The 144179-nt window shown below is 35.7% G+C and overlaps 2 protein-coding genes, 1 long non-coding RNA gene and 3 other non-coding genes across 8 annotated transcripts; 2 read left to right on the top strand and 4 right to left on the bottom strand.

The window, feature by feature from the left end:
• Positions 1-35761: 35761 nt before the first annotated feature.
• On the top strand, positions 35762-35852 carry Trnay-gua. Its single transcript is given in 2 exon segments — positions 35762-35798; positions 35817-35852. It is a non-coding gene; the product is annotated as a tRNA-Tyr (tRNA).
• Positions 35853-50828: 14976 nt separating this feature from the next.
• Positions 50829-50919, bottom strand: Trnay-gua. The gene is given in 2 exon segments: positions 50829-50864; positions 50883-50919. It is a non-coding gene; the product is annotated as a tRNA-Tyr (tRNA).
• A 6744-nt stretch (positions 50920-57663) lies between these two features.
• On the top strand, positions 57664-137575 carry LOC123678103 (T-box transcription factor TBX20-like). Of its 3 annotated transcripts, none has more exons than XM_045614908.1 (6): positions 57664-58138; positions 74939-75251; positions 112512-112785; positions 112847-113008; positions 136220-136296; positions 136351-137575. In XM_045614908.1, exons 1-6 carry the CDS (start codon positions 58009-58011, stop codon positions 136808-136810), a joined length of 1416 nt encoding a protein of 471 aa, XP_045470864.1. In that variant the 5' UTR covers positions 57664-58008; the 3' UTR covers positions 136811-137575. The 3 variants fall into 3 exon arrangements, with proteins under 3 accessions (XP_045470864.1, XP_045470863.1, XP_045470862.1); XM_045614907.1 differs by having other exon boundaries at positions 57665-58138; positions 136339-137575; XM_045614906.1 differs by having other exon boundaries at positions 57665-58138; positions 136336-137575.
• On the bottom strand, positions 90674-90764 carry Trnay-gua. Its single transcript is given in 2 exon segments — positions 90674-90709; positions 90728-90764. It is a non-coding gene; the product is annotated as a tRNA-Tyr (tRNA).
• Positions 111056-111951, bottom strand: LOC123678104. The gene is made up of 2 exons (XR_006747193.1): positions 111436-111951; positions 111056-111112 (listed from the first exon to the last, which is right to left on the bottom strand). It is a non-coding gene; the product is annotated as an uncharacterized LOC123678104 (long non-coding RNA).
• Positions 113186-115714, bottom strand: LOC123678102 (probable aconitate hydratase, mitochondrial). Its single transcript, XM_045614904.1, has one exon. It carries the CDS (start codon positions 115535-115537, stop codon positions 113246-113248), a length of 2292 nt encoding a protein of 763 aa, XP_045470860.1. The 5' UTR covers positions 115538-115714; the 3' UTR covers positions 113186-113245.
• Positions 137576-144179: the final 6604 nt, after the last annotated feature.

Genomic DNA, 144179 nt, shown 5'->3' with positions numbered 1-144179 from the left:
TACCAAGAATGGTCTCAAACGTTAAAGTTAAATGAGGCTTCGAGTTTTAACCTTATTTTTCATTAAAATTCCATATTGTTCACGTGAGGCTCTCTTAAAGAGAATTATTGTTTTTAGCATACTGATGAAGGAGCAAATTGGAAACACCGAAATACAGGGTGATTCACCGCGATGGCCTATTAGACGTTTGTGGAAACTAATCACAATTTTGTGCTGAAAATTTGCATGTTGGGGTTTGAGACAATTATCTTTCTCCCTAAAATATTTTCAGATTTCTACAACTTCCGGTTATCCTGGAAACAGACTACTACTTCCTTATTTCAAATGGCATACCCAGTATATTATTGCATCATTAGATAGCTTTTTCGATTGAAATTTCAGCAATATGCTATACCTTGGGTATAAACTCAACGGTTCATCAGTTAATGGAAGAAATGGTGGCGACGCGAATTTTCATGAGTATTTCTGCAGAAAAAGTTTTTTCGAGAAAACCTTTTTGATTATCGATTCTTTAAATACCTAGAATTACAAGACTGTTTGCGGTTTGGACCAAGCATGTACAGGATGTATATTAGAAGATCATAAAATTGGACAACTCAAATCCATCAAAACTAAAAATTTTCAAATTATAACCTATATTTTTTATTATTTCAGTCAATTCTACGTTTAAAAAGAAGGGGTTACTTGATCAAACCTTATACCTAAAATGAATAGCTTAAGAGTTATCGAGGAAGAACATTAAATGAGGAGAAACCGCAAATTCTCACTATCTAGAGTAGTCTGTGACTTCCGGAAAACACAGAAAGAAACTAAAATTCGATGTTTCGATAACTAAATTTGACATTTCATGAATTGAAATTAATTGCTCGTTGGGATTGCGAGAAATCCACAAACCCATGAAATTTAATTACGAATAATTGATTACAGTTCATGAAATGATAACTTATCGAAACATCAATCATGTTTTTTCGAAAAAAACCTTTTTAGTAGAAATATTTATGAAAATGTAAGTCCTCGTCGCCAACTTATAAGAATGAGAATATACGTTTAACAATAATTTTGAAATTCTTCACACCGAAAATGAAAGTTATGGCTCAACATTCCAAGATGCTCTAGAAATAAATAGACATAGATAATAATTATTGAGCGACCAAGTGGCAGTTAACAACTCACCGCTCTTAAATAACTTGCTGAAAACCCTTTATTGCTCGAATTCCCAGGATCCGTTGTTGATAACATCTACTTACCCTCATATTCACGCATAAAAGGGGGAGTTTCATTTTGAAAATATCAGTCATTAGAAATGTAAAATATGAAGAAGCTACTAGGTATAGCGATGTTATTTATAGAATAACAAAGTGGAAATATAATAACTGTTATTTGATTTATAATTATATATCTTTTCAATTGGAGAAGGACTACACCGATTGTGGTTTCCCATTTTCCATAATCACCCTTCGGAAACGTTTCAAGTACAAAAAAATTCAAATCCACCAGAAATTTTCGCAATTACCCTCCTTTACCTCATCTACGCCCCTGACCAATCCGCACATCCCTGTCACTAACTGATAAGTACCAAGACAAGAGTGGCTGGTTAAACCCCTCGCACCTATAACCGGTGTACCAACCTTTCGTGTGCCCTTCTGAGGGCATTATGCAATACATCTCCACGGACAATAATCTAAGGGTGACATACCCGTAAGCTATTTGTGACGAAAACAAAACGCCCCTTACAAGCTCTGCCACCCACAGAGTTGATACTTCATGTGTCACTCTGGTAATAGGATAGAATAATAGTCGATTGTGTTGGCTATCTTGGCGCATCTGTGGTCTGTCCTGTCATATGGTGGTTTGGTCGGTTAATACCTCACTTCTTGACAGCAGAAGTGATCACTGGTACGTTTCAAGTTGGTTGACCAGTTTTAATATAGGGCAGTTGACTGGTTTAACATTTCACTCAATAAGGCCCGAGTCTTACTTTTCAATACATTTCCTGTAGAAAGATTCGTTTTTGCTTGCCAAATAGACAAACACCATATTGAAGCAAAATTTCTTTTTCTGGAGCATTCTCTTTAGGTTTGCAAAAATCTGGTAATCACTGGGAATAAGTTGGGTGATCAAGATGCAGTTGGAAGCACAATTAGTTCAATTTGGTCAAAGTTTTCATCATTTTGTAAAACAAGCATTGTCAATATACAGTAAATTCAAAATGGAGTTATCAGAAAAAGAAGAAATTATTTCAATTTGGTAATAAACTTCCAATGACACACTATACTAATTTCCCCAGTTCCATGATAAGTTAAAACTAGTTTGTGGAAACGTTCTTTCTTCATAAAGCTATAATAACATAGGCGTACAACTTTGCTTCCGCCGTTTTTTCCTAAATTCGAGGTTTTATCGTGAAAAACTAGTTATACATTTATGATTCAAAGTATTGTCCATCGCTGGCCACTACTTCCTCTCATGTTTCGAGCAGCGGACGAATCCCACGTTGAAAAAACTAGTCATCTTTTGAAGCGATACGCGAATCGATACAATTTTTCACTTCTTCATAAGACCGGAAGTGTTGGTCAGCCAGGCCTTGTGCCACTGATCGAAACAAGTGATAGTCCGAGGGAGCAACGTCTGTAAAATAAGGCGGGTGGGGTAGGGCTTTCCATTTCAACGTTCCCAAGTATGTCTAGACCACTTTCGCAACATGGGGTCGAGCATTGTCATGCTGTAAAATCACTTTACCATGTCTCTCGTTGTATTGAGTCCGTTTGTCTTCCAATGCTCAGCTCAAACGCATTAATTGCGTTTGATAACGATCGTCTGTGATTGCTTCAGTTGTTTTCACAACTCATAATACACTACGCCGAGCTGGACCCACCAAATACTGAGCATGATCTCGGAACCGTGAATATTCGGTTTGACCGTGGACGTGGAAGCATGGCCGGAATATCCTCATTATTTTCTGCGCTTGGGATTATCGTAATGAACACATTTTCCGTATCCAGTGACAATGCGATGCAGAAATCCCTTACGTCTTTGCCTTACAAGCAGCTGTTCACAAACAAACAAACGGCGTTCAACATCTCTCGGCTTCAACGGCACCCAATTTCTTTGTTTCTAAATCATTCCCATGACTTTCAGGCGGTTTGAAATGGCTTGTTGCGTCACTCCCAATGATCCTGCTAGTTCTTGTTGCGTTTGACAAGTCTTGATCAAGTAATGCCTCCAATTCTGCATCTTCGAAAACTTTCTTCCACCAGCATGCTGGTCTTCGACGTCAAGATCACCGTTCTTGAAGCGTTGAAATCACTCTATAGAGTGGTTTCAACGCTCACCATAGATATTTGAAAGCATTCGATCAGCCGCAGATTTCTTCATATCAAAGCAGAAAATTAAATCCTCCCGCAAATTACGAGAATTTGGCTCATGAACTGATATGTTCAATCGAGAATAACTATATGATACAGATACAAATCGGCTAATATTTCGATGGCGTTATGTTTACAAATATCTAATCTATTTATTGTATGACATTTACGATCTATTTATTTATTTCGACTACCATTTACCGCTACAGACATCTATTGCAAAACGGCGGAAGCAAATTTGTACACCTAATAATTTCTCACAGGAATCATTGATGAAACAATTAAATAATTTCTGAAAGTTGTTGAAGCATCTTCCCATAAATAAATGGAATAACCTATTGAAAACGAATGACACAAGAAATGCCAAAAAATGATATGTTTTCATTATAATCATTTTGATTTTTATCATTCTTATTGGAAAAAATGTTGTTTAGGTGAATGTAATATTGTCATTCATTTCCACAAAGTTTTGGTATAAACTTAAAACAGTAGAGAGAGCATCTTACCATCGTCGAATGAAACGCTACCGAAGATTTGGTGAGAACAATTACCACGTGACTCCGTATCCCATATCATTACCCATTATATGGTTGCATGCGAGAACCCTTTGTTCCAATATTAATTACATTAATATTGTACGATCAACCTTGGTCTTCAACTCCTCTATCTGATATAATATTTTATTCATATGAATTAAAACACACATCTGCACGGACTCTGGATTCCGAAAATTATATGCATAATCTCTCATTATCAATGTTAATTGTACGCCTTTATTATTTAGCTTAAAATATCGAACTCTAATTAGCTATTGACTCAATAATTTGTCTTGAATTACGTCTGCCGTTCAACTTGACGAATTTAATAACAATGTTTACGTTGAATTAAGCCGATCGTCTTTTATTAATGCTCCTACTTTTGAATTAAGAAGTAGCTTCTGTATGTACTTGTATAATCTGCATGCATTAACGTTGAACGCTGCTTTTTATGTCGATTTCCGAATACTCTCGATAATATGCGTGTGGAATTATCTATACTTACTGACAAAGAAACTGCAACACCCAGAAGGAGCTGTTTAAATTTTAATTTATTTTTGGTAAAACATAGATAGTTTAGCAAGGAGTAACTGATTGAAATTTAGAGAAAAAACGAAGATTTTACATTTTTTTTTTAAATTTGTTAATAATGTTTTTCCGCTTCGATTATCTATACACTCCCCAACAGGACTCGGCATTGGTGCAATAAGATGGTTTATTTCTTCTTGAGCGATACTATCCCAAGCTACCTGTACTACTTTGTCTCAGAGCCGACAAAGTCTCTATGAGCGAAAGATCGGGGGATCAGGGCGGCCATGGCAAAATATTAACATGGATCGCTTCAAAAATGTTTGAAATAACTCATGAGGTCGGGGATTATCTTGCTGAAATATTGGATTGTCGAGCCGGTTAAGGTAAGGGTGAACATATGGCTCCTCTATTTCTTGAAGGTAATGCAGCGCTGTCATATTACCTCCAATAAAGACTAAAGGTGACCTACTTGCATGTGCAATAGCACCCCATACCATAACAGTATTGTCCGGTGTACATGACGCTCAACATCAAACGGAGGTTCATGTCTTTCTCCCCGACGTCGTCTAACCCTTCTTCGGCCATCATGTGCACCCAAGAAAACTCGAGATTCATCAGAAAAGACGACCTGATGCCATTCCACATTCTAATGTTGACGTTCCCTGCACCACTGTAATCGTTGCCAGCGAAGCTCAACCGTTAGAGATAACATAAGATGGAGTCGATAATGTTGCAGTCCAAAAGACATTATCCGGCGGTAAACCGTTGGGACAGTAGGAGGATGCCCTTGTTCCCCTAACCACTCATCAGCCAAAGATCGAGTTGTCGCAAATCGGTCTCTATAATGGCCATAAGTCTTAGACGTCGATCTTCAGCTTCGTTTGTGCCCCTTCGACGTCCGGTGCCTACTCTTCTTCGATTTTGGGCATTATCAACCCACGCTTGACAATATCTCATAACAGTAGTTGTATTTCTGTTCGTACGATAAGCGATTTGTCGAAATGACAACCCCGCGTCCCGTAACCAATAATTCGACCTCTTTCAAATTCACTTGGCTGGCGAAAAATTCCGCGTACACGTGCTCTAGGCATTTTAACAACAACTAAACATCGACTTTGGATATCCTCGAATGGTTTGTTGTAAAATTTAAAAACTTGCAAAAAGCGACTACAATATTTGAGTATCAGAAATTGTTTACATGAGAAAACCTTCTCGATTTTTGTCTCCAAACTCAATAATTTACTCCTTGCTATACTCTCTATGTTTTACAAAAAAAAAAATAAAATTTAAACAGCTCCTTCTGTGTTTTGCAGTTTCTTTGTCAGCTAGTATATTTATAACGACGGTGTTGGCGAATGGTTTATACCAGTTTTACGTGAAAAATGGACGTGCATTGATGGAGGACTGCGTTGATGGAGCCATAAAGGTTGCCGGCTTGTCAGGCCACACCATTAATTTCAGACGATGGAAAAAAAATCCTAATTTCCCATTTATATACGAGATGTTTTGTACAGGGAAGTGCTGGAATTGAAGCGTTCGATTTTCCGATGAAACCAAGCGTGAATGTTAATTTATTGTGCTAATCGTGATTTTCTTTCGTGTGGGAGAAATTGAAGATTTTCAATGAAGTCTTGATGGAATGTCTATCTATTAGAATGATGCTATAGATAAAGTCATAATAGTTTAGCGGCAGTTCTATTCTAACGGAAGAAGAAATAGATGCATAAGAAATAGCTATCAAATGATGGATATTTGACCATTACCTTATTATAAAGACCGCCATGCATATGTGAATCTAACGTTACACTTGACAAAATAGTATATTAAGTACAGTGGCGGCTTGTCCTATGAGGCAGGTGAGCCAGTGTTTCAAATTACTAAATGAATTCTGAAAATTATACTTATTGATCGAATTAATCAAATATTTCATTAATCCATTTCACATCATTCGGTACGGCACTGGGTCTTTGTTCCATAATATCCATCTCAATCTCACGATTCTTGTATATTCATCCCACTTCCTCTTTAAGAAAAAAACGGTCTGCGGCATGCCTAACGCGCTTCCTTGTCTAGCGCTTTACCTACATCGGTGCGGTGTGAAATCGAGAATACCTATGCCTTTGAAGGCGGCTTCCAAAAATAGATTAGAGGTATGCCGATGCTGCAGGGTGAACTGCAATTATTCAGCACTATTCGGGAAGCGGTAAATCGGGTTAGTTTTCGCTTTGTTGTGATTTGCTGTGTCTCAACTGTCTCTCGTAAGTTTGTCTCCGTATTAGTGTGATTTTTTTCGATAAAATTTTTCATTTTGTTAATCGACTTAATTACTACCAGAGGGCAAAATTGATTTAGCGGGGCCGAGTGAGTCGTCTCAAATTCCCAAGGTAAATGAAAATATTCCACTTTTGGTTTTGTAAATTTAAAAAAATCAGCAACCCTGGATAATGAGGTGACAAAGGCCTTGATGGCGTGCAGAAGTCTGGCTGGTAAGACTTGGGGATGTAACCCAAATAGACTGAGATGGAAATGGGTCATGATTGTGAGATAGATGATAACTTATGACCCAACAGTCTGGCATGCCATAGTGAGTAAGAATAGCACGAGGGGAGCACTCGATAGACCTCAAAGGTTACCTTGTGTTACCAAGTAGAACATTGGAGATCTTCACAGATCTCACATCCTGTGAGAGATCAGCCCATGAGACCCTTCTCATAATATCCAGAAAGTACTGGTAATGAGGGAATTAGGAATCAAAGGGTCTGGTCCTCTCTGACTGATTACATACTATCAGCGGATGAAGAAAACAAGCTTGGAGAAAACCTTCACTACGAGGCTAAATAGAAAAGAAGATTGGAAAAGGGAGTCCACAATCCCAGCTCTCAATAGAATACTATCAAATGGTAGCCTGATGGCTCTTAAACCACAAGGGGAACTGGCGATGAAGTATTCGGGTTTTGCAGCAAATGCTTACTATCGTTGGGGTGATGTCTTTCAGACAGAACTACTTGCAATCATAAGATTTGCGGAAATGATCCCAATAATAAACTATCAGAAATGTGATACATTCTGGTAGTCAGGTTGCAATCAAAGTATTGAGCTCACATATCATCGATTATAAGATGGTATATCCTTTTGTGGGGATTCTATATTATTTATTATTAGCTAAAAGACTATTGTGTATTTAAAATTGAAATGGTAAATAAATATTATTATTATTATATTATTATTGGAGAGTCGAAGAAAACTCAACGAAATAGGCCAGAATAACAAGGCCTGTTTAGTCTGGGTTCCGAGTCACTCGGGAATTGAATGAAATACAGAGGCTAACACCTTTGGCAGAAAAGAGGTACAAACTCCTTTCGTTGAGCCAGAATCTTTCTATAGTAAAGGCGAACGTACCCACTAAAAAGAGATCAGGAGAAGGAAAAAACCGAAACAGAAACATTCTGGCGGATTTTTCCTGGGTTAGACCAGTCCAAAAGTAAATGGAATTCAAGATTTAGGGAGTATCTATATCTCAGCAAGAATATTTTACACCTCTTCACTGGAAGCACCTCATGCGAATGAATCTAGCAGAAAACGACGAGTGCAGATTTTCCGGAAAGCAGGAAGAAACTCCAGAACACCTGATGACGGAATGCTTCATTATCGCTAGCCAACGCAAAAATTTTTTTTTGGACAAGAGACTTGTAGAGGTGAGGAAGTAACCTACTTGAAGCCATCCCATATACTGGAGTTCATAAGAAATCTGTAACTAGAAGGCATCAAGCTGTATACTAAGATAACTAATAGCGAGAACAGTACTGATGGAAGACACAATAGACTTTAAGGTCGCAGTTCAATGAAAACCCCCTCAAATCTGAATCTGATATGGCCCGGTATTGATCAGCTAACTTTTGTTGTAAAACTTGTAGTTGAGGTAGTTCCTGTAAAATTCTGTAAACACTTTTCGATGGAAGCCGATTTATCCTCTTTCATTTTTATCACTTCATGGTAAATGCGCCTCATTCATCATGCGTCTCCTTGGTTGAGGATTCTGTGCAGCACCTTTAACAGTCGACGAAATTCTTGTTAAAGTTCATATTATTCCATTGTATGAAAAATCGTTCTTTGGTTTATTTCATCAATTATTATTGATTTCAATGTTCAATTTCACATCATTGTCATTACATCGTTAAGATTCTATTTCTTGTTATCATTGCAGTGATCATTTTCAAATTTGAATTCTCATTATCTGATTCACTAACTGTAATTTGAATTAAGTGGATATTATCAATAAGCATTTTGGCGCCCGAGCAGGGACAATTGTACCAGGAGGAGACTATCTGTCGGAAACTGTCAGAAGAAACATTCTTCTTCCAGGGTTCATCAGAACTCTGGAACTGGAGGGCGTCGACTAATGGAGAGAATGCTTCAATGGGTGACACAATAGACCACAAGGTCGTGGTGCAATAAAACCCCTTTCAAATCTACAATATACAATCTACTTCAGCCGATGCTCCTTCGTGTTGTTCTAAATTCAAAGTTGTACACGCATCATAACCTGAAACATTACAGTCGATCCGATGACTATAATAACGCAGAATACGTATACCTCAGCCATAACATAAATGGAAAAAAGCTATCTGTAGATTGCCAGAAAAGACTAATTCGTCCACAAAAAATATGACGCCATAAAGCTGGAACATCCGCGTCGCAACAGATAAAAGGAAGAGGAGTAAACAATTTTATCACCATTCACATTGGCGCGAAGGAACTCGGAACAGGCAATAATTTACAATTCAAAAAGTCGTACGCCGCGACGCGGGCGTCGTTTGTCACCGCGGCGGAAAAATCGACGTCAGCCGTCGCGCCACAGACGCGAATCATTATTTTACACCTCGACGGAGTGTTCGTATAAATATGGGGGAATATAACCTGGCGCTTTATGGCGTCCATAAAACTCTACTTTGTGTTGAATAATCTTCAAATTGGACCGGGGCTCGTTTCTGGGGTGAAATATGCCGGTAGAGGGCGCTGGAAAGCGTCGGGGTGTGGAGGCGTTGAGGTTGGGATCACATTAGCGAGACGCTGGCGTTGCGACGCCGGAATTTGAGAGAGGGCGAATGTGCGAATGTGGTGTCGGGATTGGAGGTGGAGGAGATTGCTAGGGAGGTGAGGGGATAGTGGGATTTTCGCTCAAGCGGGGTTTCCGTTCTGGTTGGATTTTTCTTTTTCTGGAATAGGTTACTTTCTGGGTTTGTTCTCATTCTTATATTGAAACTTAGTTTTTTTTGTGTAAAACGAAGTTGCACGTCTATGATGTTTCAAGTAGAGTTTGAACACTAATTTGCATTCATATGGTTGTTCGAAGTTGAGGAAAAAGTCCTATAAACATGGATCCAAATTATCATAAAAATTCAGTAGGTGAGCTATGATCAATTAATTAATCATTAGTTTTGGTGTTTATTCTGCCAATATGTAGCAAAGATTCATAAAGATTCGAATAACTCGTAGATAGGTCTACAAGAAACATCCTGTAACTTGAAAACAAAGCATTTACAGGCCTATGTATTTAGGACATCCAAGGAATCTACCATTTTCATTTGCACCTCCAATTAGTGAATACTCTGTATATAAAAAACGTTAAAATTGTAAGACAAATGTGTGTGTAGTGATTATAATAAAGATTGAGTTGTGAATTTGCTTATCATCTTTGTATTGATAAAATCAGTTTTTCGAATAGGTCACTGGAGTAATCATATTGAAGGGTTAAAAAAAGTCTAAAGGTGTTGAGTCATGAGATCTCGTTGGCCACCTGTGATAATCTCTTCGAGAAACAATACGGCCTGGAAACTTTTCGCGACACCGTCTTTTTGAAAATAAACGACATCGACATCAGCATCTTTCAATTCCGTTCATAGAAAAATCATCAATCATAGCTTGGTAGCGCAATACATTCACCGTAACAGTTGCCTCAGACTCATTTTTGAATAAGTAAGGTCCAATCACACCACCAGACAACTGCAACTGCCAGAAAACTCAAAGTGGTGCAAAGAAGGATGGAAAGATCTATGCTGGGTGTAACTCTGAGAGATCACATAAGAAATGAAGACCTACGAAGGAGAACTGGCGTAGAAGATGTTATCATCGTTGTGGCCAAACTTAAATGGAGCTGGGCAGGTCATGTCGCACGGATGATACGGGAACAGTGGACAAAGCGATTGCTGGAGTGGAGACCACGATCAGACAAAAGAAGTAGAGGAAGACCGCCTACACGATGGACGGACGACATAAAAAGAATATCTTATAACTGGATTCGGACAGCACAGGACAGAAGCGAGTGGAATAAAATGGGAGAGACCTATGTCCAACAATGGACGCAAAGGGTTGTATGATGATGATGAGGATGATGAATCACACCACCTGCTTTAAAACTACACCAAGTTGAGGATGGAGAGGCTTTTCAACAATCATTTTTTTCAAACCCGAATGCAATAATTTTGCTCATTAACCTAGCCTAAAAGGTTAAAATGGGTCTCATCACTATGAGGCTGATTTTCCGATGAAAATCCGGATCATTTTGATGCATTTAAAGGACCCAAGCAGCGAAGATACGACGTTGCTGGTGATCGACCGGCTTGAGTTCTTGTTTTAACTAAACTTTAAAAGCCTAGGACCTTAGTCTTTATTCAAAAAATGATGTACTGTGGTTTGTTGAATACCTTATTTCCAAAATCGATGAGGAATCAACAAACCTGGGTTTTCGTCGACACTACAGGCTACAGCAGCAGTTTTCCCAGTTGTTCTTGAGCGATGCACTTGGTTACGATTTTCCATATCAGTAACTTGTCCCAACAGCTCAAAATTTTCCACCAGTTTCATTATTGCTGACCGAGAATGTGCTTCACGACGACCCAAAAGTTCTCCAGTTTTGCGCACTGTGACTGAAAAATTTTCAACATTTCTGTAGTGAATTTCAAGACCTTCAATGCATTGTTGAAGCGTGTATCGTTCCATTATTAGTTATGGCATAGTTTTTACTTGTCAAGTGTCAAAAGATGAGAGCTTCAAAAGTAAACGCTAGCCAGTTAGCGCGCTATTCAAAATGAAACCTCTTATTGGAAAATCCTTTATCTGGATCTCAGTAAGGAAAAGCTATATCTTCTCACTAACTTCCTTAGAGCTTAAGGGAGCACCTAAGAGCACCTAATGAGAATCGAATCAGAAACTGACTAGCGCAGGTTATGTGGGGAGGAGGAAGAAACTCCTGATCACCTCGTCACAGAATGTCTAACCATATCAAGCCAACGCAAGAAATGCTTCTGACGAGAATGTTGTAAGGGTAAGGATTCAACCTCTTCGAAGCTATCCGAAATACTGGAGATCATTAGAACTCTGGAAGAGGTAGACGAGCTTTAAATGATGCAGTCGTGGCAGCAGCTCTGATGGGGCTACAAAAGACCTAAATTTGGTGGTGGAATATAACCGCTAACACAATCCTTGATTTTCTGTATCTTTTTGTCTACTTGGTTGGTAATGATTCAATAAAAAGTTTTTAATGTTGTACTTCTCATTTCACTGAATGAATTCATACCTGAGTTGGTTTTTGCTCGTGCAAGTTTTTTCCACGTAAACATTTCCTTTGCTTCTTCTAATATCAATTCACAGACGTCTCCCTCAGCGGATTTTCATCCGAACCTTCTAAAAATTTCCCCATCTCCGCGAGACCCTATTGTCGTCATTTTCCGAACGCTCGTAAATATCTTTTTCGGTGGACCAGCTCCTTAAGATCCGCAGAAACTTTAGCGGGACTTGTGCTTTGGGACATAATAAATGGCGACCAAGTTTGTTATTTAGCATTGCCGACTAGATAAGAACAGCCACAAAGTTGGGATAAGAGGGGAAAAATCACGGGAGAGCTTCGTCGTTGGAAAGATCTCCAGGCTTAAGGATGAAAAACGATTCGGAATATTTCTCCAGTCGGCAATCTAGAGAAAAAGGAGCAAAGCTGGAAGCTGAGTTGTGAATTTGTTCGTTCGTACAGTCTCGAGAGCTGATTTGAAATATGTATGTGTTTAATCTATTTTATAGTTCTCCAGGGCTGGAGAGAAATATGAGCGTCATCTTCTCGAGTGCAAGATCGGGTAATTCGGCTCTTCAGATTACGACTGTTTCACTTTATGGTTGTCTACAATGTAAAGAGGAAGACGGTTTTGCAAGTCCTTGGTGGCGATCACAATATACTTTAAATAATTCTTAGTTCACAGGAGTTTATATCTTATCATTAAAATTGAAAAAATATAATTGAGGGATTCACGGCTTGACTTGATATTCAAGCTACATGACTTGCCTTGACTTGAAATCAACTTAAGTTCAAGTCAAGTAGTAGTTTTCCAAGTATTTATTATCGATACTTGTTGTTTTCATTTTACATTTCTTTCGATTCTCGGCTCTCGTGACCTTTGAGTATAGAACTGTAATATTTGATATTCTATGCTCGTGACAATCTTCTATACTCTGTCATTATATTCCATTAATTTCATCAGAAATTCGAAATGAAGTGAATTGTAATTTATTGTGAAAGTTTGCAGTGTTTAAAATCTGTATTTAATTTTTAAACGGCCCAGACAGGTAGCGGGAATTCGAACATTTCTGAAGAGCACCACCTTACAGAACTCTGGTTAAATAGAACACAAAAGCAACAGGTGGTCTGTCTCAAAAAGTCTGAAACAAAATCGATTCAGTGCACAGGTTTTCTATGAATCTTACTTTTTTCAAACGTCATCGAATGCTCTCAAATATCTATGGTGAGGCTGGTTCAAGTAGAAAAACCTACCGAGAGTTGGTTTCAACGCTTAAAGAACGGTGATTTTGAAGTTGAAGACCAGCATGTCGGCGGTGGAAGAGAGAAGGTTTTCGAAGATGCAGAATTGAAGGCATTACTTGATCAAGACTCGTTCCAAACCCAACGAGAATTGGCAGGGTCATTGAGAGTGACGAAAAAAGCCTTTTCAAAACGCCTGAAAGTCATAGGAATGATTCAGAAACAGGAAATTGGGTGCCGTACGAGTTGAAGCCGAGAGATGTTGAACGGCATTTGTTTGCTTGTGAACAGCTGCTTGCAAAGCGAAGATGGGAGGGATTTCTCAGATTTCTGCATATTATTGTGACTGGAGACGAAAAATGGGTTCAATACGACAATCCAAAGCTCAGAAAATCCTGGGGATATCCCGGCCATGCACGTCGACAGCCAAAACGAATATTCACGGTTCCAATGTCATGCTCAGGTGGGACCAGCTCGGCGTAGTGTATTACGAGTTGTTGGAAGTAAAAAATTGGATCGATTCATGGATCGCTTCAAAAGATGACCAGAATTTTCAACTCGGGATTCGTACGCTGCCCAAAGGTTGGGAGAATGTAGTGGCCAGCGATAGACAATACTTTGAATCATAAATGTATAACCAGGTTTTCACAATAAAGCCTCAAATTTCGGACAAAAAAACTGCGGGTGCAAAGTTGTACATTATCACTGAAACCTCTTAGCGTTCCTATAAAGCAAAGAACAAGTCGTTAAGGTATGAAATATTAAGATGTTTTCACAAGTTCATTCATACTGGAACTACAGGAAAAAAGGGTGCCAGAAATATTATACAACAAAGAAAAAGCAAGAGAAATGTAGAACCAAAGATATTGAGAGGTAATGACGATACTAATGCATTGGAGTTTTTATTTATACCTATTTGATTTCCATTGAACTTTTTCACTGTTAGAGATTCGATCCCTTTTTTTTTGTCTATAATTTCTTTCCAATTAGGTAGGTATACCTAACTTATAAAATTGGAAGTAAACCTAATTGGCGGAATATCCAATAAAAATTCATATCTCAAAGTACATAAAAGATAAGAATTGTCAAAAGTTTGAACTCCACGCCTGCCTCTCTCCTATCACAGACAAATAAGATAATTTCCCGACTCGACGTCATTGAAAAAACTTCATATCACAACCAAACCCAAACATGGCAACACAGCCAACAATCCTTGAATAACGCAACAACAAAACCTGCTTATCCCTAAAAGGCGGCCTTATAAACAACAACGACAAAACGTACGTCGTTACCGATTTCACGGCACGCTATTCAATTACAACTACAATCGCAAAATGGCGTCGCGAACCCGATGAAATTCGAGATAAACATATAAACAATTCGAATATGTACACACAATAACGCATCAGGGGCCGTCATTTAGATATGCCGCGTCATTATCTGCGAAGCCGACCGAACAAAATGGTGACATTAATTTAGCTCGAATTACACACCGTAATTACCGTTGCCGCATTACAGAGTTCATAATGAGCTCCGAAATAATTTGAGGACAGCGGTTGAACTGCATAATTGATTCCACCCGTGTTGCCATGCAAATTGCCTAGGTCGACGTGTGAAATATGGCGAGAAAAATTGTGCTGTTCACTGACGTACGTGCTGCTGGTTATTATCTATCTATGGTGATGTCTTAGATTTTCATTAGAGTATCATCAGCACTCAGCATTTGAGTTTTAGCGGCTGATGGACATTATAGTTGCATCTGCATTATATGACCTATCATCTGATTGATGTAAGAACAACATTAGCATTCTCTGGGTGATCAGCCGAAGGAGATCAGCCTTTAAAAGGAGATGAACATTTTATGGTCTATAGCGACTGATGAAAATTACCGTTGAATCAGCATTATATGCTCTATCAGCGGATGAACATTAGGGTTGTACCAGCATTCTATGCTCTAGGCAGCTACAGCCACCTTCGTAACAACTGAGTCCAGGAACAAACATACAAAGGAAGTAATGAGGGGAATATAACACTGATGCAATTCTATAAACGTCCATCAGCTGATAGAACATATAATTCTGAGGCAACACTAAATGTCCATCAGCTGTTGCACGCCGGAATACTGATACTAGTGTAATGTTCATAAGCTAATAGAACATAAAATATATAACGGAAATAATGAGGAGAATTGCAAATCAAAAATGTATAAAGACACATTCCTCAAGGATGAGCGCTACCTCATGCTCTATCAGCTGATGGACATTCCGAGAATTGCATCAGTGTTATATTCTGTATTAACTGATGGACACCAAATATACTTCATGGTCCATCGGCGGATGGAGGTCAGCATTTTAAGATCAGTAAGCTGATGGATATGACCATTTTATATGGTCTAGCGGCTGAGATTTAGAGTTGCATCAGAATTATATGCTCTATTAGCTGATGGATATCAGAGTTCTATAGTACATAAGTTGTAGTACATTAGAATAGGATTTCCATTTCAATTTTATTTTATATTCTTGTTCTTTTTTTTTTTTTGTTATATTTTGTAGTTCAGTGTATAGATGTGCCTTTTTGGTGTTTTTTTGTTGTGTGATTTACTAATCGACTCACTATTGTTCTTCTTGGAGATAAATTTGAAAGTTTTCTATTAAGTACTGCTCAGTACTTAGTACTGGTACTTTCAATCATGCAAATGAAATTCACTCTCATCAACTTTTTATCAATCCTTTCATCTTTTTATGAAGACTATTATTTTTTCTGTACATTCTTAAAAACACATTTGAAATGAAAATTGTTCCGATATCAAAAGGATGATGGTATGATGTGAGTTGAGTAGAATTTATCTAGAATGAATATCTCCCAACATATGAAATTTAAGGTATAATGTTCGTATGCTCTTTGTTAGAGAGTTTTTATGTTCTGATCGTCTTAGATGTTGGTCCAGAACGACTTCTAAATACTTTCCAGAATTGCAAGAGCAAACTGGCGAACTACACCTGAGGGAAAGGACCCTTAGTTCCAAGAGATCAATTTGGTCCACAACTGATAGAGAAGAAGTTTGAAAGTTCGTTTTTCTACATTCATGCAAAAAGCAAAACTTTATTGAACTATATTTAGTGGAAAAAGAAGTTCTTTATTGCACTACTGCAATGAAGTTTTTTTTTTTTCATTTTCCTACACCTAGTGCCGCACCTCAATATATCATTTTTTGCTTTTTGCATGAACGTAGAAAAAATGTTGTATGCAACTCGTGCAAAAATTGTTTATTGCACTCGACGTGTTGTCCAACTCGAACTAACGGCCTCGTCGGACAATTTCACGTCGAGTGCAATAAACATTCACTTTTTGCACTTGTTGCATAAATAACTATTTTAATGTTCAATTGAAGCAAATTATGATTGAGGAGGTGTTCGTTTTTCGTATGTCCTATTATGCCTTATGTTCAACACTTTTCCAGTTATTAGAAGTGAAAAGTAGTGCCATTCACAACACTCTTCCCTGGGGTATTTTCATCCTTAAAACCACAAATAATATTTTATAAGATCTAGAGCTGAGCCACGAATTCCATCTCATTCAGCAGTTAACCATGAGTAATGATATCAAAACTCTTCGCAAGATCTAGAAAAAATGCGAAGCGTTTTGCAGAATCATCCTATCCTGAATTAGTTCATCTAAAAATCCAGAACCACGTCTTCTACGCTCATTTTCCTTAAAATTTCACAAGAAACACCCCCACCCCTTCGAACAAATAAGAAACAGCGCCATCCAGACCATTCCAATGAGCAAATCCCCTTCCATATTTTCCACCCAGAGTAAATAAGTGAATCTCCATTATTCTTATATTATCGTGGATTTGTTCCTTTAATAAGATGTCATTCCTCCGAGAATAACTCCTCTAACAATTTAAGTAAATTGTTAGGTGGCTTCCTCGGTCGCAGGTGCTATTCTCGCGATGGTAATCTCCTTTTTACGGACCCCCTAAGCGCGTGACAAAAAATCCCTTATTAAAATACTTTGCGAATGTCTCCTAAGGGGTGGCACACCCCCCGGTGTTTCTCCCTCGACCTGAAGACTATTCGCTGGGGTGGCTGAGAAATTGGCTTTTCTGTGGATTATGTCGTCTGAGATTGGTTTATTTCTTTCTCGAGAGGGTGTAGGATAATGTTTTTCGAGAGGTTGGGGGTTGGTACGCTTGTATAATTAAGTGTTTCGTGGTGTAAGCTGGGAACTTGGAGTTTAAGGGATGTTTTTCTTGGGAAATATTGTTTCTTTTTGAAAAGGAATGTGGAGGGACATTTATAATAAGGGTTTGATTGTGTAGCTCTAGGTTTTTTCTATGCCAAATTATCACACATCTTCATTAGACAACTAACTTGAATAACGTCTAAAACGTTGAGTGGGTTTTGTATGCTATGTGTGTTGTGTTCATAGAGTTATTTGAACTTTGAGTATATAAGAAATAGGAATTATCTATGTTCCAAGCATTTTTCATACGAAACCTGCTGTATGGAGTAAATACTTATTTGATATTTTAGAAGTTTTCCTCATCTAGCAGTGAAAAATGAGGAAATTCAGACAATGTTGAATGCTCGTTTCTTCATGCGCCAATTATATCTTTGGAGACTATATGGCTGTATATAGGTATGTACTGATATGGATTTTTTTTGATCAAAAATTTATAGTAAAATTGAAAATATCAAATATCAGCTGGTTTCACAGATATTATTTGAAATAAGAATTCAACAGCTTTTTGTAATATAATTTGAATTAAATATTAAAAAAAAAGATTTGATTGATGGCAATTTCAAAATCGAGTGACAGTGACATTTCACAGAAATTTTTGTCTTTGTGAGAAAAATCAAATTAAGGCAGAAACGTTAAATTGAAAGAAATTGAAGAAATAAAATAAATAAATATAATATAAGAAATTGGGAGCGATTCATGTTGGATGAAACGATCAATTGACTGATACACTAAAAATATACAGAAATTCATAAGGAATAATTTGATGGACAGGAAAAGAAGATTAATTTCAAGAATTTTTGAGATAATTGATTTTATTGTTTGTTAATTGAAGTTTAGCTGGGTAAGTCAGGTTTGATGTTCTGATAAAGAAATATAATTCTGAATTTTGAATCTTGAAATATACAATATGTGACTAGAACCCTGCCCTTATTTTCAAAAATTCCGAAATGAATAATAAATATTCAAGATAAAAACATTTATTTCGGAAAATGAAATCAATTTGGCGCCCAACGTGGGGCAGGACCCTGAGTTCAAAAGCGGCCACTCACGAGGCACCCATGTTCTCTACAAGGTGGAAAATTTATGGATCACCCTATAGGTTGTCCGAAAGACGAAGTAATTTAAAAAAAATAACCTTTGAAAGATGTCAATAAGACCATATATTCGAATGACATACCCTGAATTCATAGAACTTTTTTTTCCATTCCGAAAAAATTGATGAATAAGGGCTTTCTGCGAAGATAAACTTTTTAATATAAATAATATTGAAAATCCCATAAAAATCCAAGGTTTCAAGCTTATAATAAATTGTAGTAATTTTTGAACTGATCGCTGAAACGGTAGGTATAGACTCCTCACCTATAGTTCTGTTTATCATTTTGTTAAAATGAATATTTCCAAATATTTTGATGATTTCTATTTGGCTTATCCTTAATTCATATTGAATTTCATCGATTTCTTATTCCTTTATTACTCTTTTCAATTTATAAAGGCGCATAGCAGGAATATCCTTATAAATCTGTTACTACATAGTCTATTTTCTTACCTTATCTGATCGATGTCCAGCAATTACAACATTGTATGGACATCAAGTCTTAAAAGGATTGTTGAGGTTATTTCGTTAGGGCGGTATAATTCCCAGTAGTGGCTTCTGTACATGGCTAATCCTCCAATTAGGTAGAGAAAATAACATTTTTACTGGTCACATCCACACATTTCCCGAAAACGTGCCTCAACCGTTAGGGCTGCACTTAATTCGCTCAGACGTGGAAAAGAATCCCCGATCTAATTCGAGATCGGGTCTGGTTTTTCTTTTCCACCATGAACTGTCCCCGATGCCTTATACTAACTCGTAGAGTGGTCTTTATATACAGGGAAGGCCAACGAAAACTTTGCACACTGATTTTCCAGCTTCAAAATGAAAATCTGAGAATAGGTATTTGTTTTACTAGGCAGCAAATATTGATTTTGCGAACACATTTCAATAAGCGAAGTATTACTTTTCCTGCCTAGGAATAAAGTAAGGACATTCCTTCCTAGGCATCGAAATGATAATTCTCAATGGGAATGAAACATTTCATAAGTTGTCAAACTATAATTATTATGGATATATACAGTTCCATAGCAACCAACCATTGAAAAAATTTCGATTTCTATCAAATTTAGTTTTTATTCATCACTACAGGGCAAATGAAAAGACGGTGGGAATGGTAATTTTGTGCAAATGCAATATCCTTCATATATTATCATAAACAATCAAAGAAAAAATTATATGTTCAACTCGGCAGCAAAGTAGAATGGACTGCCTTGGCTGAATTCCTATGAACTATCAGCCGCGGCAGTCAATCTACTTTGCTGCCGAGTTGAACATATAATTTTTTCGTTGATTGTTTATAATGATGCATGTAGGATATTGAATTCACAAATTATTACAATTCCCACAATTTTTTTATTTTTCCTGTAGTGATAAATTGAAACGAAATTTGATAGAAATCGCAATTGTTGGAATGGTTAGTTGCTTTGGGAATTTATATATCCGTGATAATTATAGTTTGAAAACTTATGAAATATCTGACAGTTTTTTGGAAAAATATCGGATATATTTACATTATGGACAGTGATTACTCCTCCAGAAAGAAAGAAGGTGGCAAAAAATATTGATTGACAGAAAATGTCGAATCCTTTCTTAGCATTGAATAATCACTTTGCTGCCTAAGCAGGAAAGCAGTTACTTTGCTGATTGATATGTATCTGCAAAATCAATATTTGCTGTCAGTCGGAGATAAAATTGTGTTACTCATCGATTTTCAATTTGTGTGGAATAACTCTTTTTGTTTTTTCAACCCCCTAACTTCGAGTGCAACCCCCGATTGTAAATAGAGGTGAGGATTTTGCCATAACTTATTTTGAAGATCTCATCGTATTATCTAACTCTAATATATCGCGTCAAAATAGTTTTTTGTTTTACTAGGCAGCAAAGTAGTGGATTGACCGCCGCGGCTGATAGTTCATAGCCGAGCGTAGCGAGATTAAGAATTCGCTGACAGTCAATTTACTTTGCTGCCGAGTTGAACATATATATATTTTTTTTTTTGACAGCAAATATTAATTTTGCACACATATATCAATCAGCAAAGTATTACTTTTCCTGCCTAGGAAGCAAAATGATTATTCTCAATCAGCCGAGCGGTTAATCTACTACCTTGCTGCCTAGTAAAACAAATAACTATTCCTTGGTAATACCTACCTACCTTAAATCGTTTTCTCGAAAATTGTCGATGGAAACATTCGCAGGTTGATTTGGCATTAAATTAAGTTGTTCGTCCTGGAACAGTTGTTTCGGACATTAAGAGGATATTATAGAAAAAAAACCGAAACTGAAGAAATGCTGCCACATGTGGAATTACGAGTAATTTGTACTTTCTATGAAGGAACCAGACAAAAACTCCAAGAGCCAAAATTAAAATGTTATTTGTCTGGTACCCACCAACTTGAATTCTCGAAGTATAAAAACTTTGTTCTTTGGAACATTTTTATGATTGAGTCATTAATGGGATTCCATCATACCAACTAAATCACCTCCTGATTTTTGGAAAATTTCTTCATCGTTTATCAAATTGTTTGGAAAGTTAGTTATTCTACTTTTATGTTTAACTAAACTTATAACACATAAAGAAAAACTTTGAAACTTATAATAATAGGAAGGACAAATTTGAAGAATAACTATTGTTGAATATTGTGGGGTGAACATATAATAAGTTAATTACTTAGGTACGAGTACATCAAATTTTGTCAAGTAGTCTATTAACTCGTCATTTCTTCATACATTTCAAAATAGATTTCAGATTGAATTTTCTTATTCAAGATCATTAGAACTTGAAATGTCCAACTTCTTTGAATTGATTCGTCTTTGCCCTTATCAAAATTGAATTTCTTTCTCTGGGGCATTTTGCAAAAAGCTAGTTATCACTAGGGTCAGATTTGGAGAATAAGTAGGGCATTCAAGCAGTGAAAAGTTTTCATCTATTATTTCGATGAAAGAGAATCATTTTCTTTTGCTCTTTTGATGACGTTCTATCTTAATTTCTGCACTCAATCGATCCAACAACTCAATGAAATATTCACTGTGGATGGTTTAAATTGGTCAAGATTGTCAATGAATAGTATGCATGTCCATGTACGTCCCAAAGCTGAGGCCATAACCTTGCCATCAGATTTTGGTCTCTTTGGACGGCTTTTACACAATGCTTTCCGTTAGCTGATGCTCTCTTTGACTCAGGAGTGTAGTGAATAGTGATGAATACATGTTTCATCCACTATCACATATCAATGCAACAAATCTGCTTAGACAGCTCCAAACAGTGTTCGGAACATCTTCTGGATTGGCGAAACATCGAAACATAGATAAATTTTCACTCGAAATAGTGATACCTTCTGATTTCTTCAACTTGATCGCTAAAACCATTTTGTGGACCTTTTTTGATGTACTCTGAAACAACTGCTGAATTCTGCCAATCAGAGTCATTCTTTGACTACATTTGAAGTCAACATACCATCTCTTAGCCATTGTAGTCGATAGAACAGAGTTTGATCAACTTTTATCGAGCCACGAGCCACTACTTTGCTTAAACAGTATTTTTTCCCATAACAAAACAGTGTTTTATCAATACAAAAAACTCGTATCGCATTTTTGAAACTTGGTATGAACGACAAAAAAGTGGCACTGATTGTGTCATCTGTGCGCTAGGCATTGGACTTGAGTGAGTGTAGGGATTCATCAAGCCAAGTAGCCTGACATTTTAAGCAACTACTTGACTGGAAAATCCAGCTCGTGAAAAATTACAGACTTGACTTGATTTTAGATATTTATTGTTTGAGTGGATATCAAGCTACTTGATATTACTTGAGGTTGAAATGCACACGTTGCACGGCTTAGACTAAATGAGGGGATTTCTCGAGCGTCGAGAGACTGAAACATTCTCAAGTGTGACTTTATCAGTAGTTTTCTCACATATCTATGAAATCTATTGATAGGTTTTGGTAGTTTCAGAAATATCTTTACAAATTAGGCCAAAATGGAGAAGGATTGTTTATGAGCGCCAGCATGTTAGGCTCCTGTTGAAAGACAATTTTCAAGAACTGCTCTTACAGTTAGAAAAACCCGCAAAAGTTAGGCGACAAATCTATAAGATGCCTCATGTGTCTTAGATCCTGGCTGGAAAATTATGAAATCAAAAAAAGCCTGGAGGTTTCCCAATATGAAGTAACTTTATTCTTTATTTTGTTATGATTTATAGTGATTTAATTTATGTTTCTAGTTCAAAAAGTTCCTTGCAAGGTTCCTTCTCATTTCATAATTTTTTATTGATGTGATACTAATAAAACTGCTAAAAATCAAGTAGCTTGATTTGATAAATAAATACTTGACTTGAGATTGCAAAACTCCTGCTTGACTAGAGCTTGACTTGAATCAAGCCAACCCGTGAATCCCCAAGTGAGTGGCACTGTTAATTCCTTTCCATGCTCTAATTTAATTCCCAAATAAATGTTTAATTATATATTTAATTCCTTGTCTACCCGTTTTCGAGATATTAATTTTTATAACCAATATATTACATAATTCAATTCCGCTTCTTTACGACCGAGCATTAACATTTCCATCATTTTCCGCCGAAAAGCAAGAAGAATTATGAAAATGAAGCCATTAAAATTGAAGCCGGTCGTGTTCATTCACTAAATTTAACGACGTAAACATCTGTCCGGCCACTGTTTGAACGACAGCGACTTCGGCGGCCCGAGGAGGATCCTCATCTAAAGTGGATTAAAAAATTATCAGAATTACGGATAATTACGAGGCTGTTAAATGAACCCGCCTAATTGCAGGTTTCGTGATTTATAAGGCGGTCTTAATTGAAATAATTCACATAGAGGGCAATTTGGACGCCGTTCTTTCGGGTTTTCACTTAGGCAAACGCTGATGGTAATATACGGTCTAATTTTCGGGTCTTTCCATGCTATCTACCATCTCCGAGGTGATTAGCCTAGAAAAATTGCTCGGACCTACAACAGCGCGGAAGACGAAAGATCTATGTTAAATTTTAATTAGCGCCGGAACTGTGAAAATACAGCCTGTAATTTGTTTTCGCTACTATGTTGATTTTGTACGCGGGGTCTTAGGAATATATAAAATACCCTTTGGGCTACGGATGTTTGAATTAATACAGCTGCATTATACTAACATGCTGTGCTGTGAAGAGCCCTGAGGAAGTAAAGTGTTTGTTTCCCTCGGTTCTTTCCAATGTGAAATTTCATTTTGATATCAATTAAACAGGTGTATTTTAAGGGAAATCAATGGATGTTTATTTCATTGTGAAGAGGAAGGTATGCTGTTAACCATGGAAAATGATATCAGCCAAATGGCTACCACAGCTACGGTTGCAGCACCATATTTGTGGCTGTATGTCCTCGATAATTTCACGAATTCCATCTTTAGGGTCTTAAATTGATTGTGTAATATTGGCATAGATCTTATTTCGACATGTTCCCAAAGTCTCAAAATATCTTCCAATTTCAGCCTTAAAAAATCATCCTAGCCTCAGTGGCGGATTTACCAACAGGCTTAGTAGGGTGAAACTAGGGCAAATTTCAAGGGCGAGCAGATTGAGCTTATTAATTTTTTATTTCGATTTACAGAAAAAAAATATATATATTACACACACAAAGTATGAGTTTCGATAATTGGGGAAAAATTGAAATATTCAACAAAAATCGACATATAATCCTATATACAGAACCAAATACCTACTCAATATTTCGAGATTTCTACATAAAGAATTGCTGAACGCTTTGTGAAATATACTTATTATTAATAAGATTTCGCACGATGATATAATTATTTATTTTGCGAATTTAAAGTTCCATAAGATATATCTATTGTCATGCTTTTATTATTTAACTCAAGCTTTGATACTAATAATAATAATTAATAATAGATAATTAGGAAAGGAAATTTATTGTATTGCTTTCAAAGTCTGAGTGTAGTAAAAAATATTTATCAACTTTCGCGAAATATAGTATTAAAATACATATTCAATATAATTTTCATTCAAATAAACATTAAAAATTACAGAGGTATTTATTTCGCGAAATATACAGGGTGTTTCCTAAACATGCGGCAAAAATTCAGGGGGTTGTTCCTTGGACTATTTTAAGCATGTTTTGTCCTTGGATGATTTTTGAAAAACCTCTTTGTTTCGAAGATACAGGGCGAACAACATTTTTCATATTTTTAAAATTAATAATAGTTTAAATAAAAATGCGATCGCTGGATTGGAAGAGGTGGACCTCATTTATGGCCTGCTCGTTCCCCGGACTTGAACCCCTTAGATTATTTCCTATGGGGCCATCTAAAATCATTAGTTTATACCACTCCAGTAGAAAATGTGGAAGACTTGCGAAATCGGATCATTGCTGGGTGTAACTCAATAAGAAATGATCCTGGTGTTTTTGAAAGGGTTCGGCAGTCAATGAGGAGAAGATTGGATGCTTGTATGCTGGCTAGAGGTGGTCATTTTCAACAGTTTTTGTAGGTTGAGTTGAATTTTCATGTAATTTTTCATAATAAAATGTTATTGTCTGAAATTTTGTTTCCCCTATATCTTCGAAACAAATAGGTTTTTCAAAAATCATCAAAGGACAAAATATTCTTAGAATAGTCCAAGGAACAACCCCCTGAATTTTTGCCGCATGTTTAGGAAACACCCTGTATATTTACCTGTGCGTAATTATATACCTTACCTTACTTTAAAAATGGTACATGACTGAGATATTATTTGGTTTAATAATGTTTTTTGATAATTCTTTGGCCTTTTCTGTGAAAATAATCAAGGATCTGGCACGATACCTCAGTTACTAATGATACTAACTATCCGGGAAAAGTTGATGTATAACATGAATGATCTTTACCCTTCTCATCTGAAGAAAATACGATTGGGGTCGATGGATTTTAATACAGGGTGTAAGTGGACTTTTCATTGCTATCAAGATGACATATGAATGTTTCCCAGAAATCAGGCCACAATTAAAAAAAATGATTCCTAAAATTGGTCGAAGGATTCAAAAGGAAATGAGCTACACTTAGTTGGGATTTTATCCATTCTCTAAATTTTGTGTCTAAAGGTATGAATGTGATCTCCAAGGGAGAGATTAGCGGATAAATAATGAGTGCTCGAAAGCTCCTGCCTCCTTTCATAATTCCAGATGGCAGAAAGCATTATTATTGTCAATTCCAACTCCCCACAGATTCGGACTTATAAATTTCGCGCATAATCTAGATCGCGACGTAGATAATTCAGGGACGTACGATAATAAACCATTTCAAGCCCGATCAGAGAGAGATTTCAGCCTCAGACACCTCTGGAACGATCCGATTCGCCAAAAGGCCACACCACTAAAAAAACAGAACGAATTTGAAAAACGAAACCGGTTGAAATTTTCAAAGATGCGGTAATTTGTCAATTAATCGTATGCTATTGGTCGCCGGTGAAGCGCCAACGGATGCGTGTATCTAGATAAAGAAAAAGAGATAATTTTCTGAAAGATTTTAATAATGATCGAGACTTCAGGAAAGATACGTACCTTGTTTTAGATTTCAGCCATTAGTAGTTTAATTTGAGATTTAGTATTCGATTTATCGGCGAGAATTGTGTCGGGATTCTCGGTAAGTGTTACCATGAATATTTGCATTCAACAAGTAATAATCTCACCAGAACGAATTGATTAATTTTGGAAGAGTAGATTTTTTATAGTCATCCATCTTGTAGAAAAATATTTCAGGTTTGGTAGAATTCTTTTTGTGTCAAATAAATTCACCAAAACTCCGACTTAGGTATATTTTATGATAAATGTGATGATCTCTTTATAATATACTCTTTATGTCTATAGGTGCAAATGTGGTCTCCAAGGGAGCAATTGGCGTATAAATGACGAACGCTCGAAAGCTCCTGGCTCCACATCAGTACTTCCTTCATTTCAAATGTCAGAAAGCATTATTATCGTCAATTCCAACTCCCTACAATTTCAGACTTATAAATTTCTCGCAATATCTAGATCGCTACGTAGATAATCCAGAGACGTACGATAATAAACCATTTCACGCCCGATCAGAGCGAAACGTCTGCCTGAGACACCTCCGTCTCCGCTAAACGATCCGATTAGCCAAAAGGTCACTCCACCAAAAAAACAGAAGTGGAACCGCAACGTACCGAATTCGAAAAACGAACCCGGTTGAAATTTTCAAAGACGCGGTAATTTGTCAATTAATCGTATGCTATTGGTCGCCGATGAAGCGCCAACAGATGCGCGTATCTAGAAAAAGAAACAAAGATAATTTTCCGAAAGATATCAATAATGTCAGGAAAAATACGAACCTTGTTTTAGATTTCAGCCATTACTAGTTTAATTTGAGATTAAGAATTTGAATTATCGGCGAGAATTGTGTCGGGATTCTCGGTAAGTGTTGACATGAATATTTGCATTTAACAAGTAATAATCTACCTGAACGAATGGCTTGATTTTGAAACAGAAGTTTTTTTTAGAGTCATCCATCTTGTAGAAAAGCATTTCAGGTTTGGTATTATAGAATTATTTTTGTGTCAAATAATTTCAGCAAAACTCCTTCTCAGGTATATTTCATGATAAATGTAATGATTTCTTTATACAAAACTCTTTATGTGTATAGGTGCAAATGTGGTTTGCAAGGGAGCCATTGGCGTAAAAATGACAAACGCTCGAAAGCTCCTGACTCCACATCGGTACTTCGTTCATTTCAAATGTCAGAAAGCATTATTATCGTCCATTCCACCTACCTATACAGATCTGATCTTATAAATTTCGCGCATAATCTAGATCTCTACGTAGATAATCCAGGGACGTACGATAATAAACCATTTCACTCCCGATCAGAGCGAGACGTCTGCCTCAGACACCTCTCAGAGAACCGGAGGACGAAACGATCTGATTCGCCAAAAGGCCACTCCACTAAAAAAACAGAAGTGGAACCGCAACGTACCGAATTCGAAAAACGAAACCGGTTGAAATTTTTTTAATTATATCCTGCGCCCAGGATATTTATGGAGTTGACCCCGGGTCGCAGCGCCCTTTAACAATCTATTAAGTGAATTTATGGGCCAACGAATATTCTGGTAGCGCGGAATGGTAGTCGGGTTCTGGTTTTTAGCCGTTTTATGGGGGTAATTACACGCCAACAGACATCTGTTGAAAGGGTGTTGTTCTGTCGTTATCTCGAGTGCCGGTGGTGCTGCTGCTCCGTCTTCAAGAGCGTGTCTACCGGTAAAGGACGCGCGTCAAAGGAGGCCTAGACTTTGGGGACAAACAGGCCGATTGAGAGATTTGATGTAATGGATCTAGACGGTCTTTTAACAGGGTCGATGATGGTTTTATCTCTTGTGTTTGTTGCCGCTACTGGGAACACGTGGTAATGTTTAGAGGGGGTGACTAGAGAAAATGAATAAGATATAACTCTTTACTCAATATGTCACGGGCTTTACCAGTAAAAACACATTTTTTTCTTCAAAATATCGACTTTATTCTTCATTATAGTAATACATACTGCAATTTTCGCTACACTGTGCCTTCATCCGAACACCGATATTATAGTATGTATATCCAAAGTCACTTGAACTAGTCCATAAAAACACTTGGCCAGATGTCCTTTCGATGTGAATACTGCGATCCGCTAAATTTTTGGGTTTATTTGAACGTATTATTAGGTAATAAATTCACTGGCCCCAAAAGAATTTCTGGAAACTTGAAGAACCCTTGTATAATCGAAATATTCTGGCTTCCTCCAAGTGACTTTGGATACACTATACAATTTCCCACATCCTACATCTAGAGCTCCATGAATCAGTTATAGCTCATGACTAAGATGTCCTTGAGATTGAAGGGACTTTTGAAGGGACCAGCCTTCATTTTATTGGTTTTGGTCCCTTTTCACTTTATTTCCGCATCATTTCTAATGGCGGCGCTCACGTCGTCTTTCTGTCAATGTCGTTTTGCGGTAAAATCATAGTCATAGAAAGGGGGAGTTTACTCAATTTATGCATATCCCCAAAATTACGTTGTAGGTTTGTTATCCACAATTTTACTATATCATTATGAATGTATATTATATTGCATGAAATATATTTATTTGAGTGATTTTCAGAAAAATATACAAATTTGAATATTTGGGATCCGATTTTTTTCTAATTTTCGAATTTATAGTAAGCAGAATGAATATTTTTTTCTGCATCTATCTGTTGAAATCCAAGTTTTGGCAACCATTGCTCTCCTAGTTGTTTCACGTCGTTTGGCGCGCTTAAAGTTTGTTTTATGAATTTCTGATATATTTAGGTATTCATCTCAATATATTCAGAGTTGGTTGAAACGTTGATTCAATATGGGACTAAAGAAGTGCGCTCTTTGTGGTGAAATATCGTATGACTGATATATTTTCATTTTCGCGCGCTTCATGTCAAATTTGATAGTTCATGTTGGAGACAAAATTTGCTCACTGGAAATGAGAAAATGATAACGGACATCTCTCAAGGAAAAGTGCTTTCCGTAGACACGTGTTTCGGGCTTTCGACCCCCATCAGTACGGTGAAAAAGTGTAAAGATGAACAACACTTGGAGCAAAACAACAAACAAATGTAGTCAACAACAAGAACTAGCCGCCCATTTGTGTTTTCCGTAGGCAGACCCAATGGGTTTTTATCAACAAACAACTTGTAAACAGCTACCTGCGTGACATCCGAGTCCAGGAACAACAAATATGTGTAAAGGATAAAGAGGGGATTATTCAAAATACAAAGTGTTGCTCATCCTCAGACATTTCTGTTGTTGACTCCGTTTGGTTGTTGTTTTCCTCCTAGTGTTGTCCATCCTTACACTTTTTCACCGTACTGATGAGGGTCGAATGCCCGAAACACGAGTCTACGGTTAGCACTTTTCCTTGAGGGATGTCCGTTATCATTTTTTTTTGTATTGGAGACATTGTGACGTAATGATAGAGCGGTCTGTTCGTAGAATGAGTGCTAAAAACATGGAAAATTTAGATCTGAAGTAAGGAATCTTTCACGACATTGTTCAAATTTAATGTTTCTGAAAGTTTCGTCAATCATTAGCTGAGTTGCACAAATCATGTTAACCTGCATTGAACAAACTTTCAGAATCCGGTATTTCAAATATTTAGCTTTAAGGCTCCCACAAATCAACGCGGTAAATGCGAATAATCGTACCGCATCTGAGCCTGAATCTTTCTTTAACGATTAACAGTTTGATAATCGGAAAATCGGAACTACCGAATGAATAAGTAGGTTCCAGGCTCAGATGCGGTAAAAATATTCGCATTTGCCAAATATTTGCATTTCATAGAAATATGAGAAAACTACTAATAAAGTCACCCTTGCGATTGCTTCAGTCTCTCGGCGGTCGAGGAATCCCCTTATTTAGTCTAAGCGCGCACGAGATTACAGAAATATTTGCAGTGCGACGCGTGTATATTGAGCTCAAGTAATATCAAGTAGCTTGATATCAAATCAAACAATGAATATCTCAAGTCAAGCTCAAGTATGAAATTTTTCCCGAGCTTGATTTCAATGTGCAGTAGTTGGTTGAAATGACAAGCTATTGGCTTGATGAATCCCTAATTAACATGAGTTAGAGATCCATTTTCTTCGAATTTCTCCACTCTCTCACCAATTGTACTCTCAGATGGGCGATTATGTCGGCAATAATCTGCCCGTAATGCACGAAACATACTTAATGCAGAATAATTATTTTTTTCAGTAAGTTTCCACAATTTTCAAAACTTCATCATTACATAAACGATTTATATTGTTAAATAACTGAACATAAGACGTTTTGGATGACAATTCTGTTAGACATATGTCATTGAAACAGGAAACAGAGATGTGAAATCTGGACCATCAAAACCTTCCTCGCGAAAACTATATATGAAGTTACAAAGAAACTTGCTCGGAACAGAGCATTGAAATACAAAGAGATGTCACGCCCAATATAATAGTAGATTTACATTGTTGTGAAGCCAATTATTTTCTGTTTTTGTTGTTTTGATTTGTGGGAAAGAAAGGTAAGGAGAACTGGAGGTTTGTTATGAGGCGTACGCATTTGAAATCAATAGGATTTTATTCATTCTGTTCGTCAATGATCTTCCTCTTTACGTCATTATGTATTCAGCAATGTTGGCCGATATCAAGATAGTTTTGTTTGCTGACGATACATCCCTTATAATTTCCGCATCAAATCTGATGGAACTCACAGCCAGGTGTGAACTTTTGGTCTGCTGTTTCACTCAATAATTCTGAATGTCAATAAAACTGATCTTTTGTACTTTCAGTCACGGGATATGGGTCGCCAGTTAATCTTAGAGCTTCCGGCGGGTGAGTTGAAATGTTTCTTGGACTGCAGGTTGAAGGTGTTCTAAGTTGGAGGAACCACGTTGACTCAGTATGTTCGAGATTGAGTAGTGCATTTTTCGCCATTAGACGTCTCAAGCAAGTCCTTTAAGAGGAATCTCTAATTTGCGTCTATTATTCTTTGACCTACTCTCACCTAAACTACAACATCGTGTTATGGGGAGGATCCTCCTCGAGTCATCGTGCGTTCATCGCACAGAAAAAAAATCATGCGGCTCATTTTCGGCCTTCCACCAGTGGAGTCCTGTCGACCCTACTTCATTTCCAACAGATTGTTAAGTTTTCCCTGCGTTTCATATTAAATTGTTTATTGCATATCAAAAAGAACTCGAGGTTGATGAGAAAATGCTCTGATTACCATGATTACGATACAAGACATAAAGATATTCTCTGTTTTCCAAAACATAGAACAACTAAATTTCAGCACTCGCCATCGTACTATGGCATCAGATTATTCAATCATCTTCCGAAAAGACTGAAAGTTTTGGAGTACAGAAAATTTAAGGAATTGTTGTTGATGAATTGTTTTTATAGTGCCAGCGAAAACTTGGATTACCTACTCTTTTGTTTGAGGAATTTGAATCTTTTGTTAATCAAATTTTCGGTTTCAGTTACTAATTTGTTTTTTTTTTCGTATTATTATTATTGTATTGCATATTTATTCTGACGTGTTCTATACAGTATATTCTGCCTTGAGGAAATAAATAAATATTATTATTATCAATTGAAGATTATATACTTTTGAATGAGAACCATTGAATGATTCAGCGTCCAGAAATATCTGGAAGAATCGAAATTATAGGTGAATATAAACAAGCTAAAGATTTCGTCTTCAGCGGAGATGAAATCAATGATATATACATCATAAATCACACGATATAACGCACCAACGCTCCAACGTCCGATAGGTCGAATCCACCTCCGCCAATGTCCATGCCGATTTTCAATTCCTCTTCGCAAGGCAACCGATAAAAAACCACCTCCCGAGCCATTATTTTAAATTCCGAGTCCCGACGAGCGTGACGGAAAGACAGATAGACCACAACAATAAAACCCGGACCCCGTGCACAATTCGCGATAAGCCCCCCCGCCTCGGATACCTACCTTTCCTCCATTGCAGCTCGGCGTCAGAAAAAGATACGCAAGCCCAATCGCCTTCCATTAAACCTGATTGGCGTGGCCGGCAAAAAAAACTAAACAGCCCCGATAATTTTTATTTCTCACGAGTTATGATGGCCGTGATTGATCGGGAGCGTTTTGCATGAAAACATCAGGAGAGAGAGAGAGAAAGGAAAACGGTATTTTTTAACGACGTATAGAAGTCGCGTTTGGGTAGTCTGGAAAAACAAGTCGGATTTATCACTTTAATAGGGATGGGGCAGCATGGGGCTTGGATTGATGGTCGCAATTATGATTGTGTGTCGTTAACTGAGGCTTGATGTCCGTCTGTCATAACGCTGGAGTTTGTACGTTTCTGCAGAGGCGGGTTGGTGGTTCACAAGAGCTTTTGGCACAACCTCTTATTAGTTGGGTATGTTATTGAGTCGCTGGTACAATTGGAAAGGTGGAAACCCTTTGAATCTTAGATATATCCCACTCCGGTCGTTCTTATTGTAATGACACTCAAAGATTCAGTACTTTCATCTTCGTTTGATCCAATTTATCTGTGAGTTCAGAATAAAGGCTTCCAATACGGAGCAGTCGTTTGTTGAGCACATTTCACAGATAGTTTTGGATGCTGCTAAGGTGTATGGGTTCATGATTAGGAATTGTAGGGATTTCACCGAAATGAACTGCCTTAAAATCTTGTATAAAGCAGTTATTCGTTCGAAGCTAGAATATGCAAGTGTGGTGTGGAGTCCTATATATGAGTGCCATAAGAGAAAACTTGAGTGTTCAAAGAAGATACATGAAGTTCCTTCTGTTTAAGACTGATGGAGTGTATCCACCCCAAGAATGTGAAGGTGTAATCTTGTGTGAGCGAACTGGATATTTGAGTTTGAAAATGAGAAGGGTAATTGCTTCTTTATCGTTCCTTTTTAATGTGATCCGCATCATAATGTTGATTATTCAGAAATATTGTCGATGATCAACTTTAGCGTTCCAAGTTTCAACTCAAGAATTGTCCTGGTTTTCAAGCCAGATAGAGCTCGAACAAACATTCTGCAAAAGGCACCTTTTACAAAAATGTGTGAGAACTGGCCAAGATATATTCTCCTCATCAAGGAGAAATTTGGTCAAGTCGACAATTAATTATTTTTTAGGGAATGTATCTTAGATCATGTGAAATTTATGTTTTTTATTTTTTGTTTCAATGCTATCTTTTTTTATTTTTTGTAATTTATATTCACATTATCCTGTAAATGGGTTAAACTGTTGGACAATAAAGCTATTATTATTATTATTATTAATATTACTAATAAAGTCACACTGGCGAATATGCTTCAGTCACTCGGCGCTCGAGGAATCCCCTTATTTAGTCTAAGCACGTGAGAAATTGCAGAAATATATGCCATGCGACGCGTGCATATCAAGCTCAAGTAATATCAAGTAGCTTGAAATCAAGTCAAGCAATAAATATCTAAAATCAAGTCAAGTCAAGCTCAAGTATGTAATTTTTCACGAACTTGAAGTCAAGTAGTTGGTTAAAATGTCAAGCTACTCGGCTAGATGAATCACTAGTTCAGAATACGAATTTCTTTCAGACTTCGATTTTAATCGAGGTAACACCAAGAAAAAGCCATTTAGATGACCAGCATTCTGTGATTGTCATACCACAGTTAATCTCCAACATTCCACATGATCAACACATTTATAATCATCGCCATCAAAAACACCTCAATCTATCATCCATTCTCCCAAAAGCCACAAATATCGTCCCAACCCTTTAAGTTGAAAGGTCTGAAGGAGGTTGCCAACCGTATCCAAACCATTAATCTGAAAGTATTCACCTCTTGAGACAACCAGCTCCCTACCTGACTGTCTGCATCACTTGCAACACTCAAATTGACAAATTGCCTGATTATACTTTCTAATCAGTGCCAGACTTGCCTCTGCATCCCCTAATCTACCCTCGCAACGCTAAATATAAACATACATCTCGGGGAGAGGCAGTAAATCTTATCTTGAGAACGTACGCAATTAAGAAGGTAGAAGCTTTTTATCTAGCTCCTTGAATGGGACTCTAGCGGGAAGCCACAAAGAATTTTATACATTTTTCTCCTGTCATATTACGTGCATTATCGTTCTTGATGCGGTACTCGAGAAACATATGTCGGAACACACTGTATTTTACGACTTTTATGTCTGCGTATGAGAGGCGGTTTGGTTTTTAATGTGGCGCACTATCAGAATTTCCTGACAAATCTGCCTCTGCAGACCGTTTACTAGACGTGTATTGCGCCAGATAATAAGAATAGTGCACTTACGTGAAGCTTTTGTGTATATCCAAATGAAATGTCTATGAATTTATATCACCAAAACTATAAAAATTATTTTTCGGTAATAATTCAGCATCTTCGGAGAATCCCCCGATTTTGAGGGAACGTCTCCGAAGTGATCGTCTTATCATTACATCAAAATGCCTATGATTTTAGAGAAAATAAAGTCGACACTCTGAATCCGTCTTCAAATTCGATTCTGTACTCAGGGGTGAAACAGTGAAGCGACCGTTACAGGTGCCCCTCTTTGAGGGCGGCAATTCGGCACAATTTGCTGGTCGCCTTTTCATATTTCATATTCCCTGCAATAAAAATCTCCAAACCTCCTTCACTAAGCTGCCTGTATAATAAATAACACATAGAAGCCCAACCAATATAAACAGAATTCCCTATTACCCTCTTTGAAAGAGGGATAACGAAAAACAACACTTTCTAATTATTTGTACGCCAATGTTTATTGTTTACACATTTAACTTATAGCAGATTCCTATGATTTTGCATTCGAAACTAGTTACTTTTGAATGGCAAATGTTTTCAGCGGAACACCTGTTTGTAATACCATTCAGTTTTAGAAGCAATATTGGAACTTTGCATACTCTACCGCCCTTTGTATCTTGTGGTGTGAAAGGTAATCATTCTGCAATCGTACGCAATGTTAATACCTATGTGGAAGATGGATTTTTAGGTTTGCGATATATATATTTTTGACTTATGTAGGTATATGTATTTGTTATGTTTTGTTTTATTTTATTCAATAATGTTGAAAACACTTAATATTCTTCATGGTTCATTTCGTTAATGGGCAAAATTCGACAAGGGCTTCTGTAAAAACGGCTGTTAAAAATGTTGCTTCAACATTGCTCACCTATAATGAAAATTTGTATTTGGATAGAAAGACAATAAATGTAAATCTTCGTGCAAAATCTAATGTTGATCGCTTCAAAACCATAGAGAATTCGAGAAGAATATCGAAAATAAAAACCGAATATTTATGTGACAATAAAACCAACGTAATTGAGAGTCTGAATGTTGATATGAAATAGCAATGTCAAGCTTTGTGGGAAATTTCAAGCTGAGTACATGATCAAAACCATAAAAATTCAATAAGAATATAGAGATATAAATAAATACCAAATTTTCAGGTGACTGAAATATAAGTAGATAGATATTGATATTTTTGGAAATGATTGCTTGATATTCAGATCTCGAACTTGGAAGTCCAATGAGGTGTGCGAAGTGAAAGCTTTGTAATGATAGCAGGTACCTATCCACCTATCTAGGTACCTCCCAAGACCGCTACCTGTGAATATAACAAAAATTGCAGTCTCTTCAACAACCTTCGATAGCTCAGTTGGTAGAGCGGTGGACTGTAGAGGAAAATGAAAGTTGATATCCATAGGTCGCTGGTTCAAATCCGGCTCGAAGGAAAATTTTTGCTGCAATCATTATTTTAATGAATATAACTGAAAAAGCTACGAGTTACAGTTAGATAGCTGATTTATTTATTTATTTATGATATTTATTATTATTTGATGAATTCATAAGATTTGAATCTGAGTATAGACAAATATCAAGTATACTTGATAAAGGTATTCATAAAAATATTGAATTACACAATCATGTTACCTATGCCTTCACTTTTGAAAACATAAGACGTAACTTAAAAACACAAAAGCTTCTTTCTCCGATTGACAGCTGATTTTGCAGATACATATCAATCAGCAAAGTATTAATTTTCTGAGACTTTTCCTGCCTAGGCAGCCAAATGATCATTCTTAAAGGGAGTAAAACATTCCATAAGTTGTCGGACTATAGTTATTTATGCAACAAGTGCAAAAAGTGAATGTTTATTGCACTCGATGTGAAATCATTTTTTGCTTTTTGCATGAACGTAGAAAAAATGTTGTATGCAACTCGTGCAAAAACTGTTTATTTCACATCGAGTGCAATAAACAATTTTTGCACGAGTTGCATACAACATTTTTTCTACGTTCAAGCAAAAAGCAAAAAATGATTTATTGAGGTGCGGCACTAGGTGTAGGAAAATGAAAAGCGCAACTTGAATACTTTATTATTAATATCGATTTGCATTGAAACAGGAACTAATACGTTACGAACAATTTAACTCAAACTTTATTTTTACCCTCAATGTTGAAAGTGAATGAACAATTGGTGCAATTTTCAATATGAATATTTCGTAGTGAAGTTCTTTTTAAATCCACTTCTTGATTTGTTACCGCTGTAAACGTACTAGTACTTGGTAACTGTACATCGTTATTTCCTTCAGGCTGTAATATTTGTTTTGCATCACTGAGTTTGTTTGCATGTGTAGTGGGTTTGAACGTTTATGTTTGTCATGATGACAGCACGTTGAAGTAGAATGACAGATGAATGCAATAAAAACTTTATTGCACTAGTGCAATAAAGAACTTCTTTTTCCACTAAATATAGTTCAATAAAGTTTTGCTTTTTGCATGAATGTAGAAAAAAATTATTATGTACATATACATTCTCTTATCAACCAATTATTCCAACAATTGCGATTTGTATCAAATTTTGTTTCAATTTATCACTACAGAAAAAATAAGCAGATTGTGGGAATTGTAATAATTCACAAATACAATACCTACATAATTCATTATAAACAATCGGAAAAAAAATTAAATGTTCAATTCATCAGCAAAGTAGATTGACTGTCTTGGCTGAATTCCTAGCCTCGCTACGCTCGGATATGAACTATCAGCAGCGGCAGTCAATCTACTACTTTGCTGGCTAGCAATAGTTATTTATAATACAAGTGCAGAAGGCATTGATATTCTTCCACGAGTTCAAAAAAGAGCCACGAAGTAGCGAGTTTTTGAATGAACGAGTGGTAGAATGAGCCTTCTGTACGAGTATTATACATTATTTTCTCTAATTCATTGCATTTTAATTGAAATTAATGAAATATTTCCATAAATATCCTTTAGTGTTTTTTGTATTGAAAAATGATGGTTGGCAGAACTGATTTCTTTAAGGCAAATTGATGAATTGACAGATAAAGCCGTGGCGGAAAGTTCGGAGTACCTACATATAATAATAAAATATAACCATGAAAACTGTGCGTTTCTGATATATTCTCGCACGATTTTGTTCTACAAGATGTGGAAGAATGAATGAAATAACCACAGAATTAGAGAAAACAAATAACTATAAGTACTATGAGTTATTTCGAAATTGAATTTCACTCCACCAATATCAAAATTGTCTAGACAATGCAACAGTCAAGCAAAAGACCAAATTTGCTGAATGAAGTTTCAGTTTGAGCGATATCCACTGGTGATATTTCCAGGTCTGTGGAACAAGTTAGAGGCGAAGCTGTAGACAGTTAAATTCACAACTGCTTAACAGAATTGGTTAATTGATAACTACAGGCAATGCCATTTCGATGAAAAGTTAAATACATATTTTCGGCGAAAACAAACATGATAATACTCTATGAAATGAATGAAATGAAATCAATTAGTATAGTCTCCAGGAAATTCATTGCTTTTACAAATAATTATAATAATTCTCGTAACAAACTCAAAGCGTTGAAATCTACCGTACCTACTTCACCGATCACTCGACGACATGTTGCATTTTTATTCGAAAACGTTGTTGCAGTAATAGGTCGAATGAATAACAGGCAACCAGCATTAAAAAATAGCTGTAATCACGCCTCCAAGTACTTACATGGTGTGTGGCTTAGATCGCAGGGTTCCTTGTGTTGATTTTCACGCTACCTTATATGGAAACAAATATGGCGCACGTAGACCACGTACAGCGTCAATGAACAAGTAGAATAAAACTCAGAAAAAATCATTTTGATTTGATGTATTTGACGACATTAAACAATGTGTCTACCTATATTTAGGTATTTTCCAGATAATCATGCTTGTTGTTGAAAGATGACGTGAATAACATGTCATTTGTATTTATTATACCTATACTCAGGTACAGTTAAATATAAATTTTAGAACGATGTATTTGGAAATATGTATTTGTATTGGTTATTTATTCCAATCATTCAATTTTTTTTCAAACTACAGCTGTACCGAATTGCCCTCGACCATCTGCATCAATTTTGGTCAATACGGCAGCAAATTTAATCGCTATAAAAAGGCATGGGGGATAGAAATCCTCAACAGTTGCCGAAGGATATACATGTATTAGGAAATCTTTCAGAAATAAAGTAGACAGCAGATAAAATATTTGTAGGGGGAATGGCCGAAGAGAAATCTGATAGTATACTAATTATCGAAGAACAAAACAGCAATATCGCTGACTATTCAGGCAATATAATGGACCAACAAGAAAATGAAACAAAATAAAACAATAAAATAAACATAAAGAACATTAACAAAATAAAAAGCGAGCATATTTGAAGAGAAATCAATACATGCTTATTTCATTGTTAAGAAGGAAGGTATTCCAACGATGGAAAACGATATCAGCCAAATGACCGCCACCGCTACGGTTGCAGCACTATATTCTTTGCATGAAAATTTCCATTACCAATTCACACATTCTATCTTAAAGCTCTTGAATCGATTGTGTAAAGCATTGTCATAAACCTCATCATTCACGTGGTCTCAAAGAAAATAATCTGAAGGTGTTAAATCACCAAATCTCGGCGTCCACATTTTTTCCAATCCCGACCATGAAAATCATCAATTAATTATAGGTTGGTAGTGCCGTCTTTTCACCGTAAAAATTGTAGCAGCCTCATTTTCAAAATAAGGACTAATCACACCACCAGCCTAAAAACCTCACCAAACAGTGACACGTTGAGGATGGAAAGGCTTTGCCACAATCATTCTAGGATTTTTCGAGCACCAAACCAAATACAAAATTTCTGCATATTAACGAAGCCTTCGAGGTGAAAATGGACCTCATATATGTATTCAATTATATCGGGTGTCCCAAGTTATTGTATGCAGGCAATATATTACTTATTTGACGATATGATGAAACAATTGCTTCGAATAACATCAAAGTGTCTTCCCAATGATGTATAAAAAAGGTTCTTACATTTGACAGCCCTGTGGTAGCTCATTCTTCAATTTCAAATGGCACCCCTGTATATTGTCAGTGAAAATTGCGTGGAATACAACGATAGCACATATCTATTTGGTATTTTTTTAGTAATAACAACAAGAACAATAATATTTTGTGACTTCTTTTACGTTATTTAATAATTCTTATAAAAATGAAATGCCTCCACCCATGCTTGTACAAACTTCACATATGAGAAGTAGATGAATTTTTTGTTTTAAAATAATAAAATAATGAATAATTTTGAACACTGGCTACAAATGTTTCTTCGTTTTTTGAATTAGGTATATTAGTTGCAATTTATACTTCACAAAATGTTAATAATATTAATTTTTACCTTTTGTCCCCACAACCTAGAAAAAGGAGAAATTCCTCTCCGAAATGTTGAGTCAATAAAGATTTGAAAAAGGAAAATACCTGTCCAAATTCCCGCAATCATAGTTCTAATTTAAATTTCATGGATGCTTTTAGTAACAGTTAATGTTTTTGTTATTAATGAAAAAATACTAATGACAAGCAGTTTTCATTGACAATATACAAGGGGTGCCATTTGAAAACAAAAAGTGAGGGGTAGCTGTAGTAACCACAGGACTGTCAAATGTAAGAACCTTTTTATACATCATTGGGAAGGTACTTTGATGTTATTCAAACCATTTTTTTTTAATTTTTTTTATGATCTTGTCAAATAAGCTAGATATCTCCTGTATACGATAACGTCAATAACTTGGGACACCGGTATAGCGTCAATTCCCCTACAATCCAAAGATTGAGTATCTATACAAAAAACCGGTAGAAATAAATTTTGACTGCCTATATTCCGAAAATAGTTATTTGTTCTACTAGGCAGCCGCTGCTGATAGTGATATTATTTAGCTAAGGCAGTTCTGCCAAGGGAATTTCTGCCTGGACAGCAAAGTGCTGTGCTGTGCTGCCTAGGCAGAAAAAGTAATACTTTGTTGATTGATATGTGTCTGCAAAATAAATATTTGCTGTCATTCAAAGAAAAAAGATTTAGTAAATTTGCTGCGAAAAGTATCGACCTATGTAATAAACAAAATAGAATATAGCAAGACGCTATCTTTTTTTTAAAATCAACTCCTTTTGACCTTGGACAAAAAACCGGAAACATCGTAATGTGCAGTAGTGGTCCTAAAGTAGTTTCCTAAAGATCGACAAGAAATGATCAAGACATAGTTTCAAGACTGAAACACCTAAATAACCAATGTCCAGCAATCTCAAAATCTCTCGACTCAACTCATCAGTTCAGCCAACCTTATATACGACCCAACATCCCCAATCATCACCAAAAACTAGGCCAATTCCAGCTGATGCTGTCCACCGAAACAACTCCCCCATCTTTCAAACCTCACCCTCTTCACCGGACCACAGAACTCGACAGATTCGAAAATATAAAACGAAGGCCATATTTCTGTGTCACAAGTCGCGCACAAGGGTAGCACTTTGATACAGATAAACCGTGCGGTCCCGTAGTGAAATATAACCTCGGAGAAGATTACAATCCGCTTAGCTGGCGACCAGGAGGCAAGGGGGTGTTTGTTACGGGGCGAATTTATAGGGGATGCTGTGCGGGACCAGAAGGCAGCCCCGCTAACGCGTTTAGTGCCGCGTGGGTGGCCCACCTTGTCCTATCGGGGGTGACGGATGAGGTCACTGCGACACCCTCATTATCACGTTGGTGAATGCTTCTTTGAAGAGGGTGGTTTAGGTTGTGTCGGTCTGCTTTTGGTTTGGTGTTTGCGAAGATGCACAATGCATATGCGGAACAGGCCGAGGAATAGGCTATTTGAGGGTGTTATAATGGTATCAGGTAATGAGTGTTGTGAGAAGCATATTACGTAATCAATTTTTTCTACTCCCCCTACAAAAAGTGAAGACATTTGTACATCTCGTCGACTATGTAAATGCCTATTTTAAGCACTGTGCAACGTAAAACCGTGTGATTTACTTTACCGTGAACAGAAAGCACGATCAACAACTAATACGGTAGCATCTTTAAAGTAAATCGCACTGCGAATAACCAATGAGATAAATCCTTAAGTAGTTGTCACGGAAACGAATAGAATTAATAACATCCCGAGTTGATCTTTGACTTAGGATTCATCAAGCCAAAAAGCTGTTGACATTTAAAACAACTACATGACATAAAATCAACCTAGCAGAAAATCACATACTTGAGCTGGATTCGACTTGATTTTAGATATTTATTGCTTGACTTGATATCAAGCTACTTGATATTACTTGAGCTTGATATGCACGCGTCGCACGGCACTGTGACTTTATTAGTAGTTTTCTCACATTTCTATGAAATCTATTGGTAGATTTTGGTAGTTTCAGAAATATCTTTCCAAACTTGGCCAAAATGGCCAAGGTTTTTTATCAACGATGGCATCTTCCTGTTGAATGACAATTTTCCAGAGCTGCTCTTATAGTTTCAAAAACCCGCAATAGGTTAGGCGACAAATCTATAAGATGCCTCATGTGTCTTAGATCCTGGACGGAAAATTATGAAATCAAACAAAGCCTGTAGGTTTCTCAATATTGAGAAACTTTGTTTTTTTATTATTTTTTATTTTGGTATGATTTATAGTCATTCAATTTATATTTCTATTTCAAAGAAGTTGATATTTTCGGTTCTTTCATACAATAAGTTTAATAAATAAATGTATTTTTTTGCTAGGTTCCTCTTCATTTCATCATTTTTTATTGATGACACTACGCAATAAAACAGCCAAAAATCAAGTAGCTTGATATGATTCAAGTACCTACTTAAGTACTTGATAAATATATACTTGACTTGACTTGAGATTGAAAAACTACTACTTGACTTGAAAACCAAACCAAGCCGTGAATCCCTAAGGATCAGTGCTAGACCCTCTCATATTTCTCCTTTTTATAAATGACCTTTCAGATCATGTAATAGCTTCGTTTGCTATCTCTGCCAAAATAAGTGATGAACTGTTGACAAAGTGCACAGTGTTGATAAAGAATTTCACAACATGGTGTGAAAAACCCGAAAGGGTTGTATTTAACCCCAAAAGCACAAATGAGTCATACACTTTTAATTATGATGATATTATCATTAAGTCAAAGTCCGCCATTAAACTTTTTGGTCTAGTTGTAGACGAACAACTTAGATGGCATGCTCATATAAAGCGGCTACTCACGGGGCACAAAATTTTCGCTGTTTTGAAGTGAATTTCAATAATTTCAATGCGTTGTTGAAGCGTGTATCGGTCAATTTTTAGTATTGGTGTAGTTTTTGCTTGTCAAATGTCAAAAGATGACTGTTAGCGTGGTATTCGAAATAAAACTATTTATTGGAAAACCCCGTATATTCAAATTATGCGTTTTGTTAATTAGCATAGTGGGCTCTATTTATTGTGCGTAATGAGACATTTAGAAAGGGTGTAGGTCTTGTGTCTTTCAATAATTTCTACAATGCTCGTAGATAAAAATTTCGACCTATTTCTCATTGCTTCCATAGCTCGAATTCAATACAAGTGGTATTTACCGAAGTAGACTTTTGGTTAGATGTAACAGTATCAAACATAATTAAGAATAATTTTCTAAGGGGATGCATTTCCATCATCAATTTTATGAAAAAACTGCATATACATCTCGGTAACTTCGACAAAAGATTACAAAACACGTTATATAAAGAATACTTAACAATTCCTACGAAAAATCCAGCAAACCGTTGAATAATGTAACGAAAGCACAGCTCGAAAATCAAATATGGAAATCTCTCGAAATGTACACAATGACAACTGTCGAATGAAGTTGAAGTTCCACGCTCAGTTCGATCTACCCCGGAATTAATAAAGCATTGTGACGCTCAGATGGGAAGAACACCGGAGGAAAGTTTCCAACATCCAAATTGGCCATTTGAATTACAGATCGCCCGAATTAGAATGATTTCCAACGAGTCATCGATATTTGAATTGCAAGCGCTCTGATCCTACGTGAAGAAATGGAGGAATGAACACGAACTTTGACCGGTGCTGCCTACCCATCAGGCACGCCTATGGGCACAGAAATCATTTGATGATTTCATAATTATGTAATTTCCTCATCAGATCAGAGTTACAATTCGTAAAACTGAAATTTCGTATGAAGCTTCATATACTTAAGGCGATCATAATCACAGGAACTAACGATGGTTTTTCGAGAACAAACGATAATTAGTCGGGAACTATTCTCTTCCAAAACTAAAGTGAGTTCTTTGAAAACTAACGAACATTATTTGAAAATCATCACAATTAGTCAGTTGCGAAATAATGATGGCAAAATTAATGATCGTTGTTCAGGAACTTACAATATTCATAAGAGAACTTTAGAGATCGTTATTCGGGAACTTGTTTGAATATTCAGTCGCAAGGGAAGGAAGGATGATTATTACAGAACTAACGATCATTATTCGAGAAATAACAATATTCATTAGGGAATTAGCGATCATTATTCCGGAACTCAATATTCTCATTTAAGAACTAGCGATTGTTGTTAGGGAACTAGTTCAGTCTCAAGTGAATAAGTATGGTTATTCTAGAACTAACGATCGTTATTCGGATATTAACAATATGTATCAGGGAACTTAAGATAGTTATAGGAGAACTAAATATCTTTATTCGAGAACTATTTTACCTCATTCGGGAACTAGTTCGAATATTTAGTCACAAGCGAAATAAGGATGGTTATTCCAGAACTTATGATCGTTATTCGGGATAAAACAATATGCATAAGGAAACTTATGATCGTTATTCGTGAACAGAATAATTTTATTCGAGAACTAACGATCCTTTTCGGGAACCAGTTCGAACATCAAATCGCAAGCGAAATAACGATGGTTTTTCCAAAAGAAAAATTTGTCATTCGAGAACTTGTGATCTCTTTTCGGGAACTAACGATATTTATTCGATGAACGATGGTTATTCGGAAACTAGTTCGAATAATTAGTGGTTAAATAATGATGGTTACTTCAGAACTAATGATCGTTGGTCGGGAACTAACAATATCCATTAGAGAACTGACGATCGTTATTCGAATTAGTTTTCGAATGGTTATTCCAGAACTACAATAGTTGTTTGATAGCGACCGTTATTCGGGAACTAACGATATTTATTGAGAACTAACGATATTTATTGAGAACTGACGATATTCATTGAGAACTATCGATATTTCTTGAGAACTAAAGAGCGTTATTGAACAAATAACGAGCTGCATGATAGATCTAGTTCTTGAAGGAATCAGAAACAAATTCATCAAATATCAAAAGTGAATGGACGCAAAGGTGGATCTACTATCTCTCTACGTCGATGAAGCCACCAAATCTAACCTAACTTATCGCAGACCGCCCCTATCTCCGCAAACAAGCAATCCATGGATAACAAACTCCAAAAGAGAGCCAACGGACACGGTGGCAAACAAATAAATCCCTCAAAGTCCGTCTGTCCTGTCGGGGGGGTGTGTAGGTTGTATAGACGAAAAAACAAGGGGACAGGGGTTGGCCCAAAAGTCAAACGGACATTGATTGCGCTCGACGAGGACAATAAGTCTTCAGGCCGCGGCGTGATTTGTCCGCTAATCGCGCAGTTCCGGGGACACATCCGGGTAGTCCGGAACGTCCGTGGGGACCCTAGGGATCCTATAAGTGGCGGGGGATTGCCCTTATCTAGCGTGCCGTTCCGGAGTTTTATGCGAGGGGTGGTTTTCTTGGCTAATTGGCGATTAGGTTAGGAGGTGTTTGGTCCTTGCTGAAGGACGGATGTAACTTTTGGTTGCAATGTTTGTAAGTTTTGAATTTTGAACTGAGAACGGTTTCAATTTTCAACTCCCTGGTGACGAATTAGTCCTCAACTTCAATTCTGCCCGTCCGTATACACCATAAATTTCGAGCGAAAGGATGTAGAAACTTAAAATTTTCAGTAATTTTCGTGAATGGGCAAAATCTGACCAAAGTTCTAAAAAAGATGGCCGTTTGAAATTATTTCTCTCGTTTATTGCAAAAGTGGAGGTTCCATCGAGATGATCGTGATTCGTCAGCCTCCGTCAAGTATTTATTCATTAAGTACTTGAAAAGTCAAGTTAATTATATCAAGCAACTTGGTTTTTAGCAGATTTATTGTGTAGTGTGCACATCAATAAAAAAATTATTAGAAGGAACCTTGCAACAAACATTTTTAATTATAGAACTTATTGTATAAAAGAACCAAAAATATCAACAATTTTGAAATGGAAATACAAATTAAGCCACTATAAAACATAACTAAATAAAAAATGAAAAAATATAGTTTCTTGAAATTGAAGAACCTCCGAGCACTGTTATATCATTTTTCATCCAAGAACTAAGATAATGGGGCATCTTATGAATTTGCCGCCTAATCTATTGGGGGTTTTTGTAACAGTTTTGGCAAATTGTCTTTCAACCGGCGCTGAAGATGCTGGCGTTGATAATTCGGCCATATTGGCCAAGTTTGAAAAAACATTTTCCTACAACTGCTATGGAAAGTAGCGTTTCTTCATAGCTTTCTTAATTTCAAAACTATGTATTTCTCATACTGTAAGAAATAATATTCCACACGGCTCTTGAGAAGTCGTTTCTATGAAAGCGCAAGAAATGAACAGATACTGTCAACGAAGGCCATTTTGAATTGAATTAAGGACTTGATTTTTTTATATTTGTGCAGTTGTAGGAAAAGTATATAGTGCAACATGTGGAGAAAGTACTTCTCTAACTCGTTTGCTTTCGGCTCTATTTAGTGCCTCTTCTACCATTCTAAAATGTACTCAGAGCTGTCAGCTAGTTGTTCAGATAGGAATTTTTCTATTTCATAACGCCAAGCCATTTCATTTGAAAGAAATTTCTTGAATAAGCATTGGAGATCAGGAGAATTCAATGTATTTATCCTTTGAAGATGATTATTTGGTCTAAGATCCAAGCGACTCGTACTAATATCAAGTAGTTTGATATCAAGTCAAGCGATAAATATCTCGAATCAAGTCAAGTAGGTATGTCACGAGCTTGATTTTCAAGTCAAGTAGCTGCTTAAAATATCAAGCTACTGGACTTGATGAATGCCTACTTCAGAGCAGAAGGATTTGCTCGCAAGTAAAAGGTTTTCGCATTATAAGTAAGGATTGAAGGATATGATTTTTTTTACTTATACCTTTTACTAGAAGCAAATGCTTTTATCCTTATTCTTTTTTCTTCTGACCTAATCTTTCTTTTCATTAATATGACTTATTGCATTGTAATTAAAAACGTAAACAAAGGGTCGAATGAAGAATTATAATAAAACTAGTTGCCATATCAATCGGTATTTTCATTAGTTAGTCAATGAGGCTCATCTCATTTTGTCAAACATTTCTATGTAGCTACACTTTCATTCCTTAAAAAACATTTTCTGCAAAGATTCCCTATACACACTCAAAGAAATTTACCAGTACAGGAATTCGGCGATTTATACAGGAAATTCCTCCTATATAAGTGACAGCAGGAATATTTGTTGATTTTACGAGACAATTCCGCTCGTTTGAATCCTCTAGAAATAACTAGTATGAGATAAGTTAATCCAACCAAATTGCAGTTCGTGATTTCAACAGGAAAATATGTAATAATATGACAAAAACCGAAATATGCATAATTGTTAACAGAATCGTTACATTGATTTAACTGGAATTTTCTAGTTCTTTTAATGAACTAGGTACCTTACTTTTACCGGAGCAGTTATTTCAATTTAACAGCAATTTCCTGTTAAATAAACAAACTAGATGTATTCCAAGCTTCAAACTTCAGAATCTACTAGAATTTCCAGTAATAAACACCAAAATAAAACAGGATTTTTTTTATTTTCCCTTGAATTATAAACTATCGTTCATATATTACAGTACTAGTTAGTTGTATTTGAACCTTATAACCTTTGTTTTTACAGGAATTTCCTGTAGTTACCTAGTATTCAACTGGAATTTTTTGCATTTTCTATTGACTATCATCATAATTTTGGCATCAATTTTCATGTGTAGTTGACATTTGTTTCCATGAAAATTTACTGGAAGTTCCGGTTAATTCTACCATAGAGCTCTGTTGTAATTTAGGTTACTTCCTATCCGTATTCAAGTGCTATTTTGTAATTTTTCTGGGGAAATCTGTCTAAAGAGTGACTTCGCGAATGGAGGTGATATATTCATTATAATGAATATATGGAAAATTCTACCTTGATTCCAGACACTCCTATTCGCGAAGTCACTCTTCAGACAGAATACATTACAAAAATTACAAAATAGCAAGATACGCTGAAAACCAATTCACCTTCATCCGGCCGATTTCCGAGAGCCAATCCTTGAATGAAAAACGGCCCGGCCGAGCCGTACGGGCCCCCGACAGCCAAATTTTGAGAGATATTTATGCTGACAGAACCACATCGACATAAAAATTAACAATTAATAAATCCAGTCCGAAGAATCCGGCGTTAATAAAAGTGCAGAAGCCGGTGGCATTTCCAAAGGCGACTGGATTATCATATTTCCAACATAAAAACGCCCACCTCGGAAATCCAACACTGACAAATTAAAAGATTTATATATTGTTTTTTTTTCGTTCGTCTCTTCGTCTTTTTTTTTATTACACAGGATGTATAAATATTCACCGGGTATACTCGGACCGTACTGTGTGCATCGAAGAGACTGGTTTTTTTTGGTTAGTTACGGGGAGTTTTTCCTCTTGCTACCGACCATTCGATTGGGCTGCTTTATTATGGTAATCTGGACCACGTGGTGGGTGTCAGTTTGAGGTGTGTGGTTCTTTGAAGTTTTTAATTCTGAGTGGTTATTTAATATGTGGTACCTGCATTCTGCTTTGAAAGACGATACTACTCCGCCATTGAAATATTTTTTTGTCTTTTCGTGTGCATAATTAAGGTAGAGTTTTAACGAAAATGTCGTTGTTTCGCTGAAAAATGAGCAGAGTACTGATTTGAAGTCACGAGCTTCTGAGAGCGCATTCATTTATGCGGCAATTGCACCCTTGAAAACCACATAAATGTATATGGGTGTTTATACAGTGTGTTTCACGATTGATTGTACTGTACAAGCTTTCAAGGCAGATGCAGGACATTTTGGTGAGTCTGAATCAGTGATCAAAACATGGCATAACTATATTAATTTAAGAGATAGGGGCTGTTTTATGTATTTTATCAAAAACTTTAAATCCTCAATGAATCTTCATGAAAGTTTGGGGGAGTATAGGCAGATGCCTAATATTTGCACCTGATGACTTGTCGATTGCGCAGGTCCGGACTAAGAAAATTATATTCTTTATTCCACATCTTATAAAGCACCCTGTACATCGAATTTTCAAAAAGTGGAATTTTCCTCAGAATCTACAATGGATACTCTTTCGAACAAGCTCATTTGAAATAATGGCACACTTCGCATCAATATTTTATCAGCAATTGAATATCTGGAAGTGGTCACCGTTATTGGCTTCAAGTTTTTGATGGGACCATTTCGTACATTTTCTGCTTGAAACGCATATTAAGAGTTAGGTGGTTTCTTTTGGGAGGGGGGGGTCATGACCCACTGAAGAATATTGAAAATTATGGCTGGATAATAATATGTATCGTTATAAAAAATCTGTATCACAATGGATCTCATTATTTTTTTATTTTTATTCATTTATTGTAGGAGGATTACAAGCAGAGTTTACCTAAAAAGAGTATTTACAGATCAACTTATTAGCAATACAACATTAACAAACTGAATTAACCATTTTTAGATATATTAAAAACATAAAAGAAAGAGAAAAAAATCTACATCAAAAGTAATGGACGAAACGGATTACAGTACGGGTGTAAAGAATAGTATATTCTGAAACAAAGTGCAGAATGGGCTCGTATTATAACACGAATGCGAAATTCGAAAACGAGCGATAAAGAAGCGAGTTTTCGAACGCATTAGTGTTGGAATTGCCTTCTGCAACGAGTATTAGAAGATATTTTCTCTATTTCAGTCAAGTTTTGCGAAATATTGTCGAAATTCAATGAAAAATTAAGATTATACATCCTAGTGACTTTCGTATTGTATCTTGGCAGTTGACAGATTACGGAATTTGAATTTGAATTGTACGTTTCGAATTTTGAAATAATTTATAATTACGTACTAAATTCGTGAATTAGGTATGTCTGACTTAATCGATTTAACACCACCAGAATTAAGAGAAATTGCGAATAATCTCGCAAATCATTTCATTATAACGAAATTATATTATATTGACCTGTGTTGAAATTTGATTGGATCCGAAGTCAGTGAAGACAACCACAAAACGAAAAATATAACTGAAAACAATGCTGTAATGAGTTCATTACAGCACGGTTTCACTACTGATATGAACTTATTACGATACTGAAATAGAGAAAATTAAATATAATACAGAAGGCTCATCCTAATACTCGTTCATTCAATATTTATGGGAATATTCCATCAATTGCAATTAAAATTCCGTGAACTACAGAAAATTATGTTTAATACTTATACAGAAGGCTCATTCTAACACTCGTTCGTTCACAATGGGCCACTCGTTCAAAAAGTGGCCACTACGTGACTCATTTTTGAATTATGAACTCGTGGAAGAATATCAACGCTTTCTGCACTCGATTTATAAATAACTTGTAATTATTTTTGATAATGTAGAAATATCAATCATCTAGTAGAATGTGAGTATATTCGAGAGCAAGCAATTTATATTTTGGCTACATTTCACCATTTTCGTTCGTAACCCGATCAGGCAGAACTTGTGTCGCCATAAAAAGAGGGCGAAGAGTGTAATCTAAATTGAATACGCCCACCTCGAGATCGCGAAAAATAAAAATTTAATTGGAACCGGTGCAATTTGTAAAAAAACTTTTTATGGTTTCAATAATCCTTTGATGTATTGTTCTGAAATTCAATGGCGGACATATAGGATTACGGGCACTCAATATTTTTTTATGTCGGTGGTGGAAAAATGGAAACCGACACCTATGAACACGTCTAAAGGGGGACGCCGTCGCGACGATTTTGTCGTACAGTTGATCCGGACAAAGAATATTTCGAATATTTCTAATGAATTGATGTCATATATTTAGTTGATTCTTCGTATTCCTTTTGATCTTGTCACAAAATAAACATTCAACATATGATCGATGACAATCAATCGAATTACTCTTGAGCTACGATTGCTTATTTACTATTGTTTTGAATTTATAGATCTAATTATCCATCTAATTATCCTTACTATTTTTCTTTTTTATTCAACCAGAGACTCTAAAAAAGTTTCCTTCGAGCCGGATTTGAACCAGCGACCTATGGATATCAACTTTCTCTTTCCTCTACAGTCCACCGCTCTACCAACTGAGCTATCGAAGGTTGTTGAAAATAGTGGGATTTTTGAGTCATTTTTCGAAATACTTACTTTACCTTTGAATTTGTTGAAAAAAATATCTTTTCACATCTGTTTTCAGGGAACCTCTTAGTGTACCTTCACGAACTACGTCGTCTTTCTACTATAGACTTATTAATAGAGCGTTGTACTTTCAAATAGCGTTTTTTGATGAAATCGACAAAACGTCGTTTGATAAATTTGACAAGGTGATTTTAAGTTAAAACATACGATTTCATACGATATTGAAAAGATGCCTGAAAGGAATAACAGAGGCCCCTCCAAAGAAAATGCATATAAATTAGGTAAAGCAGGGCGGTGAAATTTTATTTTACCGGGGCGCTTAAATATCTGACGGCTGCTCTGATTGATACTTTTGAGAAATTATCAAGTTAAGTTTGTTACTGGGCAGAATCCGGATGAAATCATATGAAGTATGTATCGGGATCTCAATAATTGAAAAAAAAAAGTAGAAATCACTTGCAAATTGTAAAACATAAGTTCTGCAAAATTTCGGAGAATCATAGGTATTTATGACAGATTAATTTTTTTGTAAAGTCGATATCTTAGAATCTATGTGTCAAAGTACATCAATGGACACTGAACTAAATTCAGCTTTTACTCAGCAAAAATGAATGAATATAACCCTCTGAACCACAGAATAACTTTTGGAGAACAGACTAATTTGTTTGAACTTTCTTTCTACTGGAAGGGTAAGGTAAAATAAATGTCAAGAATTAAAAGGTACAAAAAGGACAGGAATTTCATAAGGTTTCATTACAATTTACAAGAAGAAGCAATATTAAATTTTTGAAAATTTGTGAATTTCATTGAAAAGATCGGAAATGGAAATATTATCACATGTTCTTCTTTCATGATTTGGTCCGATATACAGGGTTAGAACTATTTAGAAAGCAGGGATATTGAAAACAGTTAGAAATACAGGGTGGCTTGAATAATAAAAAACTTGCGTTACCTAGGTATTTAGGGATAAGTGTGTTGGTGTTAACAGATCCAAAACATCTCTTATGGTTCCCAAGATGTTTCTGGAGATAACTTCACGAAATTAGGTTTGCAGCCATTATCCAATATGGAGATTCTAATGGTGTCGTCAGATTTCTTCTGTTTTCCATTGCTTCAGAGACGCGAAAGTCAATTTTCTCCTTATGGACGCCATATTGGTTTTCTTTATGAGATGATAAGATAAAGAAAAAAATTACGAATTCAACAAGGTATCAAACTCAACAAAATTTTCGAACTTCCTTTTTATTTTTTTGTTCAAGTAGTAGGCTGGTCAAATAACTTGTTACTTCGTTCAGTTGTTATGTGATATCCTCAAAATTTTTTTAAAAACCTATATTGTTTGATAAGTCACGTCCTATTAATCATGCTGATACCAATACCCTACATAGCGTACACCTGACAATTTCTGTAGAAATTGTTCTATCATACATAATTTAAAAAACTCAAGTGTTGGTTTCACATAACAACTGTCAATTAGTTTATTTTACAATTCTGATACCTATTTATGGAAATGCACTGACAGAACTCTTCAAATGGAATGGTTATCAAAATTCATGGATATATCTACATGATAAATGATTTAGTAGTAGGCTGGCGCCAGAATTGTCAAATAACTTTGTTGACAGTTGTTATGTGAAAAAATCACTTGGGTTTTTTGAATTATGTGGAACAATTTTCACAGAAATTGTCACTTGTACGTTATGTAGAGTGTTGGTATCAGCATGATTATGTAGATAATTAAAAATCTCCGAATAACGCAACTTTTTTTTCGATATCCCTGTAGTGCCCCTCTAAATAGTCCTAACCCTGTATAGTTGAAAAAATCACATGAAAAAAAAATGGTTATTTATAAATTGTCAACTATATATACGTCCTTGCATATTAATATTGCAATTCTCGACAGGCTTGTGAAAAAATTATTTCGTATCTACCTATCCGGTGTGGACGGACCCTTAGATGTCGCCACGTATTCGAAACGTAGGAGGTTTATGGCGCGAGATCGAATGAATTAGAAATTAGAAAAAGTAATGTTTACACAAGTGGCGAAGGTTCGACTTCGCCGCTGTAAAAAGTCTAATTGTTTATTGTTCGGATTCCGCAAACCGTTTTATTATGACTAAAAGGTACTTTTATGAAAATCGAACAATTTTATGATGGAGCGTAAACGGCTCCGAAACGTACACGTATCCATTATTATTATTGGACCGATAATAATTTTACTGCTGTCTAATCAGCAGACTGCGAAATTAGATATTTTTATTGTTGGGACCGGGCCTACTCCTGTTTTTTGCGAGTTGTTCAGTTGTTTCATAGTATTTCAGCAGTTGTATCCTACTTCCCTCCATAAAAATTTAGGGAAGTGACTAAAAGTCAAAAACTAATTGGTATCATAGATACTTCTAAAAATATTGTCTTTTGGGTAACTCAAAAAATTCATCTGAGATAATATATAGGGGGTCATCAGGCTTGCCTGCGTTCGCTTTAAAATGCCGAATTTTATTGCCACTTGGGGTTCTGGATTATTTTCAATTTCCGAAAGAGAATATTGATTCCTCAGAATGGAATGCAAAATATAAGAAAACTATTTCATTTCATCACTTCCAACTGATCCTTCTTGAGAAATATAAGAAGTTTTATTATTTCATACCACATTCCATTATTTCATTATATTCTTCATTTTTCATATCAAATTAACTAGTGTTGGGCGTGGGCGCATTCGAATTAAATAATGGTTCATCCGCATCATCAGATTGTTTTACTCAATAATCTTAAAAAAAAACAAATTTTCAAACTTTTTCTGAAATCGAAACTGTGCTAGGAACCTGAAACTGTAGGGCCCACTCTAGAGGGGCGGCAAATAATGAAGGGCGGCATTATCTACTTTTTCCGGGAAATCTAGAATACTGGAAGAACGAATTAAATAATTTTTTCGATTCAACCGAATTTCACTAATAATTTTTTTTGCATCGTGCATCAAATTTTTCGTTTGCATCATCCAGTTGTTTTTTATATTAAAGAAAAAAAATATTTTATTGTTTATTACATTCCACTTATCCTAAAGCATCTATTGGATACTTTTTATAAAAAATGTGGAGTTTTTCACACGTCCACACTAAATCTTTGAAAACAAATTCACCAAACCAACATCAAGAGCTTGTACCTATAAGGAATGGTAGAGGTTATTTCAGTTGAAATTTATGGACGCATTTTCTAATGAAATTTTGAGTTTAGTTGCAGTAAAAATATTTAATTCATTACTTTCCTTTCTATGCTTCTTTCCTCTTTCAAATTAAAAGCTTCTTGAATAAAACTAGTGCCTGCATTCTAACGAAAACTTTTTCAGGAAATGAAGAAGAAATTCGGCAACTTTTCAAAACAATTTTGTCATATTTACATAAGTTAAGCAATTCAAAAGTTGCAGGCAAATTTATATTCTTTTCTTCATATATAGGTACTTACTTTCAAATCATACTAAGTACTGCTTATTCAACATCTAATACCTACAACATATCATATCCTTTTCTGATGGAAATAATCCAAAATTCAAATCCAACTTGGTCAACGTAAAAAAATTCGAAGAAAAATGAAGTGAGGTGGGACATTTTTTGAACACCACAAGAACTCAAATATTTCGAAAATCCAAGCTTTCGGGATCTCATCTTCAGGGATCTGTAATTCGTTAAAAACATAATCTAAGATTTTACAACCGATACAGAAGATCTTTTCTTGAGACTCTTGAAATCCACAATTGTGAGAACAATGTTTACTTGACCCTATTTACTCGTTTATTACCTTTTTGATTGGACGCAGAGAGGACAGGAGCGTCGTGCGAACTGACAGCCAAGATTGACGCGCATTTCTGTAGTCCTTCTTTGAAAGATTGAAGTTCTATGACATTCTGATACCTTAGTGCTGTTAGTAGAGATTTTAAAGTTTTTTAGATTTTTGATTCATTCATTTGTTGTAAGACAAGAATTTCTGTGATAATAATTGGACATTGTAATATTTAAAGTTTGTTAAGACATTTATGATTGTGAATATTGTGACATTTTCAATTGAAATAGTTTCTTGAATGAAACAGTTTTTTGAGGAACAACTCACTTTTTCGCAAGTCTTTATGTCAATGTTGTCCATTGTTTTAATTGAATGTTGTTTTCAAAAAATTACAGATCCCTGAAGAAAGCTGAAAGGTTTGATTCATGAAATAAAGAGTTTTTCATTGGTCTTAGGATTCCATTACCCTATACTTACTTTCCTTTAGTTTGTGAATCGATATTAACGATATCAATAATAATTGAGTTCATTCGCTCAATTCAAAATACAAAGTCAAGAAAGAAAACTATATAATCCATGCATATGAATAAAAGTTGAAACTGAAACATTAAAACAAGCAAATAAATATGAATCACCTATAGCAACACAAAGTTTGCATAGGGTGAAAAGTATGTTGGATAGGTATGCAAAAGTATCTGATATACCTACCCACGGAAAAGCATCTGAAATACCTTACACAACGTATACTTCAGATACCGTTCCTTATCATCAGACATGGTAATTTATCAAGCACATATCTTGATCTGAATGGTTTTGTTTTATTTTTTTTTTAAATAATAAAAAAGAGAAGTTATTTTGAGAGAAATCAATCAGATCCTGAACTCGACCAACACTGATGGTTTTGTAAAAAACGTAATACCTATCATGAAATATTTCGAATTTACTCGAAAAAATATTGGGTAGCTAATGTTTTAAGAATTTCTCTGAAAAATTAAAGGGGTATAAGTCATAAATGATAAGAAGTTTAATATTTTAATGCCTCGATATGGATCGATGGGTAGGTATACTAAGAATGATATGTTTAAAAAAAATTATAGGAATTACTATAAATTACAACGATTTTGCATGCTTCAATTCATGTGACGCTAATGGAATGTTCAAAGAAGCGGTAGTTTGTCAATTCATCGTATGCCATTGGTCGAGATGCGGATGCGCGTATCTAGAGAAGAAAACAGAGAGAATCTTCTGAAAGATTTTCAATAATTATCGAGACTTCAGGAAAGATACGTACCTTGTTTAAGATTTCAGCCATTACTCGTTTAATTTGATATTTGGAATTCAATTTATCGGCGAAAATTGTGTCGAGATTCTCGCATCAACTTCGCTGAATAGAAATTGGAGTACTATAGCTTCCTGCTAAGATCTGGTGTTTAGAATACCGAAAATAATCTAGAGAAGAGATTCCATCCTAATAGCACAGTTATTCATTTAAAACTGATTTAAGTGAAGTCTTTATTCCAATATTATTTGTTTAGAGTGAAAAGGATGGATCTTTGTATATTTCAATTTTATTAAATTTGTAAAAACCTGGGTAGGAGTTTTGTTGCCAAATAAGCCAAACCACCCCTAGAAATCAGTCTTTAGACTCTCATGGGCAATTGTAACGTTACAAAATGAAACACAAAATATGTAGGTATTAATCCTAAAATTCGATTATATCGCCTATAAATTAACCTATTTCCGATATAATTCACTAACACCGACGAAAAATCCATTTGTTGAAATATGTCTTCGATGGATTTTCATGAATTCGCTGCAACATTTGGCGTTAATTCCATTTTAAGGCTTCTAACATAGAAGATCTACATTATTCATAAATAAATAAGAGTGTTGCTGAATATATATCATACCTAATGTTTGATGATTAAGAATCAATTGAATTTGTGATATTATCAAACAAAATGATTGAATAAATCAATAGATTTACTGGTGTTCAATTATCTCGTGAAGTTTCGAATCATCTATGATTTTTGTTTGAAGCAATAACTCATTATACACAGAATTTCTATTTCTTGAAGATTTGTAGGTAAGTATACAATTCACAATAGTTAGCAACTTATTGTGTATCGGTCACTATGGATAATATTGAGAATGACAAATAAAAAAAATAGAGAAATTATATCTCATTAATACCTAACTGTGACAGACATTTCAAAAGTTTATGGTTTGTTTAGGATGTCTGAAAAATAAGTAAGAATTCCAATGGTTTCATATTGAATTAAAAATTCTCTGGGATTCTTATTACAGAAAAATATGAAGAATCAAGTTTTGTAACTATTTAACAGATAAAGTTCTCATTTCTTGAAAATTGTGGTTATTGTCATTATAATTTTTTTCGAAAATTTTTATATAGGTATAACTTTCTACTCATTCAATTGAGGAATCATTTCTCCAGAATGAGAAAAACATTACTCATTCGCGCAAGGTTAACCCAAAGTGCCACTTATTGAAAATCCAATCCATTGACAACTTGCTGTCAGACCACAAGTAGTGATTAATATCCTCTCTGACATCTCCATAAGGAACCACAGAACATCAACCACCACCCGAATTCGATCAACAGCTCCTCAACCCTCAATTGCCTACATGACGTTAACCCTTATCCCTTCCGCCAATATAATCCCTCACAGGTACAAGTCAGAAGGCATAAGGCGAAAAAGCCGGAATCCGAGTAGGCGTCTCCCACCCAAGCCACTCCCCCAAGGCGTACCCCTCCGTCTCCCCACTCTCATCAAACCATAATGAACGAAATGGCACGAGAAATAATCGTAGAAGGCTCCTCGATACCGCCCAGGTGCACGAGGAGGCAAGGGGAAAAACAAAAGCGAGCATGTTGTCATCGCGAGCGACAGAGGGGAGAGAATCGCCGAAAAAATGGCACATTCCTTTGATAACGTCAGACCGTCTCGACGGACTGGTCAGTTTGGTTCAGTTCGGCGTATAAAGTAGCCCACTTGAGATCGCACACAGATTAAAATTGAAAAGGAACGCCTCTCACGTCGTTATGACCAATCTCTGTGGTCTTGACGGGCACAGAGCGAGCTCGTAAGAATTAAAATTCCACGCGTCAAAACAAAGCGGAGTGCCACCGCGTTAAGGCTGTAGATTAAGGCTCGGGTTGGACGTTCTGGTCGCGCGATTACGTGCTGGCGATTGTGGTGGTTGTGCGTATTTGGTGAAGGGGTGATAGTCATGGTGTTGTTGTCATCGGATAGGTGATGGAAGACAATTGCACGATGAGGCCATGCGCCACGGACTTTAGCATTGCTGCGATTATGTCAAGGCACGGACGCGGTGCGAGGACTAGGTGCAGAGAACGCGATCCGCCGGATAACATCAGCCCGCTGGGTAAGCATTATGATTTTTCTGTGGTCGGGGTGCATAGAATTCGTCAAGAAGAAGAGAAAGTCTTTTTGGGCGATATACGCTGAATTGAGCGGGTTGTATACCAAAGTGATAAATAAGATAAATAATCGAATTCGTTTTATGTCAATTTCTGTTATTTGCCTCTGTGGAGTTCACATTAAATACTAAATAGAGGGAAAAATCTTCATGAACAATTTACCCAATTTTGAGCGGATTGAATACCAAAGTAAAAGAAAAAGATAAATAATTGAAATACTATTATGTTAAAATGTTATTTACCTACCTATATCAGTAGAGTTCTCATAAAATACCTACATAGTAAGTAGATGGAAAAATCTTCATGTACAATATATCCTATTTTTCGAGAAATTGATACTATAGAAAACGAATGACATGAATAATTGATCTCGTATTATGTGAAATTCTGCTATTTCTCTCTGTGGAGTTCACAGAAAATACAGAATAGGTTGCAAAATCTATCAATTCACCCTATATTTTGAACTAGACGAATATCAAAAAGAACAAGATAGTAAATTGAAATCGTGTAATGTTAAATTTTGTTATACATATTTCTGTATGGAGTTCACAGAAAATACCAAGTGACACGAAAAATCTTTATGAAGAATATACCCTAACTACCTCAGCGAATTGAATATCAAAGTAAACGACAAAGATAAAAAATCGAAAGAAATGTCCAATCACTGAACAATTTGTATTTTGTCAATTTCTGTTACTTATCTCTATGAAGTTCACAGAGAATACAAATTATAGGGAAAAAATCTTCATGAACCTTTACCTACTCTAAATAGAAATTGACCAAAGTAAAGAATTCACGAATAAGTTAAATAATTGAATGCAATATCCAATCTCTGAACTTCGATGTCTCGTTTTGCGTCAGTTTCTGTTATTTCTTATTCTTTCTCTACTGACCTATAGTTCACAGAAAATACTAAGTAGGAGGAAAAATCTTCAAAAACAATTTACACTAATTTGAGCGAATTTAATACCAGAATAAACGAATAAGATAAATAATTGAATGAAATATTTAATCACTGACCCTTCTGGAATTTGTATTAGGTATGTCATTTTCTATTATTATTATTATCCATGGAGTTCACAGAAAATACCAAGTATCTATAGAACTAAAAGTCTTGGACTATACCTATATACACTGAATTGACCGAATTGAATCCAATCAATATAGGTAATGAATTCACGAATAAGATAAATAATTCAATGAAATATGCAATCACTGAACTTCGAGAGCTCGTATTGTGTCAGATTCTGTTATTTCTTTCTCTACAGTTCAAAATTCCAAGTAGAAGGAAATATCCTCATAAACAATATCTCCTAATTTGAGCGAATTTTATACCAAAATAAACGAATAAGATAAATAATTGAATGAAATATCTTATCAGTGACCCTTCTAGAATTTGTATTAGATATGTAATTTTATGTTATTATTCTCTATGGAGTTCATAGAAATTGAAATGTATAGAACGAAAAATCTTCATGGACTATTCGTATATACTACATACAAACATACAATTCGTATGTTTATTTTGAATAAACATTATTATTATTATTGTATACACTGAATTGAGCGAATTGAATCCAATCAAAGTAAATAATTTACGAATAAGATTAATAATTCAATGAAATGTCCAATCACTGAAATTCGAGATCTCGTATTGTGTCAGTTTCGATTATTTCTTTCTCTATAATTCACAGAAAATACCAAGTATAGAACGATAAATCTTCATGAGCAATATACCCTAATTTGAGCGAATTGAGTACTGAAGTAAACGAACAAGATTAATAATTGAATGAAATATCTGATCACTGAACTTCTAGAATCCGTATTATTACAATTTCTGTTAATGCTCTCTATGGAGTTTACAGAAAATACCAAGTAAAAGGAAAAGCTTCATGAATAATCTCCCAAAATGACCAAAGTAAACTAATAAGTTAAATAATTGAATGAAATATCTATCACTGATCTATCGTATTATGTCAATTTAAATGTTGTTATTCTCTATGGAGTTCACGGAAAATACTAAGTAGAAAAATCTTCATGAACAATATAACTATACCCTAAATTGAGCCAATTGAAAGTAAACGAATAAGATTAATAATAGAATGAAATATCTAATATCTGAACTTCTAGAATTCGTATTATGTCAATTTCTGTGGAGTTTACCAACAGAAAGCCCTGAACTGAGCTAATTGATTACCAAAGTAAATAATTTAATGAAAAATCTAACCACTGAATTTCTAGAACTAGCTTTATACCAATTTAGAGAGAGAGTTGTCACTCTCTGTGGAGTTCATAGATAATACCAAGAGACATTCAACTATTGTCATTTGTCAATTTAATATGCTTTTTTTTAAATGCTTTTAGACACGAAAACGTAATTGTTTCAAAGCCAACGTGCTTTGGTATTTCATGATGTCGATATGAAATAATAATTTGAACTAGGTATACGTGCAAAATTTCAAGCAGATCTCATACTTAGGGATTCACGGCTTGTATTAAGTAATATTCAAGCTACTTTCCTCGCTACTTCCCTTGGGCTTGACTTGAAATCAACTCAAGTTCAAGTCAAGTAGTAGTTTCTTAATATCGAGTCAAATATTTATTTAGCAAGTACCTACTTGACTTGACATTAAAAAACTACTACTTGACTTGAACTCGAGTTGATTTCAAGTCAAGCCCTAGTCAAGTAGCTCGACTATCAAGTGAAGCTTGATTTTCAAGCTACTTGGCTTGAGCTTGACTTGATTTCAAGACAAGCAGTAGTTTTTCAATCTTAATTATTTAGTTATCAAGGACTGGAAACATATCAAGCTAATTAATTTTTAGCAGTTTTATTGTGTAGTGTCACATCAATGAAAAAATGATGAAATGAGAAGGAATCTTGCAAAAAAACACTATTATTTGTTAAACCTATTGTTTAAAAGAACCGAAAATAACAACTTTCTTGAAATATAAATATGAATTAAATCACTATAAATCATAACAAAATAAAAAATAATGAAAAAATAAAGTTTATTGATATTGAGAAACCTCCAGGCTTTGTTTGATTTCTCAATTTTCCATCCAGGATCTAAGACACATAAGGCATCTTATAGATTTGTCGCCTAACCTATTGTGCGGTTTTTTGAAACTTTATAAGAGCAGCTCTGGAAAATTGTCTTTCAACAGGAGTTGAAGATGCTGGCGCTAATGAAAAACCCTTCGCCATATTGGCCAAGTTTGGAAAGATATTTCTGAAACTACCAAAATCTACTAATAGATATCATAGAAATGTCAGAAAACTACAAATAAAGTCACACTGGCGAGTGCTTCAGTCTCTCGGCGCACAATATTGTAGAAATATATGCCGTACGACGCGTGCATGCATTATCAAGTAGCTTGATATCAAGTCAAACAATAAATATCTAAAATCAAGTCAAGTCAAGCTCAAGTATGTAATTTTTCAGTAGCTTGATTTTCAAGTCAAGTAGTTGATTAAAATGTAAAGCTACTTGGCTTGATGAATCCCTACCTACACATTATCAAACAAGAAAGAAAATTGAAAATTCAAGACGAGTAAAACAGAAAAAATACCCAATATTTCAGTGATTTCAAAATTCATTGAACTATGGGGAAGCGCCAGCCAATCAAGTATAAATATCAATCAAAGAGCTCAATCAAATAATTTTCGCCCCATGCACCATGGGTATGTTACCAAAACATCAAAATAACCATGCACGACAATCTGAATTTACCTTACGTTAAAAACGTGATAACTCGCTGAAAGGAGTTGCATTGGAGCCCTTGGCTAACTAATTAGCCTAGAGAATACAATGTATGTCGATCGATTATAAACTTAAGAAAAAATGAGACCCAACGCTGAAACGTGTACTCAAGAATTAGAATTGATTTCAAAGCCCAACACCATCTATTCTTACAACCAATTCAATCAACCCACCAAGAATAAACTCATCGACAATAACCCACAGATTAGTGGCCCCGATACAATGGCGCTGTTTCGAAAGCAGAACGCTCTCGTATCTAACTGGTTTATAATAAATCATTCCGATTTGAAATGTTTCAACTTTGCATCGTTACAAAACCGTAAAACATCATAACGATCGCTATTTGATCGTAACTCAACTTATTAATAATTCCTCTGGGTAGTCTTTCCTTGTTGTCTGTTTATATGTACTTGGATGTGTCGGGCGTTTGTTTGTTTGTGGGATTCCACCATTGTGGAGGTTGAAGGCTACTGGATCTGCATTGTTCCGAGATAACAAAGATAGTTCTCAGATGTCCAATTATCGGCGTGTTTGAATGAGATGTGGGAGTTTTTCTGAGCAGATGCTGGTGCGGTATTCTTGAGAGCGAGGAAATTCGGCAAGCTTGGATTTTTCTAATTTTTTTATGTGAGAGCAATTTTTATTGCATTGCAATTGTACGTGGAAAACTGTCATAAGTGTCAGTTGGTATTAATTTGTGCCTCAGAGTAATAAACATAGATAGAGGGAGCATAAGTCATTTTCAGTAAGCAAATTTTGTCCCCAACAAAAACTATAGAATTTGGCATGAAGCGGGCGGAAATGAAAACATATTAGGGGTACGATATTCCACTCAATTCGCGAGTTTCTCTACAAATAACGCACTTATTATGTCTCATAGTGAAACAACGTTAAATATTAACTCAAAATAAATTGAAATAAATACTTAAATATATCAGAAATTCAGAAAACAAACTTCAAGCGCGCCAAACGACGTGAAACAACCGATGACACTAGGGGAGCAAAAGTTGCCAAACCTTGGATTTCAGCAGGTAAATACAGAAAATAATAAATATTTTGGTTATTATAACTTGAACAATTAGGAAAAATATCGGATTCCAAATATCCAAATTTGCATATTTAATCGGAAATCACTCAAATAAATATATTTCATTTATAGTTAACTTGTGGATTTGAAAATATATCACAATCCGACAACGTAATCTAACCATGTTGGGGACATGTAAAAATTTCGTATACTCCCTCTATATATGTTTATTACTCTACGATTTGTGCCATTTACTTGATCTGTTGAAATGTTCTGGATAATCTTGGCTTGTTTCCAACATTAAATTGATAGCAGAGATAGGTAGATTCGGATCTTAAATGCCGCAGTTGAGTTAGTTAATGAGCAAAATCAGATTAGGTGTTCCGTAAATATGGCCATTCGAAATTTAGTTTTTTGGTTGATTTCAAAACAGCGAATTTGATCTAGTCAAAAAAAATGTATTTGCACGTAGAATGACAATTCGAAGCCTTTTACGAAATTTCATACTGATCGCTCAACGAGAACCATAGAAAATCCAAGGAGAATATTGGAAAAGAAACACTCGATATTTCCTTGATTACAGATCTGTTTGATTTGAAATTTGGCGTGTCCACATGAAGTGACTATGTCAAGGTTAGTGCGAAATTTCGTGTCGATAACTTTATCAGAACCATTAAAATTCAAGCAAAATATCGAAAAAAACTTATTATTTCAGTGACAACAGATCTAACCGAATTGCTCTTGAATTCTAGACAGTATACTTTCTTTTTTTTTTAATATTTATTCAAGACTGCTTATCGACCAAAGCATGGATAAAAATCTCACCTCTTTCGATGAGTAATTTTACATCGAAATATACGTTATCTGAAAGCAACATTATTCTCGAAAACTTCTGACGCGGCGTTGGTAGGTACTTTTCTGAAATATTCTTCCATACGGTTGATAATACAAGAAGAAAGTCATTAATCATTTTCCCACGATGAGTGACAAACCGAGCCATGAAATCAATAAAAAACGAATAAAAACGCATATCTAATGTGATATAAGGTGCGACTTCGTGAACAACATTAAAACCATTCCCATTAGAAGGGGAAATATATCAGGAAAGCCCAGGAAAAATCGATTCAAAACCAGATAGGCATAAAAGCGTAACGATAAGCAACTAGAGTAATTTTTTTGGTCTTGTTCGTTATCTCTAATTCGGATAAATTCCACCGATTAAATGAAAGAATAGGATGAAATTCCTCTGAAATTTGAGGTTTGCAGAAAATGTGGTTTTTCTATGTTTCATATGTGATGTTTTCCACTTCATTAATTTCTTTTTTCAGTATCCCAGAATCGTAGGTTATGAGTTCATTACAGTACTAATAACAGTGCTGTAATGAACTCATTACAGCATTATTTTCAGTTATATTTTTCGTTTTGTGGTTGTCTACACGGACTTTCCTATGAAATTTTAACTCACGTCAATTGTCAATATAATATAATTTGGATAGTGAGATGTTTTTCAACATTATTCTCAATTTTATTTATTCTGGTGGTGTTAAATCGATTTCATCAGGCATAATTCACGATTTCAATGCGTAATTATAAATCAATTCAAAATTCGAAACATACGATTCAAATTCCTTAATCTGTCAATTTTCGTAACAGTCACACCAACTGCCAAGATATAGAATAGAATAGAATAGAATAGAATAGAGTTTATTCAAATATTACATTGATTGTTTAAACTCTAGGAAAAACTGTGAGTTATTTATAATAGCTGTTTACACTTGTTTAAAATAAATTTCACTCTAACTAAAACAAATTTATAAAATACTAAAATAAAAATCTTGTTCTAGTATTTTATAAATTTGTTTTAGTTAGAGTGAAATTTATTTCAAATAACTGTAAACAGCTATTATAAATACAAATATAATACAAAACCCACTAGGATGTATAATCTGAATTTATTTGGCACCCAACGTGGGGCCACATTGATATGAAATCTATCTGTTTTGATTATTTATTATTTATTTATTTATAAATTAGGGCTCGGTTTTAGTCACAAATTGTATATTTCAACCCAGCTAAATTTCAATTAACAACCTATATATCAACAGAACAATAAAATCACTCATCTTAAAAGTTCTTGAAATCAATCTCCTTATGAATTTCTGTATATTTTGATGTAGGTATCCACCAATTTATCGTTTGCACCAACATGAATCGGTTCCAGTTTCTTATTATATTATTATTTATTCAATTGCTTCAATGTTCTTCAGTACCTTCTCATTTTATTTTTTTTTATTATAGATATATTCTTTTTATACACAATAAAACTGCTAAAAATCAAGTAGCTTGACAGAATGTACTTGGTTTTTCAAGTATGTACTTGATAATAAATACTTGACTTGACATTGAAAAACTCTAGGAATAATCTAAATGAATACTTGAAGTACAAACCATTCCTCTTTTATTATCGATAATCGAGTACACAACTAAAATATCTATAGAAATAACCGACCGACGACCGGCACCACAGAATACTAATGCGACAGGCGGCGCACAGAAACGAATAAAAAATGCATAATGTGACATAAGGTGATACACCGCGAACGACATTAAAACCATTACCATCACGCGAAAAAAAAATCAATTGGAAAACCCCCGGCAAATCGATGATAGAAAAAATAGATAGCAAGTAAAAGCATAACGCAACCAATAATTACCTGACGCCGAAGACGACGCAATCGACGTTGAAAAAGCGACGCTGACGCGTCTCCGGCGTAACGGACGCGTATATGAAGGGTCTCGTTGACACCCAGAAGTGACATCGCCGAGCGCTAATGTAAAAATTGCATGTTTTCACATGACAAATGGTGTCCGGAATAATAAAATTCGATTACAATTTACAGTTCCATTAAATAGAGTATATTGTTAAAAGTATATTTGTTTCCTATTGATATCAATAACGTTTTTGTGAGTCAGCGCGAGGACAATAGGGAGCGCTTTAAATGTGGATTCATTAGATGAAAAACCGAGGGAAATTGTGGGTTGTGTTTTGTAGTTTGACACGATGGATTTCCATTACGGGTTTTGTTTGTAATGTTGTTCGATGGAACTTTTCGACGTCTTTTTATTTAGAGGTGTTCGGCGCGTGGAAATTTTGGATGGAAAATTGAATTGTAACCCTATAATTTTGGCTAGTCCAATTTTCTTTATTTTAACGTCAAATAGAAAAATAAATTAAATGAAAAAATAAAACTGGTTTCCAATAGGAATTATACAATTTAAAATGGTCATAATGGCAAAACTGTATATTATTTTTTGAAATTTTTTTGTCATTTGTATTCAGTAGGCTATGCTATTCAAACTTTGAAAAAATACTCGCTTCAAAACGTTAAGAAATTGTTAAATTGTTTTATCAAAATGAGTGCTTATTTGTGAATTGAGGATACTGATGAGAGAAACGATATTATTATTCTTTTTATTTAGAGGTCTTCAGCACTTGAACATTTTGGATGGAAAATTGAACTGTTACCCTATAATCTCGACTAGTCCATTTTTTTTATTTTACCATGAAAAAAATGAATGAAATGAAAATAATAAAAACTGGTTTCCAATAGGAATGATACAATTTAAAATGTTTATAATGGCAACACTGTATATTATTTTATTACAATTTTTCGTCATTTGTATTCAGTAGGCTATGCCATTTCATCTTTGGAAAAATATACTCTTCAATAACGTTAAGAAATTGTTAAATTGTTTCATCAAAATAAGTGCTCATTTGTGAATACTGATGAGAGAAAGGATACCGCACACTTTATTAGGAAAAGTAGTCTCCTGTCAAATTGGTAGAATTTTTGCTTTGTTTTAGGCCAGGTAGTTCCAAACAAAATGTTTAATAGGCAAAAGTTTTTCTATAAGCTATAGCTTTGACGCTTTAGAGGCCCTTGAAAACTATCATTTGTTCTCCATTGTTAAACAATACAATACGTTATTCTGGATAATCATCACTATTCGTTGTTTTGTAGTCAAATTTGAAACCAAGTACGGCTCATTACTTATGTACTTGGTACTCATACTCTCGTATTGTGTAAAGAAATTGCACCTTATACGATGAAAGAGTATTGGTACCAAATACTGAGAGGTACTTCGTACCAATTTCAAATTTGTCTACAATAGTCCACAAACAAGTATGTAAAATACTTCTGTGGGTATTGTCATGTTTATTCATATTTATATTGTTTATATTACTGTATTGATATTTTGTTACCATGAATAAACGTCATTATTATTATTATTATTGCATTTTGAGTCGATTAAATGAATAATGTCGTTCATGCAGTGGCGGATTAATAGATTTGCAGCCTGTAGGCCATTCAACTTTTGCCGCCTCTGAATTTTGATACTGTAGTTCATAAACATATTAATTACATTTTATATCAACTTGCATCAACTTTTTCCGGATGGTTAGTATCCTTGAGACCTAAGGAACCGTTATTATCCTTGACTATTTCCCTCCTCTTAATTTCCACCAATCAAAAACGCTCAATTTCGAATGAAAAATGATTTCTAGATGGGAAAACGGAATGAGAGCAACTGTCACCAGTTTTTTCGAGTTTACCCGCGGCAAAACTTGACAGCTTTTGTCATGAAAGATTGAAATATCTTCGAAAACAAGTAATTATGGTCTCATGAAATAGTCTTGTCAAATACCATTAGGCGTTCAATTTTTCCTGTGAAAAATTCGAAAAAACTCAATACAAAGTAATATTTTTTCAACAAGAAGCATTCGTGTAAGTGCAAAAATCCTCGTCTTCGACTCTGATTTTTGTTGCCACCAGTACTCATGTTTTTTATTAAAATATTATTTAGCAACGTGTTTTTAGATTTTTTTCGAAAAAATTAGATACCCTTATGATATTACTTACGATTATTTTCAAAGCAAATAATTATCAATAAACATTATTTTGAGCAAAGTATATCTCAATTAGGTACCACTTTTGAAATTAGGTCCTTTACAATACTTGAGCATTATGAATAAAGCTCACACAGAAAATAAACATTTGTCGAACGTTGATAAATGTTATTTCTCAATTTCAGTATCGTAATGAGTTCATTACAGTTCTAAAAACAGTGCTGTAATGAACTCATTACAGCATCGTTTTCAGTTATATTTTTTGTTTTCTGGTTGTCTATACTGACTTCCAATCCTATAAAATTTCAACAAACGTCAATAAATGTCAATATAATATAATTTGGATATAGTGATATAATGATTTGCAACATTATTCGCAATTTCTCGTAATTCTGGTGATATTAAATCTATTCGTCATTGACGAATTCAATGCATAATTGTAAATGATTTCTAAATTCGAAACGTACGATTCATATTCAAGTTCCGTAATCTGTCAATTTTCGTAACAGTCACACCAACTGCCAAAATACAATACAGAAGTCACTAGGATATATATAACCTGAATTTTTCATTGAATTCCGACAATATTTAGAGAAAATATCTTCTAATACTCATTGCAGAAGGCAATTCCAACACTCTTGTGTTTCGCATTCGTGTTGGAATAGGTGCCCATTCTGAAACTTGTTTTATAATATACTATTATTAAACACTCACAGTTTGAAAACAACAATAAATTTCCTTTCGTAATTATCTGTTCGTATTATAGTTTGAGTTGAATTATAAAAGCATTACAATACCTTTTTGAGAGACTTAAAATTCGCAATATAATTAATTATATCATCGTAAGAAATCTTATTGTTATTCTTGTTAGAGGCTAATAATACCGATCTTCTAAAATTAAAAATAGAGACAAAAAAATGTATCTTGAATTCTTGATAATAGTGATAGAAAAGGACGATCAATCACAGGAACGTATGAGATTGCTTCCCTCATCACTCATGAAAAGTGGTGGGATCTCAAAAATGCTGAGGAGAAAAAGTTGAACTTTGGCAGATCACGAGAAAGCCACAAGGTATAAACCCCTCTCAACAAACTTTTTGGATTATTCGAAAGAGGTCGTCAAGAAAATACCAAAACACACTTCTCCACCAAAAATAACAAAGCTTCACAACTGAAAACTCAAAACACGAATCGAAACGAAATCTGCCCGATTTAATGAAAGACGAATCAACTCGTAAAAACAAACATGCCTTATCTGGAATCGGCCGGTAATCACCATGTTTCGTGTGATCCGCAATCTGTTCATCGGTTCTCGAATCCTTGATTGAGCGTTGGAGAGGCGGGGGAGGGGTACCTAAAGCGGACGAAGCGCAGACGAATATAATTGCCGGTTTTGTTAGCGCTGGCAGGATAATTTACAATGTCATTACATACATGATTCTCTTATCGACGGTCCCATCTGATGGGGATATCGTTCGCAACCTACGTTTGGACATTAGTCCAGTTGGCTTGCACCCCGCTCAATTCTTGGTATTTTGGAAAGGGTTTTTGGTACGGTTAAAAGAATAAACTGAAGCCCAGTGGCCTTTGGAGAAGTATCCTATTGCATTTTTTTAATCGTTAACTACTATTTGGAAGTTGATCATGATCAAAACAAGTAATATAACGGGTGTTTTTTTTTCGAGGTATACATATAACTTTAAGTTGGCATTACTGTTCAAGATGGCGACCGAATTAACAGCTGTCAAGTGATTTATTCTCAGTTTGGTTTGGCAATTCATCATGAATAGACTCACGCCTGAACAACGCTTGCAAATAGTGCAATTTCATTTCGAAAATAATGGTTCTGTGCGGAATACGTATCGCGCACTACGTCCATTTTATTTTGTTAAGCGATGAAGCGCACTTCTGGTTGAATGGCTACGTCAACAAACAAAACTGCCGCATGTCGTATGTCGAAACACCGTTACATCCAGAAAAACTGACTGTTTAGTGCGCCTTATGGGCTGGTGGAATCATTGGTCCGTACTTCTCTGAAAACGATGATGGCCAGTCAATGGTGATCGGTATAGAGCCATGATTACTAACTTTTTCGTTCCTGACTTGAACAACTATGATGTCCAGGAGCTGTGGTTCCAACAAGACGGCGCAACATGTCACACAGCTCGTGCCACAATCGATTTATTGAAAGACACGTTTGGTGACTGCCTAATTTCACGTTTTGGATCTGTGAATTGGCCCCCAAAATCTTGTGATTTAACACCGTTAGAATACTTTCCGTGGGGCTATGTAAAGTCATTGGTCTATGCGGATAAGCCACAAACCCTTGACCATTTGGAAGACAACATTCGCCGTGTTATTGCCGATATACGGCCACAAATGTTGGAAAAAGTCATCGAAAATTGGACGTCCAGATTGGACTACATCCGAGCCAGCCGTGGAGGTCATATGCCAGAAATCATATTTGAAATGTAATGCCACAAGATGAACTTGCGGATAAATAAAATTCATGTCAATCGAATAATCCATCGTTGTTTCATTGCAATTTCTACTCTATAGCTCTAAAAAAACACCCTTTATAAACTAAAACAGCAACGAATCATCGGCGTAATAAGCCAACTCTACTGGTTTGGTATACAACACCACCAAGACCCAAATATACCTCGCCCATATATGACCAATAAACCTCGAAAGTAATCCGATCTCATTGTACGGCCACAACCGTTCGAATCTGAACGTTTTTATTATGATGAATCGACGCCAACCGTCACGATCCATCATCTCGATTCGAAACATCGGCCGATCTATCTTCCCTATTTAACTCCTCGCGATCGATCGCAGAGAGATCAATTGATCGCTTCGTGAATACGGCCGCTTAAGTAGTCGGTAGGTTGATTAGGCATGTTGAGATGTCAATCAAAACGTTTTGGGAGAAGAAGCGAGGCAGATAGGATCGTTCGTTGGGTCCATTGTTTGGGATGCTGGGCTGACGCGCTGATTCGGCGGATAAGTAGCTTGGTTTTCGTAACTCTTGAGCTTTGTTGGGAGATGTGATGGGAGTAATCGGGACATCGGAGGTGGTCTTCTCGAGATTCGGATATTTTGGTGTGGATTTTGTTTTTGGTGATAGGTATCCAAACCATGATTGGTTGCAACTGGAGTGGATTTGGGTAGTGCATTCTGCTTTGTCTAATTTATGTTGATTTTCTTTGAATATGCGTCCTTTATTCCTCTTAGGTATCTTTTCAATTCATATCAAATCGAACTTTTGAACAAATCACCTTTTCGAATTTATCAAAAGACGTTCTGATAATTCAAACAAAAAAAAAACGCCAAAAATTTGTTTGAATTTGAAACATTTTTGAAAATTGAAACAAGTTTTTAACTTTGTTTCCATTTTTTTGCTCTTGTACTCGTTTCTTTCTTTCTTCATCCTCCTCCTCTGTTTTCTAACATAATTTTGTTGAATATTTCTCCAGAAATATTTCTGGAATGTTCTTGCAAAACTTTTGTATACACTCTGCATTCAATAAATGATTTGGTATTTGTATTTTTAAATTTCTGTTCATTTGTTCTAGTGCTGCATTGCTTCTATTCCCTTGTTTATTTTTTGTATTTCTTATTACTTTCTCTGCTTCTTTAATATTCTTTGTGGAATTTCTCTTCTGTCGTTCAGTATTCATTATATTTACTTTACAAATCTTCATTCTTCTTTTCCTCCATTCTCTCCGATCATCGTTTTACTTCTTGTGTCCATATTTTAATAGATTGATGATAAGGTTTCGATGATTATGTGTTAATATTTAATTCGATTTGAATTTTTCAAAGCAATGCTGTAATAAAAATATTATTAGCCCCACGTTGGGCGCCAATTGAGATGGTTGCGTTTTCCGAAATCTATCTTGATTATTCATTATTTATTTTGAAAGTTTTGAAAATTAGGGCTGAGTTTAGTCACATTATTAGTAGTATATTTCGAAATTTAGAATTATATTTCTTTATCAAAACATCAAACCTAACTAACCTAGCTAAATTTCAATCAACTGTATAACAATAAAATCACTCATGAAATTAATCTTCTTTTCTATTTCGTCGAATTATTCTTTATGAATTTCTATATACTATTTTGATGTATCAGTCAATTCTTTTCCACCAACATGAATCGCTTCCAGTTTCTTATTATATTATTATTTATTCAATTTCTTCCAATTTTACATTTCTTCCTTTTTATTTGATTTTACTTATTGACGTCCCATTATGATGCTTTTCGCCGCAATCGTCGATCGAAAAAAGCTTGCTTTCCCCCTTCGATCATCTATTTTCATCTGTGTTAAATCTAATTACCTAGTTTTAATTTTGTAATTTAGAAATAATCTCGGAAATAATCATTAGGATTTTTTCCTACACTACTTATTAGTATTTTCATAACTAGTCGAGAGCGCCTTCTCGATTCCAATAAAATTGTCTTGTTTAACAAAGACCCTACAGCGATTTCAGTTCATATTTCCTAGTCGTCAAAATTTCGTAGACCTACCATCATTTCAAGATACAATATTCACGAAATAATAACCCATTGTGTGAGACCAACTCTTCCTCATACGATTCCGCAGATCCATCATCGAAAATAACAAACTATCCAAGCATTCTCTGCATCGCTACAGGCGGAAGTCTGTGCGTGTATTATTATGAAATATTAAGTCGTTGTTAACTCATTATCGGATGCACTTTATGTTTCACAGCTCGGATTCATTAAACTCCGACTGTGGCACAATGAGAACTCTTTAGGTTTTTGTAGTCTATAGCAATTAATCAACGTGATATAAACGAAGTAGCGAGCCATTCATGGCATTTTCACACAACGGTTTGCGTGTTTGGCTTCGAGAAGGTGAATAGATGAATCGCTAAGATCTTTCCGTTAAATTTTTTAATGTCTTTGGAGTCATTTATCTTTTATTTTCTTGTTGGTTTGAGCAAGAGAAATGGGTTTTCTCATGAAAAAATAAGACGGAGAATATTTTTTATAATGTATCATAGCTGTTATATATATTATGTTGTTATGTATCATATGTTACATACCAGTTAATTCTACATCCTCAAATTTGAAAATTCAGTTGAATTTAATTTCATTATGGTGAATGTATGACCGTTGTTTTTTTTATAGAACGCAATATGGTTTCTATAAGAAAACTCAAATTCCAAATGTGAACATTAAAGGAAAAAAAGAAAATTTATAAAATTTCCGGAAAATCGAAAAAGATAGTGAAGTCTTGTTGCCAAAAAGGTCACGAAGCTCCTATGACGTAGAGTACCAAAATTTTTGAGGAGTGGATGGCAGAAAACTGGAATGTGTTCATTAAACTGTGCATTACCATCTCTCCGAAACATTTTCTTCGAGAAGACTTTGATGGTAAATCAATAGTTACCATTAGTTGGTTCATTATTTGAATCAAGGATCGAAAAAATACCAACCAAAAAAGTTTCGTCAAAAATATGTCTAGAGAAGACGTTTTGAAATATTTTATGAGGCACCAAATGAGACGCTTTTAGTGTAAAAATCAATTTCGAACTGGTTTAGAACTGAAATGTTAATTTCTAACCAATTTGAATTTTTCAGTGTGCGAAATTTTGAGTTCTTTTGTACTCATTCCATATATATATCTGTTGGTTCATGCATACCATATCATCTATCCATAAAGAAGACGACATCTCGATTCTAACTTGACAGAGCTGAAATGTGTAATATGGTACTACTTCCTTGCAGAGTTTCGTAAGATTTAATTTGCCGTCAGATATTAGCAAAAAATATTATTCTTCTCTTAGTTCCAATCCTTTGTGGATGTCAACTTTTCACATTGTTTCGTTCTGTTGTCCTGAATATTTGTAAAAACGCCATTTCTGTCTACTGCCTAATATTCTTCAACCATGACGTTCATTGCCTTGCGACTCTATTTTTTCACAATTTGCCTTCCAAAATCAGGATAATATAGTTGCAATACTTCTATCTCATCCATTGGTTGAGAATAAGAATGAAGCTCTAAGTTATACTTTATTTCGACAAAAGATTTTTCTTCGATTCATTTGGAGAATGATGGAGCCAAGAAATTGTGGATATGCTAATTACTCACTGTTTTATCGGTTTAGTGAGTTTGATCGTGATTACCGTTTGCAAAAACTGATTGTACAAAATCCACATATAAAACACCGTGAGACAGAGGCGAGTTTGAAAATTAGGTCCATCAGCATACATTCGATTTCACATGAAATGTTAGCTTTAAAAAAATTGCTTGCGTAGGATCCCTCATGTAGAGAGGGTCAGGTAAATTGGTGGAAAGAAATCCTCAAAAATGTAATAGCTGTGCATCAAAAGACTTTTTTAAGATCGAGACTGTTCATGAATCTTGGATATTTACATATGAACCCGAAACTGAACAGTAGTCCATATGGGTTCTTTCAAATGAACCAAATTGAAAAAGAGTTGTACGTAGAAGGAGAAGAACTTCTGAGCAAAAGATTTCCTGTTTTTTCGCAATAACCAGACATGTGACTACTGTACCTTTAGAGCAGTCGATTAGATCGGTCAATTTTGAATGGCGCAAGACCATTTGTTGTCCTGAAGTATTTGCAGAAATTAGAAAAAAAAATTGGGGAGTGGAATCATCCTTCATCATAAAAATGCAAGCTCTCACACTTCGGCTTGAGCAACTGAATTACTGAGTGATCAAAACGCGGAATTGATGGGTCATCTGCCGTATAGTCCGGATTTAGGACTCAATGACTTTTTCTTGAATAAATTGCATGTCGAGAGTTTTTAAACACCAGACGAGGCAGTTAATGCCTTCAAAGTGCATGTTTTGGAGCTGTCTATTTCGGAGTGCGTAATTTGTTTTGAAAACTGGTTTGAACGTATGGAAAAGTGTATTCATTTCCGTGAAAGATATCAACAATAAAGCCGTTAAATGATATTTACAGTGTGTTTTCCCACCCATTCCCGAAATATAAAAAACAACCCTCCTAAACACAAAGTGATATAATATTTTTCTTCCAGAAAAATTCGTGGAGAGCTCTGCCACCTCCGTATCCTCCACGCCCGAACCCGTGGGCCTCGACTGCACCGTGGTGAGTCCCGCGGACACCGGGAGTGGTCGAGAATCCCCCGTAGATGTGTCCTCCACCTCCGAGAATGGGGTAAGCAGCCCCCACCTCAGCGAGTCCAGGTCCGCGGCCGCAAAAAACCCCCAGCTCCAGGAGATCTGCTCCAGCGAGGAGCTGAGGAACGTCACCTGCCACCTGGAGACCAAAGACCTCTGGGACAAGTTCAACGAGCTGGGTACCGAGATGATAATCACTAAGACTGGGAGGTGAGTAAGAATAAGATTGATTGTATTCTATGGACGGTTGTCTATGGCTCGTGAATTATTCTCCTTTTGACTCCTAGACTCCTTTAGTCGGGAACAGCTGTTTTGGTGTCGAGGTTTTTTGAGTTGTTCCTATATCAATTTGATGTCCTGAATTCAAATAACGTATTAATTTTCACCTAGGAGCTCAAATTTTCAAGATATAAAATGTTATATAGAAATATAAGTTACATTATTTTAACACAAATCCGTAAGTGTAGTAAACAAAAGTAAATACGAATTTTTTATTTGAGTTATACAAAATACAATATTATGTCGTTCTTACGAACAAAAAAAAATTGAAGAAATCAAATAGTCACACAACACTTCGAAAACAACTTCTCCGCGACATTCTTGAATGTTTTTTTAACCAGTCCCTTGTTGAACTCCAGCAGAATTTTGCCATCATGTGCAAGTCCCATCTTCCTTGGTAGTGGTCCTCCATAACTTTAATATTTTTTCTTTTTGTCACTCATCTCGCCTAAATTTTCTGGAAAACGGTCTAAGTGGCTGTGTAATAGTGTATTTTGATACTCATATTGCACCCCAAGGATTTGAAACTATTAAGCATCTTGTTAACCATTTCAACCTAGTTTTGAGCTTTGTTTGCTTAGAAAATTTTCTACAACTGCAACAAATGATGTCCAAGATTCTTGTTCAACTTGATTCATTGAATTTATGAAGGCAGGATCCTTAATTGATTGTCTCATTTGTGGGCCGTCAAATATCCCTGCTTTGAGTTTTTCTGTGATCAACGGATGCATTTTTATCCCTATATATGCAAAACATGACCCATTCTTATCAAGAGCCTTTACAAATTGCTTCATTAAGCCCAACTTTAAATGTAATGGAGGAAGAATGATTTTTTCTCTTACTTACCCGAGTTAGGGTTCAGCTACCTGATAGGCAATGGTTCCACTATTTATAGATTTACCTGGAATGTACTCAATTAATGACTGACAATAAAACCATTGTACCTACAGTAATGGATATATAATTATTTAAAAACTCTCATAAACGTATCTGAAAAAGTAGAGCTGATAGAGAAAAACGGATTGCATGTACAGATTTAGCGTCCCAATTATAGTTAAAATCAGCTCTAAAATCCCAGGCACCCTGTGGATGATAATGCTAATTGATCTCACTTCTGGGGTAAGTCTCTAATTAGAAGTGGAGAGTAGATTACGTTTTTCTCCGATTTACTGACTCATTTTGCTCATCCCGAGGTTGTTTGTTCCACTTATCGACGAGGGTAGATATTTTTATCTGAAGTCGTCAGTTTCATGTGAACCTTGTGTATTGCTTTTACTTCCGATTTTTGCCGTAATTGGATGTTTACATACAGGATTTCGATATCGAAAGGTTGTTCACATCTGTGGTTCGCGTAACAGACAATACGTACGCTCCTTCCTCCGTCTGTGTTCGCCCATTAGTCTGTGACAATCCGATGACAGCGACCTCTGGCAAATTGAAACCCACTGAAATGAATAGGTGTGCTCTTGTCAGCTCTTGAATTAATACCCGCATCTATACTTGATTAAAGGCAAATAAACACCTTCTACCCATTAAAATATTATGAACGCCTGCATTCTAATGACATCGGCTGTCTGTATATGAGAGACCTTTCGCTTTTTCACCTTGTGTGCCTCGTCTGAAATTGGTATGGTTTGTAATGCTCAACGACAATCGTTCAATTTGCATGAGGTTTTCACTATAAATTACCCGCAGTTCGTGGGTCTCGAGATACAGGCTATACGACATCTGCAACGTATTTTCTCGTAGGAAAAACTCTTGACCGGTAATTAAAAGTTGAAGTATTGTGGAGAGTAATTGCTAACTCTCTCATGGTGAGTAGGGTTTTGAATTCGTTTAGACGATGTGTCAAATGAGTGATTACCTGAAGAGGGCAGTGGTGTAATAAGAGTTGATTCGTGAGGGGGTTTACCTCCACTTTGAAATAGCATAATCTTTCAATTTTTTATAAAATAATTCTTTTTGATGTTAATGTTACTTATATTTCTTCTAATCAATATTCTGTTCCCAATAAACCCCCTCCTCCTTACGCCTATGAAAGAGGGTACTCCTTTTTGTGACTATTGATGGAAGAAATAACAATGCGTCTAGAAATAAACATCTGAATAGAGTCCCAATGTGGAAAATTCTCAATTCTGATGTATTTTATTAGTCATGCAATGTATCTTACATTTCTATCGGAAAAGTGAAAGTTTTCGTGAATTTTCCGGTGGGACATGATACGGCGTGATAGCGTGTAAACTGAAATTTTCGAAAATTTTTAAAACTGATTAAACAGGCTGTAATATGCCGGTTAGCCAAGATATGAACTTGAAATTTGAGTATGGCATGAATCAACTTCTATAAGCTACAAAAAACGTTCATATTTATGGGGTTTCTTGGAATGGTCCAATTTTTTTATATTTTTACAGAATTTTGCGATCGATAATCAGAAAATTACTTGGGTTACGAAAAACTATAGACATTGTCAGAATCTGAAATATCGAATCATTCATATTGAAACCTTGCACGAAGGAGGAAAAAATTGTTGGGAATTAGTCAGGTATTTTATCTAGAAAAAAAATTTTTTTTGTCAAAAATCAAAACTTCCAACATGTACTATTTCTATTACTACTTTTTCCATCAATTTGATGTCGTAGAGCATGGAAATGCTACCAGTTCTGGAACGAGTCCACTACCTCAGAAGTTGAAGCGTGTTAACTGGAATTTTCGAAATTTTTTAAATTATTTTCAACAGGTTGTGATATTGCAGTTCGCTGAGATACGGACAAATTTCAGTATGTTTAAGATGAACTCCAAAGCTATAAAAAACATTTCTCTATTTCAGTATCGTAATGCGTTCATTCCAGTACTAAAAACAGTGCTGTAATGAACTCATTACAGCATTGTTTACCAGTTATATTTTCCATTTTGTGGTTATCTACACTGACTTACGATCCTATGAAATTTTAACACTCGTCAATTGTGAATATAATATAATTTAGATATAGTGAAATGACTGGCAACATTATTCGCAATTTCTCTTAATTCTGGTGGTATTAAATCAGACATAATTCAGGAATTTTACGTGTAATTATAAATTATTTTAAAATTCAAAATGAACGATTCAAATTTAAATTCCATAATCGATTTTTTAACTGTCACACCAACTGCCAAGATACAATTCAAACGTCAGTAGGATGTATAATCTGAATTTTTCATTGAATTTCGACAATATTTCACAAAATTTGATTGAAATAGAGAAAATATCGTCTATAACTCGTTGCAGAAGGTAATTCCAACACTCGCTCGTTCCTTCGTCGCTCTTTTTCGAATTTCGCATTCGTGTTGAAATAGGAGCCCATTCTGCAACTTGTTTTAGGATATACTACTGTATTCGAAAGGTTTCTGACTTATCGTTTGGATGACGTTTATGGTAATGGTCAATTTTTACTGATTTTCTCCGACTTTCGAGTTCGATATTTCAGAAAGTACGAGGGCTATCGGAAAACAGTAAACGGTGTTAGAATCTACTATTGCGATTCACCAAAATTTCGAACTTACACGCAAACCGAAGCTATAATATAGGAAATAATCATAGAGACAACAAGAATTAATGAACAATTGTATCTGCCACCTTCACCGGACCAATCGCAGATGGCGCCACACGTCCAGGAACCGTCCGACAACCGGAAATGCACTCCACATCTTTTTTATTCGCCAGAGAAGTAATAACTCAATCGGATTCGTTGCGCTCGAGAAAATTGCACGAAATTCATCATTCATCATCGTATTGAGTTGTCCGACCGGACGACAGAAGGCGCTGTTCGCAGTTCGCATCAGGTAGACGAATAAAAAAAACGGCCTAATCGATCTCCGAAAGTGTTCGATGGGCCGATAGCGGGGCCACCGAAAAACATGCTATTAAAGAAACGCCGATCCGAAATCCACCCTGTAAATAGGCAGGGACCGGCGTGTTATTTCGGCCGGGCCGAATGTGTAATCAGTAGCGTAACAGGGTGGGGCCACGTCGGCGGAATGGTAATTTTCCGACGGGGTCTCTCTCGGTCACACTTCGTTATTAGGGGGGGACTTGGGTGGTTTGGGTTTTGTTATTAATTTTCTTTTTTTTTTTAATTTGGGTGTTTTGTCGCTGGCGTTATTCAAATTAGCGGGTTTGGGGACGTGGGTTGGTGTTGTGGATGGTCAGGTGGTTTTTAGAGGTTAGAATATTGGTGTTTTCATGAATAATGCTGTGTAATCGCTCGATTAATGAAATATTTCAAGACCCTTGGAAAATTTCTGACTCAATCGAAGAACACTGCAAGTTTCAGACTATGGTTTTTTATTTTCTTTTTTAACGCTTTATATTTCGACTCGAGAAAAAAAACATGAAAAAAATAAAAAATTCTACGAATATGGAAAATATAACTCATCATCGTCATACTGTTTGAAGAATAAGGAAAGACGTGAAGTCAGGAGTTTTTGAGCACTCGTTCATTCATTTCAACTATATTCACCATGATATTTATAGTTTGATAAGTAATATATAAATCATCTTAGGTATATAGTATTGAAAAGTAGTAAAAAGCGATCTTATTTGTTTATGGTTTACATTTAAAAAAGCACAAGTTTGTATTATAACTTCAAATCTTAATGCAATGAGGAAGAAATTATTACAACAATGGATTCTACTCAAAAAAATACCAGTAGAATGTTCTATAATCATGATTATAGCATTATAGTTATGAGAACTTTTCATTTTGCGCCATTATTCAATTTTTTCTTATATCTTTGGAAACAATTGAACTTATGAAACTCCAGTTTTGACCTTATAAATTTTCTTTAAAATCGAGCCTGAAAATGTGCCAATCATTTTTTTCTTGGTCAAACGGATTCTTTGATCACCTCACTAGACAACGAATTTGGGACACCCGATACAATTACAGAGCTGGATACACAAAATTCTACATATATACAGGTTGTTCCTCAATTGGGTGTACAAACGAACAATACAGATTCCTCAGATCATTTTAACAAAAATTTCTAAAACATGGGCCCGCAAAGGCTTTGTTATACAGAGTGTTTAAATTAAATAAAAATTTTTGCAACTCAAATTTGGCATTGATATTTTAATTTGAAGTTCTCATCATGTTATATGCTATTTTTCAATGCAAATTTACAGGATGATATTTTTTCTGGAACAATGCCCGTTTATTTTCTTCAGAACCTATTTCAGGTGAACCACTGGTAGTTTACAAAAATGTGAAAAGAAACTTCAGTCCAGTACTAGACTTTTTGGTTTCTTGTAGTTTTGTCGAATTTGCTACCACTTTCAAGAAATAAAATTTCAAACAATTCTTTTGTAATCCACAGGAAAATCCAAATTTTCATAAAGATTCAGTTTGTAAGCTGTGATGAAGTTTTGATATACTTGATACTTTTGATACACCCTGTATCTCGAAAATAATAGTTTGCGGGCTCATTTTCAAAGGACTTTATTTCTTAAAATTATCCAAGGCATCTTTCATTTCTACTTGTACCTCCAATTCAGGAACTCTTTGCATAATGCGAAATTGAAAAAAATTTATCCATTGTTGAAACCACGAAAATCTTATAATGAAACACTATAAATGAACCGAATGAATTTTCTTATTATGGTTTTCAAATAATCAATATAGGTTCATTCAAAGATAATGTTAAGATATAAAAGGCTTTAAAAACAAATAATCAACCAAAGCCAGAATTTCATTTTAATTTTCGACCAACACCCGTACATGGCGCCCAAATTCAATCCACTCACAATTTTTCCGGGGACTTACCATTTCCGTTCCTTCCAACACTTCCTTCTACCAGATGTTGTGCGGTCCAATCCAATTTTTTTTTTCACCTCCCGAATTCGATGCGCCACTGATCTAATGGCCGTACCACCTGTCTTAAGCGACTGATTGATTACGAAACTGATTGATTAGCTTCAAATTAAGTCTAATTACACATCGGGTCCTAATGAAATTACCGCCCAACAGAACCAAACCCCCCCTCCCCTCCAACACCACCATCAAAATTAACTGTCCAGCTATTGCCGTAAATAAAACAATTAATTCGTTGTTTATGCTCGCCGTGTAAATATTTAAATTCAGTGCGCTGTTCGGTAGCCGTTTTTGATTGATCACCACCACCCGGAATTAGTTTTTTCTTTGAATAATCGAACCCCGGACGGGGTTCAAACTGATTAAAAATTCAAGACGGTACATCGGGTTTGTTTATCTATGTGTGTGAATGTGGAATTTGAAATTGGGGCGTTTTTTTTGGAATATATGTTGAATTTTTTTCTGTTGGCACCTCTTCCTACTCACGTACCGGTCACATGTCGATTCAGAACTGTCGATCTAGCCTGATGATGCAACCCTAGAATGCACTACACACGATACGATTAAATCCAACGACTTAAGAGGGGTATATACCACATGGCATTCTCAAACGTTCCTCTGATTTACCGTCCTTTTCTACCACATGCAAGAATTCATAATACGTTTTTACGTCTTTATTTTTAATTTTAGAAGAACCGTATTTTTAGCGTTTGACAAGACTGCTTCATATTTTTATGTGACAATGCATAAAAAAATAAATGTTTGTTCATATCATGCATATATTTATTCTTCAATAAAAATTCATCTGATTCTTTTTTCCATTCCAAAAAAAAATAATAAATAAGGACTTTCCGCAATGACGAACTCTTCAAAATGAATAATAGTAAAAACCTCATATAAATGGATGGTCTCTAGCGTAAAATAATTAATTTTTGAACAGATAGTTCAAACCCTTCAAGACGTGAATTTCATTACACACTTTCAAATCTTCTGAATATTTCTGTTATACGTCCGATAGCTGTAGAATTGTAGAGAAAAAGGGAATTGTATTGGTTATGTCATTTAATCATGGAAATAAACAAATTGACAACACAATCGACTATATTCATCGTATTGTAGACAAAGAAGATGGTACTGAGTACGACTTAGTACTGGTATCTTGTGAATAAGGAAATTCACTTTCAAATTTGTCTACAATACGACGTTCATGTTGAGCATGAATTCTTCTCAAATTTCTCTGCACAAATAAACACCGATTTTGATAGAATAATTCAAGAATTTCTATTCTAATTGTTGATTCGCGAACTTGTTCTACCGATTATGTGGCTTTTGTATTTTTATATTTTGTGTGATATTCATATCTATCTTTGCCTCGAACCAATATTACCTTCAATGACATAAATTATTACTGATTACAAAAGGAAATAATATTATATTGTGTATGTGGTGCAAAAAATGAACATTTCTTAATAGTGTCGCAACTAAAAGAGTAAGTAGTAATTTTCGTACTCGTTTTCGTACGTGTTGCACGCTACTTTTTCTACTATTGTGAATAGGTAGTAAACTTTCACTAATTAGATACTAAAAACGCCCAAGTTGAACTGTTTCATTTCAAAATGGCCTTCTGAGTTTGTATTTTCTACGTTTCCATAGAATATGCCCGATTTTATCGGTCTATTAGCTTGTGGAATTATTCTGCACAGTTTGAACTGTGGCAAAATGATTTTACACAGGTTTTAACCGTTCAATATAAAATAGGTATTATCAATAGAAATAATTCAATTTGAAATGGTTATAACGGCAACTCTGTGTATTATTCTTTTGACATTTCTTACGTCATTTGTGTTCAGTAGGTTAGGTTAGGTTAGGTTCAGTATAATAACGGTATTTCCAATAAGAGATTATAATAGCAACACTGTATTATGTGTTGATATTTCTTACGTCATTTGTGTACAGTAGGTTATACCAGTTGATCATGAAAAGATACACGCTTCAAAGACATCTTTAAATCGTTCTACCAAAATCAGTGCCCACTTGTGAATATAAAGAGAAATTTAAGAAGAATTTATGGGCGACATTATTCGGTTAATAGACTCAATAATCGTCGTATTGTAGACATATTTGAAAGTGAATTTTCATTACCTACACAATACAAGAGTTCCCGTAGCAATACTGAGCCATACTTGGCATCATCACTCTCAAATTTCTCTACGAGTCAATTCACTGAATAATACCGCCCATGAATTGTTCTATCAATTCAAAAATAAGCCCTGATTTTGATAAGACATTTCAACAATTTCTAAACATTTAAGAAGCGTGTATCTTTCCAAAAGGCATAACCTACGGCGCACAAATGTCATAAGAAATGTCCGAAAATATTATTGCCATTATAACAATTTCAAATTGAATAATTTTCATTGCAAATCCCTTTACAACATGATTTTTACGTATATATTACCTAATACCTATGCGGAATATTTTGTTTTGAAAGCAAGTAAACAATAAAAAAAAGGGTATTATCAAAAAAAAATTAATGTCCGTCTTCCTTGACAGACGTAATTCGACGTTAACGGATCTAACGTAGCTTCCGCTTGCGCAAATACTCCAAAAAGCGGTAAGATCAAAGAATTTCACTTCATCGTACCTCTGTTTTCAATCTTTTTCGTCTGACCCCCGTAGAAATTTTCGCCGAGACGATTTCATGAGACCACACGTCGTCAACACTTCGAATGTAGCAATTTTCGACTGAACCCTTCCGAACATCAAAGGAAGATATCAGTTTCATATCCAAGAAAACATAACTTTCGAAATGGCCTGAGCTCTAGGTCCGGATGAGTTACAAGAATTCTCCCGGCGTGTCATATTGGATATCGCTATTTTGGAAACTTAACGAGCTGTAACGGAGTTTGGGCATGATGCTCTCGCTAATTAGTTAATAAACTGCTCAACCAAGAAGATGACCGGCATAATTTTGTGGCATATCGATTTCTTCGAAACTGCTTGAGATATCTCCATGAATCTGGGACAACGGCGATTGCATTCAGGAGAAAAGGAGAGGAGAAAGGAGAAAATACATGCAGACAAACTCAAAACCTGAAAAGACCCTGTCAGGAATGTGACATAGTAATCCATTCTTCAATTCACTGAGCTCCAATGTCTTTAATACAAATTTGATATGGAAGTGTCGAAAAAAACAATGAATTAGGCGTGAAAAATTGTTCAAGTCTGAGTTTCTGCTCATTCGGAAACCAAAAGAAACAATGAGGACAATTTACTTGTCATAAAAGGAGCTGCACAAACGACTTTCACTCTCAGAGAACCTTCCTGTGGTAAGCAAAGGAAAAGGCAGCAAAAGAAGGGTTTCGAGAGAAAGAGGAGAACAAAAAAGAGAACTACTCTGGTGGATTCTTCAGGAATGGAAGTTGTAGATAGATATGCGAGTGTCGAAATAAAAAACAATGAATTAGGCGAGAAAAAAATGTTTGAGCCAGAGTTTCTGCTCACTCGGAAATCAAAGGAAACAAAAACGCCAATTAACTTGTTATAAAAGGAGCTGCACAAACGACTTTTACTATCAGAGAACCTTTCCGTGGTAGGCATAGGAAAAGGCATAGTAGAGTGGTGAAAACACTTTTGAGGTGGACAATCATGTCCACCTCAAAAGTGTAAAGGGTTATATAGTACTGCAACCTGGTCTAGGTATCAACCTAGACCAGGTTGCAGTACTATATAACCCTTTACCCATTCAGTGAATTCTCACAGGTTCTTAATCAAGGATTTTATTTATACATATTTGGAAAAAAGAGATAACTAAAAAAAGCTGGTGGTATGAATAAAATCCTTGTACTAGAATTCACTGAATATATAGGTAAACATAGGTCCCATCATCATTTATCAGGACCCTTTATATAGTCAATCAGTACAGATAGAATGCAATTAGGTACATTAATTTTTTGCACGTTGAACCTTTATGTAAAAAGAGGACAGCTATTATAACGGTTCAGATCATACTTAACACAGTGAGAACAAAGAGTTTTGAAAACAGATAAAGAATAGGAAATAAAATCATAGCAAGGAAGGCATACCACAAGGAGCATATTAGGACATATTTTATTTTTCATATACATATATTAATTAATTGATTGGAGAAGCATTGTAGAACTGATGGTGTTGTTTGCTGATGATACCAATGTATGACTAAGGGATGCACAATTATTAAAAAAAATACTGATATTTCCACCAGAATAGAAAAATGGCTACATTGTCAAAAACTGCAACTCAACAATGGAAAAACGAGTATTGTATGCTTCACAATAATATCTTTAACAAAATATCCCAGAACAGCTAAAGATTGGTGGAGCAGATTTAGAATTTACAAACAGCTATTTGTATTCGTTATGTTATACCATCAGAGTGCTGTCCAAATAACTAAGGAAAGAACTACGAGTATTGAACACTATTTTGCTTACTTCGAATCGAGAATGAGATATTGAATAGTATATTCTAAAACAAGTTGCAGAATGGGCTCCTATTCCAACACGAATGCGAAATTCGAAAACGAGCGACGAAGGAGCGAGTTTTGGAACGCATGAGTGTTGGAATTGCCTTCTGCAACGAGTATTAGACGATATTTTCTCTATTTCAGTCAAGTTTTGCGAATTATTGTCGAAATTCAATGAAAAATTCAGATTATATATCCTAGTGACTTTTGTATTGTATCTTGGCAGTTGGTGTGACTGTTAAGAAAATTGACAGATAACGGAATTTGAATATGAATCGTATGTTTCGAATTTATACATACTTTACAATTACACATTAAATTCGTGAATTATATCTGACGAAATCGATTTAACACTACTAGAATTATGAGAATTTGCGGATATGTAGCAAATCATTTCTCTATATCCCCAAATTATGTTATATTGACAATTATTGTTGTTTGTTGAAATTTAATAGGATTGGAAGTCAGCATAGACAACCACAAAACAAAAAATATATCTGAAAACGATGCTGTAATAAGTTCCTTACAGCACTGTTTTTAGAACTGTAATGCACTGATTACGATACAGAAATAGAGAAATAATTTTTTATTGATCGAATAGAAATATTAATAACATCTTTATTACCTAGTCCCAGAAGAAGGTATAGAGAATTTTTGTAGAGGTTTATTTAGAGACCATAAGACTCTCACAGTCTGTACATCCAAGAATTCCGGAATTGATTTTTCGAAATAACAACTATTTCGGAAATGATTTGAGTGAGAAAGTTTGCCATTGAGTTGCCTGAGAATGTTAAATAGATCACCAAATTTCCTCAGAAGGAAAACAAATACAAAAAAATTAAAATTGTTAAAGAGATAATTATCTATTATTATAGAGTCAAATAATTCAAGAGAATTTTTTAGTAAGTTGTACATTTTTCTTTTTTGACACTATTCTTCTTATTGCGAATTGTATTAACTAGAAATGAAGATGTCTATTCTATTCTATTGATAATGGAGTATAAAATCAATAAGAACTTTCTACACTCAACGAACATCGATAATACTCTTCCAATCCTATACAATTTTCATCTGACGGTTTGATATACCTCCTGCTAATGAAATATCTGCATAACAATAATCAAACCATGTAAACCTCACTAGTACGTTATCTGATTCCTAGAATCCAGCCTGCTTTCGCTTTGCTCTATTGATAGTGTGAAAAAGTGTTAATGTTAGTGCATTTGAAAGCAGTTCAGCCTTTGCGAATTTCACGGTTTTTCAAGCAAAGCACACTCTGTCTACCGGGTTGGTAAATTAGCAGGTTTTTCTATGCGTTCACGACCATAATAATTAAAACAACTCAACCGCATTATTTTTATGATTTTCTTTCACTTTCAGTTGGCAATAATAAGGGTCATTGGGAACTATTGGATTTCGTTAAACTCTCTATGGGAAAATTTGTGCACGACTTTCAGCAATTATTTTGTTGTTGGGTGTTTAGAGATGAAAGGAATTAAGATGTGGTGATCTAATGGGATTTCCTAATTGTAATTTTATTTCTAGTTGAAGAAGTAAAATTCATTCGACTACTTTCTTGCTCGTAGTATATTCTCATCGTGTTATATTCAGCATTGTTCAATACCTTGAAGTATTATTGAAGTTAGTTTTTTGAGTTGTATGTAAACAAATTGAAGGACTAGCACCTTCGCCATTTTGTAAATTTTACTGCAAACAATGACATTTATCCTGAATGTTAAGCTGGTAATGTCTGGGATATAGCCAATTTCGATTATTTCATATATTTGTAAACCAATAAATGTGAAATATATCAAATTTTCTAAGGTCACAAATTTATACATTGCTGCTGAGTTGTTTAGCAGTTTCAGGAAATACACTCACCATTTTCATAGAAAAATTTCCGTTTCTATCATCAAAGATGGCCTGTTTCCATAAATTCCTATGCAATAATTTCAAAAGTATGGTCTAAGCAGTGAAAACACAATTTGTATTTTAAATTGGACTTCATTCGTCAACATCTACCATCAAAAGTGATACATATACTCCAATGCCTCTCTTACATTGCAATACCTTTTCTGTATGAATATTCGACTTTGCTTTCGAAATAGGCTTCAACCTCAATAAGTACTCCTTCATTGCAGTCAAATTTTTTTCCCTGCAGCAATCTTAAGAGGTTGTCAAGAATACAATAATCACTGAAGGCCAGATCTGAGGATAGATGGAAGCGCAATTTGTTCAATTTGACCATGGTTTTTATTGATTTTTGATAAGGGGCATTGCCTTGAAGAAAAATAATTTTTTTTTTTATAATTGAGGTAGGTTTTTTCAACTTATGCATTCAATCGATCCAATTTCGTTTATGGTTTTACCTTCGTCAAGATAGCTAATGTTCAATATACCTTACATGTCTCAAAGTACGGATGGCGTAATCTTGCCAGCTGATTTTTGAGATTTTGCTCGGTTTGGACGGCATTCACTGAATGCTTTTCACTCAGTTGACGCTCTAAACATCGATACTGCGTGTTGCTTATGATCAGCGGTTCGAACCTATTTCTAACAAAACATTCTCATGTTTACACAAAATAGTGTGATTACACTGCCTTCTGATGTCTTCAACTCCACCGCTATCTCAAGGTACACTTTCCTAGGAGAGTTTCCGTCGAACGCCGTGTTTCGACGACCAATCGCAATTGTAGTAAACGCGTACCTCCACCCAGCTACGCCATTGATAGAATTGCGATTGGTTAGATGAAGTCGTCGAAACGTGGCGGTCGACGGAAACTCTCCGAGGAAAACTTCTAACCATTTGATGTTTTCTGAAACGATTGCCGAATTTGGGTGACCAGAGCGTTTAACATCGTTGATGGTTCTTTAACTAACTTTCAACTCAACATACCACTTTTTAACCGATTTTGTCGAAAGTGCAGACTTTGAAGCCTTATAAATCCAATTTTTTGCTTGCACAACAGTATTTTTTCTCATGAAGAAATAGTTTATAAAGATCACTCCATTAGAAAGTCTCCTTTAAAGAGAGCTTGGAAAGCTTAGGAAAATGCGGGTTATTTAGAGTTGGCTATTCTGATTACTAGTGATCTATTGCTTGAATTTGGTACTATTCCAAAGAAATTGAAATGTTGTTGACAAATGAAGAAAATTTTATATAGTATTTGGTGTATAAAGTGAAAATGAACGTAGATAATTGACACAACAGGCCGAGGTTATGATTCGTAGGCAAAGAGCATGCGCTAATGAAAAGTCTCCTTTATCTTTCCATAAAAAGCAACTAACCAGACTTTATGAATTATGATGAAGGGCATATCAAAGCTTTCTTAAACCTCGAAATTGGTTTATGGAACACGTTTCATTTGTAAAGCAGACTTTTCATGTAAAAGGAGACTTTCGATTATGGAACTGGCCCTTAACCTTTAATATCTCGATTATTGTTTCAAATTTTGACGCGCATCCTTTAAATCTTGGTACCAACGAGAAAAATAGTTATCTGAAACTCGCAGTGCCATCTGTTCACCAAGTCCGAGACTTATCGAGCGACGCGTTATTTGTCGTCCAGTGTGTTCGTCTAGCTTTCATACAGCCTGTGTGTGGTCTGTCCGCGGCTCGACACTTCCCAGCAGCTCTAACTTCTCCTATTACCACGGTCTCGGGTTGTAAGGGATCCGTTATTATGGTACGCCTCCTCATACGGCCCCGGGGTCGATCGTCTCTTCATCTCCCTCAACTACCTTTCAGGAAACTCATGCCAGATTATGCATAATCCAACTACTCGTTCTCGGGAATATATTCGAGGCTTTATGGACCGTCGGGCCATAGAGCGAAATGCCAGTTTCGAGCTGCTGCATCGAGAAGGATACGCGATAGTGTAGAGATGGGATTTTTTGAGGGACGGGTGCGGGTTTTGACGCCTCTGTGGGGCAGGTTCGGCTCCAGAGTTTTTTCAGTTTTCGATTTTTGCACTGGGTGTTCCTAGATTGGAGGTACAAAGGAAAATGAGAGATATTTTGGATAACTAAAAAAAAAAATTCTATGAACAATGGTTGTTTGAGTTGAATTGCCCTTTTTTGACAAGAACTCAAATGAATCTTATTAGTTAAGTACGAAAACTCATAATCAATTTATTCATCACAGCTTACTAACTGGATTTTTAAATAATTTGGATTTTCATGGTATAACTAGAGAATTGTTTGAAAGCGTTTTTTTAGAAATGGGTACCAACTACGACAAAACTACAAAAAACCAAAAGTGTAGTACTGTACCAAAGATTCTTCTTACATTTTTTCAAACCACCAGTGGTCCATCAAAAAAAAAATGGAAGAAAAAAGAGGACTCTACTCCAGAAAAAAAATCATCCTATAGATTTGCATTCAAAACTGACATATCACATGATGAAAACTTAAAATTGGAATATTTATGCCAAATTTAAGTCGAATATCTATTTTTTTTCTTGATTATTTTCAATTGGATGGCCACGAAATTCAACAGATCATATCCAGTAATAAAGACCAATGTTTCAACATTTTTAATGATTTGTTCTCTCAATTTTTCGAGTTGCAAATTTTTTTTTTGTGTTGATGTGAGATAAAATAATTGTTATTCATCTACCAAGAGCATTGAGAAGTTGCTTATGCCTGACGGCGATGACTTGCCTCTGGACATGCGTCATGAGGCATTGGACCAAATTTTCAATGATAAAGAAACAAGAACAAGAAAAGAAACAATGCAAAGTTCTGGCTAGAGAAGATGTTCTTAAATTTATTCATGAGGCCGGAAGGAACTATTTTAGTGTGACAAGTTGTATTAATATTTGGTGAATGCCGACGGCTAAAACTTGTGATGCTAGTTATTCACTTTAAATATCATATTATGCGCTTGAGTATTCTCCGATTCAAGAGAAAATAATAAACTAAAGTGTAAAGTTGGCAATACATATTGAGATATCCATCGGCAATACATATTGACATATCCATCGCCAAGTGCAAAAAAAAGATTCCTTCGAGCCGGATTTGAACCAGCGACCTATGGATATCAACTTTCTCTTTCCTCTACAGTCCACCGCTCTACCAACTGAGCTATCGAAGGTTGTTGCTTAAAATGTGCAAAAATGTTGACCAGTATCTAAAGGTTAACTTAAAACGTTCTAGACTAGATCTCCGTTATAACTGTAACTGATAATAATGATATTTCAATATCTAACTCAACTCTCGGATTATTGAGGATATTTGAAATAACTTCTGAACTTATTGAAACTTATTTTACGACCCAAAACCAGAAGAATCAGCTAAAAAAACCATCCATCCAAAAGACAAGCTTCCGAATGTCATCTCAATCTTCATCTCTTTTTCCCCCCTCCTCATTTCCACCATTTTCATTATCTACCGACTTTACATTTTATATTTTTCCTGTTGATTCCTTCTCTTATCACTCGTTTAAATTCTCAAGGGTTGGAATTTTTACCGCCAATTAATTTTATTGAGAGCCTCCGCTTTCCACCGAAGGCCCCCGTTCCCGGGCCCCCTTGGGATTACGGCATTCATTAGAGCTGTACCGTCCCCGTGTAATTTTCGGCAAACTGTGTTTTGTACGTCAACTTTACGTCTGGGGCAACGTGGGGTCTGTCAACCAAACGTCACTTCCGTTCTCTGTGCTCGTTTCGCATTATCGAATTTGAATTTCAGTGAAACATACATCGGGGGAATTGCCTCGGGGATCTCGTGTGAGTTTTGATTTTGTAATTGATGTGAGAAAACGATGTCATTCTGCTTACGGAATTATCTTGATGTGTGACACCTCGTGAAATTTTTATTTGTGCGTCAAGTGATTACTGAAGGAGAGAATTTCGAATTGTGGGAACTTCTATGGCCGTGCATCGATTTTCTTCTTCGAAATGTGACATTTCGTTGTCACAGAATCTCCAGCTCCAACCCACAGTTTATCTAGCTCCAACCCACAGTTCATCTAGCTCTAACCCACAGTTTATCTAGCTCCAACCCACAGTTCATCTAGCTCCAACCCACAGTTTATCTAACTCTAACCCACAGTTTATCAAGCTCCATCCAAAACTATGGAGAAACCTAAAACTTCAAGATAAATTCGACCAGACATAACAATTAAACACCGATTCAGGACTTCATCGTCAAGATAGGACCATTCTTCGGACGTCTATGTTACCCATCATGAGTTATATCTCCTCCCTTCTTTAGATCGAAGATCTGATCCGATATCGGAACAAATTAGCCTCGAAATTATAGGCTTTTAGAGGCCGCTATCTTCGACGGCCTCGGGTCCAATCGATTATAACATCGCGCAATAACAGTCCCCGGCCCAGATGGTCGGACTGGTCTGGTCTGCCTGCGAGAAGAGAGGGCCATAACTCAAAATGTTACACTTTGCGTTTGCGGTACTGTAATTTCAGGGCGGCAAATTAACACTGATCATGTTTCTTTTTTAATCGATTTTCAGATTTCGATTCGGGTGTGAGGTTAGGTTCGTGTTGACACCGGCAATAAGTCATCCGGAAATTTTTTTTCTCTGGCCATTGTTCTCTGTGGTTTGGGTGGAGGTGCCAATTTGGGGAGAAAGAGCGATATTTTTATCGTCTCGATCGGAGGATTTCTACAGTTCTTCGTACGTTTTTCAGCGCTCTTTCTTCGACCAGATTGCCTATAGCAGCGTTTTTCAAACAGTGATGGGGGGGTGCACAAGAGATTAAAAATGAAATGATAGAGAAAGATTTAGAAAAATATTCATTGATATTTTATTTTACAATGACAAAGAAACACTTTGAGGACTAACTAATGGCTCTAAATTTGGTTCCATGTTAGATATGATTACTCTGAGTTCATTTTCTACGTGAAGTTCAATTCTGTATTTGGATTTCGATACATCCACCGAGGACTAAAGTGGAATATACAAGCCCTAGGCTTAAATTAAGAAGAAGAAGAAGAAGATTTCGATAAGATAAGACGTTTTGTTTTCAGAATACAGTGTTGAAGTTTGATCTTTTTCAAAGTTTTTTCTCGCATTCCTTCCCTTCACAAGATATTTAACTCAAATTAGGCACAGATATTCCAATCTGGAGTTTTCCCCATGTGAAATACTAATTTTGAATGCAAATCTATAGGGTGCTATTTTTACTGGAACAGTATCCGCTTCTTTCCAACCAAATGTTTTTTGATGCACCACTGGCAGTTTGGGAAAATGTAAAAAGAAACTTTGGTCCAATAGGTACTATAAGTTTTGGTTTCTTGTAGTTTTGTCGTATCTGCTATCGAATTGGAGAAAAAACATTCAAACAATTGTCTAGTAATCTTCAGGAAAATCCAAATTATTATGAAGATCCAGTTAGTAAGCTGTGATGAATAAATTTTTCTATTAGTTTTGGCACCTATTCACCCAATCTTCAGTGAAAATTAATATACGAGAAGATTCGATAAACTTGTAGGTATAATCACCACAAAAAACAGGAATACAAGCAATACCCTGTAACTCAAAAATAAAGCGTTTGCGGGCCTATGTTTATAGGACTTCTTTTCTCGAAATTATCCGAAGAATCTCTCATTTTTCTTTGTACCTTCAATTCTGTAACACCCAGTATTTTGTTAGATACACATATCTAACAAGTCTCAACCCAAAAAGAAAGTGTTCACCTGAAGAGGTAAAATGATTTAAATTGAAGAATTTAAATCATTTTTTAGGTAATTTAATCCAATTCTAACCTTATTTATCTCCTCGAAACTAACTGCTAATCTAAATCGACGTAGACGCCAGATCCACCTCTAAGATAAATATTCAACGCGAAATTTTTCATCGTCTTCGTTAATAGTTTCATCAAAAACACCCACTACTGAACTAACTTCCTGTAATATACCTGTCAGCGTAAACTGCAGGTATTAATTTTTTCACAAAATTTTTACGATAAATGACCATAATATTTACGTTCTTCCATATCACAGACCTGTTTATGATTGCTGGTCGACGCAAGGCAAACATTTACGTTTATAAATCAACAGTTTCAGGTGATTAATATGAGGTACAATGTTTGTATCTGGTTCATGTGAAACATTTTAACACCCTTGGCAAGGAAGTGTAAAAATTGGCTGACGTCAATGCAGAAGCAGAACCAGAACCGACAGTGTGTTCTTCACGTTATTGAATGAAGTACCTAAACAAATCGATCTTCTTCAATTCTGATCTTTTTCAAGATCGGTTTCAACAAAGAACTTATCATCAAATTACTATCAAAAGAACTGATCCGCCATTTCTGTTGAAAGATTCCTCTTTTTTTCGAAATAGGCTTCAACCTCGGTAATCACTTCTGTATAGAAGTCAAATTCCTTTCGCTGAAGCATCTTTAAACTGTTGTTGTCGATGGAGCATCGTCTGACAAACATTAATCATGCCATTGCTTTGCTTGCACATAATCTTTTTTCATCAAAAACAGTTCCTTATCAAAACTAGAAACTCGTTTATAATCCATTTTTCAAACAACAATAAATGTAGCATCACTTAACCTTCAATATCTCGATCCAATCCATAGAGTAATAAACATAGATAGAGGGAGTGTACTCAATTTTTACATGTCCCCAACATGGTAAGATTACGTTGTCGGATTGTGATTCATTTTCAAATCCATAATTTCATTATATCGTTATGAATGTATATTATATTGAATGAAATATATTTATTGGAATGATTTCTGATTAAATATGCAATTTGAATATTTGGAATCGCATATTTTTCCTAATTGACGAATTTATAATAAGCAGAATATTTATTATTTTCTGTATCTACCTGCTGAAATCCAAGGTTTGGCAACTTTTGCTCTCCTAGTGTCATCGGTTGTTTTACGTCTTTCGGCGGGCTTGGAATTTGTTTTCTGAATTTCTTTTATATTTAGGTATTTATTTCAATATATTCTGAGTTAATATGAAACTTTGATTGACTATGGGACATCGGAAGTGCGTTTTTTGTGGAGAAACTCGCGAATTGATTCAAATATCGTATCACTGATATGTTTTCATTTCCGCGCTCTCCATGTCAAATTTGAAAGTTCATGTTGGGGAAAAATTTGCTTACTGAAATGACATATGCTCCCTCTGTCTATGCTTATTACTCTGATATCCAATCCCAACTGTATGTTTCAAAATTTTGACACGTAAATTTTGAAGCTTGATAAAAACATTGACGTGCCATATATGCGCCAGGCCCGGAACTTATTGTGTGACGTGATAGTACTGGAATTTTACATTTTGTCTTCAAAAACCCCAAGAGCGTTTTTAATGACTACCTGATGTGAGAACTAATTGCATGTCATTTTCTAAATAGGGCATTTGGTATGTGATTTTTCTAGCTTGAAAATTCGAAGCAATTCGATATTTAAGGGTTAAAATATTTCGGATTGTTATTCAGGCACTATAATAATCCACATTTCAACATTCAATTAACATTTCCGAACTGGGAGGACCTCAAACCATGATGAGAAAATGTGGTAACGTCAATCAGCCAAATTACACATATTAAGAACGAAATCCCTCAATATCCCATTTCAAGATAAACGTCCAAACCACAATTTTTCACCCGAAAAGCCCGAGCCCAAGACGTCCACCATCTGCGTAGCGGCCCGCTTCACATAAGTGAGAAATATACTAACAGGTTGCTGGTCGTGGGATACCGAACAGAACCCTTAATCATACCTCATGCGATATTTACCGGAACGGCTGTCACGATTATATTTATTTCGACGTTTTTCGGCTACCCTCGTATTCTATTAACGCCCAGAAAGCCACCAATCAACGATGCTGTCGGAGCTAAAGGCCTTTTAATTAATATTTTAAGCTGTTTTGCTGCACACCGTGACGCGTCGGCAGTTTTGAGCGGAACTTTCGCTGGTAGCATAAATTTCGACGAATTGGTTGGGCCAAATATAACAACAAAAAAAACTTGATTGGGCGAACTCACAATGTCTTCAATTTGGTGGTTCGGTGTTTTGATGCCATTTTCTACAATAATTGCAATGCCATAGAAAGGTTAAACAGCAATACATCAAATCAAAATTGAAATGGGAGTGACGAAGGAAAATTAATGAACTAGGCTAAAATAGATACTCACCTAAAACCTAACCTAGACTAACCTCACAAAAAAAAACCAAAGACAATAAATCACAAGATCTTGGTGGCCAATTCACATCGCCTAAACTAGAGATTACGCGTCCTGGGAATTTTCCTTGCTAGAACAACATCCCTTACAACTCTGTACAAATAATTAATTTCAGATCCAAAAACTCAAACTCAAACAATATGCAAATTTGAATATTTGGAATCCGATGATCTTCCTAATTGTCGAATTTATAATAAGCAAAATATTTATCATTTTCTGTATCTACCTGCTGAAATCCAAGGTTTGGCAACTTTTGATCTCCTCGGTTGTTTCATGTCGTTTGGCGCGCTTGAAGTTTGTTTTCTGAATTTCTGATATATTAAGGTATTCATCTCAATATATTTTGAATTGATAGGAAACGTCGATTCACTATGGGACATAAAAAGTGCGTTCTTCGTGGAGAAACTCGCGAATTGAGTGAAATATCAGATCACTAATATGTTTTTATTTCCGCGCGCTTCATGTTAAATTTGATAGTTCATGTTGGGGACAAAATTTGCTTACTGAAAATGACATATGTTCCCTTTTTCTATGTTTATTATGTTTATTACTCTATGGATTTGCTAAAATAATTTGTGACGTTTCATAGAGTATAGATTATCAAGATAGAAATTTGAGGCTTCGTTGTATGATTTTTCACAAGTAAATACTCGACAATTACGCAAGTTTATGTCGTAGTCAAATACATTTTGAAATTATTTTTTCTTTGTTAATTCTTTCCTATTTCCACCTAAAAATCCAACTTATTTGCTCTTCATCCCAACAATTTCACAAGCATCAGGTGTGCTTTCAACTAATTAACGAACCTCAAGACCCATCAAACTCCCAAAAAAAGTGTTCACAGAAGCAATTTTCGATGAATACTAATTAGAACGGAGGTATACGCCGTTGCTGGCTTAAAAAAAAATACGAGGCACGCTGACAGTGAGTAGTAAAAATAAATGTGTGGTCCCAAGATAGGCAAAGCAGATGGTTCTTTGCCAATTAGCGAGGCAGATCGATCTCGAACGAATTGGATCATTTATTACCTTAAGTACGCAATTAAAGACTGTTTTAACGTTGAATAATTAAGAAATCGCATGTCTAGTAATTCGGGGAAGCGGAGGAAGTGTTGTTCAGTGGCTTAATGCTTATGAATAATACGAAAATGCGAAATTAAGAGATATACATCGGTAGAAATTAATGCGGATTTGTGGTGTGAAGGATGATCTTGGATTGTATGGGGAGCTTTACGTATAAAGTAAAAATTGTTGTGAGATCATTCAGAAACTGAAAGGTTGGTAACACCAAATGTCAATCTAATCAGCTGTCAAATACATGGATTATTGACAATTGATCAGTTGACATTTGCTTTGATCAACCTTCCATAAAACGAGCTTTAGCAATTCAATTTGGCTCGTAAAGGTCAACATCTCGGTCAACATCAACTTTAGAGGTGAGCCTCATCATCGAAAACGATATTGTAATCGTTATGGCTCCTGATGGTTTAAAGATCCAATTGGTGGAATTGCTCTTTCGTTCAAAATTATTACCTACTACCTTTATGTCAGCAATGTAACATTAATTCAAGTACAAATTATGTACCCTTGAGAATCAATATTGTTGAAAAAACATCTTAACGCGTTTTTTTTTCATTTCTTCAATCAAAATTATCTATTATCAGATAGTTTTTGATGATGCATTGAAGTCCCATACGAAAAAAAGTATGAGTGACCAAAAATTGAACGAGCAATTCAAAAATGATTTTTAGTTTGAGAGAGAGCACAAATTGAGTAGACAGTTATTAAATTATTGACAATTGTACAATTTTGGATAATTTATTTTTCGTTCAATTCTTTTTAATATTATGTCAGTTAGAATTGTATTTCTAGACAAAAAAGTATATATCAAAAAGATATATCATATAGTGAACGTTTGGTCACAATATTGTCATAATTTTGATGTTCATATTAAATTGCCTTCATCAAGCAGACTCATTTGGCCAGTATAATTTAAACAAATTTTTTATTGAATAGATTTAACATTAGTCAAAATAAAAAATAGAATTCTCTTAAATTATTATTTCAATTTCAAATGTTGATTTGTATATCCATTTCACTGAAGAGTAAGACAGAAGATCTAAGAGTACCTGTTGAGATTGCTATCTCTTTCAGTTGGCCTAGGGTGTCCAAAAATGGAAGTAGGGAAAGGATGTATTTCTAGAAAAAAAAAGTATATATCAAAATACAGGCTGACTCGGAATTAGATTTGAACCTTGGAGGACGTGTTAGTATGGCTCATTTGCTGTCGTTTGACCCATAATTAACAGTTTTCGAGATATTTGAGTTCTTGTAATTTTTGAAAGCTTCATCGGCTCACTTTATTTTTCGTCAATTTTTTCTTCGTTGACTAAATTAGATAATAACTTAAGATTATTTTCGTGGCCAGCCAGAAGTCTGAACCTAACACTATTAGAATAGAAGAAGCAGCGAGAAAATTGAGATTAAATTTCAGGCGAAAAGTAACAACTGGAGAAATAAGAAAGAAGGCACATGATTGAATAAGGAATGGTGAAGGTCATTTCAAACATCATTCATGAATATATTTTCCAACATTTCCAATATTGGTCAACGTAGAAAAATTGAGGAAAAATGAAGTAAGGTTAGAAATTTTTTAAAAATACAAGAATTCAAATATCTCGGAAACTGATTTTCGGTAATCAACAAATATGGCTCAATCGACAACAAATTATTGATACTAACACCTCCTTCAAAGTTCACTTCTAATTTGGAAACACCCTTATACATATATAGTAGATAGTAAAGGTCTTGGAACAATATCGTCATAATTTTGATATTTTACTGGATAGAATTGATCCATTAAGTGTTAACCCTCAGAACCATAGAATATCTTCCAGGGACCGAACTGATTTGTTTCGACTTTTTTCATTTATTCTCAACTTAAAAACCCCACAGACCAAATCCACAAGAACCGCTCCCTCTCCTTCACAAGAAAATCAAGATGGCCAGCGCCCGTTTCCTCTCCACCACGCAATTATCTTTTTCAATAACGCCGCCTTTCTAATTGCCCCAACAAAACAAAAGATAAAAACCTCGGCAACAGCAATCTAGATCTCATTAGTTCTCTTGGTGTGGCGTTGCATCTGCCGTCTAGATACCGAATAAATTCAATTTCGAAACGGCTGATAGCGTTGAAAGTGCCCGATTTACGACCGACCATAGACGATTAATAAAAATTTTGATCTTATTTTCTGTGGCCGCGACGTCCCAGAGAGAGAGAGATTGAAAGGGCAATTACACCGTTTGAAGCGCTTGGTATGCAGGACGGACGCTGACGTTTGCTCTTCTATGGCTAATCGGCTATTTTTGGACCACCGAAATGCCATGCGGTGCGCCGGAGATGTCAGCCGGCTTGATCTCGAAATAAGAAGGATTTGGAAAACGTGATGTCATAATTTTGTATCTTAGAATGTATATTTCCCTCATAATGGTTATGGTCTGTATATCACCTATGGTTTGTAAGTATGTGGTACGTATATGTCAAATTCCTCCAAAACCGGTGACTATTTCCTCAAACTTCGGTGAGTTATCTGTCACCAGAGCAACCGTCCTTTTAATCTGGTAAGGTCATTTTAATTTTCAGATTATTGTTTATGAACAATTTTTCATTACATCTAACACTCATCAACTTTATTATTTCAATTATAAAACAAATACCCTTCAGAGCCATTAAGAACCTTTCGCTATTTACAAATTTATAACAAAATTCTGTCAATAGAAAATTTGGTTGACCAATGAGAAGTGTCAAGCGGTCCGTAAATACGAAGCAGGTTACCTGAAACATTGAAAACCACTAGTAACCGCTCTGAAATTATCGGCGATATATGGACCATACCCAATGTAGGGCGAGGATCTTCGTGGCTGAGAAGGCGATCGCGTAGGGAGTCAAAATTCAACAAATTCAACAAATTCAACAAAAATTACATGTGTAGAAATTCAGTCAGGAACAAAAAGGAAGGAATACAAACAATATTGTACATAGGCGTACAACTTTGCTTCGAGGCTTTATTGTGAAAAACTGGTTATACATTTATGATTCAAAGTATTATCCATCGCTGACCACTACTCCCCCATCTTCGGGGCAGCGTACGAATCTCGCGTTGACAAAACTGATCATCTTTTGAAGCGATCCACGAATCGATCCAATTTTTCACTTTTTCATAAGACCGGAAGTGCTGGTCAGCCAGGCCGTGTGCCTTTGATCGAAACAAGTAATAGTCCGAGGGAGCAACGTGTGGAAAATACGGCGGGTGGGGTAGGACTTCCCATTTCAACGTTTCTAGGTACGTCCTGACCACTTTCGCAACATGAGGTCTAGCATTGTCATGCTGAAAAATCACTTTAACATGTCTCTCGTTGTATTGCGGCCATTTATCTTTCAATGTTCGGCTCAAACGCATTAATTGCGCTCGATAACGATCGCTTGTGATTGTTTCAGTCGGTTTGAACAACTCATAATACACTACGCCGAGATAGTACCAACAAATACTGAGCATGACCTTGAAACCGTGAATATTTGGTTTGGCCATCGACGTGGAAGCATGGCCTGGATATCACCATGATTTCCTGCGCTTGGGATTATCGAAATGAACCCAGTTTTCTTCTCCAGTTACAATGCGATGCAGAAATACCTTCCATCAGCTTGCAAGCAGCTGTTCACAAGCAAATAAACGCTGTTCAACATCTCTCAACTTCAACTCGTAGGGCACCCAATTTCCTTGTTTCTGAATCATTCCCTCGGCTTGTTGCGTCACTCCCAATGATCCTGCCAATTCTTGTTGCGTTTGACACGAGTCTTGACCAAGTAATGCCTCCGATTCTGCATCTTCGAAAACCTTCTCTCTTCCACCTCCATGATGGTCTTCGACTTCAAAATCACCGTTCTTGAAACGTTGAAACCACTCTCGGCACGTTCTTCCACTAATAGCGGCCTCACCATAGGTATTTGAGAGCATTCAATGAGCCTCAGCAGCAAATTTCTTCATATCAAAGCAGAGAATTAAAACCTTCCGCAAATGACGAGAATTTGGCTCGTAAGCTGACATGTTTAATCGAGAATAACTTTTTGATGCAGATACAAATCGACTAATATTTCGATGGCGTTGTGTTTACAAATACCTAAGCTTATTGTATGACATCTACGAGCTATTTATTTCGACCACCACTTACCGCTACAGCCATCTATGCAAAACGGCGGAAGCATAGTTGTACACCTAATATATTATACAAAGTTAGTGTTTTCATATTCTTACTTTTCCAACTTACTTTTGGAATTCGATTCACAGGGTTAGGACTATTGAAATAAGTCGACCAATTTAGACTAAGCCAACGTTTCGTCTATATATTTAGACTTTATGAAGGCAAGTTAATTTGGTCGAATACAATGAAATTATCTGAGTACAGATATTCTCTGTATACTCAGGTTCTGTACAAGGCAATGGCATTGATAAAGTTTAAATATATAGACGAAACGTTAACTTAGTTCAAATTGGTCTATACTTATTTCAATAGTCCTAACCATGTAAATAGAACTTCAACATTTTGGCTAAAGGACGTGAGAACACCGAATACTACTTTTGGATTCGAGGATTTTTGTGAATAATGGCGAAAAAGGATTTACGGAAATCAGATAGTATTTTTTAGGATTTGGTCATTCAGGAAAAACGGCTGGAGATGATTTTGGAAAAGGTTATGGTCAGTGAACTCGAAAAAATTATGTATAAATGAACAAGCACCCAAAAGCTTCTGTCGCCAGGTCTGTGTTCTTCACGACTAGTAAATTCCGAGTACTTTTGGACAAACCCCAAAAAGAGACAATATTTGAAAAAAAAAATGTTTATTACGTCAAGTCATAAAAATCCCCAGGGCTCATCAAACAACATTCCGCGATCCTTTTAACAATGCCCCATAAGCATAACCCACTCGAACTATACAGAACAGATGAAAACATCAATAAATTCAGGGAACACCTCCGGACCATCACGGTGCTCACGGCGTTAAAATTAATGTAAAACATCCCTTATCAGATCCGAGGATTCCATTCAGGACACCCAGCGGGCAGTCTTTCAAAGGCGACTTGATCCTTATCTGACGGTTAAAATGACACCGTACGATCGAGTGTTGGGCATTAAAAAAAGTTCTCAATATGGAGGCCATTCATTAGAGGAGAAACGGTCTGTTGGATGCCCGCAGATTTCTGTGAAACGTTGGAACGTTGTGATTTTCTGTGAGATGATTGAGCTGTTTGTGGGGCAGTGTAGGTTAGAATTAGGAGGTGGCAGGTGGAAGTATCGGTTCGGAGAGTTTTTGTGCGACTGAAAGGGTGTTTGTCAAAGCAGGGTATTTTTAAGTTGGAGGTACAAATGAAAATATTAAATTCTTCGGATAATATAAAAAAAAATTAATTTGTCATCATGTGATGTGCTAATTTTTAATGCAAATCTACAGGGTGATAATTTTCTGGAACAGTGCCCGCTTCTTTCCTCTAGAACTTTTGTTGGTGAACCACTGGTAGTTTAGAAAAATGTAAAACGAAACTACAGTTTTTCGTTTCTTGTTGTTTTGTCGAAACTGCTACCGATTTCAAGAAGAAAATTTGAAACAATTATCTAGTAATCCTCAGGAAAATCCAAAATCCAAATTATTATGAAGATCCAGTTATTAAACTATGATGAATGAATAGATTATAAGTTTTGGTACTTATTTACCCAATATGTAGTGAAAATTAATGAAGATACGATAAACTGGTATAATCATCACAAAAAAGAAGGACTACAAGAAACATCCTGTATCTCGAAAACAAAGGGATTGGCTCATGTTTCTAGGACTTGTTCCTTAAAATTACCCAAAGAATCTCTCATTTTCCTTTGTGAAATGAATGAATCTTGCTATTAAAGGTGTCACAATTAAAGAAGGTGAAAATCTTTCATTTTTTTATTATTGTAGGTACGTTGAATTGAAACAACATTTCTTAATTATTAAATAAGTAGTGGCTTACCCAGACATAAGTCTTGGGGGGATAAAATGTTATAAAAGAAAAAAATTTTGGTTATTCTTTTCCAATATTCTTTGAATATACAGACACTTCTTGAGATTGATTTTCACCTGTCGAAAAGTCAGCTCTTGTATTCAAACTTGAAGATTAGCCTGTATCAATTTTCCTTCTTTTGAAGAAGGTAGGTAATTATAATAAGATTCGAATTAATTTCGAGATCATGCAACACACATTGAGAGTTAAACACGGAATATAATAGACAAATTTTACATCATCAACCTCAAACTAATCAACACAAAATACTAAACCTACTATCCTATCTTGGTGGGTGAAAATGTTGACGCAATAAGTAATGGAATCCAACAAATAAATTCTTTGTCAAGTATGTAGTAGTTTTTCAATGTAAAGTCAAGCCAAGTATTTATTTATCAAGTACTTGAATCATATCAAGCTACTTGATTTTTAGCAGTTTTATTGTGTAGTGTCACATCAACAACAAAATTATGAAATGAGAATGAACATTGTGAAAAATACTTTTATTTATTTAACGTATTGTATACAGGAACCGAAAAAATTAACTTTTTTGAAATAGAAATATAAATAAAACCACTATAAATCATAACAAAATAAAAAATAATAACAAAATGGATTTTGTCAATATTGAGAAATCTCCAGACTTTGTTTGATTTCATAATTTTCCATCCAGGATCGAAGAACATGGGGCGTCTTATAAATTTGTCGCCTTAACTATTGCGAGTTTTTGTAACTGTAAGAGCAGCTCTGGAAAATTGCCTTTCAACAGGAGCTGAAATGTTGGCGTTTATAAAAAATCCTAGGCCATTTTGGCCAAGTTTGGAAAGATATTTCTGAAACTATCAAAATCTACCAATAAATTTCATAGAAATGTGAGAGAACTACTAATAAAGTCACATTGGCGAATGCTTCAGTCTCTCGGCGCTCAAGGAATCCCCTCACTTAGTCTAAGTGCGCACGAGATTGCAGAAATATATACCGTGCGACGCGTGCATATCAAGCTCAAGTAATATCAAGTCAAGCAATAAATATCTAAAATCAAGTCAAACCAAGCTCAAGTATGTAGTTTTTCACGAGCTAGTCAAGTAGTTGGTTAAAATGTCAAGCTATTTGGGTTGATGAATTCCTAATGCTATTTTGTACGCTGAGAACCTTACGAAAAACTTCAAATACTAATTGACCTTAACAAAGTCGAAAAAAAATTCTGTAACGATTCCCTTGTGTGATTATCTTAAAAAATGAACCGAAATTAACAAATCGCCGATTCGAATCGATCGGTAACGCTTCGCCGGCCGCACTCATTCAATCCAGATCGCTTTCGAAACGCCGCGTTCGAATTCGGCAGGGAAATATCCCGCAACATCTAGTCGCGTAAGTACACGGCAAAGGAACGGTGAATAATAAATTGCCAGGCGGTGTATCCGTGTGTTCGGGTGACATTTAAAACGGTGACGGGAGCTGAGAAACGACGTTGACTGAGCTGATTCGATCGATCAACTTGATGCCAGGAATAAATTAGCCGCGAGACCAGAAAACTCGGCTGATGCGGCTTGTTTCCCTTTGCTGTTTTTCTTCTATGTCGCTATTGGGATTGTATTGTTGTTGTAGAGCTACAGAGGGTTATTATTTTGTCCAAATGGGAGTAATTTTGAGGGAATTTCAGGTGAAAATTGATTCTGTCCATCGGAACTTTTGTATATGCGAAAAGTGGGATCAAAATGTGGCAGAGATTTGTAACTTTCAGGGTTGGTTCAGGGTCCAAATATATCGTTAAGTTGGATAATTGGCCTAATCCGTTTGATGGTTCCGGTTGATAATTCATTGGCAAATGTTGAGTTTTTCTTGTGAAAATTTCAGAATTTATTTCAAAGTTGTACATGAAACACATTTTCAATTTACCATTTTTCAAGATTCGGCGCAGATGAAATGCTGAGGTTTCCCAATGGACTAACGCAATCTTATCCTTTTGATGCTCACACCAACAAGATAATATAAAATCCAATAATTGTGAGCATAGAAGTCCTATGATTCATATTATTTGTAAGGATGACCGTTGCCAGATCCACGAATACTAGGTTGAATTTGCTGTAGATCATGTTATTTTGCATTTTATATAAACTATGTAGGAACATGCAAAATAAGATTTTTGATGAACGTTCCTGTAACTGGTTGTATGCTCCTTAGTTATAGAAAACTTCAGAAGCTACAAAGGAGAAACAGTTTATGACTCACCCTGTATAGAGCCCATTACTGAGGAAAGTTAACCAGAATTCAAATATGCACATTGAAATTAATTGACAGGAAATGGTCAGAGGAAAAAAGTTTCCACAACTCTTAGCCGATGTTTCAATATATTTCATTCATCATTGAAATAATTGAGATACAATTTGAAAACCTTCATTGTGGAAAGAATCATACGAAGGTTCCTCCTAATAATTAATCAAGCGATTCCCACACAGAATCCGAATGAATCTGCACTAAAGAACCTAACGAGAAAGGTAGGGTACACCTTTAAGAAAAATACGAAAGCATCCATAAAATCTCCAAAATAGTCTTATCCGTGAGATATGCTGATAATTTTCGAGCATGCCCCCGTACAAACACCAGAAGCCGCCTCTCGCCACTCCTGAAACGCGTATGGCCCAAAACGGAGAGAAGGCCACACGTTATAATTAGAAGCCGGGCGGCGAAAAAAAAACAGAAACATAATTTTTCTTCCCTGTAGTTAAAGAATTGCCGAACTGTGAATAATTCCATATCCGGCTTTAAATCTATTTAATAGTTTCCACGTTTCAACCCCGGGGCCGCGCCTCTGTTTGACGCTTTCGCTCTCGTTTCGACACACTCGTTCCCTTTTCGATACCTCGTTAAGTGTGAAAGAGACTTAACGGCAACTATTTTATTTGATCTGAACGCGTTCAGTTCTGGTATTTTTGTGGTTGATCAAATTTGAAATTTGGAAGAATTTTAGGTGATTTCTGATCTTGTAAGCTGTGAGAAATAGTTATTTGTTTTACTAGGCAGCAAAATAGTAGATTGACTGCCGCGGCTCATAGGACATCAGCCAAGGCAGTCAATATCCTACATATATCAGTATAAACAATCGGAGAAAAAATTATATGTTCAACTATAGGCAGCAAAATAGATTGACTGCCTTGGCTGAATTCCTAGACTTGCTACGATCGGCTATGAACTATCAGCCGCAGCAGTCCATCTTCTACTTTGCCGCCTAGTGCAGCAAATTACTATTCTCGACTCGAACAAAACAGAATTTCGTTGTTTTCTTTTAAATAATCAAGAGAAACATAGAAAATCGAAAATTGAAATATAATTATACTCCCAAATATCTTGGATTTGAACTTGATTCTTCTTTGAATTTCATGGTCCACTAGGAAAATTAATCAAGGATTAATTTTCTTCGAAAATTAGCTGGTTTTTCATGAGGTGCTGATGTCGGATTCATCTTACGGCAGCTTTGGCCTTGATTTTTGCTGCTTATGAACACACTTTTCTGTATGTTTTTATAGTACTCATGATCATAAAATTGATACACAGCTTAACGTTTCCATGAGAATAGTCAGTGAAACCATTATCCACACCTTTGCCTTGATTACCATTGCTATCAAACATTGTGATCATGAAATCTTGGTATACATTTCATTTCTACATAACCTATATATAGATTAATACTCTCCTTCAATCTTATGAAAGTAACAATGAAAATTTGGCGTTCGGAATAGACTTCTTGTAATGTTTCAAACTAAAGTCTAATCGTTGATCCTTCAGAGGAAATTTCAGATTTCAATCTTCCTAGGAAAATTTGGTGCACTTTAAATCAACTTAGGAATGGCCATTGTCGTTGCAATAGTATGCTTTTTAAATGACATTCTGTTCTGTTGAAAGCAAACTATGCGAGTGTGGCGTAGAAGAAACCATTGAACACTTGGTGAATAGTTGTTCAATTTATAAATTTCATGCGATGGTGAGGAATATCAGTCACAAGGAACAGTTGTATACAATTTATTCAATGGCAACGTTTCTGAGCATTTAGCTCCTTCATCAGGCTAAAAACAAAAACCAATTTATAAACAACGGCATGGATCATACAATTGGTGTAGCAATAAAGATAAAAAATACATAAAATGACGTCGCTATACAATAATAAATATGAAATATAAACTAGATGACAAAATAACAATGAATATAAATATAAAGCAAAACAACATAAAACAATTCACGCCAGGTCGGCCAAGGAAACAATAAGATTACAAGAATAAAGCGATCTCACCCCATGAATAACGGTTATAAATCATTCGAATACATCGAAATCAATCATCATTAATTAGTGTAAATATAAATTTCATGGTTCATTTTTTGGAATGGGTCGCTTACTTTGAATAAATATAATGGAAACAATAACATTTGTTATTCCGTTCTGGTTCTTTTCTATTTTGTTTTAGATTCAATTATTATATATGCGTCGTCTACTTTTTAATCTTGGAAAGGTGCACAATTCAACAACGTTTACAAATTATAAGTAAACTGTTTCATCAAAATCAGTGCTCATTTTTGAATGCTGAAAGAAATTTAAGAAGAATTCATGGACGCACATCATTCAATTAATCGACTAGCAATTTAATAATATCTTAACGATGTTGAAGCGTGTATCTTTCTATGATTGAATGGCATAATCTACTAAACATAACCTAATGACATAAAACATGTCAAAAAAGAATCTACAGCGTTACCATTTCAAATTGTATAATTTCTATCAGAAAATATCTGAGTTGAATAAGCGAATTAATATTATTTTCCGATGCTTCTATGCAATTGAAAATCAATACTTCCAACAATAACCATGGTTCCAAAGTATTGTGAAATCCCGAGACGAACTACAGAAAAACATCAAGAAAAACAGACCAAAACAACCTATTATTAATGCGCCAAACGTCGTCATGACCAATTGGCGTCTGTCCTTTGAGACACAAAACAAGTCGGTGTATCCATCAAGCAGACTCATAAGTTCTAATTAAACGGGGCAAACTTTAAAGAGTGTAAAAGTAACGGTGCATAAGACAAGAGAGACGGTCCGTGGTGGTCTCAGTTCGACCGCTGAATAAGAGATTAGTCAAGAGGTTCAAGAACGTCCTAATTATAAGATATAACGCCTAGGTCTCTTTGAAATCCTATACGTTTATTAATTAGTGTATTCAAGATGTTCCGGTATAAAAATGAGAAATGGCCTAGAAGATATCTACACCTGCCGTTTGTGACTGCGTCATGGAAAATAAGTGTGTGGATTTGGAGAAAAGTTGGATTAAGCTTTAACTTACGAGGTTATCCGGATTCCCACACAGTCCACAACTTATTTCCGAGACATTTATTCATCTACATATATCGTATTTGATGTTTCAACTCCCGAATCTTTCTATGAAAGAATTTTATATTATTTTTCTTGAGAGTAAAAGGTGATTTTTGTGGAGAGACTAAATCTCAAACTGAAAAAATTAATTGTTATCTCCGAAAGCAACATGATATATTATCGACAAAACGGTAGAATCATGAAGATATTTTAAAATGTATTTCTAGTTTAACTTTTATGAATATAGGGATGTCTCAACCTTGTCAACTGATGTTAGAGATTTTGGCGTCTTTGGACGACTTTCTACTTAGTTGATGCTGTCTTTTGCTTAGGAGTGTAATGATGTACAATACCACATATCGACGTAAAAATCCTGTTTATTTTGTTCAAACAGCTCTAAATAGCGTTGTTGATTTTGGTCAGCAATGAGCAAGTCATACCATTTCCAGCAAAGCTTTATCATGAACAGAACAAATGTTGAATCGAAATAGGAAATATACCGCCTTCTGATATCTTTCTATCTTACGCTACTTCAGTTTAGGATCGCTCAAAACCATTTCATGGACTGTTTTGATGTTTTCTGGAACAACTGCCGAATTCGGGCGACCAGAGTGTTCAGCATCCTCGGAGGTTTTTTGGCCACGTTTAAAGCCATCATACCATCTTTTAACCGTTCTTGTCGATGGGGCAGAGTCTGATTAACACTTATCAAGCCATTGCTTTGTTTGAAGAGTATTTTTTCTATATAAAAATACTAAAACAAAAACTAAAACAAAATGAAGCGTCACTTGATCTGCAATATCTTGATCTATACTCAAATCTACCTTCTCAAATTTTGGCAATTTCGAAGCTTGATATTAACGAGAAAAAAGTGGTGGAGACAGTCATTGTACTAAAAAATATTTTGTAATCTATAATATATAATCATTATTTCTAATGGCAGAGCTTATTGTTAACGTTGATTTTATCAACCAAACTAGTACTGCGTGATGCATTAATTGAAGATTGATATGATAGATTGTGTGAAATTACTGTGTCTAATTGTAATGAGAAATCCTCTTGAATCTCTTCATCATCACTATGGCATTCTCATTTAGGCACCTATTAATTAATAATTCCCAATGCAAATAACGAAACAAAATCTCATTAAAGATTAACATACTCTGTGTAATAGAAAGAAATACATATTCTTCTAAATCCGTTGATATATTGGACGAAATATAGATGGAATATGAAGAGAAAAGTCTAGAAAATAACGAATATAATTTTATTCAAAACTGAATTCCAAGACAAAAGAAACATGAAATTTCCTCCAGAGACTTTGAACTGAATTCTCCCCGGGTCTGACGAAATCCAATTAAGATCGTCACCGTCCTCTGAAAACCTGCCAGTCCTTGGCAATTTGCTGGATAACACCTCTCTCCTTGAGAGCGCCAGTCCCAGCCACTGAACGGACAATTAAGCCTGCAAAACCGTGAAGCCAGTCAGGCCCGACTTGGCCAAGACGTCTGGATTGATTCATTATTCCACACCTTGCCAAATTGCCTCTTTTTTCTCCTTTCTCAGGCTACCGAATCATAACCTCAAATCGCCCCGTTTCCCATTCTTCCTTTGAAATCATAACGGGTTATTGCCGTTTTTGTCCAACTTTATGGCCTGCACGTTATTAGTAATTAGTATTTTACGAGAAATGTTAATTGTGTGATTCGCTACTGCTTTGACAGTTGCTACTCTCCTCGACTTATTACAGAACAATTTGTTTTGTTCGTCCTCAAATTTGCCACAGCTATCTGTGGCCGCATTCTAGTTATTGATTGGAACGCATAAAACTGTAAAAATCCTGATTCATCTCATTTAACAGTCGAATTTATATTGCTTCTGAAGTGAAACTCAGTTAGAAACGGTACACCGTGAATTCGTTTGATCCAACCTCTCTATTTAATTCCAATAGCTACTTCTGCAACAGTTTATAGCAAAAAACGAAGAATCTTAAACGATACATATCTCCCGATCTTCGAATATTAATTCATTACGTGATAAGACATACTGAGTGTTATCTAAAATAACCAACCAATTCAAGACAGCAATCCAAGACGTGAGTTCTCAGTTCTCACAGTTCAAGGGAGTCAGGTCTACAGTATTCTCTAGTACTTCTGGAGTCCCTCAGGGAAGTAACCTTGGGCCACTCCTCTTCATAATATTTATAAATGATTTGGCGGTGGTAGTAGATGTCGACTGTTTGTTATATGCTGATGATTTCAAAATATACCTGGAGGTAAGCAATGTATCGGACTGCTTGCGACTCGCCTCTAATTTTCAACGCGTTGAAGTGTGGTGTAGAAGAAACAGGTTACCTTTGAACGCTGAGAAGTGTAATGTTATGTCATTTACGCAAAATAAAAATACTAATCCTTCTGATTACACAATAGCGTTTAAACTGTTTAAAGTTCTCCAGAGTCCATCGGTGTTAACTGATTCAGGAGTGAATTTTGATTCGAGACTTCGTTTGTGCCACACATTGATGCTACCATGTCTGCTGCGAATGGGCTCATCCCTGTGTAATTCTTAACAAAATCTTCGTGCACTTCTAATGCCTTAAGCATCCAATAGCCTTTAATTCTGACAACAAAATTGTAAACTAAAAAACTCTAGGTAAATATAATAGTACTTTACTCACTCTCCCTCTCGGTCCAATTCTTCTAAAAATGTTTATTAACACCTGAACCAACTTAGCAACTAGTTTAGAACATATCAGCAAAAATTAGTACAGGATAAAATTTGTTGTTGAATGGTATTATTGCAATTATCAAACAAATATTCGAATCTAAAACAATTCAATAGATTCTAAATTGAACCAAACATTAAAAAATATTTGAAGTATTATAACTTTTGCTGAATATTTCAATTCTTTTTTACCCATTGAATAAAGCGATACAATGTTTTTTTGGTGAAATGTAGTATCAGAGTAAGATGTTTTGAAAATTTCATTGGGATTTCGAGATAAATGAATATTAATTGTTTTTTTTCATTGATACAAGTTTTTTTTAATTTTTCAAAAATTTTAAATATTTTTTCATGAAATATCTAATGAAACATTGTGTGAAATTGTAACGTGAAACATGATTCAATTTCAATATTTATACTCACAAGAGATATCCAGAGTAACATTTCCTTCCTTTTTAAACCTAGGTACTTCTGATAAATTGTTATGAGAAAGATCCAAATGAGACAGATTATACAGATTAACAAGTGACCTCTCATCAAATCTACTTATACTATTGGATGACAGATTGAGGCAAGATATGAGGGTAAGCTTGGAAAATTCACCAGAAATTCTATTAATGTGGCCATCTGTTATTGTCATATACCTCAACCTTTTCCAAGTTGGCTGAGTTACATTCAAAATATCCAGACTTGCATTTCTTACATGTAAGGCTTCAACAATACCATTGCCACTCACTCCTGGAATTATGTTTATATTATTTTTTTTTTCACCACCAAAGGACGGGTTCTGACCATAGACATACATATTATAATTCACACTAGTTGGAAAATAGTTTTTTGTATTAGTTTCGTTAATGTGATTTATAATGCAGTCTGCTCAATACTATCAATAGTTTTTCCCCAAAAAAAAAGTAAGTGAGAAAATTTGTGCACTGGCAACTGAACCCTAAACTCCAATTATAAATATTATTCAACAATGCTATCGTTCAATAAAGAAAAAATTATTCTCAGTATAAATAACTAATATACTCATATTTCCTAGACCAGCCTCTAGAGTTAGAAATACATTTTATATGCCGACACCTCGAACGAATACATTGAAGTATTCACCTCTTTATAATTTGTGTGATGTCTGTAATACTGTAAGTTCTCACTTGCGATAATTTTAATTGTTCCATTTCAAATATCAGATCTTATTATTTTGACTGACTGAGTATTTTTTGGTTGCACAATCTCAGGAAGTGGTTTGGCCAGACATCCATACAACTTTTTAGAAACGCAGCGAACAAGATAAAACTTGCCATGTTGATTGCCAACGTCCGGAACGGATAGGGCACGCCAAGAAGAAGAAGAGTATTTTTTGTTGCCTTTTTTTCTCAGAATATGTAATATATGTTTATACATTATTTTTCCTATGCTCCTTGTTCTGTAGTTGGGTTTAAACCTGTTGGACATTGTATATATTAAATAAATAAATCTATTTTTTTTTTCTATTGCAGGAGGATGTTTCCAACAGTACGGGTTTCTTTCACCGGCATAAGGCCTGACCAGAGGTACGCGGTGATCCTCGACATAGTTCCTGTAGATAATAAAAGATATCGGTACGCTTACCATAGATCATCATGGTTGGTAGCTGGAAAAGCTGACCCACCAGCCCCATGTAGAAAATATGCCCATCCCGACTCTCCTTACACTGGAGAACAGCTCAGAAAACAAGTGGTGTCCTTTGAGAAGGTGAAATTAACGAATAACGAGATGGACAAACATGGACACGTAAGTTTTGAATCTGCTCAACATGAAACATCGAATATTTACTGAACTTTTTGTCTTACAGTTGGTCCTGAATTCAATGCACAAATATCAACCGAGAGTGCATATAGTTATAAGACCTGAAGGAGCTCCTGGCAACGTTGTCGACTTGGAAAACGAGGCTTACAAGACTTTCATTTTCCCCGAAACAGTTTTTACAGCAGTTACGGCATATCAGAATCAGTTGGTAAGTCTCCACAGTTTTTTAATTCCTTTGTAATCACTGATATAAAATAAGAGATGAGGGGCTCTAGTGAGACCCCTGGAGTACCCCTTGAAGCTTTGCCAAAATTAGTGAATCCTGAGGAAAAGCAGAGAGATTTAGCAGATTCGTTAGATATTAACAGAAAAAGATAAAAACTAGTTTTTACTTCGACAATACTTTTATTTAGCACTTTACATATCTTAAATGGAGTCTGATGAGCTACACAGAGGTCTTCATTCTGTTTAGAGCGCTTCCGGCTTTGAACCATTCAATTTGAACCTTGTTAAAAGTATGACTCAACTTTATAGTTTCTGTTTTTCCATTTGCGTGTTTTACCAAGCACTCGAGATCTTTACCTGGAGATAGTTTCGCAAGTCCTATCACGCTTATTTTGTCTGTAGGTAAAATTTCGATGTAATCTGCCGGGTTGGTGAATGTCAAAGGCAACAAACCTTGTTTTTTCAAGTTGGTTTCGTGGATTCTAGCGAAAGATTTGACTATGATGGCTTTGCCACCCAGATGTCTTGGTTCAAGTGCTGCATGCTCTCTGGAGCTGCCTTCTCCGTAATTATCTTCTCCTATAACAACCCAACTCATTTTGTTGGCTTTGTAATGTCGGGCGACATTAGGGACAGTATCCCACTCGCCAGTAAGTCTATTCTTCACCAGATTCATCTGTCCATTCTCCTCATTTATAGCTCCAATGAAGAGGTTATTCGAGATGTTGTCCAGATGTCCTCTATAGTCCAACCAAGGTCCTGCTGGTGATATATGATCAGTTGTACACTTCCCTCTAATCTTGATGAGGATAAACATATCCAGCATATCTTTGCCATCCCATTTGGCGAAGGGTTCTAACTTGGATAACCTCTTGGATGAAGGGTCAATTTTAATTTGTACCGACTCAGCGTTATCTTCTGGTTTAACGTACAATTTCGAACTTCCTTCGGCAAAACCTTGAGGTGGAAATTCAGATCCTTTCGGCGGTGTCAGTTGAAACTTCTTCCCTTCTTTATCGGTGAGCATGTCTTTCGTTGGATCGAATTTGAGAGTACCCTCCATACTCATAGCAGTGACGATTTCTGGAGAAGACAGAAAAGAGTGGGTGCCTGGATTCAAATCATTTCTACCGCTGAAATTTCTGTTATACGAGCATAAAATGGTGTTTTTTTGGCCCATTTTAACGTCGTGTCTATCCCATTGACCTATACAAGGACCGCATGCGTTAGCTAGGACTGTACCTCCAAACTCTGTGAATAACTTGATGAGTCCATCTCTTTCCATTGTGAGGCGGATTTGTTCGGAACCCGGTGTTATGTAGAATGGGATTTTAGCTTTCACACCACGACTTAGAGCTTCTTTAACTAGAGAAGCACATCGTGTCATGTCTTCGTAGGAACTGTTGGTACAAGAACCAATGAGGGCATTTTTTATGTTTATAGGCCATTTTTTTTGTTTTGCGTTGCTTCCCAGTTTGCTTATGGGGTTGATTAAATCTGGACTGTAAGGTCCGTTAACGTGCGGTTCAAGTGTGTTCAAGTCCATATCTATAACAATATCGTATTTGCAGTTCTCGTCAGGGCTCAATAGGTCTTTCTTGTATTCATCAGCTATTTTCATAATGTCATCTCTACCTGTAGCTTTAAGGTAATTCCTCATCCTTTCATTGTAAGGGAATACGGAAGTTGTAGCTCCTAACTCTGCCCCCATGTTGCAAATGGTGGCCATCCCAGTTGCCGAAATTTCTTCAGTACCTGGACCGAAATATTCTAAGATGGCACCTGTGCCACCTTTGACGCTCAAAATTCCAGCCAGTTTCAGAATTATATCTTTGGGGCATGTCCAACCTGAAGGTTTACCTACAAGTTTTATTCCAAAATATCTGGGACACTTGACCTCCCAAGGAATGTTAGCCATAACGTCTACAGCGTCTGCTCCCCCAACTCCAATACAAAGTCCGGCCAAGCCACCACCATTCGGCGTGTGAGAATCTGTACCAATCATTAAGAGACCCGGAAAAGCATAGTTTTCTAGGAAGATTTGATGTATGATTCCTGCTCCTGGTCTCCAGAAACCTATCCCATATTTTTGGGACGCCGAGCCCAAGAAGTCAAAGACTTCCTTGCTCATTTCTATAGACCTCTTGAGGTCGCTTTCAGCATTCTTCTGGGCCACTATGAGATGATCACAATGTATGGTGGTTGGAACTGCAACTCTTGATAAACCACTTGAGATGAACTGCAACACCGCCATTTGGGCAGTGGCGTCCTGCATAGCTACCCTGTCGGGCCTCAGTCTAAGATAGCTCATGCCTCTTTGTATTTCTTGGTGTTCAGGGTCGTCCAGATGGGAATACAGGACTTTTTCGCCTAGTGTCAGTGGATGATTCAATTTTTGTCTGACTACCTGCAGTTTTTTTGAGAGACGTTCGTAGGGCAGTGGTGCTTTGTCGAATTTACTCATAGGGACTGAGATGGAGTATTTTCTTGATAGATGTAGTATTTTCAGCATGTTTCTTCCACTCTTCTAAACACATGACGTTCAATTATCATGAATGTCAAATTGTGAGTTGGAGTAGTTCAATGTTTATAAGGTAGTTCAAACGCTTTGGAGTTCCATAGAATTTTCGTTTTATCCTTCCAATAGGCGAGTTCAGCAGACTCAACAGTTGTGGAACAGTTGTTAATATTCTATAAATTTCTGCTGAACGAATTCTATCAGTTTCTGCTACGGAGAAGTCGCCATCTTTGGTAGCGAATTTATTTTATGCTACTTTTTGGTAACATGTTGAGTAACTGACATTAGTGACAGTTTTGATAATGATTTTAGGACGATATTTAAATTTCAAATATAGCAATAATGGAAACTGAAACTATACGTGTTGAAAGCAAATAAACTTTATTATTATTATTAACATCCTGAAATGTTTCTCTGAATGACTTTCCCATATATTGAAAAATAAAATAGTAATAATAACGAAAGCAAACTTGGAAATAAAAATCGATATTGTAACAGAAAATTGTCTCTCATCATAACGTAACCCTCAATAAGAAAAGAAGCAACCCGAGCAGAGAATACTAACGTTACCAAACTGATACCTCTCACGCTACCGATTTTTCTGCTGAAGATGATATAATGTTGATCCATAGAGTAATAAACATTGATAGAGAGAGTATACACAACTTTTACATGGTTAGATTACGCTGTCGGATTGTGATATATTTTCAAATCCACAATTTTACTATACCATTATGAATGTATATTATATTGAATGAAATATATTTATTTGAGTGATTCCCAATTAAATATGCAAATTTTAATATTTGAAATCCGATATTTTTCCTAATTGTCGGATTTATAATAAGCAGAATATTTATTATTTTTTGTATCTACCTGCTGAAATCCAAGGTTTGGCAACTTCTGCTCTCCTAGTGTCAACGGTTTTTCCACGTCGCTTGGCGGGCTTGAAGTTTGTTTTCTGAATTTCTGATATATTTGGGTATTTATTTAAATATATTTTGAGTTGATGTGAAACGTAGATTCATTATGGGACATAAGAAGTGCGTTCGCTGTGGAGAAACTCGCGAATTGAGTGAAATATCGTAACACTAATATGTTTTCGTTTCCGCGCGCTTCATGTCAAATTTGATAGTTCATGTTGAGGACAAAATTAGCTTGCTGAAAATGACACATGCTCCTTCTATCTATGTTTATTACTCTGAGTGTTGATCTAATATACATATTTGGCGACTCTCAGGAGATTGAGCTATTATAGCCATAGCTCTGTTTGTCAGTTTCGAAGATAAATACTCTCTAATTTTTCACTCAACTGTTCTATATTTCCATGTAAAACCTCTATTTTCGGTCCTTTGACTTCAAAGACTCCCATCAAGGAGAAGATAAATAGAAATAATGAGTGAAACAACCCACAACGTCGCTTTGAGAAACTGCTCCATTGACCGCCCATGTTGTCAGATCTCTGTCGCATATCGGTTGAAATCGGCACATCACGAGGCAATTATACAAGATGTACAACCTGACAGAGTAAAATGTCTACGTGGCTCCAGTAAAAAGGTTATCAGTTCATAAATTCGCCACACTGGTGACGAACCACGTTGCCGAACAATAAACTATGGGGGGAACGCTATAGTTAGCTACTGAAGTGACAGAAAACCCATCATATCTTCATCACCTCGCGGTAATTTTCTATTTTAAACCACGTCTTGCACCGTTCAGATGCTAATGTGTGGTCTCCGCTGATGAGCGAGTATACAAAAACGACTAATGTTTCTTTGTTGTAGGGTGAAGTTGACGTTTGGAAGTTTTGGGTAGCATTTTTGAATGGGCCGGAAGAAGTTGATTTTCAAATGAAAAGGAGATTCCTTTAGTAGTTTCGGAAATAAGCCTGCACATATAGACAGACAAAAATTTGTTTAAATGATGCCTTACGTTTTTTTTTTATCGTATACACAAGCTATTTGATTGGTTTTCATTTATATATGTACCAATTGAAAAGACCTAGGTCTACCATAGTAAAATACATGTTTATAGCAAAATTCGATTTTATTATTCAATATACTTGCCTTGGATGGCTATACAGCGATTATAGCGATCTTTCGGCGAATACTTTTTCATTGGCGCTAAATATCTTTCCAGCGAGCATTCTTTTGAGGTCTGAGAACAAAAAAAAAGTCGCTGGGGGCCAGAACTGGCAGATACGGTGGATGCAGAAGCAATTCGAAGCCCAATTCATGCAATTTTGCCATTGTTTTCATTGATTTGTGACACGGCGCATTGTCTTGATGAAACAGTACTATTTTCTTCAAATAGGGCCGTTTTTTTAATGATTTCATACTTTAAACGATCCAATATCTAACGTTATGTTATAATCCCTATTGATGGTCTGGCACTTTTGGAGGTAATTAATGAATATTATACCTTGCGCATCTCAGAATACCAATGCCTTAACCTTGCCAGCTGACTGTTGTGTTTTTCCTCGCTTTGGATTCGTTTCGTCATATGCAGTCCACTCAGCTAACTGGCGATTGGACTCCGGATTGAAACGATGGTGCCATGTTTCATCCATTGTCACATACCGATGCAAAAATTCAGGTTTATTGCACTAAAACAGCTTCAAACACTGCTCACAATCATTAACACGTTGTTGCTTTTGATCGATTGCGAGCTCGCGCGGCACCCACTTTGCACACAGCTTTGTCATGTACAAATATTCGTGAATGATTCGATGTACACGTTCAGATGATATCTTCACAATGTCTGCTATCTCGATCAACTTCACTTTACGGTCATTCAAAATTTTTTTTGTGAACTTTTTTGATTTTTTCGTCGGTGACAGCCTCTTTTGGTCGCCCACTGCGTTCGCAGTCTTCAGTGCTCATTTCACCACGTTTGAACTCAGCATACCAATCAATGATGGTTGATTTTCCTGGTGCAGATCCCGGAAACTCTCCATCAAGCCAATATTTGGCTTCAACTGTTTTTTCCCTTCAAAAAGCAATATTTTATCAGCACACGAACATGGGATTTTATTGGTAAGGCCTGAAACTTGAATGAAATGTTATTGAAGTCATGAGAAGATAATGAGTGATATTTTATAAAGGATGTCATTTCCTGAAATATTGTCATTTCCAGAAAAGTGGATTGAAATATAAAAACTCCAAGATTTTTGTTGATTCAAGGTGTTGCAACCTTCGAACAATGAGGCAAGAATGTGAATCTGTGGAATTGGCTATAACATTTTTTTCTCGAGTGCACACTATCTAAGTTAAAGTTTTTACACGATATTTCGAAAACAACAGTTCCAAATTCAGAAACAAAAACTAACTATTCACCATATAGTCATTCACCTCAACCATTCCCCATTTTTTTGTACTTTGTACAAACGCGAAACAAGAATGTCGCTCCCCACGTTCCAGAAATCGTCTCCGGGACTTTCGTAGACCGTAAATCACCTGAACAGATGCCATGTCTCCTTAATCATGCGTTGCAGACGCGACAATATTTATACATCATCAGATTAAGCATGTCCCCAACGAAATATCGCTGACCAAACTGTTGCTATCTCTCAATTAACAGGATCTCACCTCTGCCGCTCTTGGAGATGCTCCAACTCGCGTACCGCCTTTGAAGCGCGTAGAGCGCATCCAGCGATTGGAGGATCAACGTTGGGATGAGCAAGATGACGCTTTATCCTAATTTGATACGGTATGATTGTGGATATGAAGATTTGGAAATTGCTGTTTTATTTGGTGAAACTCGATCGTAATCACAATTATTGAAGGTTGGGTATCGGGGGTTCCACAGGGTGGCGTTCTGAAACTACTGAAATTCTACAGGGTCTTGCCGGGTTGGAGATAAAGACGAAAATGAGAGATTTTTTGGATGAATTCAGGAGAAAAATCGTTTGAATTTCGGCTTGCAAAAAAATTGTTTTCGATATTTTCTTGTAGTCCTACCTTCTGAGGAAAATGACGCATTTCCTAATTTAATGCGATCTGATTGTGGATATGAAGATTTGAAAATTTCTGTTTCATTTGGTGAAATTCGTTCTTAGTCACAATTATTGAAGACCAGAGATCGGGGTTTCCACAGGGAGGCGTTCTGAAACTACTAAAATTCTACAGGGGTGTGGATTAATTGGAGGTACAACGATAATAAGAGTTTCTTTGGATAATTTCAAGAAAAAACGTCGTTTTAAATTAGGAATCGCAAACTTTTGTTTTCTACATACATGGTGTTCCTTGTACTCCTCCTTTTTTACCGGTTTATCGAATCTTTATGGATCATTGTTGCAGATCAGGAAAATAAGCACCAGAACTAAATTAATGTATTCATCACAGTTTACTAACAGGATTTTCATGATGATTTGAATTTTCTTGAGGATTACGAGAAAATTGCTGGAATTTACTTCTCGAAATGGGTAGCACATACAATACAACTACAAGAAACCAAATAGTTCAGTACTAGGTCAATGTTCCTTTTTACGTTTTTTCAAACTACAAGTAGTCTATCCGAAAGAAGTTCTGGAGTAACAAAGATTTCCAGAAAAAATATCCTCCTATGAGTTTGCAATCAGAATTGGCTTAACATGCGATGTCAACTCTATACTCTATAGTGAAATATCTATGCCAAATTTCGGTTGATTATCTTGTTAAGTGTAGACGTTATGAGAAAAAAATTGAGTTGGATCTAGCAACTCAGTTGAATTATTCAATAAAAGACAGACCTTGTGAGATAAATTAAATCGCGAGTACAATTTCATTAGTAATAGATTGAAAACTCAGAGTAAAAATCATAGATAGAGGGAGCATATGGTTTTCTGTCACTCCGGTAGCTAACTATAGCGTTCCCTTCATAGGTAGTTTACTGTTCGGCAACGTCGTTCGTCACCAGTGTGGCGAATTTATGAACTGATAACCTTTTTCCTGGAGCCACGTAGACATTTCACTCTGTCAGGTTGTACATCTTGTATAATTGCCTCATGATGTGCCGATTTCAACCGATATGCGACAGAGATCTGATAACATGGGCGGTCAATGGAGCAGTTTCTCAAAGCGACGTTGTGGGTTGTTTCACTCATTATTTCTATTTATCTTCTCGTTGACGGGACGCTTTGAAGTCAAAGGACCGAAAATAGAGGTTTTACATCGGAATATAGAACAGTTGAGTGAAAAATTAGAGAGTATTTATCTTCGAAACTGACAAACAGATATATGGCTATAATAGCTCAATCTCGTGACAATCACCAAATATGTATATTAGATCTGCATTCAAAGTAATAAACATAGAAAGAGGGAGCATATGTCATTTTCAGTAAGCACTTTTGTCCCCATCATGAACTATCAAATTTGATATGAAGCGCACGGAAATGAAAACATATCACTGATACGATATTTCACTCAATTCGCGAGTTTCTCCACAGCGAACGCACTTCGTATGTCCCATAATGAATCAACGGTTCATATAAACTCAAAATATATTGAAATAAATACCTAAATATATCAGAAATTCAGAAAAAAAACTTCAAGCGCGCCAACCGACGTGAAACAACCGATGAGACTAGGAGAGAAAAAGTTGCCAAACCTTGGATTTCAGCAGGTAGATACAGAAAATAATGAATAATTCTGCTCACTTTAAATTCGTCAATTAGGGAAAATATCGAATTCCAAATATTCAAATTTGCATATTTAATCGAGAATCACTCAAATAGATATATTTCATTCATAATGATATAGTAAAATTGTGGATTTGAAAATATATCACAATCCGACAACGTAATCTAACCATGTTGGGGACCTGTAAAAATTGCGTATACTCCCTCTATGTTTATTACTCTATAGCCTATGGATTTGTCAAACAATCCAAATTAGGAAGTAATTATGCCGCATATAAATGCAGTGACGAAAGGTGGAATAATCGCAAAATTATACGATGAGTGGAAGAAATGATTAGAGAATATTGTTCCATATTATATAGATCGTTGACCAGAAGATTAAGAGAAATCATAGAGCACAATGGCGGGAAAAAGTCGATTTCATACTAACAACATCTGTCCCATTTTGTTTTCTTTTTTTTTACCGCAACTAAGCCCCCAAACAGAATTGGCCGAGTTCAGTATCTGCATAGCTGACCGCCCTCTTCACACATCCAACTCTTCCCAACTAAAAACCCATCATAAACGCTTTTCAATTAAACCCTCCAACCAACGTCATCAAAAATAAAGTACGACACACGTAAACGGACAAATTACGCGTTCCCCCTGTCAAGAAATCGTTCCCGACAGCCGCAGAAGACATCCATCCCGCAGGATAACCTCATATATCAGCCCTCGGAGACGCGCCAGGAATCCGAGGAACGGCCCATCCCGGGGGCTCGTTAGTGCCTTCCTAACACATCGATGTTGTGAAATGTGTCATGTAAACTCGCTCCAGCCCCATCCAGGCCATCAGTCACTCGTCGTCTGAGATGGCGCTGCCGCAGAGATGCAAAGCAAGATGAAACATCGTCTCGAATGGCTTGCCACACACGCGTTCCTTGTGAAACGTCCCGTCTCATTTAAAAACTATTATTTATGATTGCCCCGGTCGCGGAATGCGCCTCCACGACCTCTTTTTTAAGATGTTGCCGTTGCTACTTATTATGTTACGGCTTCCGAGCCCCACATCGGTCTGTCCCTGAGGGATCGGGGAGATCGGTTTTCAAGGATGTTAAGGAATTGGAGATTGCTCGTTCCTTAAACGTGTAGAAATGTACACTTCATTTCACAAAAGGAGTGAAACATTTTGAAAATTGATATAATGGCAACAATGCGCATTATTTTTTGACATTTCTTATGTCATTTGTGTTAGGTTAGGTCGCGGAGAAATAACGCTAGAACAACGTTTTGGAGTCGACAAATTGTTTTATGAGAATCGATACTCAATTGTGAATACCGAGGAAATTTGAGAATAATTCAGTTAATCGGTTTAATATTCGTCGTATTGTGGTCAAATTTGAGAGTGAATTTTTTTTACACCTGTCCGAGAGTACCAGTTCGATGAAGAAATGCAAGCACATAAAAGAATATTGATTTACTATCAGCAAATATAAGAGAAAATGCAAAGTTATCTGAATAATTTAATTGGTTTCAAAACGCCACTCTGTGGAACCCCGGATATCTAATCTTTTATAATTGTGAAAACACAATTCACAATTTGGTTTTTTCCAATTTGAGAACACCTTGTGTAATGCAAGATATTCCTTACTATTTCTCAATTGTTTTCATTATTCAGTATTTTATGCATTTTTCAAATGTTTTACCAACATAATGTATCTTGACTCTTCACCTTATTTCTGTTACATCGACATCTGCTGAATTGTGCTCATTCAGAAGCTTCATCTTTGATATTCAGAAATTTTTTTTTAATGAAATTTTGAGAAACCTGCATTTTTAGTTTGGTTATCCCTTGACAAAAATAAGGTAAAAGGTATCTCATTTTGCAAAGCTCTACTCGTTGAACCAAGATCGCGCAGGCACCGTGTTCTGAATGATTCTTTCAATTATATTAGATTCAGAACAAGGAAATTGGGTGTCTTACGAGTTGAAGCCGAGAGATGTTGAACGGCCTTTATTTGTTGTGAACATCTGCTTGCAAGGCAAAGACGGAAGAGAGAGAGAATCATGAATTTATAACCAGTTTTTACAATAAAGCCTCGAATTTCGGAAAAAAACGGTGGAAGCAAAGTTGTACGCCTATGTATTATTATTGATTATTCATTTTTCTGCTTTGAGAGTTTCGTGTCTGTTGAAATGCACTTTTGTTTAATTCATGAAAAAAAATGTTTGATCTTAATGAAACCCAAATGAAAGATTAGATATACATACTGTTTTCTTTCATTGAAAAGGTCATCACGACTTTTTTTATCTTCATATCGTTATGTTTAACTACTTTTCAGTAAATTTCGATCAATTTGGATCAGAGACCTATTTTACCAAGCTATTCTTCCACTTTTCACTCAAATTATTTTCGAATGAATGACTTTAATCGACATATAAAAGTGCGTTGTGAAAAATCAACGAAAATTTGTGGTGTATTTTGGTTCATTTGGTCCTAGAATTACTCAATACGTGACACAGCTTTATTTTTCACATGGGAAATTTTATAGAATGCTAAGTAAAAAGTTACAGAGTACTTTGGGCAAACTACTGAAGTAACTAATTTCCAAGTGAAAAAGAATGGAACGGAGACGTATTTATGGATCATACCGAGTTTTATTCTCTATAGAATTCAATATTTTCTTCAAACCTCAAGTTTGAAAAGCGATTGCAGAACAGAGGGTTCATTTGGACCACACAAAATACAATCAATTCTCCTAACTCATACAAACATTAAACTTATAAAACCAACAACTTCTCTAAGAAGAAAAAGTCTTATGTTTTACCCCAAAATAACTCACCTAAATCATAATACCGACTCAAGAAACAACTCTTACAAATAAACTCAGTTCTGTCAATGACAACATGTTCAACAGAACACAACCAAGACAAATATATATTACCAAATATTCCAAACAAACATGTATCATCTACGGATCGAAAGAAATACTTGATATCAAACTGTCACCCGAACTTTCACCATCCACATCCGGCGATGCACCTTCACCATCAATAATCCTCCAAACACCTCCACATCTGACTTCTTTATCTAGATCCATGACTCTTCCTCCTCTTTAATTGCAACTGCTTGTACAGGGTCACGTCCACGATCGTAATTTACAGCTGAAACAATGCAGTAACACGGTGTACACGTACTTCGAGAATAAGTTCAGATCAAAGGCGGGACCGCTGGCAGGTTTCGATGGCCGCGATGTCTGTAAAAGGCTCGGACAGAGAGCAGGATCTGAGTCAGCTCCCAGCCCCAGGAGTACGTCTGGAGAAGGTACACTTCCAGCTCGATGAATATTTCCATGTAGGCATGGCGTCACTTGGTTCGGGATGTCATGGTTGGTTTTGACAGTGCTGGATGACAGGAGGCGGTGACGTTCGGTTGATGGTGTACGATGTGTGGTCTATGGTTTGAAGGCGTGGGTTCCGTTTTGAGTCATTTGGATCAGTTATTTAGTTTTGGGGGGCAGAATTGTTGTTTTCTGTGACCTTTCGCGCAAAACTACTTTGCAACTTTTCATTTAACATCTCGTCAAAATTGCAAAGTAGACAAAAGTGGTGTTGCACAAAATTTTTTTTTGTTGCACCAAAATAATTTGCAGCCTCTCTCAGGCTTTTCACTTCGCAATTTTCAATTTTGAATGTTCCTCTTAAATGTAATTTATTTGCAAAGGGAAGAGTACAAAGTGAAAACTCGCAAAGTAGTTTGGTATAACATTACTTCTCAAGTATATTCTTGATGAAATTTATCGAGTTGAATATGAGAAATGGATTAAATGAGTATGATTAAGAGTGAATCGATAAATTGCAACATTGATTATGTAACTTATCTCACTGAGAACACACCCGATAATAAAGGTGTCTTAAAATACTGGTGTGTTCACTCACTGGAAAAAATTCAAGATCCCACTGTCGACTTTTTTAGATATCAGCACTTTGGATTCGAAGGAGAATGGCCAAATTCCAGTTGATTTTCATTTAGCTTTTTGAAGTATAGCGTTTTCGTGGGGATTATTAAAACACTGATGGATGACAGACGAGAACTTTATTGTAGTACAGCACTTGGAAACATCCTTGAACACTCTACCAACTCAACTGGTCATCACCGCGTAACTTACTCCACTGAACTCTCCTTTTTCCAGTTTTATACCTGGGTTACAAACATAAAATCATATTTTACACCGTGAATTTCTTCTTCCTTTTCTTATTCTCTAAGTTGTATACCTGCGCAATGGTATCGTGGTAACTGCACACTCATTAGTATAAGGGAAGGATATTCCCTATTGTATCTTTCTGAGAACCTTATGAATGAGAAAGTTGTATGCACAAGTACCACGAAAGACCATTTTTACACTAATGCAGTTACACTTATCTTAGGTATTGTGACGACAAATTCGGCTAGACATTATGTCTGATTGCTTTTTGTCGCCACAGCTTTCTATAGAAATATTACTTATTTTATATAGTGTGGCCAATCTCAAGTTCGAGTCGTTTTGAATATTTTATAAAAAAAATTTTAAAAATAGTTATGAACACACCAATATTTCAAGGCATGTTATCTCGATAACACGTCACTCAATAAACCCTAGATAATTTTTACTGATTAGGCTCAGGATTTATTGAGTGGAGTTTTATATCCCATCATGAATGGTAGACATTAAAGGATTGTAAATTTGAAATAAGCAAACTAAAAGCTGAGTCTCCTCAAACCTCAGCTCTTATGGTCTTTTTTCATGAGAAACACTTCAGTTATTAGAAAGTTTCATCTTAATTGTAGACTTTAAAAGAAATTTATTCCGAACTTGATACATTTGGTCTTGACTTTCGTGAACATATCCAAATGTTATCTCAGACTGTTATTTCTGATGTCCTTGATCAACAAGCACACCTTACCCTCTCCCTATTCTTCTTTGAAACGTAAAACTTTCACCCTCGAGAAAAATACGGTACCAGAATACTCCCCTCCGGTACCCCATCACCTATCATCAGACGACGATCATGCTTTAATCGACAAGCCCCCTCAGCGATTCAGGTTTACATTAAACTCCAACTCCCGAGAAAAAAACGGTGCCAAGCACACTCCCCTGCGGCACACCGTCCTCGGTCACAAATCCCAACACCAAATAAAGCAGTGGCTGCCCTCGCGTGCCGAACCTACATCATCCGAAGCGCCCAGAGAGAAATCGAAGATGCCTGTCTGGATTCTGCGGACAAAACTGGAGGCCAATGCGTGCTGGCCACCACCGGAGCCATTAGCGTGCGTCGTACACCGTACCACCGATATATTAACATTGAGATGTTATCTAATTAAATGATTGTGCATTAAGCCATAGTATAATTCTTGTCGTTCGGGAAATTTATACACGGATTGAGTCAAAGGGATTTAAGGCCAATATAAATTATGTGTTAGTGAGGTTTAATTGCAAGCGGGTATACCGCGATACAAAATTATTTATTGCGAGACCGGGTGTTCCGGCAAAAGTTATACCTATCGTAAAGTTCATATCTCACTTTTGATGTTATTTTGAGGCGGTCACCGCTGCGTTGCCGCTCCTCAAGGATTTCGACACGCAGATCGTAAAGCTATAAATGGCCGTTTGGGGAAGGCCTCATTAGGCCGGTGTTTGATCGGGAGATTGCGCGCGAAATTTGGGGGTGCACACGGAGGTGAATTTATTCAATTAAGAAGTCCGGATTGTTGGTCGTTTCCAGGTTGGGAGGTAATGGTGAGATGTTATCTGGGTATGATAATTAGGGTGGGTTTTTGGATTGACGCAGAGGGCGACGACTTTAAGGGGTTATTTTTGGTTATTTTTATTCGGCTCTGCTATAGAAGTGTTATATCCAGGAGGGTATTGGTTCAGGTTGATGTTAGGCGAAAATGGGAAAGTTCTAATTTTGAGATAACTAAATTGGATTGTATGGAATTTTGTGGAAATGGTACATTGTGCATTTTGCATCCAAAGCAATAATTTGCCAGACGACAATCTAATGTTCTTATTTCCCATTTTTCTACGGAGTTGAAAGCATCTTCATTATGGTCACATTATTCCATGCTGAAAGCTGCAGTAACGACAAAAGGAGATGTTGGATATATTTGGCACGAAATCGTGGAGAAAGAACTACTCTAATCAATTAATCTTCAAATTGATTTAAATGAGATATGACTACTTCAAACTTAATAAAAAAAAATTTCAGGGTATTCGGAATCAATTCATTCATTACCTACGCAAGTAATTTTTGCGCCTGAAGCAATGAATATTTCGGCGCCCTTGTTGTAAACGCATCAATAAAAACATGACGTCCCTCATAACCAACACCCCCCATCCCAAAAAAAAAAAAAACGCTGATGAATAATGCCTAAGTTTTACTACCATATCTGATTCTCACATATACATGACACTGCGTACGATAGTAGAATGATAACCTATTATACCACAAGATAAAAATAGCGGTAGGGCATTCTTAAACAGTCTCAGAAAAAAACCTGTTCATCAGAGGTAGTTTTAAGTATAGACTAGACTTTCAAGACGTTCTTAATTATATCTGTTAAAAGCTGACTATATAATGAAATCAATTGAAATAAAAAGAATTTTATCGTTCCATACATCAAAATTGAGTGTAAACGAATAGAAGAGGATTTAGAGCTAGCTTCGGTAGAAATGTGCTTCTTAGATTGGCCAGGTATCTGTTGACCAAACTACTTTGCATCACTTCACTTTGCTCTTTTCATCCTCCAAATGAACAAACAAAATTGAAAAGGAAAGTCAAAGAACAGCTTCCGAATAGTATGGTTCAACAGGCCTCATCTCTCCTCGAAGCATTTTGTTGATTAACAGCACATATCAATCAGCAATGTATTACTTTTCCTGCCTAGGCAGCAAAGCAACGACTTTCCTGTCTAGGAAGCAAAATGAGTATTCTCAATGGTAATAAAACATTTGACATATTTTGACAACCAATTTTTTTTATCAGATATTTCATAAGTTGTCAAACTATAATAATCATTATGAACATATACATATATGGTAGCCAACAATTCAAACAATTGCGATTTATATCAAATTTTGTTATAATTTATCACTACAGAAAAAATATCTAGATTTCGGGAATTGTAATAATTTGCAAATAAAATATCCTACATGTATCATTATAAACAATCAAAGAAAAAATTATATGTTCAACTCGGCAGCAAAGTGGATTGACTGCCTTGGCTGAATTTCTAGCCACGGTACGCTCGGCTTTGAACTATCAGCCGCGGCAGTCAATCTACTACTCTGCTGCCTAGTAAAACAAATAACTATTGCAGTGTCTGCAAATGTCATCTGTATTTCTGTATCAATGCGGCAAGAATGTCTTGTCAGCATTTTCCAAGCTGCGTGAGTTTTTTTGTGAAGGTCCAAAGTAAATTCCACTTATCTTTTTGCTTGATCAAGTTCGAATATATTTCTCCAGACAGATCTTTGACTCCTGAACGCCAATTGATGTCTGTCTTACTGTCTTGTAATGTTTTTTTACAAGGCCACAGAAGGGTTAAGGTCCTGAATGTGTAACCCTTTTTGTTAGGAGCCGATGTTTGGGGTTTTTTATTCTACATATTGCTAAGAGCTAGGATCACCTATTCATTATCGTCTTTAGTTTTCATTCCACTTTCTGCTAGTGTTATGGTTTCATCCAACTGGAAATCATTCAATAAATTATCGATTATGGAAGGACTAAAACCATTGTTCGCTGCAATCTGTTTTATAATACTGAGTTCATTGTCAAAATTCTCTCATGTCATTGGTATTTCAATCAATTTATGCATAGTGCCATTATAAGCTGATGGTTTATGGGCTCATGGATGATGAGAAGTAAATTGGATGTTGCTATCTTTATGTGTGGGCTTGCGATATATTGCAAAATCAATAAAATTTGTTGGAATTAATAACGTGTTACGATTTTTTTCTGCGAATGCAATTCGATTGTTTCTTTCTTGGATAATATTACACGTATATTGATTATTGCTTCGTTCGAACAAAACTAATCAATTTATCGATGTAAAAGTCGGATGATTGATATAGCTGTTGAAGGATGCATATCGTGTAAGGGTGGAACGTCAAATCTTTCTGTAAGACCCTATGCAATCTAGTACTCACGCGTGTGATTGTGTATAGAACATCCATTGTTCCTAATAAAGGTTTGCTACAGAAAATGTAGTTCAAGGTTCAAACTTCACGAATATTTGCAGGTCCACCATTGTCAGATGTCATTCAAAATCGTCAAGATTCAGGTTAACGGTTTTCGAGTTTTTCCCAATTTTGTTGAGAACATATGTGGATTTATATATAAGTGGGTTTTATATTACACCGCTATCTTATGGTCTATTGTACCCTTCTTCAGAGGTGTTCTAGCTATAGTTGTCGTAGTCTAAGGCTCGCCCTCCAGTTCCAGTGTTTTAATGAGCTCCAGTAGCTTCAAGAAGTGGACTTGCTCACTTCTACAACTCTTTTGTCCAAAGCATTTTTTGCGTTGGCTGTCAAAAGTGAGGCACTCTGTCAGCAAGTGTTCCAGAGTTTCTTCCTCTTTCCCACAGAATCTGCACTCGTCGTTTTCTGCTAGACTCATTCTTATGAGGTGCTTCCTGAGACGGAAATGCCCTGTTAGGAATCCATTGAGGAAGTGTAGCATTCTTTTTCTTGTTGATATCCAGATAATTCTTAGATCTGGAAGTATTATAGTTTCGAAGTAACTTTTTGGAATGATTCGCCAGAGGGTTTCTCTTTTGGTTTTTACTTCTCCTGAAACTCTATTTTTGGCAAGTGTGTCTCTTCATTTGCTTTAATTCCTGAGTGACCGGGAACCCAGATCAAACAGACCTTGTTATTCTGGCCTATTTCTGTTTAAAACAAACAATGTGAATATCAGAAGGCAGGTGCTTCACCGAGGTCTCACAAAGTCTTCAGATATTTGTTGAAATCGTTCAGGAGCTTTTTGAGTTGAACTTCATTTCCAGAAATTTTGGTTATCGACATTGGATTATTTTGCACACTTGCTATGGAAAATTATTCAACCAGCTCTGGTTCAACTCATTGAGAAGAAATGATCATTTCCACAAAAAACATGCAACGTTGCCGCGCCTATCGAAAATGCAGAAAAATCAGGAAAATCTTGCAATTTGTTTTTAATGACTTTTTTGTGCTTATTTGTCCTCTGCATTCAGCTTGTATGTTTGACGTTCCACTGCCCTACCAAAATCAAGTAAACCCGCTTGACGCAGCTGCTCTATACCCGAATTCCTAAACTCCCGCCAGATCAACAACTTTTCAATATTTTTTTCTTTATAATTCGAAACAACCCGATATGACGGATCTGAATAATAAAAAAATTATGCTAATCCGTTCATTACCTCCGCTCAGCTGTGTCCCACCAGAGACCGTGACCAATCCTCTAATTCAATTAATGGGTCTGTATCATTCACCTCCACGTTGGTTATGACAAGCAAGAATCGGTATGACAAATAGGCGAATCAAGAAGTCGACTACGTCGATGGCGAAAACGAATGGGAACGTCTGTTGCTTGAAGGCCCGTAATCAGTCAGGACCGACCGAGGACAAGATAACGGTACGGGGGACGTCCGAGAAGAATCCTTCCCGAGACGTTGTCGATGTGGGAAGTTGAATAGTATTATTGAGCTTCATTGTACTTGGGGATTTTTATACAGTAATGCCAAATATTTTGATTATGACATTTTCTGGACAACTACGAGACAGGTCATTTGTCACCCCGCACAGAAAAATGATCGTAGACCCACAAATTTGCAATCACAAAATGTCCCCTTACCAAATTTGCTTGTATTATACTGACAATCTGGCAATGCCTATACTCAGGTGTTATAATAGTTGCATGGGGGGATGTTTGTAACTACAGGGGTTTTCCAATAAGGGGTTTCATGTTGATATAAAAAAGAAACGAGTATATATAATGAGAAATGGATATTGGTTTCCCCTTAAATATACTCCTCATTGTAAGAAGAAAGGTATGCCATTAACTGTGGGAAACGATATATATGAGCCAAATAGCCGTCACGGCTACGATTGCAGCACAATATTCTTTTCATGAATTTTTTCCTCACCAATTCGCACATTTGCGGCTATATGACGTCGATAACTTTACGAATTCCATCTTTAAAGTTTTGAATCGATTGTGGATCATGTGGCCTGTAAGAAAAAAGTCTGAATGCATTAAATCATAAGATCAAGGTGGCCAATTTTAATCACCTCTTTGAGAAATGACAAGGACAGCAAATTTTTCTTTCAGAATTGCGATTGCTTCTTTACTTGAGTGGTATTAGCGCCATCTTGTTGAAAATAAACGTCGTCTACATCCATATTTTCCAACGCTGACCATAAAAAATTATTAATCATAGCTCGGTAGCGCAATCCGTTCATCGCAACAGTTGCAATAGTACATTTTCGGATAAGTCCAATCACACCAACAACCAAAACATCGCACCAACCAGTGGCACGATGAAGATGAAGAGGCTCTTCAACAATCATTCTTGTATTTTCCGAACCCCAAATGCGACAATTCTTCTTAGTAACGTAGCCTCCGAGGTGACAATAGGCCTCATCACGGAATATGATTTTTCGATAATTTTGACTCAATCAGCGAAGATACGACATTGCTGGTGATCTACCAACTTGAGTTCTTATGCTAACTGAACTTGAAAAGCCATAAGAACTAACTATTTATGCGAATTACGACGTAATGTCATTTGTGGAAAGCCTAATTTTCAAGATCGGCGATGAATCGACAAACCTGTTTCAACAGCTCAAATGCTTCCACCAGTGTCACTTTTGCTGTCCGAGAAGGTGATTCACGACAATCTTAAAGTGCTTTAGTTGTTCGAACTGCCACTGCAAAATTTTCACCATTTTTGTTGTCAGTTTTAACAATTCCAATGCGTTGTTGAAGCATGTGTTATTTAGTTTTTAGTAATGGCGTGGTGTTTACCTTCCAAATGTCAAAAGATGACATCTGTGTTAATTGCCCAGGTAGCGGGCTATTCAAAATGAAACTTGTTATTGGAAAACACTTTATATCAATCATATTACAGATCATCCTGAAAAAAATGAAAGTCGTTTTCAAAAAATCTATTGTACAAGGAGTCAACCCTGTAAACAAAACAAACTGTGTTAGAATTAACGACCGGTCCGATTTTTAGATCTTTTATTTGATTGGTTGTTTTATTGGATTTGTTTCTGATCCAAATAGCAGAATAACCTATTGTTGCCTAGATATTGATGATGGACTATTTGTTAGATAGTTTATTTCCATCATCTTATGACGGAATGACAATTAAACTTGCCAAAGAAATTAACCACCTAACGTTTCTATACCTTGCCAGAGACCGTAACCTTGTTTCTAAGGGTCTCAGAGTAAAACTCCCAATAAGAGGCAGAAGAGCAGACAGAACCTCCAATAGAGCAAGATGATGGAAATAGCCCAATAAACTAGCAGAATAACTGTCGAAACAACAAATATTCAAGAAAAAAATTGACTGAAAAATGAAGGAATTCTAGAAAAAGTAGGATCAAACTCTTACAACAGTAGCAGATTCAAACGCGCGCAAACTGCCAGCATATTATTTTTCAAGACATCCAGTACTTTAAAAGATAAAGACAAATGAGCTCATTAAATGTATTCCTCTGACGCTTGACATATAGATGACCAAAAAAGAAGGAATTAATGAGACGTCACCTATGCATATCCCAAACAAAATTTGAAAAATTAGATTTCATCAGTCGCCAAGCAACACAATGAAAATTTCTCCCAACGAGAAAATGACACAATTTCTCTTCCAACCTCACCGATCACTCAACCTGGTCCCCCTCGTCCTCGTCGGAGGACCAGGGGGGTCAGGTTAAACAAACAGGACGTCAGTGATCTCGGGAACTCCTGGGGTGGGCCAATTATCTGTTCACGGGGAGCGACAGCACCCGATGGAGAATGGCTGGAATACCTTCTCCACGGGAGCCCGTTTCGAGCGCTGTGAGCCATGAGACAGCGAGCACCACTCGAAGATGACATCGGATACTTCGCTATCTAAAGGGGCCAGACACGATCGGATCTGCCGCGACGCGAGACATTCGAATTCTCAAGTTTTTAGTTGATGGTTTTACTTGGGAACTTTTTTCATTGAGAAAAAAGACTTTGACAAGTTATTTTCTTGATTTTGGGTTACTATGATATTGCTTTAATGGTCGCTGTTGATATGGATAACGGATTATCGAGTTTTTTTTTTATTTTTGAGCTCCCAACTGAAAAGGGAGCAGTAGAATTTTTAATCATACTTAACTGTCTTTCCATGAGCTCAAGCGACGCGACGTGCCGCAAGTTTTGATGATTGTTCAATGTCTGTTATTACTGCATTTTCGTTCATTTATACCTGACATCAATATTGTATATAACAGGCACGTAAATAAAAAGAAAAATAGTGGGTACGTTAAAAAATTATTACAGTTTGACTTTCGAAAATATTCCAAAAACTCACATCGATCTATGAAAATGTTTCAAATATTGAAGCTATATCAGGAAAATAGTTGATTGATCGATAGGAATAGTTTAAGATCTGATTAGAATTTTGTTTCTGTAGTGAAAAATTCAAGCAAAATTTTTGATTCTATATTTGATATTTTTTTATCCAATATATTTGGGATCAATCGACAGAACCAGAACTGTCGACCAAAAGGCAAATGATGTTCCTACTATGCGTTAAAACTTATAGATGCTAGTTTCGCCAACAATAGTGTTCATTGAGTTCAACTATAAGAAAAGCAATTCAACTGTATACTGTTCTTGAATAACAAAATGAAATTAACGAATTCTGTTGATTATTAATGTATAAATTATAATCGTAACGGATTTTATTCCAATGGACTTCCATTATTGCATTCATACTTTTTCAAATTTTGAAAATATTCAGTTCCAGTTGAAATCTCAAACTGATATTAGATTCTAAACCAATACATTTCTGATTGAGAATTAGATATCTAAATTATAATTTCCAAGTTTTTTCGAAAGCAATGGGGACCAATCTAATATGAAATATCTGACAAACTTACACCAACATCTATCAATATCAAAGACTTTGAAAAAGAACCTATCCTTACGTATACTGTCATATAATACAGTGTGGTCCAGATTTTAGTGCAATAACTTTGGCGTCGGATAGAATAACTTTTTTCTTGAAAAACTGTTCATATAATTATATAACCTAACAAGCATTGTTTTCGAGATACAGGGTGTTAAAATTTTAAAAAATTAGCCTTTTTCTTATAACTCTAGTATTATAATATTCATTGTTTAGTATTGAAGTCTAGATAACGTTATGTTTCGATTAAGGTGAGTGTCTCCTGCCAAAATTATCCAGTGGCATAGATATACGGGTGCGATGATTCTTTTCCTATTGAAAATCTAGACCAGTGTTTTCTTTTCAAGGGAACTATTTCTGAAATAAACAGAACTTCACTCAAAAAAACAAGATCTCTTGAATTTTTTTCATAGATTGTACTATTTTCGATATAATCGAGTACAAAGCAAACACTATACACGAAAATCTACAAAAATTAATTTTTCAAATAAAAAAAAAAAATTACAAAAATTGACGTAGTGCATTATACCTTACGCTTTCAGATAGCATTCCATTGAACATTTCAAATATAGGTAACATTTATGAGATACTTCATCAATAAAAATTTTTGTGAACTCGTGTTTATCCATCCTTAAAACAACAACAATTGTAGCGTCACTTAACCTACAATATCTTGATGCAGATGTATTTATATTCCGAAATTTTGATACGCATCTTTCGGAGTTTCATACTGACGAGAAGAACGTGATATAATTAGTAGTGGCGAAGCTTTATGTATTAGTGCCAGGTCCAGATATTATTTAGTTACGTGTTAAATAGAGTAAGATTCGGTAAAACTATCAATTTCACTTCCAAATACAGAACAAGAGTAACATCATACAAAACCGTTCATGTGCATCCTCCTTTACCGTCGATTCTTCTCTCTCCTCCGATCCACACATAACTAAATCCTTTCATTTAATTCTTTCATTTGTGTATGTGTTTATTGCCACCATCGCGCCGTAACCCGAGAGGATTACTGCAAATCACCAATGAAGCATTCATTTGGATAAGTTAATGGATGATATGTTTTCGTGTAATTCATATTCCAAGGCGCCTGTCTTTATTCAAATGAAGTCTTTTTTCGTTGGCATCCATGAGACGGCCGGATGCTGCAATTAATTGTTTTGTTTTGATGGAGTAAACGGGTTAGGAATCAACGTTGGCGATTTTGAGTCACGTCGTTGGTAGCACTGGAACTAGATACCTGAGGAGATAGGAGGTTATGAATCACTCTCTCAGATGTTCAAGACTCGCGTAGTTTTTCATGTGTATGACAACATGATGAAATTTCTGTGTCGAAATCGAGAATAAGAATAATTACAAGGTGTCTAGATATTATCAACTACTCACATTAGTTTATTTGATTAGGCAACCTTAGCCAGGCATTTTTTCACTAGCTAAGTTTCTGTAGGTCATTGACTATCAAAGAATGTTTTTTCGCTTTTACCAGTTTATTTTGTAATTGTCACTCCTTCTTTATATATTTCCCTTTGGCGTGAATGTTTAGTATGATCAGCTACAAACTTCATACTCCTCGGGTTGGTCTGGTGAAGCCTTTTTGGTATTGTCCTCACTAGGTCTTTCCATAATAATATTACCCTCAGGGATGCACAGAAGCTTTATGTTCGTCTATTTTCTGAAACCATTCAATTTGTTTTCGAAATGCTCAAAGATTACAAAACTAGAGAATCACGGCTTGATTGTATCTGGAAGAACCTTCAACATGATTATTGAAGACTTCCATCGACATTGAAATTCATACTTACTATAAGTGGAATATCACATTTAGTTTCATAAGAATTCTCTTTATGTCTCTCAAAAGCATCATTAACGAATACTTTTTTTCTTTCAGATCACCAAGCTGAAGATAGACAGCAACCCCTTCGCCAAAGGCTTCCGTGACTCATCCAGACTCACCGAATTCGAAAGGTACTGAACCACTTAAGCTCTTTCTTACCCCATTTTTAGTAGTTTCGTTTCCAGGGAAACCATGGAGTCCATGTTGGCCGAACAGCACTATCTACGATCTCCACTTCGTCCCTTCGCTGACTTGGATACGCACAACAACAACCTATCCTACGAAGAAAAAGCGTTGTTAGCAGCTAGATCTCAACTCTTCCTAAGAGCTGCAGCAGCCGCTGCTTCTCCTTATGGTTCCTTAATGGGTGGCTTGTATGGTGCTGGTGGGTCACAACCGTCTCCAATGCCTCCTGGTGTGTTGTGGAATCAGTGGGCTTGTCTTGGGCCATCTTTATTGGCTGCGCAGCATCAGAACCAGCTGAACATCTTGGCGGCGGCCAGCAGTTCAGGGATGACATCTCCTATATCTCCCATAGCTAGACCTTTAGCTCAGCATAGATACTCACCGTATGCGCAACCTTCAAGGTCTTCCCCTGATACTAGCTTAAGGGATGATAGGGATTCACCTAACAGTCCTTCTTAATAGGACTTATTATCGAGTTTGTGATATTTTCAGGCCAATTATATTTTTTCCAAATTATATAGGCACTGGCGATTCATGATTGGCCAGTTTTTATACAGATGTGGATGTTGGATAGTGAAAGGATATATATTTGGACAATTTGCTACCACTTGGAACAGTTATTCTCTTTGGATTAGTTTAATCCTTGATGGTTGTACCTCAACTCTATATTGTTTGTAAAGTGTATTGACCTTGAAAAATGAAAAGAATTGTATATAAACGCTTTAAATATGTATATAAAAAGTTGAATTCTCCCCCCCAAGTTATTCCATAACAATGTAAAGTGAATTTGTATATAGTCCTACTATAATTTATTATGAATCTAATAGAACGATTTATTTATAATTTAGAATTGTTTATTTGAAAGAATACAACATAACACTAATAAAAAAAATTATGTTATCCGGATTCAAAACCCAAACTAATCGATTAATTGCTCTAAGTATATACTATTCGTTGTACCTTTCCGAGAAATGCTGGAATGGAATCTTCCACACACATTCGAGGATGTGTTTAAAATGCATCTTTCAACGATGAAATTAAGCAGCATCATTTATATCCTTGACGATCTCAATGGGAAGATGAAAAAACCTAGTGTCGAATGAAACGACCGGCCTTTTTCTATGTTATTAATTGTACAAAAGTTTCTTCGACTGGCATCGTTGTTAATGACCGTGTCGAAGTTCCTTTAACTTATTGTAAATCTTTCAATAAAAGTCTATACTGATATAATTGTGTTTTTTTAAATAGGAGTGTGAATGGATAAAATATTCTAATCGATTTGTTATTTGTGAATAAAATATAAATCATTCACATACAATATATTTGACATAGAACGAGAAAACTGACAAAACAGGTATATTGGAATTGGAGAGCTCAAAAATTCATCTAAACACAACCAATACCAATATGTCAGGTGAAAAATCAGTGTTTAACCTTACTGGTCGTTGAGTAAGTCATTCAATATGTCCTAAAAGATAAAAAAAAAAGGTGAATAAAATTAGGCTCACAATAGAGTAACTATTTTCAAACTCATTTGGTTATTAAACTGATGGTCTAATAGAGTAAGTTATTGGTGGGCTTTGTATAATTGATCAGTGAAAAAAAAAGTGAGATTCAAAATAATATTCAATATGCACAGTGAATAGTTATACAAAAATGATCTTTTGAATTGATACTTATTATTTTTCGAATTTAATAATGGATCTTCCTTCTAACTCATCTTTTCAGCTTAGGAATAGAAATTTCTAATACTGTCAAGAAAAAAATTAGACCGCTCTGAAAATGTAATGATTGCATAATTCTCCCATTTGATTTAAAATTTGAAAGCATCTATATTATGGCCAAATTTTTGAAACGCCAGAATCATATAAATAAACAAAATATCAAAATTTTGTTCGATTAACATTTCAAGGCATTTATCGAGCAAACACCTGATCACATCACGTACGTTTTGTATCTAGGAATTTTGAAGTAACCTAAATATTAAAGTATAGGGTTTACTTTTTACGTGACCTTAATATTTGGTGTTGCTAGATCGTACCGTGGTGATGAATTATATAAACTGAATTTGAAATATATTGAAGAATTTGGATCTATCCCATAACGAAAAAAAAACAAGAAGATCATTCAATTTGAAATAAAATAAGCTCATATGACACATTATAAAAAATACCGTCAAGAAAATGTTGAAATTTGCCGCTTTTCCTTTGAATAAACAAGAAAAAGGTTCTAAACAAGTTATAGCAATACATCAGTTCAGAAAAAAATCGCAAATTTTCCTGATACATATGAATACACAGGACAGTCTTTTCGTCTTGTCTTCTACAAGAATGCTGGTTGTTGTGGAATGCTGGAGCAGATTTAATTGCTTTAAAGGGACATAGGGAATGGAAATTCTCAACGGCTGCTGAAGGATATACTTATGAATCTAACAAAAATAAATAGGACACAGCAGATAAAATATTTAAAGGGGGAAGTATCGCAGAAACATCTGTTACTACTATTATTACCGAAGAAGAAAACAGCCATATCGCTGACTATTCAGGTAATGTAATGGATAAATTTAGAGTGATTAGTGAGAAAGAGAATGACATTTCAGGTAGACTTCAACCTGAGTTTAATAATAATTGTTCAAACTGCTACATAATTATAAACATTCAAAAATGGATATAATGAGCATTCCTTATATAATTCTTACAATATATTCAAAAATTATAGGTAAATTCTTGATTCGAGTGGCTTTTAAGGGTGTTCAATACCTTGTTCATACCACTGCTATTTCAGTGCTAATTTCAGTACATTCCAATTCCAAAGTACAGGTCGGATTCATTTCATTTTTTGAGTGAACAATGACGTGATATAGTGAACTTGAAGATCCCGTCTCGATTTACAAAAAAAAATCGATAGTATTCCGCAAATCGAACTTTGAAATTGAACACTTTCTTTAAATGACTATTCAGCTTCAGAGAGACTTCTCATTTCAAGTAACTCATCCACAAATGTTCAGTGATATTATGTGTTTTGAATTGGTGCAAAATTTTTTTTAAAATTGCTTGATTTGCTCTAATTGTAGATGTTTTTCATATGGAATTATGCTTTTTGGAACGCCTCCCAAAGGTTTACGCCTTTTTGCAACATGAACGCCAATAGAATCTTGGACTGTATTTTATGGCTCGAGATGAATGACACTTTTATGATTTACGAGGGTAGGGTTTCTCTGGTTGGCTAAAATTGTGGACATTACTAGTTCATGTCAATATTGCAATGAGGATAGGGATAGATAGAAAACTTGTGATGAAATTATTGTTAGAATTACAAACGATACTGTTCCTAAAAATATATATGCTAGCTGATTTTATTCCAAATGATATCTAGAGAAATACATTTTGAGCGCTTAGTAGCATAAAGAAAATTTCAAAAGTCATAAAGAAATTAAGAGGAAAAAATGGTATCTGGATTTTTGCCGAAATATGGAAAATTATTAATATTTGAGAAATCTGAAAAAAAATTCTCAAAAAAAAAAATATCTACAATATTTATCGTTTTAATTTAACGCTAAAAATAGGCAATTCTTGATTAAGAAAATTTTCTCGTACTTCCTTCATTAATATTAACTTGAAAAAAATTTTAGTAAACATTTTTCGCTTCGTGAAGCCATTCTTGTATACATACCTCCTTGAAAATTTCATGTCATAAAAGTTTTAGAAATTGCAATATTTTTTTCAAAATAATTTTTTTCGTTAACAAAAAATGAAAAATTTATGTAATGCCATGTAAAGTGATGTGAGTTTTTTCTTTTTCATCATCATATACCGTTTCTCCATTAGCGAATGACATCTTTTAATCCAAAAAAAATCCGCTGTTTGTGTCTTGAATTTCAATAATATGAAATATTGAAATATTCCATTTTTTCATAAACAATTTATGAGCCTACGGTCATTTTTTTCTCGAGTTGATAGATGCCTTCGTTGATGAAGGAAGGATCATAACATATCAAATTGAAAAAAATTCACAACATTATATTTTTCGTTTCTTTAGATTTCTTAAATGTTGATAGTTTCCGAGATATCACTTCGTCACGATAGCCGTACTTTTCGAATTTTGTGACGGTTATGGTCTCCAACGATAGTGTTTGACTCACTGATGACGAATCCGTCCTCAAATTCGATTCTGGTCAGCCCGTCAGGCCGTCCTATACATGACAAATATATGATATGCAGCCCTTTCTCACTATCTATATATTCAATTTCAATGAATCTATAAATCAAACTAGAGCTTTATGAAACGTTATTTCTTAGAATATATAAGAAAAGATATTTGTAGACAATTCAATTTTGAAGGCATAACTTATTCCATTTATGAAAAGGAACTGTGTAATTAGTATATTTTCTATATGATGAGTACCTATATATTCGAATGGATGATACAAAAAATATTAGTTTAAGCTATTCGAAAAACGTGTGAATAACAGTGCATTTATTGTGATATTTTTTATATTACTATTATTTTATACCTCAATTATGGCGAAGCGCCCTTATTCATCAAGATTGCATAACGCGTAGGGCTTCCCCTTGCACACCAAAAAAAGTTCTTGAGATTTGTAAAATATTTTTTCTCCGATTGACAGCAAATATTAATTTTGCAGACACATATCAATCAGTAAAGCATTACTTTTCCTGCCTAGACAGCAAAGTAAGTAGTTTCATGAATAGGCATCATCAGAAATGATTAATGGAAATAAAACATTCCAAAAAGTTGTCAAACTATATTTATTATGGACATATACATTTCCATAGCAACCAACCATACCAACAATTGCAATTTGTATCAAATTTTATTTTAATTTATCACTACAAAATAAATGAAAAGATCGATATTCAAGCTAATATCGGATGAAAATAGTTATTTTCAAATAACAAATACTTTCAATAGTTATTTATTTTACTATAGGTAGCAAAGTAGTAGATAGATTGCCGCGGCTGATAGTTCATAGCCGAGTCATATTATAAAAAATACTAATACATGGCTGAGCGTATCGTGGCTGGGAATTCAGCTAAGGAAGTCAATCACTACTTTGTCGCCTAGTAAAACAAATTATTGTGTGAATTTTATTTGACAATAACCCTTTTCATCCGATTTCGATGAAACAAAGCTTGAATATTGAACTTAGATGAGCTGAATATATCTGTAAAAACCCAAAGTGACACCTGATAGACAAAACAAAATACAACTTTTCATTCCTATTCTGTTACCCTTTTCTTATTGCCCTCACTAATTTTTTTTACGACTTATAATACGTGTCAAATGTCAAATAATCATTATGAATTTCAGGAGAATATAAAAAATTCTCATCTAGATAAAGAGACCGACAACAATAACCTAATAAATCACATATCTTATATTCCTATAACAGTGTTGTGGCCTCCAAAGGCGCATAAAATGAGAACTCAAAAGCTTTTCGAATTTTTCATTCTACAAATCTCAATATGCAAATTTTTCTGATTTTCTCTGTGAAATCTTATAACCAGAGATGATCATATATTTTTTCTCAATTCTAATAAATTGCTATTTCTATTATCCATACTCAAAATGAGTCCATGACAGTGGTTCCTTGTAATTTCTGTCTTCACAATATTTTCAGCGATTTTCTTATTTAGTATTATATACCTAGACAGTGGCGTACCCAGACATAAGCCTTGGAGGAGGGATAAAGGAAAAAAAGATTCAAATTTTCCTTCTTTTGAAGAAGTTTTCCAAAGAATTCTGCTTACTCATAATAAGATTGTGATATATTATAAGGTTGTAACATATAATGGATATTCCTTCTGGGGGGTATATATCCCCCTTATCCCCCCCCCTAGGCTACGCCACTGTATCTTAACTGAACTGAATTTCTAAAGTTTACAGAAACACAAATTTACTCTTTGCTGGGCTTCATCGAGAGTTGAGATTTTATTAGGGGCAATAAATACCAAACAGGCGGTTCTTCAACTTGAATGGGTGTGCCAGGTACAAATCTACCAAAAATTTTCGGGTAGCTCCATCTAGCGGAATTGCAGTTTCAGCGCAAAGTAGTCTACAACCTTAAGAGTGAATATACCTATACAGTGTGGAAAAGCCAAATGGAATAAATTCATTATCTTGGTTACTGTTCATATTTATGGAAAATCCTGAAACATGTCAAATTTTGAATTGCAAGACAGATACAACCCCCAATTATACGCTTATACATCGTGTGAAAGGTCTCTTCATTCTCTTCTCAGAAATGTTTTTGATTTCAAGATCAAATCAAATTTAAATCAAGATTATTGCAAAAATTGAATTAGGTCAATTCCTACTGCGATGTTGAATACTGTTGGAGAAGAAGTTTTTATTTTAGGTTAGAATGTTGCTAAGGCGTTCTCGGTCAACACTTTGAATATCTACTGCATTAACATTCATAATTTTTTGCTACATTTCGTATTACATAGGTGTACCACTTTGCTTCCGCCGTTTTTTTCATAAATATTCGGTTTGGCCGTCGACGTGGGAGCATGGCTGGGATATCCCCATGTTTTTCTGCGCTTGGGAATATAGTAATTAACCCATTTTGCGTCTCCAGTCACAATTCGATGCAGAAAGCCCTTTCGTATTTGCCTTGCAAGCAGCTGTTCACAAGCAAACAAACGCCATTCAACATATCTCGGCTTCAACTCGTACGGCACCCAATTTCCTCGTTTGTGAATTATTCCCATGACTTTCAGGCGTTTTGAAATGAATTTTTCCGTCACTTCCAAATGACCTGCCAATTCTTGTTGTGTTTGACACGAGTCTTGATCATGTAATGCCTCCAATTCTGCATCTTAGAAAACCTTCTCTCTTCCACCGTCATGCTGGCCTTCGACGTCAAAATCACCGGTATTGAAGCGGTAAAACCATTATATAGCTATCTGAGAGCATTCGGTGAGCCTCAGCCGCAGATTCCTTGATATTAAAGCAGAAAATTGAAACCTAGATTTCGACTCTTAAGCTGACATGTTTTGTTCGAGAATAACTTTATGACGCAGAGACACAAATCGTCTAATATTTCGATAGTGTTATGTGAAAAAATACCTAAGCTTATTGTATGAAATCCACGATCTATTTCGACTACCACTTACCGCTACAGCAAAACGGCGCAAGAAAAGTTGTACACCTAATAGAAAAGCACTATTTGTGGCTTGACCAGAAAGTCATATTTTCAAAGTTAATAAAACTGTAGGTATATATTTTTTTTATTATCTTTCTTCATTTATTACAAACAACCTCACAAAATAAGAGATACCTTTCTGTCCAACCGTTGTTTTGCTTATAAAGGGTGTTTTTTTTAGAGCTATAGAACTTTAAATTGCTATAAAACAACGATGGATTATTCGATTGACATGAATTTTATTTATCCGCAAGATAATCTTGTGGCATTGAATTTTAAATATGATTTCTGGCATATGACCGCCACGGCTGGCTCGGATGTAGTCCAATCTGGACGTCCAATTTTCGAAGACTTTTTCCAACATTTGTGGCTGTATATCGGCAATAACACGGCGAATGTTGTCTTCCAAATGGTCAAGGGTTTGTGGCTTATCCGCATAGACCAATGACTTTACATAGCCCCCCAGAAAGTAGTCTAGTGGTGTTAAATCACAAGATCTTGGAGGCCAATTCACAGGTCCAAAACGTGAAATTAGGCGGTCACCAAACATGTCTTTCAATAAATCGATTGTGGCCCAAGCTGTGTGACATGTTGCGCCATCTTGTTGAAACCACAGCTCCTGGACATCATGGTTGTTCAATTTAGGAATGAAAAAGTTAG

Source organism: Harmonia axyridis, chromosome 4 (genome assembly GCF_914767665.1).
Source record: "Harmonia axyridis chromosome 4, icHarAxyr1.1, whole genome shotgun sequence".
Classification (NCBI taxonomy): Eukaryota; Metazoa; Arthropoda; class Insecta; order Coleoptera; family Coccinellidae; genus Harmonia; species Harmonia axyridis.
The sequence above is the reverse complement of the archived record's forward strand: the minus strand, read 5'-3'. Positions and strand labels throughout refer to the sequence as shown.

Coding starts and splice junctions, on each gene's coding strand:
- LOC123678102 (XM_045614904.1), bottom strand. CDS start 115,537: ATGCTGAAAATACTACATCTATCAAGAAAATACTCCATCTCAGTCCCT.
- LOC123678103 (XM_045614906.1), top strand. CDS start 58,009: ATGGAAGACAATTGCACGATGAGGCCATGCGCCACGGACTTTAGCATT. Junction 75,252..112,511: donor ATAATCACTAAGACTGGGAG/GTGAGTAAGAAT, acceptor TTTCTATTGCAG/GAGGATGTTTCCAACAGTAC. Junction 113,009..136,219: donor CGGCATATCAGAATCAGTTG/GTAAGTCTCCAC, acceptor TTTTTCTTTCAG/ATCACCAAGCTGAAGATAGA.